The sequence below is a fragment of the Oncorhynchus tshawytscha genome, linkage group LG28 (genome assembly GCF_018296145.1).
Source record: "Oncorhynchus tshawytscha isolate Ot180627B linkage group LG28, Otsh_v2.0, whole genome shotgun sequence".
Classification (NCBI taxonomy): Eukaryota; Metazoa; Chordata; class Actinopteri; order Salmoniformes; family Salmonidae; genus Oncorhynchus; species Oncorhynchus tshawytscha.
Window position 1 is genome coordinate 33235787 of NC_056456.1, and position 136541 is coordinate 33372327.

General features: G+C 42.3%; 5 protein-coding genes across 6 annotated transcripts; 4 read left to right on the top strand and 1 right to left on the bottom strand.

Moving 5' to 3' along the window:
• Positions 1–10528: 10528 nt before the first annotated feature.
• Positions 10529–14901, top strand: LOC112227123 (nucleolin). Its single transcript, XM_024391969.2, has 14 exons — positions 10529–10686; positions 11051–11111; positions 11195–11296; positions 11488–11544; positions 11666–11749; positions 11847–11970; positions 12076–12212; positions 12312–12438; positions 12541–12683; positions 12897–13026; positions 13206–13342; positions 13464–13590; positions 13675–13907; positions 14559–14901. The coding sequence occupies exons 1-14, from the start codon at positions 10570–10572 to the stop codon at positions 14588–14590; spliced, it is 1611 nt and encodes a 536-aa protein (XP_024247737.1). The 5' UTR covers positions 10529–10569; the 3' UTR covers positions 14591–14901.
• Positions 14902–23483: 8582 nt separating this feature from the next.
• LOC112227124 (polyamine-transporting ATPase 13A3) lies at positions 23484–68484 on the top strand. 2 transcript variants are annotated; one of them, XM_042307832.1, is made up of 33 exons: positions 23484–23761; positions 40758–40834; positions 41253–41429; positions 42590–42769; positions 43026–43096; positions 43263–43346; positions 43816–43885; positions 44432–44566; positions 45006–45078; positions 45564–45695; positions 45953–46120; positions 46766–46923; positions 47325–47513; positions 47905–47966; positions 48709–48859; positions 51498–51620; positions 51727–51744; positions 51885–52038; positions 52211–52331; positions 52542–52666; positions 52999–53165; positions 53432–53572; positions 56035–56114; positions 56314–56356; positions 56945–57054; positions 57431–57527; positions 57683–57755; positions 57953–58130; positions 58581–58762; positions 59138–59226; positions 59360–59440; positions 59756–59857; positions 65422–68484. In XM_042307832.1, exons 2-33 carry the CDS (start codon positions 40784–40786, stop codon positions 65599–65601), a joined length of 3765 nt encoding a protein of 1254 aa, XP_042163766.1. In that variant the 5' UTR covers positions 23484–23761; positions 40758–40783; the 3' UTR covers positions 65602–68484. The 2 variants fall into 2 exon arrangements, with proteins under 2 accessions (XP_042163766.1, XP_042163767.1); XM_042307833.1 differs by lacking the exon at positions 59756–59857.
• A 14687-nt stretch (positions 68485–83171) lies between these two features.
• LOC112226496 (transcription factor HES-1-B-like) lies at positions 83172–85582 on the top strand. Its single transcript, XM_024390853.2, has 4 exons — positions 83172–83915; positions 84031–84126; positions 84269–84356; positions 84530–85582. The coding sequence occupies exons 1-4, from the start codon at positions 83808–83810 to the stop codon at positions 85036–85038; spliced, it is 801 nt and encodes a 266-aa protein (XP_024246621.1). The 5' UTR covers positions 83172–83807; the 3' UTR covers positions 85039–85582.
• An 11415-nt stretch (positions 85583–96997) lies between these two features.
• Positions 96998–99757, bottom strand: zgc:153913 (carboxypeptidase N subunit 2). The gene is made up of 2 exons (XM_024391972.2): positions 99671–99757; positions 96998–99348 (listed from the first exon to the last, which is right to left on the bottom strand). The coding sequence occupies exon 2, from the start codon at positions 99340–99342 to the stop codon at positions 97744–97746; it is 1599 nt and encodes a 532-aa protein (XP_024247740.1). The 5' UTR covers positions 99343–99348; positions 99671–99757; the 3' UTR covers positions 96998–97743.
• A 2674-nt stretch (positions 99758–102431) lies between these two features.
• Positions 102432–105825, top strand: cldn1 (claudin 1). The gene is made up of 4 exons (XM_024391973.2): positions 102432–103037; positions 104032–104196; positions 104558–104642; positions 104867–105825. The coding sequence occupies exons 1-4, from the start codon at positions 102815–102817 to the stop codon at positions 105027–105029; spliced, it is 636 nt and encodes a 211-aa protein (XP_024247741.1). The 5' UTR covers positions 102432–102814; the 3' UTR covers positions 105030–105825.
• Positions 105826–136541: the final 30716 nt, after the last annotated feature.

Sequence of the window (136541 nt, forward strand, 5' to 3'; positions counted from 1 at the left end):
CAGATGTTATGGCGCCGGTAGACATGGTCGCCCTGTTCATGGAGCTACCGACGCCATCTTACTACAGTAATAGTAGTAAGATGACCGTAAGGCACTACAGAGGGTAGTGTGAACGGCCCAGTACATCACTGGGGCAAAGCTTCCTGCCATCCAGGACCTATATAATAGGCGGTGTCAGAGGAAAGCCCATAAAATTGTCAGAGACTCCAGTCATGCAAGTCATAGACTGTTTTCTCTGCTACCACACACGGCAAGCGGTACCGGAGGGCCAAGTCTAGGATCAAAAGGCTCCTCAAAAGTTTTTACCCCCAAGACTGCTGAACAATTCATAATCGCGACCGGACAATTTACATTGCCCCCCTTCGCCCCCACCTACATGGACAGATTACATCTGAATATATATAACCTCCACACTGACTCGGTACCGGTGCCCCCTGTATATAACCTCCACACTGACTCTGTACCGGTGCCCCCTGTATATAACCTCCACATTGACTCTGTACCGGTGCCCCCTGTATATAACCTCCACACTGACTCGGTACCGGTGCCCCCTGTATATAACCTCCACACTGACTCGGTACCGGTGCCCCCTGTATATAACCTCCACACTGACTCTGTACCGGTGCCCCTGTATATAACCTCCACACTGACTCGGTACCGGTGCCCCCTGTATATAACCTCCACACTGACTCGGTACCGGTGCCCCCTGTATATAACCTCCACACTGACTCGGTACCGGTGCCCCCTGTATATAACCTCCACACTGACTCGGTACCGGTGCCCCCTGTATATAACCTCCACACTGACTCGGTACCGGTGCCCCCTGTATATAACCTCCACACTGACTCGGTACCGGTGCCCCCTGTATTTCGCCTCGTTATTCTTATTGTGTTATTTTTTTATTATTACTTTTTATTTTAGTCTACTTGGTAAATATTTTCTTCTTCTTCAACTGTACTGTTGGTTAAGGGATTGTAAGTAAGCATTTCACGGTAAAGTCTACACTTGTTGTATTCGGTGCATGTGGCAAATAAAGTTTGATTTGATTTAATAAAGTAGTAAATCACTGAGATAGTCATCTTACACAGTACTTGGAGATGGACCCCACACCTGCATCACACTGATGATGGTTAGTCGAGGAATTCCCTCTAGTTAATAGGACGTTGTGCATCACCTCACACACACATATAAGGCATTAGCTGAAAAATAACAATACATTTGTTTTCTCCAATAAGTTCTGTTCAAAAAAGCAGTTTGTATTCTCTCACCGAGCTACAGAAAACTATACCAAACTGACAATTGAACCCTGTGTTGTTCTGGAACAAGTATTGTTTCCCCATGATTGTAAAATTGTAATTGTTTATTTACAAAACAGAAATGATATTGAAAAAAAATGGGGTCCTGACAATTTCCTTGTGGGATTAGAAGAAGAACAGTTCTAAACAGTCAAAGTTTGTGTAACCAATTCAGATAAGGAAGTCATAAAGGCATATCAGTTTCTCGGATGGCTTATTGGAAACCGTGCCAATCCAAAGGGGAAATGAAGCACACAACTCCCCGTGCCTCTTCTCACTGCCATTGCCTTATTTGGTTTGCTGTAACGTGGGTTTATGTGAGTTAAGGGTAAGCTGTAATGTTTACAGGACAATAACAATGATATCAGCTGGGTAAAGAACCTTGTCCTTAACAAGATACAGAGTCAATTAGCCAGCGTCAGTCAGTCAGCCAGTCGCTACAGTCAGTCAGCCAGCCAGTCAGTTGCTACAGTCAGCCAGCCAGTTAGTCAGCCAGTGGCTGCAGTCAGTCAGCCAGTCGGTACAGCCAGCCAACCAGTCAGTCAGCCAGTCAGCCAGTCAGCCAGTCAGTCAGCCAGTCAGTCAGCCAGTCAGCCAGTCAGCCAGTCAGCCAGTCACAGTCAGCAAGCCAGTCAGTCAGCCAGTCGCTAGTCAGTCAGCCAGCCAGTCAGCCAGCTGCTAAAACCAGCCAGTCAGTCAGCCAGTCGCAACAGTCAGCCGGCAAGTTATTACAGTCAGTCAGCCAGCCAGTCCGTTGCTACAGTCAGCCAGCCAGTCAGTCGGTACAGCCAGCCAACCAACCAGTCAGTCAGCCAGTCACAGTCAGTCAGCCAGCCAGTCAGCCAGTTGCTACAGGCAGTCAGCCAGCCAGTCAGTCAGCCAGTCATTACAGTCAGTCAGCCAGCAGTCAGCCAGTCGCTACAGCCAGCCAGTCAGCTAGATAGTCAGTCAGCCAGTCGCTACAGTCAGTCAGCCAGCAGTCAGCCAGTCGCTACAGCCAGCCAGTCAGCTAGATAGTCAGTCAGACAGTCGCTACAGTCAGTCAGCCAGCTAGTCAGTCAGCCAGTCGCTACAGTCAGCCAGTCAGTCAGTCAGCCAGTCACTACAGTGAGCCAGCCAGTCAGTCAGCCAGCCAGCCAGCCAGCTAGTCAGCCAGCCAGTCAGTCAGCTAGTCAGTCAATCAGTCAGTCAGTCAGTAAGTCAGCCAGTTAGTCATTACAGTCTGAATAATCTTACCAGGCTCATCTCCAGAGAAGTTTCACCAATTTATCTGAGTCATCATCTTTGTATGGCAATTTTAGGGGAGCACAGTGGATATGGTCAATAAATGTGTGCACATGAGCAATGGGACATAGTCAAAACAAATCAGACTGATCATCAGTCGGTGTGAAGGACAGTGGAACTTGGAGCTCTTTCATGGGGTAATGCTTAGATGGGCAATTGATTTGAATAATTTTTAATTATTTTTCTAATGATGCACTATGCAGAAATCACCCCAGCATTTCCTGGATGCTAAACTAGTTTGAATAGTTTGCCTAATTTCTGATTATGTGACAAAATAAGCAAGTGCAGTGCAGAGAATCACTGCACCATCTAAACCGCTGTCAAATATATTTTCCAAAACCGAAAATATTGTATTTTCAGCTGTTTGAAGCTGGTGTACAAAACTGAAAGTAAAAGATGCAAAAATGAAACTTAAGAATGGGAAGAGTGCACAGAGAACAGATCTGCCACTTCTTAGATTTGCTTTCAATTATATTTAGTATTGTTTACATGCACACTAATAATTCGATATTAAACGGATTATGGCAGTAGGCAGATTATGCAATAGTCATGTAAACACCTTACTCTGCTTAACTTAATCGGTGTAAGGTCAAAATGGAAGTAAGCATACACTGATTAAAACACCTGGTTTTCTGAACAACCTTTCACATTATTAGTGCATGTAAACACCTTAATCGCCTCTAAAAGTCTAAGCCGTTGAGGAGGGGGTACTCAGCTAATATATTGAATTGTTTTAAGATGGTCATACCATGGATCATTTAGCTATTTGATTTAGAATTTTTGCCAAGATAATCCATCCACCTGACAGGTGTGGCATATCAAGGTGCTGATTTAACAGCATTATCATTACACATATTTAACCCTGTTTTTGGGTAGCCACAAAACTACTAGGGTAGTACGTACGGCCCAGTACATCACTGGGGCAAAGTTTCCTGCCATCCAGGACCTCTATACCAGGCGGTGTCAGAGGAAGGCCCTAAAAATTGTCAAAGACTCAGGCCACCCTAGTCATACACTGTTCTCTCTGCTACCACAGGGTAAGCAGTACCGGAGCGCCAAGTCTAGGTCCAAGAGGCTTCTAAACAGCTTCTACCCCCAAGCCATAAGACTCCTGAACACCTAATCAAATGGCTACCCAGACTATTTGCATTGCCTCCCCCCCCCTGTATATAGTCCCAATTACCCCAATTACCTCAACTAACCGGTGCCCCTGCACATTGACTCTGTACCGGTACCCCCCCCTGTATATAGTCTCGCTATTGTTATTTTACTGCTGCTCTTTAATTACTTGTTATTTTTATTTCTTATTCTTATTTTATTTATTTTTTAAACTCCATTGTTGGTTAGGGGCTTGTAAGTAAGCATTTCAGTGTAAGGTCTACACCTGTTGTGTTCGGCGCATGTGACTAATAACATTTGATTTGGATTTGATTTGACTTCCATACCTTTAAAAAAAACAGTACTGCTTACCTTCAGAGGTGAAGGTAACACTTGTGGAGGTCGTAGAGCAAAACGGAGGACACCATCATGTTCTTGAGTCTTTCCTTAAGTAACATAATAAAACTCCCCATCAAAATCTGTCAGTTTAAGATAGAGATATCAGTTTTTTTTGTTGCATGGGCTGCAGCTCTATCCACCGCATCCACCTATGTCGGCCCATCACATCTGCTGTGGAATGTGGCCGAGCTACAGCTGTGTTTTTGCAGACCATGAGACATTCCGAAAATCTTCTCACAAAAATGTCTGCAGCATTTGAATGGTTTGGCCTACAAAACTATTATGACCACTCTATTATAGAAAGGGGGGACTATTCATTTTGCTCTACGACCCCCCGGGTCACGGGACTTGTCTGAAGGTAACCAGTACAAACCAATGGAAGTATGGAGGTCGTTTTGTGCCAACATAAATAAGGGGTATCCTAAGATTTCTTATAAATCTTGCAAATATATGACAGACACTTCAAAACCTTTATTACTCAAAACCTAGCCTTTTTTGCCATTTATGAATATGTTATTCAATGTGTTTCTATAGGCTATAGTAAAGGCCAAATTAAATATATATATATATATATATATACAGTGGGGCAAAAAAGTATTTAGTCAGCCACCAATTGTGCAAGTTCTCCCACTTAAAAAGATGAGAGAGGCCTGTAACTTTCATCATAGGTACACTTCAACTATGACAGACAAAATGAGAAAAGAAATTCAGAAAATCACATTGTAGGATTTTTAATGAATAAAAAAATAAAAAAATAAAATGTGATTTAGAACTGGGACACCAGGTGGATGAAATTCCTTAGCAGGTAAAACAGAATAAGCAGGCTCCGGACCTTGTAGGGTAAGAGTTGAGTACCCATGCTCTAGTGGGAACATTAAGCAGCGTCTTGTTGGTACCCTGATGTAGAACAGCTCAGAGGTGAGCTCCTGGACTCTCTCGGAGGCAGTCACGTCATCGTTACAGCGGGACGCCTGCTTCTGCACCTCCACTACAGAAGAGGACCACAGCCTACACACCAATGTCACAAAGAGGCAGATAATGTATTGTAAAGACAAGACGCGCGGGCACACACACACGCGTCAACTTGAACTACTTTTTTTCTTACAGAGAGGGCAGCACAACACCATCAAAGTCAATCAATCTCTCAGAGAGAACACCGGGAGAAACAAAGCCTCATCTGAGATTCAGGGTGTTTTGGAATCTAAGGGAAGCTTTGTCTTTCAACACATTACTATTTCACCACAGACCCAATCCTCTTTGGTGTTTCAACACATTACTATTCCACCACAGACCCAATCTTCTCTGGTCTTTTAACACATTACTATTCCACCACAGACCCAATCTTCTCTGGTGTTTCAACACATTACTATTCCACCACAGACCCAATCTTCTCTGTGTGCTACAAAACAGCAGAGACACTGCCTCCTTGCCCTCGTTCTACAACAAAGCCATTGTTCTCTATGGGGTAAACACACACACGGTCCAGTGTCCTCTTCTCTCGTCACCCACCCAGAGAGTCTGCCAGCCTGTGGACGATGACATCAGTGTTGCAACAAGGTGAAGTGTCTGTAGAAGAGCACGTTGGCTAGCAACATGAATTCCTCCACCAACCTGGAAGAGGAATGAAAGAAAGAGGAAAATGTAAAAAGTTGACAAAAATTACTGCCAATACATTCTATACAACCAGCTCTCTAGTTGCCGTTAAGCTCACTTTGAATCCAGTTCGCTTGCTTTCTTGAGGTATACACACACACATACTGCATTGGCCATATACCACAAACCCCCTGAGGTGCCTTATTACTATTATAAACTAGTTACCAATGTAATTAGAGCAGTAAAAAATACATGTTTTGTCATACCCGTGGTATTACGGTCTGATATACCACGGCTGTCAGCCAATCAGCATTCAGGGCTGGAACCGCCCTGCTTATAAAAAAAATTAATACATGTGTACACACACACACAAACAGAGAGATGCATGTTTGTGTAGACACACACAGTCCAAACAAACATGTATCTCTCGGTTTGTGTACACACACACACAGGTGCTGCAATGAAAGCCTCATGATACTTTTTAGGGTTGATTCTCTTGATCCCTGCAAAGAAGATGGAAATGTTTCTATTAGTATGCTACAGCTTTGCTTAACTTGTTAGTAGTCACCTTGACCAATTTCTTAGACTGGAAGGATGGTTAGATGCCTAGTGCGTTAGATCATCTTTGAAAGATTCAGCTTTTGGTCAGCATTGTCTGAAAGCCAGTGTTCTTTGGTAAACAAGTAGCCAAATGATCACCGTGGTTACTTGGTTTGATATAAGTATTCATCATACTAATCTTTATTTTTGGGAATGTCTTCACCTGAATGTGCTCTCCTCTCTTTAGGCCGCCGGAAACGTCTTCCATGTTCATGGACGCCTCAAACACTGTCTTCTTTGGACCTCCTCAGCATCCCGGGTGGGCTCCCAAGTGGCACGGCGGTCTAAAGCACTGCATCTCAGTGCAAGAGACCCTGGTTCAAATCCAGGCTGTATCACATCCGGCTGTGATTGGGAGTCCCCATAGGGCGGCGCACAGTTGTCCGGGTTTGGCAGTCATTATAAATAAGAATTAGTTCTTATAAGACTGGCTCACCATTACGATATTATTTCGGAACCAATATTCTAAAAACAAAGAAGTATTTTTATACAATATATCCCGATCATTCCATATATAATATCTGTGTGGAGAAAAATTGTGTTTATAAATTAAGGACCATGACAAGAAAACCTGCCGATGAAAAGCAGAAAGTTTCACTGGAACTTTGTCAATATTATAATTGCAAAACAACATGAAGTTAAGGCCACCAAAAGTAGAGAAGACATGATGAGGAATAAAATTCCAGATAGAAGTGGGTCTTCTTAGGAATTGTTTTATCCAATTGATCTTAAAAGTATTATTTAAGGTAGTAAAGTCCAGAAAATTCATCCCACCATTCTCATAACAGTTTTCCTAATGTAATGAGTATGGTTTCTCCACAGAAAGTTGAAAAGCATCTGGTCTATCTCCTTGCTTATTTTACTGTCAAGATATAAAGATAGAGCGCCATGTGTTAGTCTAGAGATACCTTCAGCCTTGGTTATTAGGACTCTACCTTTTAAAGATAAGTCCTCTGTAGCCATTGATTTAGCTTCTTCTGGGGGTTTTTAATAAGAGGGTTAAAATTTAGTAAGCCTCTAGACTCCTGATCCTTTGAAATGGTTATGCCTAAATATGTAAGTTCTTCTTTTACTGGAATACCATAATATGAAGGTGTCACACAATCTTTGACAGCCATGAGTTCACATTTATTAATGTTAAGATATAGACCAGATGCTTTGGAAAAGGATTGTATCACCATTGATCGATATGGGAATTTGGTTAGCATCTTTCAGTAGTATTGTCAGCCAGCTGGCTTATAATAATTTCTTTACCAGCTATGGAAATACCTTGTACAGGACTATTATTTAAAGAATTTGCAAGAAGTTGGGTGATTAATAAAAACAGGTACGGAGAGATAGGAACACCTTGCCTAATACCTCTCTTTAACTCAAATGTAGGTGAGGTGCCATATTTCAATTTGATAGAGGTGTTACCATTTGCATAGAGAGTCTTAATAGCCTTACAGAAAAAAATCCCCAAAGCCAAGTCTCTTAAGGGAGTGGAAGAGGAACTGATGCTCTACTGTGTCAAATGCTTTATAAAAATCTACAAATAATATGAAGCTATCCTCGGTTATTAGGTCTGAGTAGTCTAGTATGTCTACTACTAGTCTGACATTGTTAGAAATATGTCTGTTCCTCATGAAGCCAGACTGTGTTTCATCAATGATTGCATCCAGGATGTATTTAATTATTTTTGCAAATAGTAAGGCTAATATCTTATAGTCATTATTAAGAAGACAAATTGGACGCCAGTTATCGATGAGCAGCACTTCTTTTTTAGGCTTAGGTATCAGTGTTATTAACCCCGGACTCATTGTAGGAGGGAGAACATTGTTTTTAATACTCTCTAAATAGGAAGGGAGCTACTTGTTCAGAAAATAATTTGTATTCTGATGTAATTCCATCAACACCTGGGGATTTATTGTTCTTTAGATGTTTGATAGACTCTATAATCTCCTCAACTTTGATGGGTTTATCACACTGTTTAGATTCTATATCACTGATAGAGTGAACATTATCTGAACATATCTGTGGATTCCTGACAGTACGTAGAGCTATACAATTTTCTGTAAAAATTGCAACAGTATTTAGCGATTAATTTTTGGTCATCTGCAATAACACCATCAATGTTTAACTTATGGATAGTGTTATTCTTAGAGTGAAATTTCTCTAAAGAAATAGGATTAATTCTGTTCTCCCACCTCAACCCATTTTTTCTGAGATCTAATAAAGGCTCCTTCTGCTTTTAATCTATATATATTATCCAGTTTATTTTGTAACTCAATTAGTTCCATCTTCTCCTCCCCTGAGAGGCTGGCTGGGGACCTCAGAAAGGGAAATTATCTTAATGATCATCTTTTCCTCCTCAGCTCTTCTGGTCTTAACAAGATGACTACCATATTTTCTAAGGTATTTAGACACCTCAAAATTAAAGAGCTCCCAGTTCTTCCCAGTTCAATAAGATTTTTCTTCACAAGCACTTTCCCAAATGTGTGAGAGCAGATATTTAACCTAAAATGTAACTATATCATTATTTAATAATAAGCTATTTAGCTTCCAGTGGGATGCTCTACCAAGGTTAGGATCAGGGGTAAATATTTTGATATCAATGTAAATTTGTAGTAACACACTCACTATCAATACATTTGGAAATAAGCCAAAAATCTATTCTGGATTGTCTGGGACCTGTTTTGTTACTCCAAGTGAATGATATGTAGGCCGGAAACCTCTCTTTCCATATATCAGTAAGATCAAACTTTTCCATAAAAAGTATTAAACCCAAATTCTGATTGGTTGGCCTACCTGGGGGCCATCTATCAGTTGAACGTTAAAGTCCCCTCCTATCAATAATAACGAATTGGGAAATTTAGATAACCAATGAAGTATATGTTTCTCTGTAGATTCAAAGCAACTCATCATTCTCATGTTTGGTGTTGTGCCCGTAGAAGTTTACAGTAATGAGCGTAATGTCATTATAACTGATCATTCTCATGTTTGGTGTTGTACCCGTAGAAGTTTACAGTAATGAGTGTAATGTCATTGTAATTGATCACAAGACAAATAAAGTGACCAAAGGGGTCACATTCCGAGTGTAGAATATTACCACCAAAGGTATTTTTCATTGTAGTGACACCAGCAGAGCGTTCAGATCCATGGGAAAGCCAAATATCGTTGCCCCACTGTGACCTCCAGAAGTTGGTATCACCCGAAATTGAGTGAGACTCTTGAAAAAAGCATAAATCTGTTTGAAATTGTTTAGCAAATAAAAAGTAGGCCTTGCACTCCACATTGTTTCGTAATCCCCTAGAAGTAAGATAAACTATAGACAAAGACAAAACAACAAATATTATATAAAAGTATAAACTGTAGTGGGATGAGTCAAAGACGTAGGAGCAGTGAACAAACGATAAGGAACCGAGATCTGCACCATTTAAGTCTATTTCAAGTGAAAATAGCTTATTCCAAAAACTTTGAGGTAGATGTTATCTGGCTTTTAAATTCAACTCGACTGAAAATTATGTTCAAGACCAAACCAAGGGTTCTTGTAGTAAGAGAGACTAAAAACCCTCTTTAGTGTAATCAGGAACTATTCTGAGAAATAAAATACGAAATAATAATTTAAATAAAACGGCACCTACTATTTTAAGTGCATATGAAAACTGATCATAAAAAATTTGAATAAAAAATGTTTTACATATACATGTTCCTAAGACCTTTTTCACTTGGAAATAAGTATTAATAACTAAATAGAACAATACCCGTGTAAAGTCAGAGCAGACCTGTATGCCCTTTAAAACCGTATCTTAGTTACTCTATACATTTAAAAAAAAAACAACACAGCTTTCAGTCTTCTTCGTAAGTTTGTAAACAAAACAAGTCTTCTGGTCATATAAGAACAAACTAATAAATTGAAGTACCTGAGTATTCCGAAAAATAGTCACCTGATATGCATAACCTTACATTAAGACCAAAAAGCTTATTTGAGTCAAGCTTTGTGGCTGTGCTATCTAGTGGAGACCTTAAATAACCACTGTGTGTGTAAATGACTGGTAATTGCAATCTGGAATCATTGGGACGTCCATGCCCTAAACCCTTTATTTTATTTAACTAAAAACCCTTAACCCCTACACTTACCCTAACCCAGTGTTTCCCAAACTCGGTCCTGGGGACCCCAAGGGGTGCATGTTTTGTTTTTTGCCCTAGCACTACACTTCTGATTCAAATGCACAACCCTTAATTGCCGTAAGGACGTTCCAAGGATCCCAAATATCCCCGTCAAAATTTCAAACCATATCCGGGCGTTAGGTCAACTTGCATGCCGGGAAAGAAAGTATTTAATCGCTGCTCCCCACATGTGAATAGTCGTGTTCGCTGCACAGCAACGTTAGCAGAAAGAAAAGAATACGCAGAAAACATGGCAAAGTCAGGCAAAGTAAGAATGACATCTAAAATACACTTATTATTAAAGGCGAACTGGCTCACTGCAGTTAGTCTCACACGGCCACACGTGAAATGACATTGTTGAACGCTAGCTAATTAGCTAAGTTAACGTTCGGTAGCTATTGCTGAACTCCAATGTTACTCTGCCTAACTGTGTGTTCATGGAATGTTTAACTAGCAACTTTGTATCACAGTTTACTTGAAACATGTGTTCAACGTAATGAGTTATAATGTATCTATTTCGAATGCTCAGTATCGGCCTGTTCTGTTTGATTGACGATGATTAATCAATCACCAAAGTCCACACCATGACGTGAAATGTACTGAAATGCTCATTCCCCCAAAATGCTTTATAGACAACCCAATTAAAGACCTCTAAAAAGAGAACTGGAAAGATCAGCGAAGACAATAACTCTGGTAAGTGTGCCAGTGTAACTTTGGCAATAAATACAATTATAATGACATTAAATCAGCCTTTGATATAACATGATACCTTGCAGAGGTTCAGACTGATTCTCCAGCATCAACAGAGGAAGCTGCCACTACTCCACAGGTCATCGTTTCCACAGAACCTGAAGAGAACAAGGTCAAAGATGCCCCAGGTAGCAAATGCTTTGAGGGGTGGTAAGACGCGTAGACTGTATATCTGCGTATGACATCAAGTCCCAACATGTAGCCTAATTGGAATGGTGATAATGTTCATATGAAATTTCTTAAATACAAAACACAAAAGAAACAATATGTTTTTAAATTCAGTAGGTATTTCCAATGTCAATTAATATTGTTTGTGTAGCTTCAGAAGCGGAACAGATGGACACAACTGCTGATGCGAAAAAGGTTCAAGTCCAGGGTGAGGTCAAAGAACAGAACGGAATTGTAACCAATATTTGCCAGATGTAACCCATTAGTTGTTTTTCATCAGGGTATCTATGGAATAGTGTTTTAATACATCTCTGCATTTCTCTCTCCAGCTGTTGCAGCAGCCCCAGTAAAGAGAAAAGCGGAAGCAGAGGATGAGACTTCTCCAGCGAAGAAAACAAAGTGCATTAATGATGGTACGATTGTGAACAGCAGTAAATATCACCCCCTCTGTTTGAGCGATTGATGGTTTCAGTGTGCTAACATGCATCTTGTGTTTATTTTATTTTGAAGGTTTTTGTCTTTTTGTTGGAAGCTTGAACACATCTAAGACAGTGGAGGAAATTAATGATGCCTTGGCAAACTTCTTCACATCGCATAGTCTGTTGTTTCAGGATATTCGAGTGGACATTACAAAGTGAGTACTTGGCATTGTTATGCACTGCTTACACTTAACCTCTACAAATGTTTGTAGATTTCTTCATGATACAGATTCTTCCCCATGTTTTTGTGCATTCTGTAGGAAATTTGCATATGTCGACTTTGACACAGAGGAAAACTTGACAAAAGCCCTTGAGCTGAATGGGGAGAAGATCCTGGACCGAAAGATGAGGCTAGGCAAGGCCAAGGTCAAAGACCCCACAGTAGATGACAAAAAAGGTACTAGTCTCATCTTGAGTGAGTTATCCTTGCTACTGTTATATGAGTCATTTCTAGAATTGATTGATTTCCATGTAGTGACAGTCTTTTTCCTCACAGCTAAAGATGCCAGGACCTTGTTTGTCAAGAATATTCCGTTTGCAGCAACAAAGGAGGACTTGAGGAAAGTCTTTGACACCGCTGTCGAAATCAGGTTTCCTGGAGGCATTGGCACCCCAAGCAAAGGGTGAGATGCAGTGTCCATTTGATATTTACGTGAAATGGCTAGTTATGTCTATCCCAGGATTCTGTTCTAAACACGTCTATTGCATCTATTTCGTTGTGACAGAATTGCCTACATGGAGTTCGAAACGGAGGCCACTGCTGAGAAAGTGCTGGAGGAGAAGCAGGGGATTGATGTCCAAGGCCGTGTAATCGTTATTGACTTTTTGGGAGAAAAGAGCCTACAACAGAAAATAATCAAAGCTCCAGGTAAAGATGCAAAGAAATGAGGTCAATGGGAATTAAATTACTGTAGAAGCACAAGGTATTTGATTAGCTAGCTATATGGGTAGTCATGTTGCTCATTAGCATCTTCAAGATTAAAGTATGTTGTAATTCAGTGATTAGTTGAGACATCTTGTTTATCATAGTTCTCTGAAAAGTGAATGAAGTTAATGTGTTCTCAAATGTTCTGTTCCATAGCTGAGGCCACACCAAATAACGAATTACTGGTGACCAACCTGGCTTACGCTGCAAAAGAGGATGCCCTGAAGGAAATCTTTCTCAAAGCAGTCAGTGTCAAGATACCACAGAGCAATGGTAAACCGAGAGGGTGAGTGAAGACGCATGTTGTTGCTGCATCTGCTTTGTTGACCTCTATTGAAAATGTTGAATGCCATCAAATTGCAAAAACATTTTTTTGAATTAAATGATTAAGTATTCATGCGATTAATTTCATGTTCTGACTGGAAATAATTAAATTGTGACAATTAGGCCTTTTTCTTTCAAAAGTCATGCCTTCATTCAGTTTGAAAGTGTGGAAGATGCCAAAGAAGCCCTGGAATCATCGTTAAACAAAGAGATTAGTGGAAGAGCCATCAGAGTAGAGTTCAGCCAGAAGAGGCCAGAAGGTGACAAAGGGAACACTGGTAAATATTACTTAGACTTGCCCAGTGAACGTCTCATAGCAGAGAATTGGTTGGCAACTCATTTGAAGTTGTTTGGCTGTGTGATCATGCATACTTCTGTAATGTGTGTGCTCTCTTGTAGTTCCTTCGAAGACGTTGATGGTCAGGAATCTTGCCAAGGAGACGAGTGAGGAGACTTTGAAAAGTGTCTTTGAAGGTGCCATTGAAGCTCGAGTCACCAAAGACAAGGAGACTGGCATATCTAGAGGGTATGTGGTGAAAAATGTCCCCCTTCAAATCACATTTTTACATTCAGATTTCCTTTGAATACTCACAGTTGGCCACTTCTTAAGGTTTGGCTTTGTGGACTTTGAGAGCCCAGAGGTCTGTAAGGCTGTCAAGGATGCCATGGCAGACCTACAGATTGATGGGAGCAAGGTGACCCTGGTCTATGCCAAACCCCCGGGTGAAAGAGGATCTCGTGGAGAAGGAGCGGGCTCGAACATGCGTTACGGAGAGAAACCCAGGGCTAGAGGTGGCTCTGGAGGCAGGGGCAGAGGTAGAGGCTCCAGAGGTGGACGAGGAGGTGAGATCATCTAGGTCAGGGATGGTTAACTGGCGGCCCACCTTTTGTAGGCCCGTAGATCAATTTCCACCAGGAGGAACTCAGCTGGGGTCTCAACTTACTGTTGAGAGTTAGAGTGATAGAATACACAAGGTCCAATTGGGTTGTGTGTCAGATGTTTTTCTATTATGTCAGCCATTCTTTTTTTAGAATGATAAATTTAGTCTAGCGGCCTGCTATCTAAATTTATGGGGGGGAGGGGGGGACTATTAACATTTCTCTCCGCACCATGGCAAAATGTCAGGAAATTAAAGATTCACTATGCGGAACTAGCAAGTATAGTGTAGAGAATCATTCTACCATCTTAAACCACTGAAATATATTTTCCATTAGCAGAATTTTACTTGGGGCCCACAAAAGGCTAGGGCCAACTCTTACTGCTTGTGTGGGTATGGATGTGGGTAAGCAGATACAAGCGCGCAACTGTGGCCCCTTGTGATAAGTTCAGATTTTTTTTTTGGGGGGGGTTGCTATAGGTTGAATTGAAGTTGCAAAACTGATGAGGACATGTCAATTGATACTTCATACTCAATGTATTCTCTTTACTCCACTTGTATCTACCAACAATTCTACCAGCGTTGTAAGATGCTTTCGTTTGTTATTGTTTTTCAGGCAGAGGTAGTGGCGGCGCAAAGAGGACTTAAAAAAGAAAAGAAGTAAAGGAAGGAGCTTTTTATTTTTTACAATGGAGAGCTGTTGCAGCTCTATTTCAACGTCTTCATTTCCTGACAAGTTTGTGATGGGCACCTAACGATAATCAGAAACAAACCAATTTGTTTAGAGATATATGTGAAAAGTTTCTACCACGTTGTTCATACATAATGGTGAAATGTCTGACACATTGTACTGTACGTGTAACGTTTTTGTCTGTTTTACTTTAGTTTACCTTTTTAATTGTTAATTTCATGTAAAGACTTTATTGAAGGCTGGGCAATTAAAAGGTCCCCAAATTTCAGATTTTCTGTTTTTTTTCTATTTTGTCTTTTTTAGGGGAGCTTTTGTTTTGTTTGAGACAAATTCTTTCTTAAAAAAAATAATGTATACATTGTACAAATAATTTAGGAACACCTGCTCTTTCCATGACAGATTTCACCTGGTCAGTCTATGATCACTTGTTAAATTCTTCAATCAGTGTAAATGAAGAGACCGTTTTAAAGAAGGATTTTTAAACATTGAGACATGGAGTGTGTTTGTGTGCCATTCAGAGGGTGAATGGGCAAGACAAGATTTAAAACGGGGTATGATAGTAGGTGCCAGGCGCACTGTTTTTTGTCGAGATTTGCAACACTGCTGGGTTTTTTCAAGCTCTGCAGTTTCCTGTGTGACTCAAGAATGGTCCACCGCCCAAAGGACATCCAGTCAACTTGACAACTGTGGGAAGCATTGGAGTCAACATTGTAGAGTCCATGCCCTGACAAATTGAGGTGTTTCTGAGGACAAAAAGGGGGTGCTCAATATTCGGGTGTTCTGGGTGTTTTGTACACTTACTGTGTATGAAAAGTTGACTTTACCAGAATGAATGCAGACCAGAATTTAATTTGTATTCAAAACTGACATATGCTAATTATAGACTGCCTATACTGAGTGACAGTCCACTTATCAACTATCAAAAGAACAGTACTGCCATTTATGAGAAACACATTTTAGCATATTTTCCAAGAAGCTTAGCTAGAACACATTTTCAAGATATCAGCAGTTGCTTCAGTGAAAGTCTGAAGACTAGCTCGGAGCAAGCACACAACATTTGGTGAATGCACGAGTGTCTGAAGCTAAGATATGATACAGAAATATCCATTACCGTTAAGGATATCATAATGCTGAAAAAGGATACTGACAATGAAAAGAGAGAAACCAATTGGGCTTTTAAGGACAATTATGAACATGGTTTCATTTGGAAATTACAACTTTTTTTTGTACTGGCTCGGGTTAACTTTGCCACGAAATCACCCATAGATACAGTACCAGTCAAATGTTTGGAGACACCTGCTCATTCAAGGTAAAAAAAAAAAAATACATCTACATTATAGAATAGTAGTGAGTTAACAACTAAATTAACACATATGGAATAAAGTGTTAAATTTAAAATATTTAAGATTATTCAAAGCCTTTGCCTTGACAGCTTTGCACACTCTTGGCATTCTCTCAACCAGCTTCATTAGGTAGTCACCTGGAATGCATTTCCATTAACAGGTGTGCCTTGTTTAAAGTTAATTTGTAGTTTTTCTTTCCTTAATGCGTTTGAGCCAGTCAGTTGTGTTGTGACTAGGTAGGGGTGGTATACAGAAGATGGCCCTATTTGGTAAAAGACCAAGTCCATATAATGGCAAGAACCGATCAAATAAGCAAAGAGAAATGACAGTCCATTATTACTTTAAGACATGAAGGTCAGTCAATCTGGAAAATTTCATGAACTTTAATAGTTTCTTCAAGTGCAGTTGCAAAAACCATCAAGCGCTATGATGAAACTGGCTCTCATGAGGACCGCCACAGGAAAGGAAGACCCAGAGTTACTTCTGCTGCAGAGGATAAGTTCATTAGTTATCAGCCTCAGAAATTGCAGCCCAAATAAATGCTTCACAGAATTCAAGTAACACACACTTCAACATCAACTGTTCAGAGGAGACTGCGTGAATCAGGCCTTCATGTTTGAATTGCTGCAAAGAAACCACTAAAGGACACCAATAATAAGAAGAGACTTGCTTGGGCCAAGAAACACAACCAATGAACATTAGACTGGTGGAAATCTGTCCCTTGGTCTGATGAGTCCAAATTTGAGATTTTTGGTTCCAACATGTCGTGTCTTTGTGAGACGCAGAGTAGGTTAACAGATGATTTCCGCATATGTGGTTCCCACCGTGAAGCATGGAGGAGGAGGTGTGATGGTGTGCATTCTTGGTGACACTGATTTATTTAGAATTCAAGGCACACTTAACCACCATGGTTCACAGCATTCTGCAGTGATACGCCATCCCATCTTGTTTGCGCTTAGTAACACTATAATTTATTTTTCAACAGGACAATGACCCAAAACACACCTCCAGGCTGTGTAAGGGCTATTTGACCAAGAAGGAAAGTGATGGTGCTGCATCCGATGACCTGGCCTCCACAATCACCCGACCTCAACCCAATTGAGATGGTTTGGGATGAGTTGGAACGCAGAGTGAAGGAAAAGCATCCAACAAGTGCTCAGCATATGTGGGAACTCCTTCAATAATGTTGGAAAACCATTCCTCATGAAGCTGGTTGAGATAATGCCAAAAGTGTGCAAAACTGTCATCAAGGCAAAGGGTGGCTACTTTGAAGAATCTCAAATATTAAATATATCGTGATTTATTTAACACTTTTTTGGTTACTACATGATTCCATATCTGTTATTTCATAGTTTTGATTTCTTCACTATTATTTTACAATGTAGAAAATAGATTTAAAAAATACAGAAAAACCATTAAATGAGTAGGTGTGTCCGAACTTTTGACTGGTACTGTACATTTATATACATACTGAACAAAAATATAAATGCAACATGTAAAGTGTCGATCCCATGTTTCATAAGCTGAAATAAAAGATCCCCGAAATTTCCAATAGCACAAAAAGCTTATTTATTTTTACTTCCCTGTTAGTGAGCATTTCTCCTTTTCCAAGTTAATCCAGCCACATGACAGGTGTGGCATATCAATAAACTGATTAAACAGCATGATCATTACACAAGTGCACCTTGTGCTGAGGACAATAAAAGGCAACTCTAATATGTGCCGTTTTGTCACACAACACAATGTGACAGATATCTCAAGTTTTGAGGGAGCATGCAATTGGTATGCTGACTGCAGCAATGTCCAATAGAGCTGTTGCCAGATAATTTAATGTTAATTTCTTGACCATAAGCCGCCTCCAATGTCGTTTTAGATAATTTGGCCGTACATGCAACCTGGCTCACAGTAGCAGACCACATGTAACCATGCCATCCCAGGACCTCCACATCCGGCTTCTTCACCTGTGGGAGCATCTGAGACCAGCCAACCGGACAACTGATGAAACTGAGGAGTATTTCTCAAATCAAAGTTTATTTGTCACGTGCGCTGAATAAAACAGGTGTAGTAGACCTTACAGTGAAATGCTTACTTACAAGCTCTAACCAACAGTGCAATTTTAAGTAAAAAAATGGTATTAGGTAAACAATAGATAAGTAAAGAAATAAAAAAATAAACAGTAAAATGACAGTGAAAATAACAGTATCGAGGCTATATGCAGGTGGTACCGGTACAGAGTCAATGTGCGGGGGCACCGGTTAGTCTGTAATAAAGTCCTTTTGTGGGGAAAAATGTATTCTTATTTGCTGGGCCTGGCTCCCCAGTGGATGGGTCTGGCTCCCCAGTGGATGAGCCTGGCTCCCCAGTGGATGAGCCTGGCTCCCCAGTGGATGGGCCTGGATCCTAAGTGGATGAACCTGGCTCCCCAGTGGATGGGCCTGGCTCCCCAGTGGATGGGCCTGGCTCCCCAGTGGATGGGTCTGGCTCCTAAGTGGATGAGCCTGGCTCCCCAGTGGATGGGCCTGGCTCCCCAGTGGGTGGGCCTGGCTCCCCAGTGGGTGGGCCTGGCTCCCCAGTGGATGAGCCTGGCTCCCCAGTGGATGAGCCTGGCTCCCCAGTGGATGGGCCTGGCTCCTAAGTGGATGGGCCTGGCTCCTAAGTGGATGAGCCTGGCTCCCCAGTGGATGAGCCTGGCTCCCCAGTGGGTGGGCCTGGCTCCCCAGTGGATGGGCCTGACTCCCCAGTGGATGGGCCTGGCTCCCCAGTGGATGGGCCTGGCTCCTAAGTGGATGAGCCTGGCTCCCCAGTGGATGGGCCTGGCTCCTAAGTGGATGAGCCTGGCTCCCCAGTGGATGGGCCTGGCTCCCCAGTGGATGAGCCTGGCTCCCCAGTGGATGGGCCTGGCTCCCCAGTGGATGGGCCTGGCTCCCAAGTAGATGAGCCTGGCTCCCCAGTGGATGGGCCTAGCTCCTAAGTGGGTGGGCCTGACTCCCCAGTGGATGGGCCTGGCTCCTAAGTGGATGAGCCTGGCTCCTAAGTGGATGAGCCTGGCTCCCCAGTGGATGGGCCTGGCTCCCCAGTGGATGGCCTGGCTCCCCAGTGGATGAGCCTGGCTCCCCAGTGGATGGGCCTGGCTCCCCAGTAGATGAGCCTGGCTCCCCAGTGGATGGGCCTAGCTCCTAAGTGGGTGGGCCTGGCTCCCCAGTGGATGGGCCTGGCTCCCCAGTGGGTGGGCCTGGCTCCCCAGTGGATGAGCCTGGCTCCCCAGTGGATGAGCCTGGCTCCCCAGTGGATGAGCCTGGCTCCCCAGTGGATGGGCCTGGCTCCTAAGTGGATGGGCCTGGCTCCTAAGTGGATGAGCCTGGCTCCCCAGTGGATGAGCCTGGCTCCCCAGTGGGTGGGCCTGGCTCCCCAGTGGATGGGCCTGACTCCCCAGTGGATGGGCCTGGCTCCCCAGTGGATGGGCCTGGCTCCTAAGTGGATGGGCCTGGCTCCTAAGTGGATGAGCCTGGCTCCCCAGTGGATGGGCCTGGCTCCCCAGTGGATGAGCCTGGCTCCCCAGTGGATGGGCCTGACTCCCCAGTGGATGGGCCTGGCTAAGTGGATGGGCCCCAGTGGATGGGCCTGGCTCCTAAGTGGATGAGCCTGGCTCCCCAGTGGATGGGCCTGGCTCCCCAGTAGATGAGCCTGGATGAGCCTGGCTCCTAAGTGGATGAGCCTGGCTCCCCAGTGGATGGGCCTGGCTCCCCAGTGGATGAGCCTGGCTCCCCAGTGGATGGGCCTGGCTCCCCAGTGGATGGGCCTGGCTCCCCTGTGGAGCCTGGCTCCCCAGATGAGCCTGGCTCCCCAGTGGATGGGCTCCCCAGTGGATGGGCCTGGCTCCTAAGTGGATGGGCCTGGCTCCCCAGTGGATGGGCCTGGCTCCCCAGTGGATGGGCCTGGCTCCCCTGGGCCTGGATGGGCCTGGCTCCCCAGTGGATGGGCCTGGCCCCAGTGGATGGGCCTGGCTCCCCAGTGGATGGGCCTGGCTCCCCAGTGGATGGGCCTGGCTCCCCTGTGGATGGGCCTGGCTCCCCAGTGGATGGGCCTGGCTCCCCAGTGGATGAGCCTGGCTCCCCAGTGGATGGGCCTGGCTCCCCAGTGGATGGGCCTGGATGGGAGCCTGGATGCCTGGCCCCAGTGGATGGGCCTGGCTCCTAAGTGGATGGGCCTGGCTCCCCAGTGGTTGGGCCTGGCTCCCCAGTGGATGGGCCTGGCTCCCCAGTGGATGGGCCCCAGTGGATGGGCCTGGCTCCTAAGTGGATGAGCCTGGCTCCCCAGTGGATGGGCCTGGCTAAGTGAATGAGCCCCAGTGGATGAGCCTGGCTCCCCAGTGGATGGGCCTGGGGCCTGGCTCCCCAGTGGATGGGCCTGGCTCCCCAGTAGATGAGCCTGGCTCCCAGTGGATGGGCCTAGCTCCTAAGTGGGTGGGCCTGGCTCCCCAGTGGATGGGCCTGGCTAAGTGGATGAGCCTGGCCAGTGGATGGGCCTGGCTCCCCAGTGGATGGGCCTGGCTCCCCAGTGGATGAGCCTGGCTCCCCAGTGGATGGGCCTGGCTCCCAGTGGATGGGCCTGGCTCCCCATGGGCCTGGCAGTGGATGGGCCTAGCTCCTAAGTGGATGGGCCTGGCTCCCCAGTGGATGGGCCTGGCTCCCTAGTGGATGGGCCTGGCTCCCCAGTGGGGCCTGGCTCCCCAGTGGATGGGCCTGACTCCCCTGTGGAGTGGATGGGCCTGGCTGGCCCCAGTGGATGGGCCTGGCCTGGCTCCCCAGTGGATGGGCCTGGCTCCCCAGTGGATGGGCCTGGCTCCTAAGTGGGTGGGCCTGGCTCCCAAGTGGGTGGGCCTGGCTCCCCAGTGGATGGCTGCACATGCCCAGTCATGTGAAATCCATAGTTTAGGGCCTAAAGAATTTATTAAAATGGACTGATTTCCTTATATGAACTGTAACTCAGTAACATTGTTGAAATTGTTGCGAGTAGCATGTATGTTTTATATATATATATATATACTGTAGGTTTCAGTAGGTGCCCATTTTGCTAATGTTTTCTTGGTAAAAATGTCCAACCTGGTGTAAAATGTACGTGATGTGACCGTAATGATTGGAATATTACACACATTGTTATTTGATATCAATCGATTTTAGATCATGGTTAAATGTTGTAGAACACTGCCATCTCTTGGATAAGCATGATAGGGTAGTGTAAACCGATGGAAGAAAGATTTCAGAATGAATTGAAATATTTTCTTATTTCCCCCCAAGAAGACACAAAAGTATTGCATGCAAGTAGATGTAACACATTGAGATGGATGATGCAAGCCCAGTCTTTGAGGTCTGTTTTAACCAAAGATGGTGGATAAATTAAGATGTCTTACTCAGGTTGTTTACCATTGAAAAAAAGTCTACATATATATATAATTCCTTTGCTGGAGTCAATGACCAAAAGCGCCCTCTTTGGCCTTATGGGTGGAATGGTAATAATATTTTTCATAATTTCATAATTAATAACGTTTTTTTTTTAAATTGATGCAAATCTGGTGTTTCTATGTCAAACAGTTTTGTTATATTTCAGTCTTCTGTGATGTATATAAAGTGTAATATTGGGATGCAAACTCAAAATGGAATACATTTAAACTCTAAAATCTGACATGGTTCACGTTTCTTCTTCTTTTTAAGCCCATAACCATGTGTGTGAGGTGTATACTTTTGTTTCAAAGTAGATTTGTTTAAGACCACCAAGAATCACTCTGTGACCCTGATTTAGCCCACTAAAGGTCATTAAGGGGTGACTCTCACATAGACACCAATGCATAGCAGCTGGGTCTGGTCTACCTACTTCATTGACCACGTTAACATGCACACAGTACTCCGGATAATAGCTCATATCCTGGTTAAAGCTGCAATATGTAACTTTTTGGCTGATCTGACCAAATTCACATATGAGAGTTATAGATCTGTCATTCTCATTGAAAGCAAGTCTAAAAAGCGGTAGATTCTTTCTATGTATGCAATTTCTCTGCTTCCCGTTCTTTAGGTTTTGTATACCAGTTTCAAACAGCAGAAAATACAATATTTTGGATTATGGAAATTATATTTCCACAGCAGTTTAGACGCTACAATGATTCTCCACACTATACTTGCTTGTTTGCCACATAAACTGAAATTAGAATTTTAGCAAACAGAAAATGGAGGAGTGATTTCTGCATAGTGCACCTTTAAGGTTGTTTTCAGGATAAGATCTTTACATGCCCCTTTGATATCCTGCTCACCAGTATTCCTGTGGTATCCATGAATAAACAGAATATTCATAATTTGGCAGAATTGGCAGAATGTTTTTTTTTACAGGAGGTGGGGGAAAAAAGGTTTTAAGCTTCAGTCATATAGTTATTTTTCTGCTTATAATTTCTGACATTAGGTAGGCTATTTGTTAGTCAACTTGTCTATAATTAGATGCATGCAGCATATATTCTGTCATAACCTGGTGCTCTAGAATATTAAATAAAGCCTTGCTCACCATAATTATGTCATAAATCCATAGAATGAATGCATAATCAACAATCTAGTTGACATGGGTAAAGTTTACTCTTTCATTTCTGCTTCTCTCGTGGAGTGGAGACGCTGACAGGTTTTAAGGAAATGAAAAGCCTTGAAAATTATAGTATTTCAGTTTGTCTTGGATATACATTTTAGTTTAAAGTTAAATACTCAGCTTTTATGTAGCTGGAAAATAAAATCAGGGTTAGGCTACATAACAAGGTCCCTAAGCACACGTTAACATTTTCAAGAAATAAATACAATTTCTCCACTCCTGTTCCCGAGACAAAGTTGACATTTTACTGCAAGAAACACTTAATTCTACAGGAGTTAATATTATTATAGGCTACGTGTAAGGCCTTAAAGTCAGTGTCCAGACTTCAGTTACTATTCCAATTGTTACCGTTTCCGTCTGAACTTTAAAGGTGATAGCCTGCTATGCGAAACAGCCCGTGCAGACCGCGATAAACAACAGTAAACGGGATAAGACGTTTACATGCCACAGTATCGTATCTAGATAAGCATATCCCAGTCATTTTATTCAGGTTTCTCAAAACCGGGGTATATGAGCTTATTCTGGTTATTGTAAATGGGATGTTCATATGCATCAACTCAAAAACAGAATACTGGTGTGCATGTAAACGTGGTCATATGGTGCTTTCAAGACAACTGGGAACTCGGAAAAAACGAGGTAAAATCATATGATGTCATTGATCTTCAGGTCGGAAAGTATGAGCTCTAGAAACGCTCGAGTTTCGACTTGGAATTCCGAGTTGGATGACCGTTCAAAACGATTTGTGTCAATCGGACCACGTTTTTTTCCCGAGTTCCCAGTTGTCTTGAAGGCGACAACTGACTGTATATGAACCAGAAAAAATGGTAAGTTCTCGCTTCCTCTTCCGTCTGGTTTTACCCAGGGGGGTTTGACGGCGATAGGAAATAATAAGATAATGAGAGAAAATAGGCGTACGCAAAATGTGTCCTCACATCCTGTTTTTCACTTCCTCCTCAATGGTCGTGAATGAACCAGTTTCGGACGGTCTGTATGCGCATGGAATATACCACAGCACATTGTCAATATTGCACACGCGCCCTTTCTGTGGACACTTTACAGGCCACATAAATTGTGGAAGACATTTGTGCGCGGTGAAATTCCGAATCCGTATTTTTCCCGCAATATGAGTGATTTCTGATAGCAAGAGGCCAGAGGGTTCTGGTGAGTATTTTAAATGTTTATAAATAAATAAAAAATATCGAACATATAACAAGACCCAGCGAGATAAAAACATGTTGTCTTACGTCATACAGCCGTGTTACAACGTTACAACTGTAGCATGTACTATGGGGGAATGTTTGAACAGATAACGTTACACTCAAACTGTCGTGCAAGGAATCCAGAAAGCTCTAACTTTTCTTGTGTGGGATATACCAGTAGTGAAGTAACCTAATGGTAAATATTTCTCTAAACGCAGTATTTACCATGTGTGGACTTTCAAATACTTTATTGGATGGGTTTTTAAAATAGATGACAAATTGTCTAGAAATTACGATGATAATGTTTATTATTTTACTTGAAACTATTTTAAATAATAGCCACAAAAATAAAAATGTTTGCCCCTAACAGTGACTGGTGTGTACAATAGCTAGTGAAAGTTACAGCTAGATTTAAAGTGGTTGGTATTATCTCCTACTGTAACGTAGTAGACCACCATCACTGCTGGGTCGTTCCACGAAAAGAGTGCCTTTTGCGTCTCTTTGATATTTTAAGTACAACTTGTGCACCAAGCCTGTTATATTAAATGAAGTGCTCTTTATTATAGACCTCATGGATAATTCAAGAAAAAATATATTTTTATATGAATAAAGGCTTGTTCCCCCAACCGTCTTTCACTTCTAGGAAGATTTGAATCCCCAACTGTCTCCATGTTCACCATCATTGTAAAGCCCATGCTATTTTATTGCTCTGACAAAGTAATTTCTGAAGATGTATTATTCATTTCATGTGATTAGTCATTCATTTACGTCTGTCCCTCATTTTAAGGTCAACCCTGTTAGGTGAACTGAACTGTCATTTTAATATGGTGAAGCTATTCCTTCCTCTTCCCCTGAACAAATCAAATCAAATTTGTCAATTACACATGGTTAGCAGATGTTAATGCGAGTGTAGCGAAATGCTTGTGCTTCTAGTTCCGACAATGCAGTAATAACCAACAAGTAATCTAACTAACAATTCCAAAAAACTACTGTCTTATACACAGTGTAAGGGGATAAAGAATATGTACATAAGGATATATGAATGAGTGATGGTACAGAGCAGCATAGGCAAGATACAGTAGATGATATCGAGTACAGTATATACATATGAGATGAGTATGTAAACCAAGTGGCATAGTGGTGTAGGTGTCCTGGAGGGCAGGTAGTTTGCCCCCGGTGATGCGTTGTGCAGACCTCACTACCCTCTGGAGAGCCTTACGGTTGAGGGCGGTGCAGTTGCCATACCAGGCGGTGATACAGCCCGCCAGGATGCTCTCGATTGTGCATCTGTAGAAGTTTGTGAGTGCTTTTGGTGACAAGCCGAATTTCTTCAGCCTCCTGAGGTTGAAGAGGCGCTGCTGCGCCTTCTTCACGATGCTGTCTGTGTGAGTGGACCAATTCAGTTTGTCTGTGATGTGTATGCCGAGGAACTTAAAACTTGCTACCCTCTCCACTACTGTTCCATCGATGTGGATGGGGGGTGTTCCCTCTGCTGTTTCCTGAAGTCCACAATCATCTCCTTAGTTTTGTTGACGTTGAGTGTGAGGTTATTTTCCTGACACCACACTCCGAGGGCCCTCACCTCCTCCCTGTAGGCCGTCTTGTCGTTGTTGGTAATCAAGCCTACCACTGTTGTGTCGTCCGCAAACTTGATGATTGAGTTGGAGGCGTGCGTGGCCACGCAGTCGTGGGTGAACAGGGAGTACAGGAGAGGGCTCAGAACGCACCCTTGTGGGCGCCCCAGTGTTGAGGATCAGCGGGGAGGAGATGTTGTTGCCTACCCTCACCACCTGGGGCGGCCCGTCAGGAAGTCCAGTACCCAGTTGCACAGGGTGGGGTCGAGACCCAGGGTCTCGAGCTTGATGACGAGCTTGGAGGGTACTATGGTGTTGAATGCCGAGCTGTAGTCGATGAACAGCATTCTCACATAGGTATTCCTCTTGTCCAGATGGGTTAGGGCAGTGTGCAGTGTGGTTGAGATTGCATCGTCTGTGGACCTATTTGGGCGGTAAGCAAATTGGAGTGGGTCTAGGGTGTCAGGTAGGGTGGAGGTGATATGGTCCTTGACTAGTCTCTCAAAGCACTTCATGATGACGGATGTGAGTGCTACAGGGCGGTAGTCGTTTAGCTCAGTTACCTTAGCTTTCTTGGGAACAGGAACAATGGTGGCCCTCTTGAAGCATGTGGGAACAGTAGACTGGTATAGGGATTGATTGAATATGTCCGTAAACACACCGGCCAGCTGGTCTGCGCATGCTCTGAGGGCGCGGCTGGGGATGCCGTCTGGGCCTGCAGCCTTGCGAGGGTTAATACGTTTAAATGTCTTACTCACCTCGGCTGCAGTGAAGGAGAGACCGCATGTTTTCGTTGCAGGCCGTGTCAGTGGCACTGTATTGTCCTCAAAGCGGGCAAAAAGTTATTTAGTCTGCCTGGGAGCAAGACATCCTGGTCCGTGACTGGGCTGGATTTCTTCCTGTAGTCCGTGATTGACTGTAGACCCTGCCACATGCCTCTTGTATCTGAGCCGTTGAATTGAGATTCTACTTTGTCTCTGTACTGACGCTTAGCTTGTTTGATAGCCTTGCGGAGGGAATAGCTGCACTGTTTGTATTCAGTCATGTTACCAGACACCTTGCCCTGATTAAAAGCAGTGGTTCGCGCTTTCAGTTTCACACGAATGCTGCCGTTAACCCAGGAACAGTGGGTTAACAAGGCAGTTAACCCACTCTTCCTAGGCCATCGTTGTAAATAAGAATTTGTTCTTAACCAAGTTAAATAAAGGTTAAATAAATAAAAATAAAAATATACATATTGTTTTCAAATGACTGGTGTTTTGTGGTGGAAAACTGAGTGGGTCGAGCATAAAATATCAACCCTGTAACCCATAGATTCACAGGCTAGAAATGTTTCAACAGTTTCATTTTTTTGTGACGCCTGCATTCAATTGCCACTCCCTGTTGCACACAACAAGTTTTCATTCCCCCTGTCACAAGGGGATTTCTGGCTTCTTTAACAAGAAATCATCATCCCTGTTACTTTATTTGGCACTTACTCTAGTCATTAAATTTTTTTTGACCTTATTATGTAAAGTTGAACATGGGTTCTTTATGACAGAATGTTAACAAATGTTTTTTTTGACCAAGTTACACCAAATTGGTGGAATTACCCATCTATTACTTTAACTGGTGAAATAAAGATGGAAGTCCATCTCTTATGAAATCAGGGTAGTAGACATGGTTTTTATCAGTTATCCATTGCATGTTCACGTAACTTATAATAGGCAAATGAACAAAACCTCACCGGCCAAAGGCCCCCTTCTTTTGTAGGCTATATACTTAGAACCCTCACCCGACCTTAAAGTTAAGGTTTGTGAAAAGTTTGCACCCTCTATAAGCCATTATGGTTATTATCTGTCCCTATTGGTCATCTATGAACGTTTGAACATCTTGAAAAGCAATCTGGCCTTAATGGCCACATGTACTCAGCGGTCTAAGGCACAGCATCTCAGTGCAAGAGGCATCACTACAGTCCCTGGTTCATATCCAGGATGTAACACATCCAGCCGTGATTGGGAGGCCCAGCGTTGTCCGGGTTTGGCCAGGGTAGGCCGTCATTGTAAATAGGATTTTGTTCTTAAGTGACTTGCCTAGTTAAATAAAGGTTAAATAAAATGTTTAACATTTCTTTAAATTAAATCTCTACCCGGAAAAGCCCTTAGAGGGCTGACCACCCCTCGGTGCCTGGTTCCTCTTTAGGTTTCTTCCTACTGTATGTTCCTGCCAACTAGGGAGTTCTTCCTGTCCATGTGCTTCTGTATTGCTTGTTCTATGGGGTTTTAGGCTGGGTATCTGTAAAGCACTTGGACTGACAATGGCGGGTGTAAAAGGGGCTTTATACAGTGTATTTGATAATGTTCTGACTGTGAATCGTAAATTACACAAAAATGTAGTCAGGATTCACACGGATCACCATTTAAGTGACGTTTGGAGTAATTTTCTCCTTAGCTCTGCCATACAGGCTATTACTGTATTGTGATGTGTTACTGTTTGAAATAGACCGACATTGAGCACATCCAGCCTTAAAATATAGTTAAAAATGCTTCTGATACAGAATGGTCCACTATTTAAGTAGAAATGCTTAATTTTGACTAAATTAAATGACCGAACAGAAGAGTTAGATCTTGAACAAGACAAGAGGATATCACTTTTAGGCGAAGGTCACCAGCTTTTAGTAAGGACGAAGGTGAAAATAACTTAAGTAGTGTGTTTACATTCTTTCAAGCTTCTTCCACTGCCAAAAGCCTGCCTTTATTGTTGGTAGTTGGCGTCTGTAAAGAAGAGCTGACTAATCATCAACTAAATGTAAAGAAGCTAGGAAAACACCCTTATCACTGTCAGAATGTTTACACCAAAAGTGCTCTCATTTTACATGTCCTCTTCACACCAACTATATGATTTTGTTGTTGCTATCGTGATTGGTTAAGACTGTGTTACCTCTCTCCAGCCTACTTGAACCATGTTCCCTCTGGTCTAAGGGAGTAGGGCGTCAACTTAAAACCTCTTCTTGATGGAATGCAAAATCTACAAGCTGCAACAACTTTATGAAAATCTAAGTTTATTGGTCGCGTACAGCGTTTTGCAGATGTTATCGCAGGTGCAGTGAAATGCTCATCTTTCTAGCTCCAACAATGCAGCAATATCTAGCAATACAATAACAATATACACATAATCCAAAACAACAAAAAAACTAAAGAAAGAACAAGAAATGAAGACATGTCACAACGAGCAATGTCAGAGTCCGGAATATAAATATATATGTACACTACTGTTCAAAAGTTTGGGTTAACTTAGACATTTCCTTGTTTTTGAAAGAAAAGCACATTTTTGTCCATTTTAAAATAACATCAAATTGATCAGAAATACACTGTAGACATTGTTAATGTTTGAAATTACTATTTTGGGCTGAAAACAGCTGATTTTTAATGTAATATCTTCATAGACGTACAGAGGCCCATTATCAGCAAACATCACTCCTATGTTCCAATGGCACGTTGTTAGCTAATCCAAGTTTATCATTTTAAGGATAATTGATCGTTAGAAAACCCTTTTGTAATTATGTTAGCACAACTGGAAACTTGTCCTGATTAAAGAAGCAATAAAAAACTGGCCTTTAGACTAGTTGAGTATCTGGAGCATCAGCATTTGTGGGTTCGATCACGGGCTCAAAATGGCCAGAAACAAAGATCTTTCTTCTGAAACTCGTCAGTCTATTCTTGTTCTAAGAAATTAAGGCTATTCCACGTGAGAAATTGCCAAGAAACTGAAGATCTGGTACAACACTGTGTACTCCTTCCTTCACAGAACAGCGCAAACTGTTTCTAACCAGAATAGAAGGAGTGGGAGGCCCCGGTGCACAACTGAGCAAGAGGACAAGTACATTAGTGTCTAGTTTGAGAAACAGACGCCTCACAAGTCTTCAACTGGCTGCTTCATTAAATAGTACCCGCAAAACACCAGTCTCAACGTCAACAGTGAAGAGGCGACTCTGGGATGCTGGCTTTCTAGGGTAGAGTTCCTCTGTCTGGTGTCTGTGTTCTTTTGCCCATCTTAATCTTTTCTTTTTATTGGCCAGTCTGAGACATGGCTTTTTCTTTGCAACTCTGCCTAGAAGGCCAGCATCCTGGAGTCGCCTCTTCACTGTTGACGTTGAGCTAGTTTTTTTGTGGGTATTATTTAATGAAGCTGCCAGTTGAGGACTTGTCGTGCCCTCTTCACAAGACAGTTGTGTCAAAAGATCGAGAATACACATAGTCCTCGTGAGCGGCGTGGCCCACGTTGGCGGCTCTGTTTTCCTCTAAACGGGCAAAGAAGGTGTTTAGCTTTCTGAGAGCGAGGCGGGGGTGTCCTGAACCCATTCGTCTTTATTGACACAGACAGGGTTGAAGAGCTGACAGCCTTTCTTAATGGAGGTCTGAGATTAGTTTGTCAGTCAATAATGTTAGTTATTCAAATCAAATTTTATTGGTCACATGCACATGGTTAGCAGATGCTATTGAGAGTGTGGAGAAATGCTTATGCTTCTAGATCCGACAGTATCTCACAGTTAATATCTAACAATTCCACAACAAAACCTAATACACACAATCTAGTGAAGGAATGGGATGAGAACATAGTAGTATAAAATATATGGATGAGCAGTGACCGAGCGGCTAAGATACAATAGACAGTGAAGGATACAGTACAGATGAGATGAGTAACCCGAGATATGTAAACATTCTTAAAGTGGCATTAAAGTGACTAGTGTTCCATTTATTAAAGAGGCCAATGATATCAAGTCTGTAGATAGGCAGCCGCCTCTCTGTGCTAGTGGTGGCTGTTTACCAATCAGATGGCCTTGTCAATCTCTCTGTCCCAGTTTTGATGCACCTGTACTGACCTCGCCTTCTGGATGGAAGCGGGGTGAACAGGTAGTGCCGTGGGTGTTTATTGTCCTTGATGATCTTTTTTCCTTCCTGTGACATCGGGTGTTGTAGGTGTCATGGAGGGCAGGTAGTTTGCCCCCGGTGATGCGTTGTGCAGGTCGCACCACCCTCTGGAGAGCCCTGCGGTTGTGGGCGGGGCAGTTGTCATACAGCCTGACAGGATGCTCTCAATTGTGCACCTGTAACAGTTAGTGAGGGTTTTTGGTGGCAAGCCCAATTTTTTTCAGCCTCATGAGGTTGAAGAGGCGCTCTTGCGCCTTCTTCACCACACTGTCTGTGTGCGTGGACCATTTCAGTTTGTCAGTGATACACCAAGGAACTTAAAACTTTCAACCTGCTCCATTGCTGTCGCGTCGATATGGATAGGGGGGTGCTCTCTTTGCTGTTTCCTGAAGTCCACGATCATCTCGTTTGTTTTGCCTACATTGAGTGAGAGGTTATTTTCCTGAAACCACACTCCGAGGGCCCTCACCTCCTCCCTGTAGGCTGTCTTGTCGTTGTTGGTAATCATGTCTACCAGTGTAGTGTCGTCTGCAAACTTGATGATTGAGTTGGAGGCGTGCATGGCCACGCATACATGGGTGAACAGGGAGTACAGGAGAGGGCTGAGAACGCACCCTTCTGAGGCCCCAGTGTTGAGGATCAGTGGAATGAAGATGTTGTTTCCTACCTTCACCGTTGCACGGGCGGTGTCGAGACCCAGGGTCTCGAGCTTAATGATGAGCTTGGAGGGTACTATGGTGTTGAATGCTGAGCTGTACCTATTCTTACATGGGTATTCCTGTTGTCAAGATGGGTTAGGGCAGTAGGCAGTGTGATGGCGATTGCAACGTCTGTGGACCAATTTGGGCGTTAAGCAAATTGGAGTGGGTCTAGGGTGACAGGTAGGGTGGAGGTGATATGATCCTTGACTCGTCTCTCAAAGCACTTCATGATGACGGATGTGAGTGCTACGGGCGGTAGTCGTTTAGCTCAGTTACCTTAGCTTTCTTGGGAACAGGAACAATGGTGGCCCTCTTGAAGCATGTGGGAACAGTAGACTGGTATAGGGATTGATTGAATATGTCCGTAAACACACCGGCCAGCTGGTCTGCGCATGCTCTGAGGGCGCGGCTGGGGATGCCGTCTGGGCCTGCAGCCTTGCGAGGGTTAACACGTTTAAATGTCTTACTCACCTCGGCTGCAGTGAAGGAGAGACCGCATGTTTTCGTTGCAGGCCGTGTCAGTGGCACTGTATTGTCCTCAAAGCGGGCAAAAAAGTTATTTAGTCTGCCTGGGAGCAAGACATCCTGGTCCGTGACTGGGCTGGATTTCTTCCTGTAGTCCGTGATTGACTGTAGACCCTGCCACATGCCTCTTGTGTCTGAGCCGTTTAAGTGAGATTCTACTTTGTCTCTGTACTGACGCTTAGCTTGTTTGATAGCCTTGCGGAGGGAATAGCTGCACTGTTTGTATTCAGTCATGTTACCAGACACCTTGCCCTGATTAAAAGCAGTGGTTCGCGCTTTCAGTTTCACACGAATGCTGCCGTTAACCCAGGAACAGTGGGTTAACAAGGCAGTTAACCCACTCTTCCTAGGCCATCGTTGTAAATAAGAATTTGTTCTTAACCAAGTTAAATAAAGGTTAAATAAATAAAAATAAAAATATACATATTGTTTTCAAATGACTGGTGTTTTGTGGTGGAAAACTGAGTGGGTCGAGCATAAAATATCAACCCTGTAACCCATAGATTCACAGGCTAGAAATGTTTCAACAGTTTCATTTTTTGTGACGCCTGCATTCAATTGCCACTCCCTGTTGCACACAACAAGTTTTCATTCCCCCTGTCACAAGGGGATTTCTGGCTTCTTTAACAAGAAATCATCATCCCTGTTACTTTATTTGGCACTTACTCTAGTCATTTAATTTTTTTGACCTTATTATGTAAAGTTGAACATGGGTTCTTTATGACAGAATGTTAACAAATGTTTTTTTGACCAAGTTACACCAAATTGGTGGAATTACCCATCTATTACTTTAACTGGTGAAATAAAGATGGAAGTCCATCTCTTATGAAATCAGGGTAGTAGACATGGTTTTTATCAGTTATCCATTGCATGTTCACGTAACTTATAATAGGCAAATGAACAAAACCTCACCGGCCAAAGGCCCCCTTCTTTTGTAGGCTATATACTTAGAACCTCACCCGACCTTAAAGTTAAGGTTTGTGAAAAGTTTGCACCCTCTATAAGCCATTATGGTTATTATCTGTCCCTGTTGGTCATCTATGAACGTTTGAACATCTTGAAAAGCAATCTGGCCTTAATGGCCACATGTACTCAGCGGTCTAAGGCACAGCATCTCAGTGCAAGAGGCATCACTACAGTCCCTGGTTCATATCCAGGATGTAACACATCCAGCCGTGATTGGGAGGCCCAGCGTTGTCCGGGTTTGGCCAGGGTAGGCCGTCATTGTAAATAGGATTTTGTTCTTAAGTGACTTGCCTAGTTAAATAAAGGTTAAATAAAATGTTTAACATTTCTTTAAATTAAATCTCTACCCGGAAAAGCCCTTAGAGGGCTGACCACCCCTCGGTGCCTGGTTCCTCTTTAGGTTTCTTCCTACTGTATGTTCCTGCCAACTAGGGAGTTCTTCCTGTCCATGTGCTTCTGTATTGCTTGTTCTATGGGGTTTTAGGCTGGGTATCTGTAAAGCACTTGGACTGACAATGGCGGGTGTAAAAGGGGCTTTATACAGTGTATTTGATAATGTTCTGACTGTGAATCGTAAATTACACAAAAATGTAGTCAGGATTCACACGGATCACCATTTAAGTGACGTTTGGAGTAATTTTCTCCTTAGCTCTGCCATACAGGCTATTACTGTATTGTGATGTGTTACTGTTTGAAATAGACCGACATTGAGCACATCCAGCCTTAAAATATAGTTAAAAATGCTTCTGATACAGAATGGTCCACTATTTAAGTAGAAATGCTTAATTTTGACTAAATTAAATGACCGAACAGAAGAGTTAGATCTTGAACAAGACAAGAGGATATCACTTTTAGGCGAAGGTCACCAGCTTTTAGTAAGGACGAAGGTGAAAATAACTTAAGTAGTGTGTTTACATTCTTTCAAGCTTCTTCCACTGCCAAAAGCCTGCCTTTATTGTTGGTAGTTGGCGTCTGTAAAGAAGAGCTGACTAATCATCAACTAAATGTAAAGAAGCTAGGGAAAACACCCTTATCACTGTCAGAATGTTTACACCAAAAGTGCTCTCATTTTACATGTCCTCTTCACACCAACTATATGATTTTGTTGTTGCTATCGTGATTGGTTAAGACTGTGTTACCTCTCTCCAGCCTACTTGAACCATGTTCCCTCTGGTCTAAGGGAGTAGGGCGTCAACTTAAAACCTCTTCTTGATGGAATGCAAAATCTACAAGCTGCAACAACTTTATGAAAATCTAAGTTTATTGGTCGCGTACAGCGTTTGCAGATGTTATCGCAGGTGCAGTGAAATGCTCATCTTTCTAGCTCCAACAATGCAGCAATATCTAGCAATACAATAACAATATACACATAATCCAAAACAACAAAAAAACTAAAGAAAGAACAAGAAATGAAGACATGTCACAACGAGCAATGTCAGAGTCCGGAATATAAATATATATGTACACTACTGTTCAAAAGTTTGGGTTAACTTAGACATTTCCTTGTTTTTGAAAGAAAAGCACATTTTTTGTCCATTTTAAAATAACATCAAATTGATCAGAAATACACTGTAGACATTGTTAATGTTTGAAATTACTATTTTGGGCTGAAAACAGCTGATTTTTAATGTAATATCTTCATAGACGTACAGAGGCCCATTATCAGCAAACATCACTCCTATGTTCCAATGGCACGTTGTTAGCTAATCCAAGTTTATCATTTTAAGGATAATTGATCGTTAGAAAACCCTTTTGTAATTATGTTAGCACAACTGGAAACTTGTCCTGATTAAAGAAGCAATAAAAAACTGGCCTTTAGACTAGTTGAGTATCTGGAGCATCAGCATTTGTGGGTTCGATCACGGGCTCAAAATGGCCAGAAACAAAGATCTTTCTTCTGAAACTCGTCAGTCTATTCTTGTTCTAAGAAATTAAGGCTATTCCACGTGAGAAATTGCCAAGAAACTGAAGATCTGGTACAACACTGTGTACTCCTTCCTTCACAGAACAGCGCAAACTGTTTCTAACCAGAATAGAAGGAGTGGGAGGCCCCGGTGCACAACTGAGCAAGAGGACAAGTACATTAGTGTCTAGTTTGAGAAACAGACGCCTCACAAGTCTTCAACTGGCTGCTTCATTAAATAGTACCCGCAAAACACCAGTCTCAACGTCAACAGTGAAGAGGCGACTCTGGGATGCTGGCTTTCTAGGGTAGAGTTCCTCTGTCTGGTGTCTGTGTTCTTTTGCCCATCTTAATCTTTTCTTTTTATTGGCCAGTCTGAGACATGGCTTTTTCTTTGCAACTCTGCCTAGAAGGCCAGCATCCTGGAGTCGCCTCTTCACTGTTGACGTTGAGCTAGTTTTTTTGTGGGTATTATTTAATGAAGCTGCCAGTTGAGGACTTGTCGTGCCCTCTTCACAAGACAGTTGTGTCAAAAGATCGAGAATACACATAGTCCTCGTGAGCGGCGTGGCCCACGTTGGCGGCTCTGTTTTCCTCTAAACGGGCAAAGAAGGTGTTTAGCTTTCTGAGAGCGAGGCGGGGGTGTCCTGAACCCATTCGTCTTTATTGACACAGACAGGGTTGAAGAGCTGACAGCCTTTCTTAATGGAGGTCTGAGATTAGTTTGTCAGTCAATAATGTTAGTTATTCAAATCAAATTTTATTGGTCACATGCACATGGTTAGCAGATGCTATTGAGAGTGTGGAGAAATGCTTATGCTTCTAGATCCGACAGTATCTCACAGTTAATATCTAACAATTCCACAACAAAACCTAATACACACAATCTAGTGAAGGAATGGGATGAGAACATAGTAGTATAAAATATATGGATGAGCAGTGACCGAGCGGCTAAGATACAATAGACAGTGAAGGATACAGTACAGATGAGATGAGTAACCCGAGATATGTAAACATTCTTAAAGTGGCATTAAAGTGACTAGTGTTCCATTTATTAAAGAGGCCAATGATATCAAGTCTGTAGATAGGCAGCCGCCTCTCTGTGCTAGTGGTGGCTGTTTACCAATCAGATGGCCTTGTCAATCTCTCTGTCCCAGTTTTGATGCACCTGTACTGACCTCGCCTTCTGGATGGAAGCGGGGTGAACAGGTAGTGCCGTGGGTGTTTATTGTCCTTGATGATCTTTTTTTTTCCTTCCTGTGACATCGGGTGTTGTAGGTGTCATGGAGGGCAGGTAGTTTGCCCCCGGTGATGCGTTGTGCAGATCGCACCACCCTCTGGAGAGCCCTGCGGTTGTGGGCGGGGCAGTTGTCATACAGCCTGACAGGATGCTCTCAATTGTGCACCTGTAACAGTTAGTGAGGGTTTTTGGTGGCAAGCCCAATTTTTTCAGCCTCATGAGGTTGAAGAGGCGCTCTTGCGCCTTCTTCACCACACTGTCTGTGTGCGTGGACCATTTCAGTTTGTCAGTGATACACCAAGGAACTTAAAACTTTCAACCTGCTCCATTGCTGTCGCGTCGATATGGATAGGGGGGTGCTCTCTTTGCTGTTTCCTGAAGTCCACGATCATCTCGTTTGTTTTGCCTACATTGAGTGAGAGGTTATTTTCCTGAAACCACACTCCGAGGGCCCTCACCTCCTCCCTGTAGGCTGTCTTGTCGTTGTTGGTAATCATGTCTACCAGTGTAGTGTCGTCTGCAAACTTGATGATTGAGTTGGAGGCGTGCATGGCCACGCATACATGGGTGAACAGGGAGTACAGGAGAGGGCTGAGAACGCACCCTTCTGAGGCCCCAGTGTTGAGGATCAGCGGAATGAAGATGTTGTTTCCTACCTTCACCACCTGCGGGGCAGCCCGTCAGGAAGTCCAGGACCCAGTTGCACGGGCGGTGTCGAGACCCAGGGTCTCGAGCTTAATGATGAGCTTGGAGGGTACTATGGTGTTGAATGCTGAGCTGTACCTATTCTTACATGGGTATTCCTGTTGTCAAGATGGGTTAGGGCAGTAGGCAGTGTGATGGCGATTGCAACGTCTGTGGACCAATTTGGGCGTTAAGCAAATTGGAGTGGGTCTAGGGTGACAGGTAGGGTGGAGGTGATATGATCCTTGACTCGTCTCTCAAAGCACTTCATGATGACAGAAGTGATTGCTACGGGGCGATAGTCATTTATAGGATTGCAGATTTGGGGTATCTTCAGAGGTGGAAACTTTCTGTGGGAATTAACGGGAATGTATGGGAATATATGGGAATTAATATTAATACCATTTACATGTAGATGTTTTTTGCATTGGATATATTTTCCATATAAATATGGGAACAGAAACATAAACCTTTTACTTTTTATCATAAGTAGACAATTGCAAATGATTCAATGGAAATAAAAGGAAAAAATTGTTACGAATTGAAGTTCAATTAAATGAGTTGACTCTTCACATGGGATGATTTCACTGACCACTGAAAGGGAATATTGAATGATCCATCGCATCTCCCAAAAACGTTTTCATCATGCATCTGTAAAATGATAGTCTAGAAACTAAAGTTTTGGTTGTCTTTCTCTCAGGCTTCCATGTCTTCTCCCTGGACCTCCTCAATGTCCACCTCTTAAACATCAGACTCTGAGGCCTCATCTTCCCTGTCACTTTCCAACCTCGTTGAGGATGGCTCGTTGTCAGGCTCAAAAAGCCTCAAATTTGCCCAGATGGCGACCACTTTTTCAAGTCAGCCTGTTGGTATTGGTCAGCCTGTTGCATGCTCATGGTGTGTGTGTTCCCAAACAAGGACTCTGACGCACTCTGACGTTGGTGGGATTTGGAGGATGATAGAGGCAACAAGGGAAAGAGCCTCAGATCCACAAAGTCCCTTCCACCAGGTGGCTGATGAGATATGTTGGCCGACTGCCATATTACATCTCCATCACAAAGCCCTTGCTTGGAAGCGTACTTCACCAGACTGCCAAGAACCTTGCCCTCATCCAGGCCAAGGTGGCGAGACACGGTAGTGATGACACCACAGGACTTGTTGATCTCGGATGCTCTTGCCAGCATACTTTTAAAAAAATTTTTTTTTTTTACCTTTATTTTACTAGGCAAGTCAGTTAAGAACAAATTCTTATTTTCAATGACGGCCTAGGAACAGTGGGTTAACTGCCTGTTCAGGGGCAGAACGACAGATTTGTACCTTGTCAGCTCGGGGATTTGACCTTGCAACCTTTCGGTTACTAGTCCAACGCTCTAACCACTAGGCTACGCTGCCGCCCCGGCATACTTGGGGTCCAATATGTACGCTGCGGCATGTATGAGCTTCAGGCAGTAGTAGTCTTCACACTTTTTGATGTATTTCAGAACTGCAGTTTCCTCTGCATGGAGCAACAGTGGAATGGGCAGGGCAGTACGGATTTATTCTCTTACATCTGCAAGCAGAATCTGAACATCAGACAGGATGGCATTGTCTCCCTCAATCCATGCAATGGCTACTGCTATAGGTTTCAGGCTGCTTACCACTCTCTCCCAAAATACATTATCCAGGAGGATCCTCTTGATGGGGCTGTCCATATCGGCAGACTGTGATATGGCCAGTTCTTGAAGAGACTCCTTCCCCTCCAGGAGACTGTCAAATATGATGACAACACCAACCCAATGGGTGTTGCTGGGCAGCTTCAATGTGGTGCTCTTATTCTTCTCACTTTGCTTGGTGAGGTAGATTGCTGCTATAACTTGATGACCCTTCACATACCTAACCATTTCCTTGGCTCTCTTGTAGAGTGTATACATTGTTTTCAGTGCCATGATGTCCTTGAGGTGCAGATTCAATTCATGAGCAGCGCAGACAATGGGTGTGATGTGAGCACTTTATGCACTTGACTGGATGATTCTGCATCTTTGTTGCATTATTCACATATGATTTGGAACAGTATTTGCAAATGTACACAGCTTTTCCTTCTACATTAGCTGCAGTGAAACGTCTCCACACATCAGATAGTGCCCGTGGCATTTTCCTGTGAAGATTAGAAGATTTTTTTTTTTTTTAAACAAATACAATTCCATGTACAGATGAATAGTTAAGCAGTTAGATTAAAACAACTCCTTTGTAAGATAAATGTTTTAAAATGAAACACATATGGAAACATGTGAATTAACACTCCTCAGTTAGCAGGCTCAAGCAAGCTAAAACCCACAAGTTAGAAATGATTTAAACACACTTTGCTGTAGGCTACTATTTACTCGTTAACAAAAAAAGAATGTATGTCATAAAATATATTCACTCCACCCAGTATTGTAATCAAAACTTACCAGAAAGCTTGTAGTCCTTGGCTCAGACAGTGTAGTAGTGTGGGCTTAATAGCATCTCATTAGTGTGCAAGATCTTTAGAATCAGCTGTACATGTGATGGAAAAGTACACTACACATGTGATGGAATAATGCACTGTGCATGCAGAGGGTTGTGATCCCATTGCATTGGGAATAGTTTAACCAAGATATGCCACAAGACCTAGAATTGCCTTGTGTATCCCACTAAAAAGGTTCACTGTTATAAGCAAACTTATTTGATTCATTTAAGCAAATTTCCACAAATTCCAGGGCTTAACTTCCCATAGAAGATTTCCAGAAAAATTGGGGTGGGGTTGGTTTTATTTTTGTAATCCGTGATTGTCTGTAGGCCCTGCCACATACGTCTCATATTTGAGCTGTTGAATTGCGACTCTACATTGGCTCTATACTGATGCTTTGCTTGTTTGATTGCCTTAAGGAGGGAATAACTACACTGTATGTATTCGTTCATGTTTCCAGTCGCCTTGCCATGATTAAATGTGGTGATACGTGATTTCAGTTTTGTGCGAATGTTGCCGTCAATCCACGGTTTCTGGTTAGGGAAGGTTTTAACAGTCACAGTGGGTACAACATCTCCTATACAATTCCTTATAAACTCACTCACCGAGTCAGTGTATACGTCAATGTTATTGTCTGAGGCTACCCGGAACAGATTCCAGTCCACGTGATCGAAGCAATCTTGAAGGAGTGGGATCCTATTGGTCAGACCAGCGTTGGATAGACCTAAGCACGGGTGCTTCCTGTTTTAGTTTCTGCCTAGGGGAGGGGATTTGCCAAAAGTAGGGCGGGGGAGGGCCTTGTATGCATCGCAGAAGTTAGAGTAGCAGTGGTCGAGTGTGTTACTCACTCGTGTACTGCAATTGATATGCTGATAGAATTTAGGTAGCCTTTTTCTCAGATTAGCTTTGTTAAAATCCCCAGCTACAATAAATGCAGCCTCAGAATATATGGTTTCCAGTTTGTATAAAGTCCAGTGAAGTTCCTTGATGGCTGTCTTGGTATCCGCTTGCGAGGGGATATACACGGCTGTGACGATAACCGAGGAGAGTTCTCTTGGGAGATAATACGGTCGGCATTTGATTGTGAGGAATTCTAGGTCAGGTGAACAAAAGGACTTGAGTTCTTGTATGTTGTTACAATTACACCATGAGTCGTTAATTATAAAACATACACCCCCGCCCTTCTTCTTACCAGAGAGATGTTTGTTCCTGTCGGCGCAATGCATGGAAAATCCTGTTGGCTATACGGACTCCGACAGTGTGTCCCCAGCTAGCCATGTCACCCGTGAAACAGAGTATGTTACAATCCCAGATATCTCTTTGGAAAGCAACTCTTGCCATAATTTCATCTACCTTGTTAACCAGGGACTGGACATTAGCTAGTAAAATACTCGGAAGCGGTGGGTGGTGTGCGCGCATCCAAGGCCTCACTAGAAGACCGCTCCGGCACGCTCTCCTCTGACGGCGTGGTTTTGGGTCGGCCTCTGGAATCAGTTCAAATACTGTGTGATCCGCTTTGGGAAAGTCGTATTCCTGGTCGTAGTGCTGGTTATGCTGGTAAGTTGACGTCTCTGATATCCAATAGTTCTTCCCGGCTGTATGTAATAACACTTAAGGTTTTCAGGGCCAACAAAATAATAATACATTGAAATAATGTATTGTGAAATAATACATTGAAAAAATAGTGCACAGTTTCCTAAGGACTTGAAGGGAAGCTGTCATCTCTCTCGGCGCCATCTTGCAGTGTATAGCACATTAAATCCACGCATTTGTCAAAAAGGGCTTGACAGCATTCCGGGCCTAAACTGCCACAGGCAAAGGTGATAGGGCCATGGTAGAACAGGCTTTTGGATCCTTTCGTTTCAAGTCAAATACCGCAGCTTAAATTCAAACATAACGAGACAAAATCCAACATGCTACCCAAACAGGAATATTTACAATGGCAAACAGTTCCAAGACGCTGAGTAAGATGTTCCCTGTTGTTTCAGTGGGACCTTTAAACACTTCTGACGGGATGGAGAAGAAAGACGTGAAGATCATCAACCAGGGCCTGGAGGACGAGATGGTGAGTGACTGAACAAACACCATATCATGCATGCCTGTCCAAAAACCATAACTACATCAAGACCCAAGATCCTACCCCTGGCCCAGCTAGGGTCTTTATGTAGATCAGAGATGACTGGATACTACGTGTAAGCATATATAGTGAAAGGCCATCTAGGCATAGCCTTATATATACCATACTGATTACCGCTGCGCTAGCATAGCATAGCAGGTGGCGTGATATAGCTAGCTAATATTGATCTAATACTTCCTTAGATTTGGGTACGTCATTTTAGGTGAACATTGGGGAAAAAGGGGCGGATCCTTTAAGAAGTGCCTGGGATAGGGGCTAGAGTAGCTGAGCTTCCATCCAAGAGGTGTTACAGCCAAATTTTGCTCTCTGACCCAACATGTGCCACAATCTCATTGTGTGTCTATAGGAGGTGTGGGGTTACCGGCCGTGCCCCTGGAAGATGGTTCTGGTGGCCGTTGGGGCGGTGTGCACCGGGGGGCTGCTGTTTCTGGTGCTCTACTGGCTGCCTGAGTGGGGAGTGAGAGGGACCTGCACACGGACCCCCTTCATCAGGGAGTCCCAGACACTGCTGCTAAGATCCACGGTACACTAATCTTACTCACCAAAGATAACCTTTCATTGGGTGATTTGAAAAGTCCTAGTCAATCGATCCATAATATAATAAAACTTTTAGCAAAATTTCTTATCTTTAATTTACAATCTGTAGAAACTATGAGAATAGAAAGGTTCATAACTTTTGTGAAACATCACAGCTGAAAAATATATAGCAAATAGAAATCCAATGTGGATGGTGTTAAGAGATAGATGGGAGGGGTTGAATGGAGCTGAAGAGTGGGACTAATAACAACAAGATAACCAATGTAAAATATACTGTGTCTGTAAAAATGTGAAATATAGCACAGTTAAAAAGATATAGCAAATACAACTGGATGAACATCAGAAATAGAGGAAGGCCAGAACTAAAAACAAACAACATATAACTATTGTCAAATAGATTGCGTCTGTAAAAACTATATAGTACGTATAAAGCTGGAAGCAGAAGCTTAAGTGTTATTGTTCACTAGTTTACTCCAATTAGGGGAGGGGTGGTAGGGTTTGTGGGAAATTATAAAAGAAAATATATTTTAAAAATATATGTCTGTATATGTATGTATGTACACTACCGTTCAAAAGTTTGGGGTCACTTAGAAATATCCTTGTTTTTGAAAGAAAAGCACATTTTTTTTGCCCATTAAAATAACATCAAATTGATCAGAAATACAGTGTAGACATTGTAAATGACTATTGTAGCTGGAAACAGCTGATGTTTTATGGAATATCTACATAGGCGTACAGTGGCCCATGATCAGCAACCATCACTCCTGTGTTCCAATGGCACGTTGTGTTAGCTAATCCAAGTTTATAATTTTAAAAGGCTAATTCATCATTAGAAAACCCTTTTGCAATTATTATAGCACAGCTGAAAACTGTTGTTGTCCCCCCTCCCCCCCCCAAAAAATAAAACCTACTACGCCCTAAGTAACAGTAAAGATAACATTGGCTTGTGACTACATTACAAATTGTAATTTACAATAACCAATTCTCTACTGAAGAGTCAGTCTGCTTAATCACTAATATCACTGTCTTACAGCATCAAATGGATGGTATTCACATCCTCCCCAAGCTCGAGGTCCATGTGCTGTGCGCAATTTATCCTGGGGACAATGTTAACTGGATGACTTGACATTGGTTAAATTCTAACAGGACGAGTTTAGGAGATGGTTCCGGGCCAAGGTACATGTGATGCTAGCCCCTGGAAAGAGACCCTTTGACGGTGTCGATCTCCTAAGCCCTCTGCACATACCTAATGGGGACAGTATACACTCCTTCAGTGCCCTCCAAGATGAACTTCAGGGAAAATACATCCATATCCAGCCAGTTCAGGTAAGGCAATGGCCTCTGATATTCATTAACAAACAGTGTCCCAGTTGTCTTGAATGGCTCTCTCCCTTCATGTCCTTTCCTTCAAGACAAGTGATGGGTGAAATGTACAGATCTGTGGTCCTGGAGGAAAGGACACGAGGGAAGGAAGGTATCCAAGATTATTGAGACGCATGAAGTGATGGATACAGATCCAAAGCCCTCTCAGTTGATTTCTGAACATTGCTTGGTGTTCTGACTACATCTCTCTTTCTATCAGGTTTGCTACTTCACCCACCACAGCACAAAATACTACTGGAATGATCTGCTTCAGAATTTTGAAGTGTTTAAGTAAGAGCCCTATTGCAAAATCACATTACATAAGACTTCAGTAACCCCCATACATGTGTAATTGTCCAGCTACTTTTAAAACATGGACATTCTCTATCATCCTTATATGAAAGGTGGTAAGTATACAGTATTACCATGGAGGTGACTGTGTGTGCTGCTCTTCTAGAGGTTTGGAGGATGTCAGGGTGACTTGTTCCAGCATCCACACTGACCACAGCTCTGGTCTCAGCAAACTACTTCAGGACTACAGGTAGCCTACATTACCCACAACCCTCTACTCCCATACACAGTACATAAGAAGAGGCCAGTGGGAGGAGCTATAGGAGGACATGCTCATTGTAATGGCCAAAATGGCATGAAAGGAACGGAGTCAAACGTGGTTTCCATATGTTTGATACCTTTCCATTTATTCCATTCCAGCCATTACAATGAGCCCGTCCTCGAATAGCTCCTCCTACCAGCCTCCTCTTCTGCACCTCTACCTTACACATAGGCATAATCATCCCTGTTCCTACAGGCACTATTGCACACACCACCGGTTCTTGAATCTCATTTGGCCCAACGGCTCTTTTGAATGTTGGAATTTATCTCTGAATGTACAGCTAAGACTGGCTAGTCCGCACAAGCATACAGTGCATACCGGTGTTTGAACACTTTGGCCCTTTGGCGTGTGAGAAAGCTGGCAAAAATGCTAATGGTTTTCAATCCGGTTTCAACAGGAGACTGTTCTTTGAAGTGAATGAGATAGCAGTTAAGGTGCCATCTGTGTTCAAGCTCCTCATAAAAGAGGTAGGTTACTGGATACATCTTCTCTCACACAACAACAAGTATGACCTGGAGTTTGTCTTGATCAGCTGACCTGGAAAAACCCTGGAGCCTGTTTATAGTCTTCAACTAGTCCCCAGAGTTTTTACGGGTCAGGTCACATGGCTAGGAATAACTACTGTACCTTAGAGCAGTGGTTCCCAACTCAAGTCCTTGAGTACACCCAACAGCACACATAGTTGTGTTGTAGCCCCCAGACAAACGTACCTGAGTCAACTCATTGAGGGCCTGATGATTAGTTGACAAGTTGAATCAGGTGTGCTTGTCCGGGGCTACAATAAAAATATGTACTGTTGTTGATACCCAAGGACCGGAGTTGGGAACCACTGCCTTAGAGCAAACGCTGCTAATTTTCCAATGACTCATCTGATAATAACAATCCATTATCTAAAATGATAATGGGATAAATTGACAATAAAACAATCATAAATTTGACAATAAAGCTGCATAGGATGAAACTAGCTCAATAATTTCCCACTTTTTTTCCCATATTAATTCTTTCATCCTCAGGTCCTGAATCCGTTCTACATATTCCAGCTCTTCAGCGTGATTCTGTGGAGCATTGAACAGTATTACTACTACGCCGCTGCCATAGTCTTCATGTCTGTCATATCCATAGCTACCTCGCTGTACACCGTCAAGAAGGTGGGTGGTCGTCCTAGACTAAGAACTTCCTCATGTAGCGGAAGTGGCAGCCATGTTGCCTCTCAATCTGAGTTATCGAAGTTAAATGTTACTCGTTCCTTGGCAATGACAGAATAGTTATTATTGTGTGGGGGGGCGCTAGCGTTAACTTCAAATCTCCCTACCATCATATAGGAGAAGGGTTGAATCCTAAGCAACCTGCCTACACATAGTTTGAAGTATAATAGCAACATAGCTACTGTAGTAGGTCAAAGCTGTGTGCTGGAAAACCTTGGTAGAGAATGGGTCGAAAAGGCATTGTGGTGCTCGTGAATTTCCTTTTTTCGGGTACAAACCAATTCTCACTTAAAACATATTTTTGTTGTTGTTTTTAATAGATTACTTCTGTGTTGTTTAGCTTATGTTTCTTTTAATGGATTCCCTTTTTCTCTGCTTACAGCAATACATCATGCTGCATGACATGGTGGCGACACACAGTATTGTACGTGTCTCAGTGTGCAGAGGGACTCTAGGTTTGTAGCAGCCCTGCTAAGACTGGCTCTATAGAGATTAATGTAGTGTATTCATTGTTATTCATCTATTATTGCATTTTATTAGTGACTTCCTCCTTTCCATTGTTTCGGTTACACTTTTAAAGTATTACATTGACAATGTGTACTTGATGATGATTTGATAATGGATATAATTTCATCCTACATCTTTTATTACATCTTTTTATTTTTTTATTTACATTTTTTGTTGATTGTGAAGGAAAAACAAGTCCTCCTTATGGACTATGCTGCTTGTTATGGGTTCGCCATCTGACCAGAGGGGTATACTACAAACCGGAACAAGGAGTTAGCCAACTAACTTGCCTAAATATTATTATATAACTTTTTTATTTATTTAGTTTAGCTTTCTTAATGAAACAGAAAATCCATAGTTATTTCTGGTTGTTAATCACAGTTAGCTGGCTCCTGCTTTGTAGTATACCCCTGTGGTGTTGTGTTGAACACAGATGTCGAGGAGGCCATGTCCACAGAGCTGGTCCCCGGTGATGTCATCGTCATCCCGTCCAATGGAATGATCATGCCCTGTGACGCCGTGCTGGTTCATGGAAACTGCATCGTCAACGAGAGCATGCTGACAGGTGACTATAAAATGTTCATCCTTTAATTTGAACACTGTGGGCCAGTTTCCCAGACTCAGATTAAGCCTTGTCCTGGACTAAAAAAAACATGCTCAATGGGAAAACTAATTTGAAAGTGCTTTTCGGTTCAGGACTAGCTTTAATCTGGGTCCGGAAAACAGGCCCCAGACCCCATGCCATAATAAAAGCTGCTATGGTTCCATTGTAGTGTAACAGGTTATGTGTACCTATAATATCTTTCTATTGGTACTCTGCAGGTGAGAGTGTGCCTGTCACCAAGACCAGCCTACCCAGCTCAGGAGAAGATGGGGCTGGCGTCTATAGCATAGAGGAACACAAGAGACACACACTGTTCTGTGGCACTCACATCATTCAGACCCGCTTCTACACCGGGGAACTGGTCAAGGCCGTGGTGGTCAGGACTGGTGAGACCACTTATTGTTTCCAGTCTTCTGTTATAGAGCTGTTTTTCATTGACCTTAATACACCTAATACGCATTTATTACCTATTATAAACTGAGTGGTTCGAGCCCTGAATACTGATTGGCTGACAGCCGTGGTATATCAGACCGTATACCACAGGTATGACAACAACAAAAAATTACTGCTCCAATTACGTTGGTAACCAGTTTATAATAGCAATAAGGCACCTCTGGGGTTTGTGGTATATGGCCAATACACCATGGCTAAGGGCTGTATCCAGGCACTCCACGTTGCGTCATGCTTAAGAACACCCCTTAGTTGTGGTATATTGGCCATATACCACACCCCCCATACCGTATTGCTTAAATATAGCATATGTGTATTAGTGCATGGGCCTCAGACTCTAGGTTAACTGACCTATACAGGGCTGTAAAGTTGTTATAGGTCTAGCTCAAAGTGTTTGTGTGCATTCAGTTTTAAACCAACCTTCCCTGAATACAACAGTGGAGAGAGACATGGTGAGGATGGGCTCCCAGCTTCCACTGGGATGTGAGATAAATGTACTCAATTAAAGGGTTAATATGGCACTCTGCAGCTCATCAATTCAAATGCTATTTAGGTTATTTCCAATATTTGTTGTCTGTCAGGTTTCAGCACAGAGAAGGGCCAGCTGGTGCGCTCCATCCTGTACCCCAAGCCCACTGACTTCAAGCTGTACAGAGATGCCTATCTCTTCCTGCTCTGTCTGGTGGGAGTGGCCGGCATTGGCTTCATCTATACCATCGTCCTCAGCATCATAAACCAGGTACTGCACTTTGCAGTTTGTCTGTTCAGGCATTGAAAACAGATTGCATTTCTGTTGTGCTTTTTTCGCTAGTGCTCAAAGAGCATTACACCTACCCACTCCACAATCAATGTGTAGTATCCATCCTGTGTTTTTGGCTTTGCATTAAATGAGTGAAAATAGTCCTCTGACAATGTAGGAATTGACCATTATTTAAACATGCATGGCCCATTCCCAACCAATTCTCTTTTTTGGAAGAATATGACCGTCTCATAGTAAAATAGAAAAATATCAGTATGGAGACCGTTAAGTCCAGGAATAGTGTTGTTTCCCTGTCTGCAGTTTGTCCATTTCATTGAGTATTTTCCATGTCCAGGTTCCAGCCAAACTTATTAGAAGGTTCCTCTCTTCTCTTTGAACAGGTTCCAGCCAAAACCATAGTGGTTGAATCTCTGGACATTATCACCATCACGGTGCCCCCGGCGCTGCCTGCAGCCATGACAGCTGGCATCGTCTATGCCCAGCGCCGGCTGAAACGTGTGGGTATCTTCTGCATCAGTCCCCAGAGGATCAACATCTGTGGCCAACTCAACCTCGTCTGCTTCGACAAGGTACCCACTATGCCTTGTCTGCTTCGACAAGGTACCCACTATGCCTTGTCTGCTTCGACAAGGTACCCACTATGCCTTGTCTGCTTCGACAAGGTACCCACTATGCCTTGTCTGCTTCGACAAGGTACCCACTATGCCTTGTCTGCTTCGACAAGGTACCCACCATGCCACCGAAACACAAACTATCAAACTTCATGCCAAGTATCAGGCTGTTATAATCACTAGTGAAACATATTGCTCTATCTAGTAGTATGTTTTTGTAAAACTATGATTCTGTGATTTTAAAATAAAGTATTCAGAAATCTTTAGCTAGCACACAGGTAGGAAATGCAGACAGTTGTAGAATGAAGCTACAGTATATTTCTGTGTAACTGTCCTGCTCCTCACACAGACTGGTACTCTCACTGAAGATGGTTTGGACCTTTGGGGGATCCAGAGAGTTGAAAATGGCAGGTGAGAATGAGAGGGATATGAGGTGTCCATGTTTCTCACCATGGCCACCATGGCTACCATGGCTAAGGAGCGATGTTCTCTTCTACCATGTATCAGTTATCTACTGTCTCTGACCCCTCCATTGTTATGGGGAAGTCAGTGGATGAATACCACAGCTCCTTTGTTTCCCCCAGTCCTTTCTCTGTGACCCCACTAGTCCCCTCGTGAAACCCCCACTACGTTAAAGGGGAAATCAGCAGTTGAAACAATAACAAAGCCTACCACTGTTTTGGTAAAAAGCTGACGGATGGGGCTGGAGAAATGTAACCAATTTCAAATTCATAGACAGAGATATGGATGCAAGGGATGACCATCCATGATATCAAAAATGATAGTTCTAACCATGTTTTGAGGCTATACAGTTTTATTTACATTTACTTTGTTTTATAAACATTGGAGTTAAACAAGCTTATATTTTGGGTTTTGATGGGGTACAGCAGTTGAACTAAGCTCATGAGGTATTTTTAATTTAAATTCCTCAACAATCAATGGGTACATATTAATTTGTAGGGTCAAAAATTGATGTAGCAAACTGCAGATTGTCCTTTTAAAGGGATAGGCAACATTTACATAATGTTGTAGATACCTTTTTAAAGCTATTCAATCAGAAACCCACAATTTACACGCGTTTACTGCAATCCCCTATGGGTGGAAAACACAAAATTGGTCTTAGATCAGCTTTCAATCTACTTCTTTCTCTCAGTTTCTCTCCCCCAGAGGATGACCCAGCCAATGAGACACTAGTCAGGTCCTCGTTTGTGTCTTGCATGGCCACCTGCCACTCTCTGACCAAGCTAGAGGGAGAACTCTCCGGAGATCCAATGGACCTCAAGATGTTCAACGCTACAGGCTGGGTCAGTCGGTCGCAATGTTTTTTTTCCAACGCTGTCTCTGTTCCTGTGTGGATATTGTAACCTACAGTAGTTTCTGTTATATACTGAAGAAAATTATAAACACAACATGTAAAGTGTTGGTCCCATGTTTCATGAGCTGAAATAAAAGATCCCAGAAATGTTCCATACGCACAAAAAAGCTTATTTCAGTCAAAGGTTGTGCACAAATTAGTTTACATCCCTGTTCGTGAGCATTTCTCCTTTGCCAAGATAATCCATCCACCTGACAGATGTGGTGTAATGCAGACACTGGGAGTCAGGAAGCAAGTACAGGGGGTGAATTTAATAATACAAAAAACATGGAACAATATAAAACAAGAGTAGCGTCTGAACATGAGAAACAAAACTAATACTGCCTGGGGAATGAACCAAAGGGAGTGACGGATATAGGGGAGGTTATCATAGAAGTGATGGAGTCCAGGTGAGTCCAGAGGCACAGGGGTGCGTAACTATGGTTGCAGGTGTACGTGATAATAAGTCAACTGGTGACAACGAGCACCAGAGAGGGGGAGCGGAAGTATACGTACAATTTCAAGAAGCTCATTAAACAGCATGATCATTACACAGGTGCACCTCGTGTTGGAGGCAATAAAAGGCCATTCTAAAATGTGCAGTTTTGTCCCACACAACGCCACTAATGTCTCAAGTTTTTAGGGAGCGTGCAATTGGCATGCTGACTGCAGGAATATCCACCAGACCTCTTGCCAGATAATTGAATGTTAATTTCTCTACCATAAGCCGCCTCCAATGTCGTTTTAGAGAATTTGGCAGTATGTCCAACCGCCCTCTCAACCCCAGACCACGTTTAACCACGCCAGCCCAGGACCTCCACACCAGGCTTCTTTACCTGTAACATAGTCTGAGACCAGCCACCCGGACAGGTGATGAAACTGTGGGTTTGGACAATCGAAGGATTTCTGCACAAACTGTCAGAAACTGTCTCAGGGAAGCTTATCTGTGTGCTCGTCGTCCTCAACAGGGTCTTGATCTGACTGCATCGTAACCAACTTCAGTGGGCAAATGCTCACCTTCTCGATGGCCACTGACACTCTGGAGAAGTGTGCATTTCATGGATGAATCCTGGTTTTAACTGTACTGGGTAGATGGCAGACAGCGTGTATGGCATCGTGTGGGCGAGCAGTTTTCTGATGTCAACGTTGTGAACAGAGCGCCCCATGGTGGCGGTGGGGTTATGGTATTTTATTGATGGCAATTTGAATGCACAGAGATACTGTGACGAGATCCCGAGGCCCATTGTCACGCCATTCATCCGCCACCATCACCTCATGTTTCAGCATGATAATGCACAGCCCCATGTCGCAAGGATCTGTACACAATTCCTGGAAGTGAAAATATCCCAGTTCTCCCATGGTGTGCATACTCACCAGACATGTCACCCATTGAGCGTGTTTGGGATGCTCTGGATCGACGTGTACGACAGCGTGTTCCAGTTCCCACCAATATCCAGCAACTTTGCACAGCCATTGAAGAGGAGTGGGACAACATTCCACAGGCCACAATCAACAGCCTGATCAGCTCTATGTGAAGGAGATGTGTCACGCTGCATTAGGCAAATGGTGGTCACACCAGATACTGACTGGTTTTCTGATCCACGCCCCTACCTTTTTTTTTAAAAGTATCTGTGACCCACAGATGCATATCTGAATTCCCAGTCATGTGAAATCCATAGATTAAGCCCTAATGAATTTATTTCAATTAACCGATTTCTTTATATGAACTGTAACTCAGTAAAATTGTTGAAATTGTTGCATGTTGTGTTTTATATTGTTATTCAGTGTAGTTTGCAGATAGCCAAGTCAATGGGGATTCCAATGAAGAGTTGTGGAGAAAGAGGCTCCAAGACAACATTGGAATGATAATCTCTCGTACACTTGTTCAGTGTAGTTATGCTAACAATGCTACACGCTAACTGCATTTCTGTAATAATACTGTAGTAATGTGTTACACATACTGGTATTACACAGGAAATGTTCCAACTTGTATATGTACTGTTGCTGACTGAAACATGCTCTGACACATTCTTCATATCTTTGTATGTCATGACAACAACACAAAACATTTTGACAGATAGTGGCAGCAGTGGGATTCTTTCTGTTAGAGCTATGGTAACAGAGCTATGGTAACAGAGCTATGGTAACAGAGCTATGGTAACAGAATAGCTGGAAGATGCTACATTTTAAAAAAAACATATATATTTGACCTTTATTTAAGTCAGTTAAGAACAAATTCTTACTTTCATTGACAGCCTAGGAACAGTGGGTTAACTGCCTTGTTCAGGGGCAGAACGACAGATTTTGACCTTGTCAGCTCAGGGATTCGATCTTGCAACCTTCCGGTTACTAATCCAACGGTCTAACCACTCAGCTATCTGCCACCCCGACATGCTAACATAAGCACAAAATCCCTACCACTGGTGCCAGACTGTTTCTACATTCAGCAATATTACATCGTTGCCTTGGCAAGATGGCAGACTGGACCCCGGGTTACCTGTCTAAATCATGTTTAGCCTGTCAGAAGGGGCTGCCAGGTTTCAAATGGGTCACTAATGTTGTTTAACACCAATGTTTGTCATGTTCAGATTCTAGAGGAGCCAACAGAGGAAGAAACAGCCCTCCACAATCCCATAATGCCCACCGTGGTGCGGCCACCCAAACAGGTGCTCCCAGAGGTCAACCAGGAAGTCAATCTAGCACAGAACATGGTACAGTATCCATAGTATGCTCTCTCCTACCTTGCTACATCTCAATATCTGGTAGATATACCTTAACTATGTTCTTTAAACCTTCTTTTCTCCTTTGTGTTTTTAGGAGCTGTCTGAGCTGACGGTAAGCACTGAGGGCTTTTTCAAATGCATCTTTCTTTTCTTTCCTGAATATTGATTTGTATGTGAATGGATTTGTTTATGAATGGGAAAAGTTGAATGGTTGAAGGGATTTTGTTTGATCTTGTGCTGTCGGTCTCTCAGTTGTCCTATGAGATTGGGATCGTCCGCCAGTTTCCTTTCTCTTCGGCTCTACAGAGGATGAGTGTGGTGGTCCGGAAGCTGGGGGAGAAGCGCATGGACGCCTACCTCAAGGGGGCGCCAGAGGTTGTGGCCAGCCTCTGCGCAGAGGACACAAGTTAGTTAGACCTTTATTCAGTCTTTCCAGGCAGCAGTTTGCCAGAACATGTACTTCTATTCCAGTACCCCGCCTGTATGTACACTGTCAAGACAGGCTTACGCATTTACATGAACATGCTTGCAGGTTAATAGACTATAACCCAATTAATTATTATTTTCTCTTACTCTAGTACCAGAGAGCTTCACAGAGACCTTGGAGTTTTACACCAGGCAGGGGTTCAGAGTCATAGCTTTGGCCCATCGCCAGCTGGAGGCCAAACTCTCCTGGCACAAGGTCCAGAACCTCAACAGGTAGTACAATGTGCTTAATGCAATGTGTTGAATAGAATCACAGGAGTGAGAACTGACTTATTTCTTGTTAGAAGATTCAAGACATTTGAATGTGTGAATTTGTGAACTTCCCCCTTTCACAAATAGTGTAACTTTTTTTAAATATTTGCTGGATTATGTGGGATAAATTCTTATTCTTTAATTGATTGATCTGTTTTCTATACCTGTCAGAGATCTCATAGAGACCAATATGGAGTTCCTTGGGCTCATAGTCATGCAAAACAAGCTAAAGGAAGAGACTTCTGGGGTTTTAAAAGACCTGCGACGTGCAAACATCCGCACTGTGATGGTTACAGGTGAATAAGCCAATCATATACAGTCTTCATCTACAATACAAAATGTTGTCAGTATTCTGGGAGATTGTTTAGGTTTGCTTGTGCTGTTTTGTACTGTAGCATGTACCAATCTTACCAATATTCAATACCATAGTCCCACCAGCACTTTACACTGAAGCAACCATCAGTACTGCAAAGCCATATAAACTGCTGTTATGTCATTTGGAATGACTAAGCTAACTACGACTAGCTGCCACCCCTACACTGATAACAATGAAAATGTTGAGCGTCTTACATGTTAGTCATTTAACTTGTTTTGCATCTTGTTGTCATCTCTCTCTGTCTGACTGTAGGCGATAATATGCTAACCGCTATATCAGTAGCCAGAGACTGTGGGATGATAACCCCTCATGAGAGGGTCATCGTAGCAGACGCCACACCTCCCAAAGACATCCAGCCTGCTACGATCAATTGGCACTACACAGAGAACCACGCCACCAGCAAAGACAACCGTGTTGAGGTGAGGGGAAAAATGTAATTAAAAGACGTGGATTGATATTAAACTATTCTATAAAGACAGGATATGAGTCTATTAAACAAGTCTCACTTGGAAACAAAGTGAGACTTGCTTAAAAAGTACTCCCTGGATGAATAATGTAGTATGTGTATATTCAGTATATTACATGTCCTGTAGCCTAAGGACACAGTTTCTTTCCTCATTGATGTTGTTGCAACTGATGATCCATCATGGCCGTTCATGTCGCCCTTTTCTCTATTGTTCCCCAGTCAGTGGAAATCAGCCTTGAGGATTTGGGCCATGTGGCTTATGGTGAGCAGCACAAGCAGCAGGAGCAGGGATACCACTTTGCCATGAGTGGCAGGTCCTTTGCTGTCATCACCGAACACTTCCCTGACCTAGTCCAAAAGGTCAGTGCCAAACTCCATCACTCTGTTTGGACAATAGAAATGAAATGACTGTACGATGACAGACGTACTAAATTGCTACATTCTAGTGTTCAGTGCCTCCCTTAACTGAGCTGGGTTTGTAATACCTAGATGGTAAACCCTTATTAAAACCCAAATGCATGCTATTCAATCGTTCCCTGCCCGCACCTGCTCGCCCGTCCATCACTACTCTGGACGGCTCTGACTTAGAATACGTGGACAACTACAAATACCTGGGTGTCTGGTTAGACTGTAAACTCTCCTTCCAGACTCACATTAAGCATCTCCAATCCAAAATTAAATCTAGAATCGGCTTCCTATATCGCAACAAAGCATCCTTCACTCATGCTGCCAAACATACCCTCGTAAAACTGACCATCCTACCGATCCTCGACTTCAGTGATGTCATTTACAAAATAGTCTCCAACACTCTACTCCACAAACTTTGTCACCAAAGCCCCATACACTACCCACCATTGCGACCTGTACGCTCTCGTTGATTGGCCCTCGTTTCATACTCGTCGCCTAACCCACTGGCTACAGGTTATCTACAAGTCTCTGCTGGGTAAAGCCCCGCCTTATCTCAGCTCACTGGTCACCATAGCAGCACCCACTCGTAGCAAGCGCTCCATCAGGTATATCTAACTGGTCACCCACAAAGCCAATTCCTCCTTTGGCCGCCTTTCCTTCCAGTTCTCTGCTGCCAATGACTGGACCAAACTGCAAAAATGGAGACTCACATTTCCCTCACTAGCTTTAAGCACCAGCTGTCAGAGCAGCTCACAGATTACTGCACCTGTACATAACCCATCTGTAAACAGCCTATCGATCTACCTACCTCATCCCCATACTGTATTTATTTATTTATTTATCTTGCTCCTTTTGCACCCCAGTATCTCTACTTGCACATTCATCTTCTGCACATCTACCATTCCAGTGTTTAATTGCTATATTGTAATTACTTTGCCACCATTGCCTATTTATTGCCTTAAAACCTCTTGGAACTACCCATCCGGGTCCGGGAGAATTGTCAGCAACTACACTAATTAGCATAGCACAACGGTCAAATAATCTTACTAGAAAATATTCATATTCATGAAATCACAAGTGAAATATAGCCAAACACAGCTTAGACTTTTGTTAATCACCCTGTCGTCTCAGATTTTGAAATGATGCTTTACAGCGATAGCAAGACAAGCGTTTGTAGGTTTATCAATAGCCTAGCATAGCATTATGTCCAGCTAGCAGCAGGAAGCTTGGTCACAAAAATCTGAAAAGCAATCAAATTAACCGTTTACCTTTGATGATCTTCAGATGTTTTCACTGACGAGACTCCCAGTTAGACAGCAAATGTTCCTTTTGTTCCATAAAGATTATTTTTATACCCAAAATACCGCCGTTTGTTTGTCACGTTATGTTCAGAAATCCACCGGAAATAGTGGTCACGACAACGGCGGAAAAAAATCCAAATTATAACCTTAATATCGACAGAAACATGGCAAACATTTTTTATAATCAATCCTCAAGGTGTTTTTCAAATATCTATTCGATAATATATCAGCCGGGACAGTTGGCTTTTCAGTAGGACCGGGAGGAAAAATGGCTACCTCTCTCTTTTACGTAAGAATCACTCAGAGCCATCAGCTGGCCATTTACGCAATGTGTTCGTTTACGCTCATTCTTCAACATAAAGGCGTGAAACTACGTCTAAAGGCTGTAGACACCTTAGGGAAGACGTAGAAAAAGGAATCTGGTTGATATCCCTTTCAATGTGCAATAGGGATGCATAGAAAGACAGGGGTTTCAAAATAAGGGTCACTTCCTGATTGGATTTTTCTCAGGATTTCGCCTGCAATATCAGTTCTGTTATATTCACAGACAATATTTTTACCGTTTTGGAAACTTTAGAGTGTTCTATCCTAAGCTGTCAATTATATGCATATTCTATCATCTGGTCCTGAGAAATAGGCAGTTTACTTTGGGAACGTTATTTTTCCAAAAATAAAAATAGTGCCCCCTAGTTTCAACAGGTTTTAACTTACCTCATTTGCACTCACTGTAAATAGACTTTTTGTTTTGTTTGTTCTACTGTATTATTGACTGTATGTTTTGTTTATTCCATCTGTAACTCTGTGTTGTTGTATGTGTCGAATTGCTATGCTTTATCTTGGCCAGGTCGCAGTTGCAAATGAGAACTTGTTCTCAACTAGCCTACCTGGTTAAATAAAAAAAATGATGGACATCATGGCTCTGTTTACACAGGCAGCCGAATTCAGATATTTTTCCACTCATTGGTCTTTTGACCAATCATATCAACTCTTTTGTCATTAATTGGGCAAAAGATCAGAATTGGGCTGCATGTGTAAACGCAGCTTTAGTCACACTAATACCATGTTATTTGATGCTAGTGTTATGCTCTGTCTGTCCACTGGGTGGTGCTGTAGCTGGCACTGCATGCCACAATATTCGCCCGCATGGCTCCTGACCAGAAGACTCAGCTGGTAGAGGTCCTACAGAGTGTGGAGTGAGTCTCCTCTTCAGCACTCACTATCCCCTACAAGCACAAGGCGTTCAAAATAGTTATTTTTGGATGAAAATACGTCCTTTTGGAATCACGTCTTGTGCTTACTGGGAAACTACATTATGCTACATTTCTGTCATCCAGCGAAATAATATGTTGACCACTTGGCTTTAATTGCCTCTTATTTTTTTGCCCTTTGCAGCTATACTGTAGGGATGTGTGGTGATGGTGCCAATGACTGTGGCGTAAGTATGGGGTTGTCATTTTTATGTGTACTACAGTTCTGAAGAGATGTACTCAGTGTTTTTCATCTCATAATTTAAAAGCATGTTTTACTACAATCAATGTGGTCCTTTGTAGCTCAGTTGATAGAGCATGGCGCTTGCAACACCAGGATAGTGGGTTTGATTCCCGGGACCATCCTTATGTAAAATGCATGCACACATGATTGTAAGTTGTTTTGCATAGGAGCAGCTGCTAAATGGCATATATTGATTTGATTTGCTGTATAAAAAAAAAATGCTTGAATGGGGCAGATTAGTGTTGCTATGATCAGGGCCACTGTTCAGACCATAGGATCAGCTGTTTTCAAACTGTACACAGTTCAAGCAGTAGATTCCATAAGTGGGCAGTATTCTCCTGACGCCACTATTAGGAACAGACGTCTCTTTCCTGTAATGCCGCCCTCTTTTAACTCTGCTATAAAATGTATTTTAGCAGACAGGCTATTACCTTTCACCTGGCCTCCATGGGAATTAAACCCACAACCAATGTTCCAAGCAATTATTTAGAGCACATCGAGTGACCTCCCCTCCTCCCTCTGCTATCTCCAGGCCCTAAAGAGAGCTCACAGTGGGATCTCTCTGTCAGAGCTGGAGGCCTCGGTCGCCTCCCCCTTCACCTCCTCCACCGCCAACATCTCCTGTGTGCCCAACCTCATTAGGTACTGTAGCATCAATCAGATGTTTTTTATAAAGCCCTTTTTACATCATCAGTTGTCACATTGCTTTACAGTAACCCAAGCCTAAAACCCCAAAGAGCAAGCAACGCAAAGGCAGAAGCACAGTGGCCAGAGACAACTTCCTGGAAGGCAGGAATCTTGGAATAAACCTATAGAGGAAATAGCATCCCTTTTCATCAACGATGTCAAATGTCTCTTTATTTGACAGTCCTTATACAGTTGTTATAAATTACTTGGCACAAGTACCTGTCAAATATCTGTCTGTGGAATAAAATGTATCTGTTGAAGTATTTGAAGTGCTATATCAAAGTAGTCTCAGAGTTGCCAGTCTGAATGATGGCCTGTTGTTTCTCCACAGAGAGGGGAGAGCTGCTCTCATCACCTCCTTCTGTGTGTTCAAGTTCATGGCCCTGTACAGCATCATCCAGTACCTCAGTGTCACGCTCCTCTACTCTGTGAGTACTGGTCCCAGATCAGTTTAGCTACTAAGCTCAACTGACAAACATGATAACGGCTAGTTTGATATAAGTGTAGCTGCTATGATCAACTGATGAATACGGTAATGACTGGTTTGAGATCAGTTTTAAGGGGTTGTGTCTCCATGTTCTAGATCCTCAGCAACCTGGGAGACTTCCAGTTCCTCTTCATTGACGTTGCTATCATTCTGATCATTGCCTTCACAAGTGAGTAATAGAAACGTGTCTCCAGAATGTTTTAACCAGCATTACTTGAGTTGAGTATCCAAGCAGACATTGATAGTTTCTTTATGGGGACTCAAATATTCACATCCTAATTGCTGTATCACTGAAATTAATGACTAAAATTGATTAAAAATGTACTGCCATTTATTGATTTCCTATTGTTCATTATTTATTGTAAGTGAGTCTGAACCCGGCGTGGAAGGTTCTGGTGGCGCAGCGCCCCCCGTCCAGTCTAATCTCAGGCCCTCTGCTGTTCTCCGTGCTGACCCAGATCCTCACCTGTCTGGCCTTCCAGATCCTGGCCTTCCTCTGGGTCCGGGGCCAGAACTGGTACGAGAAATGGACGCCCCTCTCAGAGTGAGTACTGCACTACCTGTGCTGTGGGGGAAGGAATCTGGGACACCTATTTGGCTATTTATGACCCCAAAAGTTATCTGATGGTCCAAAAGGTCATCTGGACCATATATATGATCCAAAATATTATCTGATGGTCCAACAAAATGATCTGAGACACTTACTTTATATGGAAGGTCCAAAAAAGAATTGTAAGACACAACCTCAGATGGGGACTTCTGGATTGGGTTGTTGGACCAAGAAAGTTATGTGGGGGTCTAAGGGATTGATAAGGGGTACTCCACCAGTCCATCTAGGAAGTCCATCTAAAGGTCAATAGACCCTTAGACTTTTGCTCTGGATGACAGTTGCGGTCTTAGCATATCCTGGAAACAATCTGAGGTACAATAGCTGGCCCATGTAATTATGTCCAAGAAAGTTATCTTCATGCTAACCCAAGTTTCTCTTCAACAGTGCTTGTAATGTTTCCAGTGCCAATCTCACCCATGGTCCCAACATAACGTCACATGTCGACCACAAGAACATCAGGAACTATGAGAACACTACACTCTTCTACGTCTCCTCCTTCCAGTACCTGGCAGTGGCCATCATCTTCTCCAAGGGAAAACCTTTCAGACAGCCAAGCTATAAAAACTGTAAGCTCCACTTGTGTATTGTGAACTGTGTTTGAATCCACAGTAACAGCAGATTTCAGATGCTAATGTTATTGTTTGACATAGAGCTAACATTTACTATAAAGCTATGGTTTAGTGTATTGATTTGTCAATCTGGGCTTTAATTTCAGTCAATTCAGAAAGTTAACCAAATTCAATTTTAATTTCCAAATGTTCCTCATTGAAAAGCATTGAAGAGAATTGGAATTTCAGTGTACTTCCAGAATTGACTGGAATTTAAATGTAATTGACCCCGACACTAATTATATTAGTCCATATGAGCAGCAATATGTCCATATGAGCAGCAAAATGGCCTAGTTACTGGTGACCTCATTTTGTTTGAACCAATGTCAATAGGGCCGTTCATGCTATCCTGTATGGCTCTGTACATATTCCTCTTCATGATCATGCTGTATCCTGTTCCTGCCATCGACAATTTCCTGGAGGTGAGTGAGACAAAATGGCCGACCCAAAATGGCTGCCGTTGCCTGGCATGATGTGGTGTAGTGTATGCTTTGCCTTGTGACGCTTTTGTCTTGAGACTAGCTAACCCCATCCCATTGCGCTCTTTCCCCGTAGATTGTGTGTGTTCCCCATGAATGGCGCATAACAGTGGTCATCATTGTCCTAGTGAACGCTGCTGTGTCTTTCCTATTGGAGGTACAGTATGCTATAGGGAACTTCATGTGTATTCACCCTACAATCTGTCTCTACAGGATTCAGCTTGTTGAGAATCTTGCATGTAGACATTTGTGATTATTAAATTACACCAATCCAATCAATTGATACAATCCCTCAATAATCAAATATAACAACCACATTGAATCAATATTTCTTAATTAATGTGTGCTTTTATTTTTGACTGTTGTTCTGAGTGACATCCTTGTCTTTGCTCATAACCTGATCATCACCCCCTAATTATGGACGATCAGCAGCCATTTTGTTTTCACTCCTGCCCAATGAAATCTTCCTTAGACTTTGGTCCTTGACATCATCTTATGGAAGCTGGTGTTCAGTCGAGACAAGCAGGGGGGCAGCGATGGCATGGCCGTCACCTCCACTACTCTCACACCTCAGGTTGGGAATGTTTAGGCTTTGCCCCTTTATCTTGTTCTCTTTCACTTTGTAGATCGAGTAGTTGTCCGTCCCCCCACTATGACCCATAGTAGTTGTCCCCCCACTATGACCCATAGTAGTTGTCCCTCCCTTTTCCACATTTTGTTACGTTACAGCATTATTCTAAAATGGATTAAATAAAACATTTTCCTCATCAATTTACACATAATAGCCCCATAAAATGACAAAGTGAAAACAGGCTTGCGAAAACAGGCTTTTAAAAATGTTTGCTACTTTATAAAAAAAAAACTAAACAGAAATACCTTATTTACATAATTATTCAGACCCTTTGCTGTGAGACTTGAAATTGAGCTCCGGTGCATCCTGTTTCCATTGATCACCCTTGATGTTTACCTGTGGTAAATTCATTTGATTGGACATGATTTGGAAAGGCACACACCTGTCTATATAAGGTCCAACAGTTGACAGTGCCTGTCAGAGCAAAAACCAAGCAGTGAGGTTGAAGGAATTGTCTGTATAGCTCCGAGACAGGATTGTGTCGAGGCACAGATCTGGAGATGGGTAGCAAAACATTTCTGCAGCATTTAAGGTCTCCAAGAACACATTGGCCTCCAGCATTCTTCAATGGAAGAAGTTTGGAACCACCAAGACTCTTCCTAGAGCTGGCTGCTTGGCCAAACTGAGCAATCGGGGGAAAAGGGCCTTGGTCAGGGAGATAACCAAGAACCCGATGGTCACTCTGACTGAGCTCTATAGTTTCTCCGTGGAGATGGGAGAACCTTCCAGAAAGTCAACCATCTCTGCCGCACTCCACCAATTAGGCCTTTATGGTAGAGTGGCCAGATGGAAGCCACTCCTCAGTAAAAGTCACATGACAGCCCACTTAGGAGTTTGCCAAAAGGCACCTAAAAACTCTCAGACCATGAGAAACAAGATTCTCTGGTCTGATGAAACCAAGATTGAACTCTTTGGTCTGGAGACTGGGTCAACAGGACAATAATCCTAAACACACAGCCAAGGCAATGCAGGAGTGGCTTCGGGACAAGTCTCTGAATGTCCTTGAGTGGCCCAACTAGAGCCTGGACTTGAACCCGATTGAACATCTCTGAAGAGACCTGAAAATAGCTGTGCAGCAACACTCCCCATCCAACCTGACAGAGCTTTTGATTTATTTAACTAGGCAAGTCAGTTAAGAACAAAATCTTATTTCTTATTCTTATTTACAATGAAGGCCTATGAACAGTGGGTTGACTTCCTTGTTCAGGGGCAGCTTGGGAATTCGATCTAGCAACCTTTCAGTTACTGGCCCAACGCTCTAACCACTAGGCTACCTACCGCCCCAGCTTGAGAGGATCTGCAGAGAATGGGAGAAACTCCCCAAATACAAGTGTGACAAGCTTATAGCGTCATACACAAGAACACTCAAGGCTGTAATTGCTGCCAAAGGTGCTTCAACAAAGTACTGAGTAAAGGGTCTGAATACTTATGTAAATGTGATATTTCAGTTAAAAAATTTTTTTTTAATAAATCTTCTAAAAATCTGTTTTTGCTTTGTCATTATGGGGTATTGTGTTTAGATTGATGAGGGGAAAAAACTATTTAATCCATTTTAAAATAAGGCTGTATCGTAACAAAATGTGGAAAAAGTCAGGGTCTGAACTTACCGAATGCTCTGTATCATGCATTATTACTAGGAATAAAAATACTTTCTGTAGCATTTGAAAAGCAACCACTGGCATACCACACACCACTGCCAGGTTGCCCCCCCAGAACCCTGGAGGTCTCCAATCCCCCCCGCAGAACCCTGGAGGTCTCCAATCCCCCCCCGCAGAACCCTGGAGGTCTCCAATCCCCCCCCGCAGGACCCTGGAGATCTCCAATCCCCACCCCAGAACCCTGGAGGTCTCCAATCCCCACCCCAGAACTCTGGAGGTCTCCAATCCACCCCCCCTCCCCAGAACCCTGGAGGTCTCCAATTCCCCTCCCCAGAAAGCATATGAACAGGTCATAAGCCATAGCAAAAATGTTGAGAATTACAGGACATTTGCTTTAAAAAAAATCTAAATTCTCTCAGCCTCATTGCAAAATGTGTAGAATAGCATGCTATTAACTATAAAACGGCACATTTTTGTCTCTGCCCCATGTCAATATGTGTAGAATTGCTGGAAATTAGCTTTGAAGCAACAAAATGTTCTCTTAGCCTCATTGCAAAATGTGTCAAATAACATGAGATTAGCAACATGTGTAGAATTGTACTCCACTAAAGGCAACTGTGGTCTATGCTGATACTGGGTGATTGCTCACAAAACTAGGGGGGAAAAGACCATGATTTGGTGGATTTTTACTAAATATAATCCATAGAAGGTTCCTTTCGGAGGAAGGATTGTTGACATATATTTGACCTTTTGTATCTGAAAGCGTAATTGAGTAATAATGTGGTGCTACAAAGCCAAAAAGTGTTGTATGAAGCTTTACCTCTGGATTTGTGATATGAGTAGTATTTTCATTTCCATAACAATTTTACATTGGTCAGCCTATAAAAAAAATATAAACATCAATATTGAAAATATTTGACTAATTGTTCAATATATTGTTGAACATAATATACTCTTAAGTCAGTGTTAATCAATATGTTTTGTAAGTGGGCCACTTTGGGTTGAGACAATCATTCAGAGGGCCGCACAGATCTTTAAATGGTTGTACTTTTTCTTCCAATAATATCAATTGAGAGCAAATTCTGAGCAATAGAGCACATGCAATTGATTTGATGTACAGCACATCACAAATATATACGTACCCATGGGGTGGCAGGTAGCCTGGATGAGCGAAAATATCTGATGCCAGATTTGAGCAGTATACTGATGCCAGATTTGAGCAGATACCGCTAGTATCCAAGCCATCTCATGTTGCCTCTGTCGTTTTCGCTGCAACATATCTGTCCATCATTTGTTGTTGTCCTTTGAGCTGTGCTATTTTGTTGTTTCTTAGGTTGCTTTGTGGCTGATATGTTTTGTCAAAGTGGGCATGATGTGACTGGAAATGTAGCTCTAAATTTGCTCGTTTAAAACAATTGACTGCCGTCTGACAAATAAGACAAAGTGAGCTAGTCCCATTATACAGTACAAAAAAAGGTCAATTTCTCTTGGAACTTTCTGTTTTCTTCTTGAATCAACCGTATCCTTCTCTCTGCCCCCGGACCCACGTTACTAGCCATGTTAGCTAGCTGCATTTCCCTGCCGCCATCTTCCTGATTTTCCTGGCTCTCCGGTGGTTGTTCATGCATAGCTGTCACGTTGTTCTCCAGCTCTTTCATCTCATGTTCATTGTCAATAGATTTACGTTTCTTCTTTATATTTTTTTTATTTTTTACAATAAATCGATCCATGTCTACTAGAGTGCAAAATTAGCTAGTAGCAAACTGATGTGTTGGTCGCTGTAGCTGAGCAGTTACGATCTATTTCGGCCTTTCTGTTCAACAGCTGCGGCATACTGCCATCTATCTGCTGTCCAGGGAACAATATATATTCAATAAAGTGATTCAGGCTTGCATTAATCACATTGAATTGAAATTGTATCATTGTTACGTAATTATGACTGGAAAATAGGAAAATCACCGCTAGCCACAAAATAAGGAATACCACTCCTCTAAATTATGGCCCATTTTATACAGAGAAATTGGCATAGTAGGCAATCTAACCAATTACAGCCCTCCTTTTACTTGCATCATTGCACATCCTGCAAATCACCAGCAGAGGGCGACCATTTAGAATCCATTTTCACATTCACTCTGTAGGTAACGCTAACACGGAACCCGAACCGGCTGCGCGCATCGTGCGCACATTTATTTTGCCCCCCCACACCAAACGCGATCACGACAAGCAGGTTAAAATTTCAAAACAAACTCTGAACCAATGACATTAATTTGGGGACAGGTCGAAAATCATTAAACATGTATGGCAATTTAGCTAGTTAGCTTGCACATGCTAGCTAACGTTAATTCGTCCTATTTAGCTAGCTTGCTGTTAGCTAGTTTGTCCTGGGATATAAACATTGAGTTGTTATTTTACCTGAAATGCACAAGGACCTCTACTCCGACAAAAAAAACGGCCAACCGAATCGTTTCTAGTCATCTTTCCTCCTTCCAGGCTTTTTCATCGTTTAACTTATATGGTGATCGCATCTAAACTTTCATAGTATTACCACAACTACCGGCAAAACAGTTCGTCTTTCAGTCACCGACGTGGGTATAACCAATGAGGAGATGGCATGTGGGTACCTGCTTCTATAAACCAATGAGGAGATGGGAAAGGCAGGACTTTCAGCGCGATCTGCGTCAGAAATAGGAATGAGTTCTATTTTAGCCCTTGGTGTCGCAGACGCTCGTTGGCGCGCGCGAGCAGTGTGGGTGCAATAATTTAATAACATGGATTTCTAAATTTAATTTGCGACACACGCGACGTGTCCGGTCTGGTCAGCATGTAACAAATTGGATCATAACTCTAAATGTAGCTCGAACCACCCAGTTTATATTAATTAAATATTAAAGTTGATATTTTTTAATATTCATGAATGTATGTCATTAATTGTTATTAAAAACAAAATACTACTCATATTACATAGCAAGTGGTAAAGCTTCAAATGACACCCATTTTTTGCTTTGTAGCTCATACAGATGAAACATTATGGAGTCTTAAAGGAGGCCTGGGTAATGCCATAATTATTACAACTTCAATTAATTATTTCGGAATCATGCTTTAAGATACAAATGTCAAATAGACAGTGGGGTTTGAAAATATTGACACCCTTGATAAAGATGAACAATAATGACTATAAAATAATTAATTCAAATCTCTCACAATTACCAATAACTGGAGGTTAGCATGTCTTGCGGGTATGATCTTTGACCCTCGAGCTTTCTCACTGATCATTATTCACAATTCACAACTTTGATTCAGATGTAATCATGGTAGCATCCACATTAATGTAGAAGTGTTTAGAAACAATATTCTTGTATTGTCATTTTGACTCCAAAATGACACAATACATTATTTTCTATTCATTTCTATTGGGCACAAAATAATCTGCAACACAATCAAAACGAACTGCAAATGCATCCTACACAAGTGTAGAGTCACAAGCTTGATGTTGTCATTGCATGCTAGGAATATGGGACCAAATACTAAACTTTTGACTACTTTATTTATTAGAATCTTTAGGGGTGTTAATCATTTTGACCTTTTGAAAATATTACTTCTTAAAAAAAATATATTTCTCTGAGATATTGTATAATTTCCCCATTTTTTTGGAACATACAATATAGCTCAGTATTTGAATGATTTATTTCATACAGTCATTATTGCTCATCTTTATCAAGGGTGTCAGTAATTTCACACCCCACTGTGTCAAATCCTTCCTCCAAAAGACCTTTCTATGTCGCCAAATTTCGTGAAAATCCCCCAAACCAAGTCTTTTTGTTTTGTTTTTGTTTTGTCCTAGTTTGGTGAGGAATCACCCTACTGTGGTCTGCTGTTTTCTTGTTTGATTTGTGTATGTACTATTTCTAGTCTGCTAATGAGCTTTGGTGCACGGCGTTCCTCTCCTGGCTGTTCTGTTGGAAGGGGAAGACCCCCAGAGTGCGCTACATGCAAGTCGCCCAGGAGCTGCAGGAGGACCCCGACTGGCCCCCCAAACCTGCTACCGTCACCTACACCACCAGCACCCCCCATCACACTGTCAGCATGTGACACATGGCCACACCCACATATAGCTGCAAAAAAATATATTTAACCAGGCATGTCAGTTAATAACAAATTCTTATTTACAATGACGGCCTACCCCGGCCAAACCCTCCCCTAACCCAGACGACGCTGGGCCAATTGTGCGCCGCCCTATGGTACTCATGATCATGGCCAGTTGTGATACAGTCTGGGATCGAACCAGGGTCTCTAGTGATGCCACTAGCACTGAGACGCAGTGTCTTAGACCACTGTGCAACTGGGGAGGCATACAGTACCTAGTCTAGAACCTTCCATTCCCCGGACCAGGTTTATAACCAGTATCAAGTATAGTACCTTCCTTTGCCTGGACAAGTAGGGCTGTGATGATACCAGTATAGCAATATTTTTTCCATGGCAAAAATGAAAACATGAAGCAGACCAAACTCTTAGGTATTTTAAAAACCTGCTGTAAGTAAAATATTGTTTGCAATAGGCAGGTTGGTTGTTGAGTAACAAAACGGACGCGTGCGTAACTATGAGGAAAAACAGATGGGTTGGCTTAGATTGTTGACAACATGTCAACTATATTTATTCTCCAATGTTTATTGAAAACCAAAATCCATTTGCACAATGAGCACTTGTCTCTCAAATACATTGTAACAGTTGTTAGCTAGCTAGCGAATTTGAGCCATATTAGCATTGACATGAAATCAGTCAAAACACCTCAAAACAAGACATGGTATCAAGAAGATGAAACTAGCTGAAATGAGTCACTTGCGATTCCCCACATGGCAGTTTCTTGTAATTGTTGGTATCTATCTAGCCATCCAGAATCACAACAACGCAGACTTCTGCCCCATTTGATGTGTGTGCATCGTTTTCGTGACATTTTCAGCTAACCCATCTATAGCTAGGAAAATAAATAAATGTGACTCCAACATAAGGGCTGTTTTCCAAAAGAAGTTAAATCTGCTTCGTTTTTCCTATCCAAGATAATAACAAGTATTGCAATACTGATATCATCCCATCCCTAGTTTATAACCAATATCGAGTCTAGAAACGTCCATTGCATAGACAACTGACCTGGTTTATAACCAATATCGAGTCTAGAGCCTTCCATTGCCTGGACAACTGACCTGGTTTATAACCAATATCGAGTCTAGAACCTTCCATTGCCTGGACAACTGACCTGGTTTATAACCAATATCGAGTCTAGAACCTTCCATTGCCTGGACAACTAGCCCCATATCCAGGACTAAACAAAAAGAATCATGTGAAATCACATCATGAGCTTGCAATCAGACTGTGATCCTGTCAACTTCTTGACCATAACTAGACCTTAACTGCTCCGTCCTTACCCATAACCCCCAAACCACACATAAAACCCCAGCAATGTGACTACTGACAGGTTGCCCCATACTGGGCACTTATCACCCTCTTTTTGCTATTAGTTTAGCCTTGGTGTTGAGGCCCAGAGATTATGTCTTTCCAATACAGGGCTTGCCTTGCACTCACCACTGGTTGATTTTTCAGCTTCACAAAGACTAAGAACTATGGAATCGTCCACTAACACTTTCTCACCTGCCTTGATTGCTGCTCCAACGAAATGTCAAGAGTTAAAGAGAACATGTGTGAACAGGACCGTACTGAGGGAAATGGAGGGATTTTTTAATTTTTTTTAATCAACACACCCAGTTCATGCATTTTGAAAGCACTGTGTGTGTGCTGTAAGCGTGAGTGGTACTACTGTATTTGCCAAGATTGAATAACATTCCAATGCACCAATAATATATTGCTGTGTTTCTCTGAGAATTTGCTACGCTTTATGAATGTAATTCTTCCTGTGGAAGTATGTGAGTGTCCGTGACTCTTGTGAAAACCTGAACACTTGAGTTGATCTGATGCCTGTGTGTGTGTGCAGGGTTTTTTCTGCATAGAAAAGTCTTGGGCAAGACTTAATAAAAATTATTGGGATGGGGAAACATTTTCAGTGTAAACTTAAATGACTTAAACCATATATATATATATATATATATATATATAAATATGATGATCTTTGAGAACTAACAATCACCCCAAATAAAATCTAGCCCGTTAGGGAGAATCAAAAATACGAAAAATTATGCATTCAGTATTTTTGTCATGGCATGGGGCCCCCATTGATTTTGTTATGTTTGAGTCACTCCGATAGCATAACAACGCATAAGCCATGGCAAAAATGTGTAGATTTGCTGAAAATTTATATTGAAAATTATTCTTCTCTCACATCATGACAAATGTGTAGAATTGCAGGACATGTTTTTCTGCGGCCAAGAGGGCCTCTAAAATGTTCAGTCGGCAACCGCACTATTCACCACGCCCCCGTCACAGCCACGATCCTAACCCTAATTTTGATCCAGAAAAAAACCTGGTGGGTGTGTGCATGTACACTCCTGTACGTATTTATTTGGACGCTGAAGCTAAAACGTTTTAATTCAGCTCTATACTTTAGCATTTTGGATTTAAGATCAAATGTTTCATATGAGGCGACAGTACAGCATGGCACCTTTTATTGTCAGGTATTTTCAAATATATCTTTTACCATTTAGAAATGAAAGCACTTTATGTATCTAGTCCTCCCATTTTAAAGGTGTCAAATACTTGAAACGTTCAAATAGGTGAACTAAATACATGAAGGGCTTTCATCTCTAAACGATAAAACGGATATGTATGAGAATACCCTCAAACAAAAGGTGACATTCTGTACCTTCTCTTCATATGAAACAATTGATCTCTGTAGAATAGCGGACCTAGAGTATCCAAGTGAGGTGACGGGTGGGAATGAGGTGATGTAACATTTTGTAACATTTATAAACCATTGCACCTGACCTAAATGCTGCTTTTATTAAAGGGAATTATTTTGAAAAGATATCACATTTTGATTGTATTTTATATTCTCTGAGATTAACAGCTAATTTTAATATCTGTTTTTTCAATTTGTACAGTACATGGTTTACAACTGATGTATCGCCTGGATTGTCTAGTATAAACTACCGTTTAAAGGTTTGGGGTCACTTAGAAATGTCCTTGTTTTTGAAAGAAAACCACACAAAAAAAGTCCATTAAAATAACATCAAATTGATCAGAATTACAGTGTAGACATTGTAAATGTTGTAAATTACTATTGTAGCTGGAAAAAGCTTTTATTTTTTATAGAATATCTACATAAGCTTACAGAAGCCCATTATCAGCAACCATCACTCCTGTGTTCCAATGGCACGTTCTGTTAGCTAATCCAAGTTTATAATTTTAAAGGCTAATTGATCATTAGAAAATAATTTTGCAATTATGTTAACACAGCTGAAAACAGCTGTGCAGGTTAAAGAAGCAATAAAACTGGCCTTCTTTAGACTAGTTGAGTATCTGGAGCATCAGCATTTGTGGGTTCAATTACAGGCTCAAAATGTCCAGAAACAAAGAACTTTCTTCTGAAACTCGTTAGTCTTCTTGTTCTGATAACTGAAGGCTATTCCATGCGAGAAATTGCCAATAAACTGAAGATTTTGTACAACGCTGTGTACTACTCCCTTCACAGAACAGCGCGAACTGTCTCTAACCAGAATAGAAAGAGGAGTGGGAGGCCCCGGTGCACAACTGCAAAAGAGGACAAGTACATTAGATAGACTAGTTTGAGAAACAGACGCCTCACAAGTCCTCAACTGTCAGCTTCATTAAATACCCGCAAAACACCAGTCTCAACGTCAACAGTGAAGAGGCGACTCTGGGATGCTGGCCTTCAAGGCAGAGTTCCTCTGTCCGGTGTCTGTGTTGTTTTGCCCATCTTAATCTTTTATTTTTATTGGCCAGTCTGGGATATGTATTTTTCTTTGCAATTCTGCCTAGAAGGCCAGCATCCCGGGGTCGCCTCTTCACTGTTGATGTTGAAACTGGTGTTTTGCTGGTACTATTTAATGAAGCTGCCAGCATTTTAACAATGTCTACACTGTATTTCATATCAATTTCATGTTATTTTTATGGACAAAAATGTGATTTTATTTAAAAAACAAGGACATTTCTAAGTGACCCTAAACTTCTGAACGGTAGTGAACATCCAAGCTTGTTGATATTGACCTAAACATTTGTCAACAATTACTTTGAATATATCTCTGTAAAGGTCTCACCAGAAGTATTAAAGGGATAGTTCAGTGAAATTAAATAGTTCGATATTTGTTTCCTTACCTTTTTAAATGTCATGCTCAAATCATCTGTTAAATAGAATTTATTGTTCAATGACTTGGTTTGAAATTATTTTAAGATGATTTGGGCATCAATAAACGGGGGAGATTGACGTTCATTGATTTTTAGTCTGAATATGCTAATATTAGCCTTTGTTTGCAGTGGCTAGTTTAAGAAAACCACAATGTGAATTGCAGTCTCTCCTTGTCCATATACAACTTTCAAGGTAAGAAAACAAATCTAAGTATGTAATTTCACTAAACTATCCTTTAAATGCCTTACTGATAGTCAGAACCACAAAAAAAAGAAAATGAATTGTAACGATTGTTTACTTTTAATTCCTTCCTTTCCTTTGTGATACAACTCACAAAGAACGTGTGATTTGCTGAAAATGTCTACAATAATATTGATATTTTCTCTTGTGTTTGCTCTGTAGAGAGGATTGCATAAATGCCTTCTTCCATTCTGACAACTTAACTCAACCATTCCATTTGCCAATAAATCTGTATATTAAAACACTCCTGTGGGCTTCATGGGGGGCTGACCACGGTCACAAGTTACTGATCACACTTACTGATCAATTATGAGCTTTCCCAGCCGCCTCGCTGCCTGGCTCTTTAAAGCCCAGAGAGTGTAAGAGGGTATCATTTCATGTGGAGATCAGGGCCCATAACAGTGAATGGGTGGATTTAGAGTTTAGAGGGGGACCCTGAAAGAGAAGAGAGGGGTGCCTGGCTGCTCAGTGCCAGTGAAAGGAATGGAATCTCCCAGAGATCAGGGCAAGAAGAGGCCATTGAGGGATATTCATGGTGATGGGGATGAGGAGGTGGAGGAGTCATGAATTGATGTGTCCACTTGTAGATCATCTTTTTGGTCAACAGTGTCGTTTTGGAATGAGGATCTCTTGCTTTAGAGCAGTGTGGTTTCTGGCTGGTGTTGCCTCACATGTGGAATTAGATGTTTGGTGTAAGTCTTTTCTGTATTATTTTGTTTCCAGACAGTAACAGATGAAGATGGATAGATAGACCTAAATAACACACACAAACACAGGCTTTATTTCTCACTGTTCTCACAAAGTTGGGGGCTTGGGACGCCTTGTGGAATGTCCTGCCTATAGTTACATGACTGACCGATGCCAGAATTCATGGTTCCTTCTATTTAGAAATGTCGTCCAGATCCTGAGGCAGCAAAGCATCCCAAACCGTCACACTACCACCACCATGCTTGACCGTTGGTGTGAATTTCTTACTGTGGAATGCAGTGTTTGGTTTTCACCCGGCGTAATAGGACACATGTTGTTCAAAAAGTTATACTTTTGAATCATCTGTCCATAGAACATTCTTCCAAGAGTCTTGATGATCATCCAGGTTCTTCAAGGTGCTTTTGGGCAAACTTGAGACAACGTATTGGACGACATTGGTCCCATTATTCCAAAGATAGAGTATCAAAAGTCACAGTAAGATACCCTCACTTGGAACTATGGGCCCGCTCATAAGGCCATCACAGTGATTGATAGTCGGGCCACAAGGCTAGCCCGCTGCTCACTTATGGTTAGCCCCATTGTACCAATGACACAAAGACGCCCATGTCTGGTAGCGGGCCTGCAACGATCTGTAGGCCAGCAGACGGACACAAAGCCTCTTCTCCTCCCTCTTGTCCCCTTAGCAAGGCTCCTGCCACCATCCTTTATGGCCATCTCTGTCCCCTTCTGTTATCAGTGGGATATGGGCCTGAATGGGTTCTGCGGTTGGTTAATGAATTCAGTGATTCAGGGGGTGGACAGTTGCAGCCGTGTTAGCGTTTGTTCACCGCCTTGTTGGAGGGACGGGCCCCGCCCCGGGCCCTTTTGTCTCCTCAGGTCCCTCGACAGGTTAGAAGTCAATGGAGGGCCTTGTGTTCAGGCGGCAGGGCAGGGATGGGGCCGCCTCTCACATGGCATTCACATAGGGGGAGGACAGGCTGGTATCACTGACACTTGTTAGTGTGGGGCCAAACAGAGCTGTAGGTTACCCTGCTCAAGGGCTGATGGTTTTTAGTCCACCCCCTCCTAATAGTTAAGGCTAGCCGTTGGGTAAACTGATCTGCACTTAGGGGCCACAATGAATGATTGCAGTATGTTTTATGCTCTCATTTTACACCTCCGACTCAAAATTTTAAAAAATGGACCGATTTTCATTTGACGACCAGTTGCATTAAAGTAAACCAGTAGTTGATGTTGTACTGTGGCCAACATTGTCCTCATGCTAAAAAAAAGTTCAGTGTGGGCAAAAAAAAAACGGTTACATTTTAAATGGATGGGATGGCACATTTTTATTTGATTTATTTAACTAGGCAAGACAGTTAAAAACAAATTCTTATTTACAATGACGGCCTACCCCAGCCAAACCTGGACAACGCTGAGCCAATTGTGCGCCGCACTATGGGACTCCCAATCACGGCATGGATTACCAAATGCACGTTCCAAATGCTACAACTAGCATTGCATCACGACATATACACACACGGCATGGACTCATCTCAACATTAGACCTATTTTGAGGGATGTAAACCACTGACAAACTGACATTTTGGAGTGAACTATCACTTATAACTTCACTAACGCTGACCATTCTCGCAGGCTTTGAGCATAGCATGCGAACAGGAGAACACTGCGGGGGTGAATAGTTAAATAAAGAGTCAGAGATACAAATGGACATAGATGGGGGGGTTGGGGGGTTGACAGAAAGAGACAGAAAGCTGACCGAAAACAACGCTCAGGGACCAGAGAGAATTTAGACCTATGACTGAGGCCCAAGTGTCATGAGAAGATGAGAGTTGCCATGGCCACCATGGAGCCACCCAGCAAGCATGTGAGAACGGGAGGCCGGGAGCCAGAGCCCAGGCCTAGTGGCTCACATGCACTAACCAGGGATTATGTGCATAGCTAAGTGATGAGACACTAAGCCGGCAGGTGAAGAAGGGAGGGAGGCCCGGGGACAAGGGCATCCTTCAGGACAGCTCCCCCAAAAGAGCAGAGACTTTTCCCCAGTGAGGCTGATCTACCTTGTGAAGGGGGGGCTCAGCTAGAGGTCCTTGAGTGCTGAAAGGGCAGTCCCAGAAGTCTCTTTCATAGCGTAAGTGGCCAAAATAGGGGTCTTGTGAGTCATCTTCACTGGTAAGAATGGCCTTCTTCACAATCATAAATCCCTCAGCAGACACACTCATGGATATGGACTTGGAGAAGCTGGGTACTGACTAGGTACTGACTGGGTACTGGCTAGGTACTTCCTGGGTACTGACTGGGTACTGGCTAGGTACTTCCTGGGTACTGACTGGGTACTGGCTGGGTACTGACTGGGTACTGGCTGGGTACTGGCTGGGTACTGGCTGGGTACTGGCTGGGTACTGACTGGGTACTGACTGGGTACTGACTGGGTACTGGCTAGGTACTGGCTGAGTACTGACTGGGTACTGGCTAGGTACTGACTGGGTACTGACTGGGTACTGGCTGGGTACTGACTGGGTACTGGCTGGGTACTGACTGGGTACTGGCTGGGTACTGACTGGGTACTGACAACCAACATAAGCTGCCATTCTGTGTATTTGTATTTATTATGGATTCCCATTAGTTCCTGCCAAGGCAGCGGCTACTCTTCCTGGGGTCCGGAAAAATTAAGTCAGTTAAACAATTTTTAAAACATAATATATTCATTACAGAATTCACAACACAAAGTGTGTGCCCTCAGGCCCATACTCCACTACCACATATCTACAACCCAAAATCCATGTGTACGTGCGTGTATAGTGCGTATGTTATCATGTGTGTCTGTGTATGCATGTGTCTGTGCCTATGTTTGTGTTGCTTCACAGTCCACCCTGTTCCATATGGTGTATTTTTATCTGTTTTTTAAATCTGATTTTACTGCTGGCATCAGTTACCTGATGTGGAATAGAGTTCCATATAGTCATAGCTCTATGTAGTACTGTGTGCCTCCCATCGTCTGTTCTGGACTTGGTGACTGTGAAGAGACCTCTAGTGGCATGTCTGGTGGGGTATGCATGGGTGTCTGAGCTGTGTGCTAGTCGTTTAAACAGACAACTCTGTGTTTTCAACAGGTCAATACCTCTCATAAATTGAATTGATTTTAATTTATTTTGGGTAACAGGCATACAGTTGAAGTCGGAGATTTACGTACACCTTAGCCAAATACATTTAAACTCAGTTTTCACAATTCCTGACATTTAATCATAGTAAAAAATCCCTGTCTTAGGTCCGTTAGGATCACCACTTTATTTGAAGAATGTGAAAGGTCAGAATAATAGTAGAGAGAATTATTTATTTCAGCTTTTATTTCTTTCATCACATTCCCAGTGGGTCAGAAGTTTACATACACTCAATTAGTATTTGGTAGCATTGCCTTTAAATTGTTTAACTTGGGTCAAACGTTTCAGGTAACCTTCCACAAGCTTCCCACAATAAGTTGGGTGAATTTTGGCCCATTCCTCCTGACAGAGCTGGTGTAACCAAGTCAGGTTTGTAGGCCTCCTTTCTCGCACACTCTTTTTCAGTTCTGCCCACAAATTCTCTATGGGATTGAGGTCAGGGCTTTGTGATGGCCACTCCAATACCTTAACATTGTTGTCCTTAAGCCATTTTGCCACAACTTTGGAAGTATGCTTGGGGTCATTGTCCATTTGGAAGACCCATTTGCAACCAAGCTTTAACTTCCTGACTGATGTCTTGAGACGTTGCTTCAATATATCCACATAATTATCCTCCCTCATGATGCCATCTCTTTTGTGAAGTGCACCAGTCTCTCCTGCAGCAAAGCACCCCCACAACATGATGCTGCCACCCCCATGCTTCACGGTTGGGATGGTGTTCTTCGGCTTGCAAGCTTCCCCCTTTTTCCTCTAAACATAACGATGGTCATTATGGCCAAACAGATCTATTTTTGTTTCATCAGACCAGAGGACATTTCTCCAAAAAGTAACATTTTTGTCCCCATCTGCAGTTGCAAACCGTAGTCTGGCTTTTTATGGCGGTTTTCGAGCAGTGGCTTCTTCCTTGCTGAGCGGCCTTTCAGGTTATGTCAATATAGGACTCGTTTTACTGTGGATATAGAAACTTTTGTACGTGTTTCCTCCAGCGTCTTCACAAGGTCCTTTGCTGTTGTTCTGGGATAGATTTTCACTTTTCGCACCAAATACTTTCATCTCATTGAGACAGAACACATCTCCTTCCTGAACGGTATGATGGCTGCGTGGTCCCATGGTGTTTAAACTTGCATACCATTGTTTGTTCAGATGAACGTGGTACCTTCAGGCGTTTGGAAATTGCTCCCAAGGATGAACCAGACTTATGGAAGTGTACAATTGTTTTTCTTGGGTCTTGGCTGATTTCTTTTGATTTTCCCATGATGTCAAGCAAAGAGGCACTGAGTTTGAAGGTAGGCCTTTAAATACATCCACAGATACACCTCCAATTGACTCAGGCTAATTGACATCATTTATCAGAAGCTTATAAAGCCATGATATAATTTTCTGGAATTTTCCAAACTATTTAAAGGCACAGTCAACTTAGTGTATGTAAACTTCTGACCCACTGCAATTGTGATACATTGAATTGTAAGTTAAAGAATCTGTCTGTAAACAATTGTTGGAAAAATTACTTGTGTCATGCACAAAGTAGATGTCCTAACTGACTTGCCAAAACTATAGATTGTTAACAAGAAATTTGTGGAGAGGTTGAAAAAATAGTTTTAATGACTCCAACCTAAGTCTATGTAAACTTCCGACTTCAACTGTTTTCAACAAAATGTACAATGTGGACCCAGAGGATATCACCTGAAAGTATTAATTAAAATGCTTGTTTCCAAAGTAGCCCTCCATGATAAAAACAGTAACACACAATGATGATGATGGTGATGCTGTCAATCTCTCCTCTACTTTGATCCAAGAGAGATTTACATGCATATTATTAATGTTTGTTCCCCGTGTACATTCAAGGGCCAACCGTGGTGCCCTGTTCTGAGCCGATTCCAATTTTCCTGAGTCCCTCTTTGTGGCACCTGACCACACGACTGTAGGACCTGCCTTGTTGATAGTGCTATTAAGAAGTTAGAGCAGCGCTTTATTATGGGCAGACTTCTCCCCATCTTAGCTACTGTTGTATCATATGTTTTGACCATTGACAGTTTACAATCCAGGGTTACTCCAAGCAGTTTAGTCTCCTCGACTTGCTCAACTTGCTCTTTGTTAACTCAACTTGCTCGACGAGCTCAACTTGCTAGACTTGCTCTTTGTTAACTGTTACAGTCAATTCAGTCACTGTAGTAGCTGACGTGTACAGTGTTGAGCCATCCTCATACAAAGTAAGGGGCCTAGATAGCTGCCCTGGGGATTTCCTGATTTTACCTGGATTGTGTTGGAGAGGCTTCCATTAAAGAGCACCCTCTGTCTTCTGTTAGACAGGTAACTCTTTATCCACAGTATAGCGGAGGGTGTAAAGCTATAACACATATGTTTTTCCAGCAGCAGACTATGATCGATAATGTCAAAAGCCACAATGAAGTCTAACAAAACAGCTCCCACAATCTTTTATCAGCAATTTCTCTGACAATCATCAGTCATTTGTGTAAGTGCTGTGCTTGTTGAATGTCCTTCCCTATTAGTGTGCTGAACGTCTGTCAATTTGTTTACTGTAAAATAGCTTTGTATCTGGTCAAACACCTTTTTTTCCAAAACTTTACTAAGGGTTGGTAACAGGCTGATTGGTCAGCTATTTGAGCCAGTAAAGGGGTTTTTACTATTCTTAGGACAGCCATATAGTCGAAAACCAAATAACCTGTTTTAAACAGTCAAAAGTTAGTGGAACGGTTTACATGATAACTATGGCGTTGCAGGAATGTGTTTGAACGACGATGGCACAAATAAATAAAATTCCTATGTTCCATAGAGAGAAAGACATCATAGTTAACCAGAACCTACCCCTACCTTTTCAATTTGATGAGGAAGAAGGAGGACCTCAATTCCTTTTGAAAGGAAGGACCTAGAGTTCAATAAGACGTCAGTCTCATTTCCTTTGCTCCAAGTTGAAGCTCTCTAAATGCTGGCTTTTTAAGACTTAAAGCTTAAGGAAGATGACAGATGGCGGCTTGTTGTGGTCTGACCAATTGCAAAATGCTTGTTGCTATGGTCCCCTTTTTCTTCTTCAACTCATTTTCCAGAGCTAAGCATCCTTCCTGTTTATTGACCTGGGATGAGCAGACTTGAAAATGCTCCGGTTGTTGACGAACAGGAGATTGGATCTCCGGTCTTTTTATTTGGTTGTTGTGACCCACTGGGTTTGAACTCAGTTCTTCTGCATCATGCCACAGGATGGTTAGCCCTTTGAGCTAAAGCCTATGCATAGCTCTAAGATCTAACACAAGTCTTCAGGTCTCAGGCAAGGTTACTCAACATTTGAGCGTGTCTGGCTAAATAAAACCACCCCTGTGCATTAGGGTTGCTTTCTTTGTATCTGATTATCATAGAGGGCGGGAAAGAGAGCTTTAATCTTTAATCTTATGGCCTCTCCTTTTCATCTCCAATAAATTCTACCATATTTTTGGGACGGATGGTGACCATGGAGATCAGTGATTTCCCATCACAGAGCCTCTCCCTCCTACTTTCCCACTATCGAAACCTCCCCCTTGTTTTGTCCAAGTAAAACAAAGCGTGGTGTTGAATAGTCTCTGAGGTAGGTAAATGTATTCAGTGACATCAGCCAAGATGATTCTATTCTGCCGGATTCCTGTACCATTTGTTTCCAGCCTTGTCTGAGGGCCGAACACTCTGTTGGGCTCATTGTCCCGTGTGTATTCCACACAGACTCACAATTAATGGGGGCCTTGTCTAAGGCTTCTGGAGCAGAAACTTCTGTTGGGGAGGGGGACAAAGGCAGGCGGGCCACTGCCAGGAGTTGCTATGAGAGGCCCTCCTCTTTAAGAAGGTCTCAAAGGGAGGAGGTGGGGAGAACAAGTGGAGGCCTAGCTGAGATGTTTAAGTGATCCCTCTATACCCATCTGGCTGTCCCTGCTCTTGGTGTCACACAGCCCAGTACATTTTTTTTTAATGTAACCTTTATTTAACTCAGTTAAGAACAAAATTTTATTTACAATGGCGGTCAAACCTGGACGACACTGGGCCAATGGGACTCCCAATCACCAGGGACTGTAGTGACGCCTCTTGCACTGAGATGCTGTGCCTTTTACCGCTGCGCCACTCAGTTAAAACGGTCAATTCCTGGGATTTGGTGATTGAGATGGCCATTCCACTGCCCATTACGTCTTGGAAATATGTGCAGCGGTCCATCTCAAAGCAGGTAAATCTGAAGATAGGTTAGTGTAAAAAAAAAATTGGCCAAGAGCAAACAGCCCCAGGGTGCTGTCTTTGTTTAAATGTAATGTTGTGGACACAACATGTCAATCATCATCAACAGTCATTGACGTGAACAAAGTGCGATAATGTTTAGAACATGCGTAAGTTAAAGTAGCAATATATTTTCTTTAAATATATCCAGAAGGTTATTCTAATCTAATCAGTCTAACTCAACCGCCCTTCTGTTGTGGGTTGTTATCAGACACTGTTGGCCCTCGATAGCTTTCTAACCCCCTCCCATGGCGGCCTGGGCCTCTGTGCCTCTCTCTCCTCTGTGTTTCCCACACTGATACTGATCTGGAGTGTGCCATAAAGCACCGGTATAGATCACAGTGCACAATAAAGGCACGTCTCCAGCCAGACAAGCAGGCTTACTGAGCATGGAGCTGATAAGGGGAAACACGTTGCCGCCTCCCCTCCCTCTCTCTGTTGTCTTGTCCCAGAACCCATAGCCCTTGTTTGTGAAAGAAAAAAGAATTGTGTACATTGAAAGAATAGCATCACCTCTGGACACCTAAATATTCTCTGCACACCATGTAGTCTTTAGAAGATACTCACAGAGAAAGGCACCTGTGAGAATCCTCATATCAGCTGTGAATCATGTTTGGTTTTTGGGGGGGGGACTGGTAATTTTACACATTGGGTGTAAAACAGTGTCCACAAACAGAAAAAACATGATTACATGGTGGATGCCCCTGGCTTTTGGCTCCTTATGTGTCCAAAAATGAAGATAATGAAGTGTTTTTGAGGTCAGTATTGGGGCTTTATTTATATTCACATTATTAACAAAGTATTTGAAGTTACAGATGACTAGTTTCTTTGAAAAATAGAGAAGGCGCTCAGACCTGTATTGTTGTTTCCCTCTTCTGTGATGTGGGCCCTGACCTTTTGGGGTCATTTGACCTGAGAGCTTTTAGGAGCTTTAAAATGAGACGTTAGGGCACCTGAAGTCTGTCAAGAAGGTGATAATAAGAGCAACCTGATAACCTTGTACTCTGGGGTGATAGTTAATTTCTTCTGCATGTTAAAACTGAGACGTGAAGGTCATTGAGTGCAACTTGGTATCTATTAGTCACATAAATGTGATGGTAGTTTGCAGAGAGATTGTCTATGAAGGCACGATGACCTGAAAAAGGCTTTCTTTCTTAAAAACACTGAGGATGTTAATCAAGAACATTGACTAGTTTTTTTTTATTAGTTTTTTTATTTCACCTTTATTTAACCAGGTAGGCTAGTTGAGAACAAGTTCTCATTTGCAACTGCGACCTGGCCAAGATAAAGCATAGCAGTGTGAACAGACAACACAGAGTTACACATGGAGTAAACAATTAACAAGTCAATAACACAGTAGAAAAAGAAAAGAAAAAAAGAGTCTATATACATTGTGTGCAAAAGGCATGAGGAGGTAGGCGAATGATTACAATTTTGCAGATTAACACTGGAGTGATAAATGATCAGATGGTCATGTACAGGTAGAGATATTGGTGTGCAAAAGAGCAGAAAAGTAAATAAAGAAAAACAGTATGGGGATGAAGTGGGTAAAAATGGGTGGGCTATTTAAGACTATGTACAGCTGCAGCGATCGGTTAGCTGCTCAGATAGCAGATGTTTGAAGTTGGTGAGGGAGATAAAAGTCTCCAACTTCAGCGATTTTTGCAATTCGTTCCAGTCACAGGCAGCAGAGAACTGGAACGAAAGGCGGCCAAATGAGGTGTTGGCTTTAGGGATGATCAGTGAGATACACCTGCTGGATCGCGTGCTACGGATGGGTGTTGCCATCGTGACCAGTGAAATGAGATAAGGCAGAGCTTTACCTAGCATGGACTTGTAGATGACCTGGAGCCAGTGGGTCTGGCGACGAATATGTAGCGAGGGCCAGCCGACTAGAGCATACAAGTCGCAGTGGTGGGTGGTATAAGATGCTTTAGTGACAAAACGGATGGCACTGTGATAAACTGCATCCAGTTTGCTGAGTAGAGTGTTGGAAGCAATTTTGTAGATGACATCGCCGAAGTCGAGGATCGGTAGGATAGTCAGTTTTACTAGGGTAAGTTTGGCGGCGTGAGTGAAGGAGGCTTTGTTGCGGAATAGAAAGCCGACTCTTGATTTGATTTTCGATTGGAGATGTTTGATATGAGTCTGGAAGGAGAGTTTACAGTCTAGCCAGACACCTAGGTACTTATAGATGTCCACATATTCAAGGTCGGAACCATCCAGGGTGGTGATGCTGGTCAGGCGTGCGGGTGCAGGCAGCGAACGGTTGAAAAGCATGCATTTGGTTTTAATAGCGTTTAAGGGCAGTTGGATGCCACGGAAGGAGTGTTGTATGGCATTGAAGCTCGTTTGGAGGTTAGATAGCACAGTGTCCAAGGACGGGCCGGAAGTATATAGAATGGTGTCGTCTGCGTAGAGGTGGATCAGGGAATCGCCCGCAGCAAGAACAACATCATTGATATATACAGAGAAAAGAGTCGGCCCGAGGATTGAACCCTGTGGCACCCCCATAGAGACTGCCAGAGGACCGGACAGCATGCCCTCCGATTTGACACACTGAACTCTGTCTGCAAAGTAATTGGTGAACCAGGCAAGGCAGTCATCCGAAAAACCGAGTTACTCTTCATTTAGAGAAAATGTAAATGCATTTCTGTGAATTTATTTTATTTCGAACCAAGGGTAAAAAAAAAATCAGGGTTGAATTCAACCCAGTTTTCAATTCAGTCGAGAAATGAATTGAAATGTAATAGAATTGAAAAATCAATCCCTGACCTCAGTAAGTGATATAGTAAATACAGTGGCAAGAAAAAGTATGTGAACCTTTTGGAATTACCTGGATTTCTCCATCTTATCTTCATCTAAGTCACAGCAATAGACAAACACGGTGTGCTTGAACTAATAACACACACAAATTATTGTATATTTCTTTTTTCTTCTATATTGCATACAGCATTTAAACATTCACAGTGTAGGTTGGAAAAGTCTGTGAACCCCTAGGCTAATCACTAATCAGCTAACCTGGAGTCCAATCAATGAGACGAGATTGGAGATGTTGGTTAGAGCTGCCCTGCCCTATTAAAAACGAACACAATGAGTTTTCATTTCACAAGAAGCATTGCCTGATGTGAATCCTGCCTTGAACAAAAGAGATCTCAGAAGACCTAAGATTAAGAATTGTTGAATTGCATAAAGCTGGAAAGGGTTACAAAAATATCTCTTAAAGCCTTGATGTTCATCAGTCCACGGTAAGACAAATTGTCTATAAATGGAGAAAGTTCAGCACTGTTGCTACTCTCCCTAGGAGTGGCCATCCTGCAAAGACGACTGCAAGAGCACAGCGCAGAATGCTCAATAAAGTTAAGAAGAATCCTAGTATCAGCTAAAGACACAGAAATCTCTGGAACTTACTAACATCTCTGTTGACGGGTCTATGATGTGTAAAACACTAAACAAGAATGGTGTTCATGGGAGGACACCACGGAAGAAGCCACTGCTGTCCAAAAAAACAAACATTGTGTAACGGCTGTTTGAAGAGGACCAAGGTGCAGCGTGGTACGTGTTCATGATTTAATAATAGAACTGAACACTGATTAACAAAACAACAAAGAGAACGAACGAAACCGAAACAGTTCTGTCTGGTGCAGACACAAAAACAGAAAACAACTACCCACAAAACCCATGTAGGAAAAAGCTACCTAAGTATGGTTCTCAATCAGTGACAACGATAGACAGCTGTCTCTGATTGAGAACCACACCCAGCCAAACAAAGAAATACAAAACATGGAAAATGAACATAGAATGCCCACCCTAGTCACACCCTGGCCTAACCAAAATAGAGAATAAAAGCCTCTCTATGGCCAGGGCGTGACCGTACCCCCCCCCAAAAAAAGTGCAGACTCCGGCCGCAAAACCGGACTCTAAAGGGGAGGGTCCGGGTGGGCCTTCTTACGGCGGCGGTTCTGGTGCGGAACGTGGACCCCGCTCCACCTCTGGTCCGGCCCACTTAGGTAACGCCCCTAGAGCGGAGACCCTCACCGCCGACCCCGGACTGAAGGCCCTCGTAGAGAGCCCCGGACTGGAGGGCACCACTGGAACGAAGGGCGGCACTGCCGGCTCAGGACTGGAGGGCGAGTCTGGAATGGAGGGCGACTCTGGCAGCTCCGGACTGGCGGGAGACTCTGGCAGCTCCGGACTGGCGGGAGACTCTGGCAGCTCCGGACAGGCGGGAGACTCTGGCAGCTCCGGACAGGCGGGAGACTCTGGCAGCTCCGGACAGGCGGGAGACTCTGGCAGCTCCGGACAGTACACAGGCACAGGACTCACCAGGCTGGGGAGACCTACTGGAGGCCTGGTCCGTGGAGGAGGCACAGGATAGACTGGGCTGTGAGGAAAATATGCCTTCTGGAGTGGCCCAGTCAGAGTCCTGACCTCAATCCGATTGAGAGGCTGTGGCATGACCTCGAGAGCAGTTCACACCAGACATCCCAAGAATATTGCTGAACTGAAACAGTTTGTAAAGAGGAATGGTCCAAAATTCCTCTTAACTGTTTGCAGGTCTGATCCGCAACTACAAAAAAACGTTTGGTTGAGGTTATTGCTGTCAAAGGAGGGTCAACCAGTTATTAAATTCAAGGGTTCACATACTTTTCCCAAGCTGCACTGTGAATGTTTACACGGTGTGTTCAATAAAGACATGAAAACGCATAATTGTTTGTGTTATTAGCTTAAGCAGACTGTGTCTACTTAGATGAAGATCAGATCCAATTTTATGATCAATTGATGCATAAATACAGGTAATTCCAAAGGGTTCATACTTTTTCTTGTCACTGTATGTAGGGGAGTGTGTTTGTGTGTGCGGGAGAAAGGCTGTGTTTACACAGGCAGCCCAATTCTGATCTAATTGGGAAAAAGATCTGATCTGTTTGGTCAAAAGACCAATTAGTGGCATAAATATCAGAATTGGGCTGTCTGTGTAAACACATCCAAAGAGTGTGTGTGTGTGTCAACCCTCTGAGGGGAGGGTTGCCAATAGTGTACAACAAAAATGTATTGTTATTTAGAGTTTTTGTTCTAGGATCAATTAAACTGGGGAAAGGGCCAATACATTTATTTTATTCACCTTAATTGACTATTACTAATAGATAGGGCAACTGAGACCTTCATATTTAATCAATTTGTTTCATCAAACACCTATCTGTATTGTGTGCTGTGGACCACCTTCTCACACACAAGACACCAGATAGCCAATGGAAGGCCTCCTTGCACGAGCCAACCGACTCCCTGGCAACGTGTCCCGCGCGCTCATTGGTAGAAGGTTGGAGAATTCAACTTTGGGACGATTCACACGAGCCATTCGCGTGCAGCTTCCTCTATAAATATGACCGTAGGTGAAAGTGACAGCGTTGACTTGTTATCAACACCGTACTGGAAGGTCGTTAACTGCAGGATGTAGCCTCAGCAATAGCTACGTTGTAATAAACACCTGTAACGAACAGCGTTGGTCAGAAAAAAAGTACATGGCCGGTGTTAGAATATTTCTCAATAGGCTGGACTTTATTGAACAATTGTGGGACAAATGATTTGCTGAAGTTGACTGGACGATTGTGGGATATTAAAAATTGAAGATGCCGGCTGAAATTTTGGAGAAAACTTCCCCCTCTTCTGTTGCAGCCACCCTGTCGAGCGTAAATGGAAATCCGGATAAACCAAGGACTGCCTCGGGGGACAGAAAGGTAGGCCTACAGAAAAGCACGGAAATAAAAACGATTCCTTTTTTATTTGTCAATTGTTGTTAATAAGTTACGTTACATGTGTAATAATCATGGCGTTTGTTTGTTTTATTTAAAGTCTTCTAAACCAATTATGGAGAAGAGAAGACGCGCGCGAATCAACGAAAGCCTTGGACAGCTCAAGACCCTCATACTGGACGCTCTAAAGAAAGATGTACGTTTAAAAAAAAGCTTTTATAATCATAGAAATTTATGTCTACGACATATGCTTCTATAATTATGTTAATTTGATGGATTGGAACGAAGCTCAAATAGATTATTAATCATGTGTAATATTCTTCTTGATGTCTATTTAGAACTCCAGGCATTCGAAGCTGGAGAAGGCAGACATCCTTGAGATGACTGTGAAGCACCTAAGGAATATGCAGCGTCTTCAAATGACTGGTAGGTTTCATTCTAGACGTGCATGTTTAAATTGCATCTGTGACTGTTCCCAAGGTACTATATGCATAAGTCCATCAAACCTATTGATAGACCTACTGAGTATTATATAATTACATTTAAAGGATTTTCTGAACAATATATCCTCAAATACATCATATTATTTCACTTTACAGGTGCTATGAGCACGGATTCATCAGTCCTTGGCAAGTACAGAGCGGGATTCAGCGAGTGCATGAGTGAAGTCACCCGTTTTCTGTCCACACGTGAAGGGATGAACATGGAGGTCATGTCCCAACTTCTCAGCCACCTAGCCGGTTGTGTGTCACAGATCAACACTGTAAACTACTCAACTCATCGCCAGAGCCTCACCTACCCTGCGCATCCAGCGCATCCAACGCTTGGCCAAGCCATTGTGCAAATCCCAAGTGCGTCGCCTCAGTTGAATGTAATCATGCCTTGCAAAAGTGGCTCGCCAATCAACTTCACGTCCGAAGTGGCTAAATTCTACAGCGGACTTCAGATTGTTTCAGCGACAGATGGACAATTCGCCTTTCTGATTCCAAGCGTGGCCCTTGCGCAAATGAGCGTGCCAAACGCCCTACATGGCAATCCAACAGTTGCGCTGGCGGTGTCACCTGTTGCACCTCCCATCACTGCAGACTCCGTGTGGAGACCATGGTAGGGTCATTAGACTGAAGGACTTTTATGCACCATAACACATTTGTTTCTGATATATGAGTTTTTGTATATTTTTGTATAGGCTGTTCAAAGCAATAGTCAAGAGTGATGCTTACTCACATGTTGTTGTTCTTTGATGGAGAATACACTTTTCCATGAGATATATTTTCAGTGATGTCATGATCATGTTTTATTGTTGTGATACAACAATTATTCAAATGCCCTCAAATGCCTTCCTTCAGGAAATCAATAAATTCTTTAAATGAAATTGCAATGTTTAACACCTGAAAATTGTGACTTCTTAACTACATTTAAAATAATTGTCTATCCTTGACCTAATGATACCCACATGAAAATCTACTACAATTTACTATAGAATACTACAGTACTTAGAATTATGTTGTAAACTGTAGTATATTGTAGAGTACTATAATACACAGTAATATATCATGATCATGTGTTGTACTTACTATAGAATATATATACACTAGCGTTCAAAGAAAAATCCATGTCTCAGACTGGCCAATAAAAATAAAAGATTAAGATGGGCAAAAGAACACAGACACTGGACAGAGGAACTCTGCCTAGAAGGCCAGCATCCTGGAGTCGCCTCTTCACTGTTGATGTTGAGACTGGTGTTTTGCGGGTACTATTTAATGAAGCTGCCAGTTGAGGACTTGTGAGGCGTCTGTTTCTCAAACTAGACACATTAATGTACTTGTCCTCTTGCTCAGTTGTGCACCGGGGCCTCCCACTCCTCCTTCTATTCTGGTTAGACCAGTTTGCGGCGTTCTGTGAAGGGAGTAGTACACAGTGTTGTACGGGATCTTTATTTTCTTGGCAATTTCTAGCATGGAATAGCAAAAGGGTTTTCTAATGATAAATTAGCCTTTTAAAATGATACATTTGGATTAGCTAACACAACGTACCATTGGAACACAGGAGTGATGGTTGCTGATCATGGGCCTCTGTACGCCTATGTAGATATTCCATTAAAAAATCTCCAGTTTCCAGCTACAATAGTCATTTACAATATTAACAATGCCTACACTGTATTTCTGCTCAATTTGACATTATTTTTACAGACAAAAATGTATTTTTCTTTCAAAAACAAGACATTTCTAAGTGACCTCAAACTTTTGAACGGTAGTGTATATATAGTATACAGTATACTGTAGAATACTAAAGTAAATACAACAATATACTCCAGACCGCAACAACACTACAGTAAATACTACAGTAATATCTGCAAAAAAACACTACAGTCCATTAAAAACACTACAGTAATTTCTATAATATATACTACAGTAATTAATTTGCATATACCCTGCCCATTCCCCTCCCCTATATCCCAATTTGTTCAGCTCATAAGTGAGAAACCTACATGACAGGTATAGATCACATATTGTGTTCCATATAGGTTATAAAAAAAGAGCAGAAGCTCTGAACTATCCATTCAGACCTCCTACCTACCTAGCTGCCTGCCTGCCTGCCTGCCTGCCTACCTACTTACTTACAGGTTATGGAAAATGTGCTATTTGAGTATTTTGTTGAGGACAAAGCCCCCACTACTATGTCAACGATAATTGTAAAAAATTGACTATAGTAAATACAACACTAATGTCTGCAAAAAAACAACAGTAAATACTACAGTATACGATAGTGATGTCTGCAACACTACAGTAAATACTACAGTATACTATGGTGATGTCCGCAACACTACAGTAAATACTACAGTATACTATAGTCACGTCTGCAACACTACAGTAAATACTACAGTATACTATAGTCATGTCAGCAACACTACAGTAAATACTACAGTATACTATAGTCATGTCAGCAACACTACAGTAAATACTACAGTATACTATAGTCATGTCTGCAAAGTATTCACTGTAGTGTTTTGGGAGGATTTTAGTCTGCAAAAACACTATAGTGAATACCACAGTAAAGTCCACAAAAAACAACACAATCAATACAATAGTATTTAACCATAGTATACTAGTATTTTGTCATGTGGGTGTACTGTGATTGAATATCCTATTAAGGCTGATCTAACCACAGAAATAAATGAAACACAGAATTATCGGATCTTGGGCTATGGCACCGAACACAGAACGGCTCTTTCTGCCGAGCGAACTCAAATACTTCCATGTGTTGACATCTTCCTTCTCATCCAACCTCACCTCTGAGCTAACATTGATCGGTGAAGGGGCATGCAGGAGTTCTATGAATTAAGATTCAAGCTGGTACTGTAGACGTACACCAACCCATGGTCATGTTCTAGTGCTCTGACTCTAGTGTTATCTTCCCATCTCATCCCTGTTAGCCTCATCTGTCTTCTACTTCTTTTTTTCTCTCCCCCGGCTGGAAATAAATAACTCCTAGATGAGGTGAGGAACCTGAGAGGTCGTGAGAATGACTCTCAGCCCAGCAGGCAACAGCCAGGTTAGGGGTGGGGGAGGTGGAGAGTCTGTCGAACATGAGCAGGGCTGCCTGCCACAGAGGAAGTCTTGACATACAGGACAGGAGCTGAACATGGGGAGGGAAGGTTCCAGAGGAAGGGAGGGTGGAGAGAGAAGAGAGAACAGAGAGAGGTTCTGGAGGGAGGGGAGAGAGGGTTCTGGAGGGAAGGTAGGGAGAGAGTTGGGAGGGCCAGACAAAATGTTCCTAGCTTATTACCAATAGCCAATGACTATATACATGTGACCACGCAATGACTTTATGGTGATCCCCTCCATGCACGCTGTTGCTCCGGGTAGAGGTTACCAGAGGGGACAGATCTAGGGTGTGAGTGATGGGCTAAACGACAACAAAAGTAACGTCAAGCTACATTTTAAACTGGTTGGTTCGAGCACTGAATGCGGATTGGCTAAAAGCTGTGGTATATCAGACCGTATACCACGGGTATGACAAAATATTTATTTTAACTGCTCTAATTACATTGGTAACCAGTTTATAATAGCAATAAGGCACCACAGGGATTTGTGGTATATGGCCAATATACCACGGCTATGGTACTCTGCGTTGCTTTGTGCATAAGAACAGCCCCTCCTCAGGCCTCATTGCTTAAGTATTCTACATTAAATTTATGAGGTTCGGGAGTGTTATTATGTGCTTTTCAAACTAGATATGCTTTTACATAGGTATAGGTAAGAAATGATACAGAAACAAGGTAACTTGCATTTTGCTCCCCAAGGTGTGACAATGCTCCGCCCAAATTATGACTGACACTCGTGACTGTGAGTCAAGCTTGTCATTAAGATTAAAGGGATACACCCAAAAATCACAATGCATTTTGAATGTAACTGGATGGAGGCAATTCAGACTAATAGCAAAATTATTCAAAGTGACCTGAATCCCTATTTGATTTACACACAGGAAGTGCATGTTTGCACATGGGATCTTGGCGGCTTATCTTAGCGACAGGCGGGTAATAGCGCTGCTGTCTATTTAACGGTCTGGCACCCAGCTAATGGAGTGACAAGCACAGTGTGTGTCCAGTGTGTGTCCAGGGTTGAATGCTCCCACAGAGGGCCATAAGGAGAGCTTGACCAGGGGTCACAGGTGCCTGTCACTCTGCCTCACAGGACTGGACTAGTCTAGAACCAGATCTGTTTGTGTTGCCTAGAACCAGATCTGTTAGTGTTGCCTTGCAACTCTGTTTGGCATGACAATGACCATATGAGTTGGCAAGAAAAGCACAAACAGATCTGGGACCAGGCTTGGACTGGACAGCTCCAATACAACATGCAGTCTGAAATATTCTAGTCCCTCTGTCACTATAGGACACCATTTTGACAACATGAAGAAGGTAGAGATGGTGGAAAATGAGAGAGCAATAATCTGAGTGTTTGTGATTGAATTGATCTATAAAAAAAACTAAAAAATCTGCAATTTACCTCCATGGTCTTATTGTAAGAGTGCAGACATTAGTCTGCAATATAAACTTGTCTGAAAATATTTTCCAATGTGTAGTATTTGAAGTGATACAGGGCAATTGGGCATTTTTGTCACACTTTTAAGATATCACCCCTAAAAAATGGCTGAACACCTTTGGGTTAAATAGATTTGCTTTTTTCAACTTTGGTGGCTCAGTAACATAATTATGTTCCATCATAAAAGGTATTTTCATTATCAAACAACTTTCTAAATCAACATATTTTCAACTTGAAAGCACAGCAAAATCCCTCTCCCCAAATAATGTCAGTCAAACCCGCTCCTGCTCATAATGCAGTTAATGAAGTTTACAGTACATCTCTGTTTGACCAAAACATACCATCCTGGCAATGTGTAAGAGCCCTAAAAGCCAAATAGAGCCTCCCTGATCAGAACTGGCCTTTGAGAAAGGGCCCCACAACACAAAAACAAAGGCAGGCCCATCAATGGCTCAATGACTCCTCTCTGTGTGGCCCTCTCACTCTTCATAAAGGACCCTGCTCTTGTTCATCCAGGAAGAGGCTTAATGGTCCACAGGGGGGAGGACCATGCTGTCACTTTCACCAAGCTGGGACTAGAGGCTCATTGTTGAGTAGGTCCCAAGACTCCTCTAAGGCCAGGCTACTCTCTTCAGAGACAAGAGGGCTACTACTGAGTCTCTGCTCAGGTTTGAGTTTCTTCTAGCCAATCGTCAGCTCCTCTCTCAACTCCTTCCTGTGGACCACCTGAAGCATAATGGATGCATTTGGACTGGTGTTGGGTGGAGGCCGGCCCGAGATTTAACAACAGCTGAGGGTCACTCTACTCAGAGAAATATCAACACTGTTTACCAGTGCTAGCTAAGACATGGGCCCAGCCAGTCTCATTCTTCTCCTTTCCCCTCCTTCCTGCCTCTTTTCTTCTATTCCAGGCCTTCCATCTCGCCCCCTGGGTTTGATGCTCGTTTTTCCCATACCTTCTAAAAGGGAGTATGACAAGCTTTAAGTTAGCTTGGCCTGGCCCCTCAGTGTAATCTGTGATGGATGAGTTGTTGGTCACAAAGACAGTGACATGGTGACAGGAACCCTGCTATGGGAAACTGATCTTCCTGACATGTATCGGAAACCTCCGCTGTGACTGCCTCTATGGTGAATTGGCCTGTATTTTTCTTGGGGGCTGTAACAATGTTTCCAAGGGTGAACTCTACGGGCAAATAGTTCACATGCAATGGTGACGCTAAACAAATGCATAGATTATGCACTTGACATCAGTGGTGAATGAATTCAGATACTTGTGAACTAGAGAATGGCCCCTCGTCAACACATCCTATTCTCTTGTCTTTGAGTTATGAGCTTGTTATTGAAAACAAGATCATTATTCTCAAGGACTTACATACTTGGACATGAAGGTTGTGCAGATACATGAATGTGTACCATCACAGGCCAGCAAACCCTTTCATGCTTGGGTATGAATGCCTAGATTTCTCTAGCTGTACATGCATAATGCGTCGGTGACTATTAGTGTCCATATAATGTTGTTCATTATTATCCAAAAGGCAAACACAGATCCTAGATCAGCACTCCTACTCTGAGACACTTTTTGAAGGTCCTATGCTGTGTTTACTTAGCTTTTAAACAATGTTGTCAAGTGGCAACATGACAATCTGACATCTCAATGGTTGAGTTTTTCGCTGTAGAGACAACCATTGCTGTGGAATGATGTCACATGTCTCAAATCAAGAATATGACTACTGCACTTCATCACTAGCTACCAGATCTTCAAAGATGTTGGCTTTGGTGTCTGCTGGTCTCGTTTGAGGGCTCCTTTCTACTCCTGTTCTTATTACATTTGGCTCTCTGCCCATTTGGGGTTACGGCCAGTGCCATAAAGATACACTTTCACGGCAGGTGTCCCTTCAAAGTAAGACAGCCCCATAACTCAGGATGGTTCAGTTACAACCGTGGCCTTTTAGGCTGTCGGTCTTTCTGACGGGGCAGGCAGACAGGAGACTGAAGGACCACGTGCGAGGCATCTGAGGGTGACCATTGAGAAGGCTTGCAAAAAGTTGTATGAGGATTTTAGCAGTGTGTATGTATTCCTGACCCAAGGTGTGGTTTAGAGGGGGTTTTAGGGGTGTTTATGTGGACTTCTGAATGCCTGGCCCAAAATATTGCAGGCCTGTTGCATCCTGGCTTATTGTGGTCCAAAAGGCATCCTGACTAGAAACAGGACTTTCTGATCATGTTATCATTCTCTGAAAATATAATCTTATGATTTTGTATCTGTTTGTTGGATCCTCACCTGAAGCATGGTAATTATAGCCTATGTCCCAGATCCGTTTGTGTTGTTTGTGTCCAACTCATATGGTGTTAGCACGACAATGACCACCAGGTGTTGGCAAAACAGCACAAACAGGTCTGGGACCAGGCTGTGGATATTCCTATTCAGAAGCCACCAACATTTCAATCACTCCTCCACAGACTTCGTAGTCTTGTAATGCTGGAATCCTTACAGCTCCACAGTCTCTGTTTCAGTAAAAAGATGAGGGATGGTTCTGGAGAAATGTAACCACTTTCAAGTTCATAGACAGCGTTATGGATGCAAGGACTGACCATCCATGATATCAAATGTGTAGTTTAATGTTTTTAGGCTTTATAGCTTTCACATTGTTTACAAACATTGGAGTAAAACAAGTTTATATTTTGGGTTCTGATGGGGTACGACTCTTGAACTAAGCTCATGAGACATTATTTATAAGTTATATTCTTCAATAATCAATGGGTGTATATCATTTATAAGTCCAAAATTGGATGTAGCAACTAAGGATTCTAAATTTAAGGAGTACCACCATGATTTTGTCTAATAATTATTTGCAGCATGATAGATACGTTGTTGCTTTAAAAAGGAGATATTATCATTCTAATGTGGTCTTGGAGCCTCTTTCTCCACAACTCTTCATTGGAATCCCCATTGACTTGGCTATCTGCAAACTACACTGAATAACAATATAAAACACAACATGCAACAATTTCAACAATTTTACTGAGTTACAGTTCATATAAAGAAATCGGTCAATTGAAATAAATTCATTAGGGCCTAATCTATGGATTTCACATGACTGGGAATTCAGATATGCATCTGTGGGTCACAGAAACCTTAATAAACAAAATGTAGGGGCGTGGATCAGAACACCAGTCAGTATCTGGTGTGACCCCAAATTTGCCTCATGCAGGGCGAGACATCTCCTTCGCATAGAAGTTATAAGACTGTGGAATGTTGTCCCACTCCTTTTCAATGGCTGGGAAAAGTTACTAGTTACTGGTGGATACTGGAACACGCTGTCATATGCGCCAATCCAGAGCATCCCAAACACGCTCAATGGGTGGTGACATGTCTGGTGAGTAGGCAGGCCATGGAAGAACTGAGGCATTTTCAGCTTCCAGGAATTGTGTACAGATCCTTGCAACATGGACTGTGCACTATCATACTGAAACATGTGATGATGTCGGCGGATGAATGGCCCGACAATGGGCCTCAGGATCTCGTCACGGTATGTCTGTGCATTCAAATTGCCATCAATAAAATGCAATTGCGTCCATTGTCCGTAGCTTATGCCTGTCCATACCATAACCCCATCCCCCACCATGGGGCATTCTGTTCAAACTGTTGACATCAGCAAACCGGTTGCTCATGTAACAGTATAACTTTAGTCCGTCCCCTCGCCGGGCTCGAACCAGGGACCCTTTGCACACATCAACAACTAACACCCACGAAGCATCGTTACCCATCGCTCCACAGAGCAAGGGGAACCACCACTTCAAGGTCTCAGAGCAAGTGACGTCACCGATTGAAACGCTATTAGCGCGCACCACTGCTAACTAGCTAGCCATTTCACATCAGTTACACTCACACGACGCCATACACGCTGTCACGCTGTCTGTGTTGCACAGTTGAAACCTGTGAAGAACACACCTCTCCAGTGTGCCGGTGGCCAATGAAGGTGAGGCTTTGCCCACTTAAGTCGGTTAAGATGCCGAACTGCAGTCAGGTCAAGACCCTGGTGAGGACAACGTGCAGATGAGCTTCCTTGAGACTGTTTCTGACAGTTTGTGCAGAAATTCTTCGGTTGTGCAAACCCACAGTTTCATCAGCTGTCTGGGTGGCTGGTCTCAGACGATCCCGCAGGTGAAGAAGCTGGATGTGGAGGTCCTGGGCTGGCGTGGTTACACGTGGTCTGCAGTTGTGAGGCCGGTTGGATGTTCTGCCAAATTCTCTAAAATGACATTGGAAGCGGCTTTTGGTAGAGAAAAGAACATTAAATTCTCTGGTAACAGCTCTGGTGAACATTCCTGCAGTCAGCATGCCAATTGCACACTTCCTCAAAACTTGATACATCTTTGTCATTGTGTTGTGTGACAAAACTGCACATTTTAGAGTGGCCTTTTATTGTCCCCAGCACAAGGTGCAGCTGTGTAATGATCATACTGTTTAATCAGCTTCTTGATATGCCACACCTGTAAGGTGGATGGATTATTTTGGCAAAGGGAAATATCCTCGCTAACAGGGATGTAAACACATTGTGCACACAATTTGAGAGACCTTTTCTGGGATATTTTATTTCAGCTCATGAAACATGGGACCCACTTTACATGTTGTGTTTATACTTTTGCTCAGTGTATAATTGAAAACAACAATAAAAATATTGAAATGGGGAATCTCCATTGACATACAACAAAGCATGGGTTGCATGCATAATAACAAACACTCTGTCCCAAGTGTCACAAACAAAACCAGGATCTCTGTTGTAAGAGCAGGTCCCTCAGGTCCCTCTGTCCAGGGATGCAGATTCATTCTTCCTCAATAATTGTAATTTGATGATAAGAAGCTTAAATTCTCTTGTTATCCTCCCACAGAGGAGACTGGGTGAAGAGCAGCTAGAAGAGATTACCATTTGGGCCTGCTCTCCTCGTCCACTTAACATCAGCATCAGGTCAGCTGTTCCTAATTTGGTCAGCGACACTCATTGTCTCATGCCTTGGGCGTTTGGATACATAAAGAGGGAGTAATATTAACCTCCATGAATGAAGGGTAAACAGGCCTGTTTGTGTTTAGGGGGATGGGGCTCATCATTGTATCATGGTGCATGAGTATGAGGGAGAGACCTGTGGTAGAATGCGGCAGGTAGCCTAGTGGTTAAGAGCATTGGGCCAGTAATCGAAAGGTTTCTGGTTTGAATTCCTGAGCTGACTAAGTGAAAAATAGGTATATGTGCCCTTGAGCAAGGCACTTAAGAAGAGCATCTGCTAAATAACCTAAATGTTTAAAATGGCACTGAATCCACAGTGCTGGCTCTCAATCCGCCATGGACAGAATCGGTCGACAACTGACTTTGTAAGTGAGATGATGAGGGTAAACATTGTAGATATAAAACATGACTGCCTTGCAAAATTGTTTTAGCCTGTAATGTAGACCTATTGTCTTTTATACGAGTGAATTGATATATGACCTTGTTGATAAAATTGGGTCTTATCTCTATGATGTCCTGACTTGAACCTGTTAAAATTACAGTCTCACAACAAAGGCTATAACTGCCACAGAGGCTATAACTGCCCCAGTCTACAACTGCCCCAGAGTCTACAACTGCCCCAGAGGCTACAACTGCACCGGAGTCTACAACTGCCCCAGAGGCTATAACTGCCCCGGAGTCTATAACTGCCCTGGAGTCTATAACTGCCCTGGAGTCTATAACTGCCCCGGAGTCTACAACTGCCCCGGAGGCTATAACTGCTCCGGAGTCTATAACTGCCCCGGAGTCTTCAACTGCCCCGGAGTCTAAAACTGCCCCGGAGGCTACAACTGCCCCAGAGGCAACAACTTCCCCAGAGGTTACAACTGCCCCAGAGGCTATAACTGCCCCAGTTGTGTATCGTCTCAAAGCCTCTGACCACAAATGACTGCCATAACCAAAACTCTCTCCTCAGGTTGTAGATCTCAGACGACCTCTCCCCTTTGTCCCCTGAACTCTGGTCTTCCCTCTCAGCCACTCTCCTCTCCTTGGCTGTCCTAAACTCTGTGAGAAACCTTTCAGCACATTTGTGTCATCTGGACATTGTGTGTCCTGGGAGATAATGCCCCCACTTTGAGATCCCGCTTCCCTTCCATACAATCCCCATCCTCCCAGCTGAAGAGTTGCTGTGTGAAGTATGGTGCCCAGCACTAACTAGCCTATAAGTGAAGGACTGGGGGTTAAAAGGTGGTTTTCAACCAGCCTCGCAGGACAGCAGCACAGCATCTCAACTCCTTCCCCACTGCTGTAAATTCCATCACTTCTATTCCCCTGCTAATCTGGTAACTGTCAGTGATGGTCTAATGGATCTTAATAACTGATTTGATGGTGATGATAAGGAGATAAGAGAGGGGTCCCGGTCTGGCTACTTGACCTCTCCTCAGGACATCAGTCATTACAGCTGGTGATTGGGTTGTTAGCCGTATGGTTGTAGTCAAGCTAATTTACAGTCTGATTGATTTATGTTGATGGTAGTATTTTACCTGTAATAACTGTCCCTAAGTGCAAATAAAGATGGTAAACTTTATACCGGTGTAAATAAGGGAACAGACTTCATACCAGTACAACGCTGCTCTGCATTCCATACCGAGTAGCTGACTGATTGAAAAGACAAGTTTTAAATGAATTCTAGATTTGAGTTCAATCAACAAAATGCTAAACCTCAAATTCAATATGTATTTTGGGGTTAGTGTCCAGCTTCGTCTTAATGGCTGAATAGACTTGTTGTGCACCAAAGCTATAGGCAGCTGGCCCCAGGCATAAGCGACAAAAGCGGTTGCTTAGGGCCCCAGTTTTAGGAACTTTTATTGAGAGTAAGAATAGTAGTACACCAAGCACAATTTCTAAATTCGGCTGTGCTTCAGCAGTAGTTGGTAGTTAGTCTAGTCAGCTATCTAAACTTGCAGTTATCATTGCCAATACAAACCGGTATGCAGGACACATACCCTTACCTCTAGGGGGCCCTCAATGATTTTGTTAGTCATTCTCACTCAGATATCATACTGTATTAACATGGCATAAGTCATTGCAGAATGTGTAACTACGCCCCATGAGAAAATGTGTAGAATTGCAGGAAAGTAACTTTCAAACTTACATTTTTCTCTCCGCTATCAAGAGGGGGACCGATAAAATGTTTTACTGCTAGTTGGGGGGGCTCCCCTACCAAATCTCGCTTAGGGCCCTTAAAAGGCTAGGGCCGGCCCTGGTTATAGGATCAGTGATATTTGAGTGAACACCCCAGTACTTATATTGTGCTCATTTGGTGATCATTAGATATGTGTATCGGGACAAATATTTCCCCACAATTCATGTTTACCTCTTAGTTTTGGTCAAGAGAGGATTACTCTGTTTCATGACATCCCTGGCAACTTTGGACGCTGCTACTTTGTCATTTGAATTGTGATGTCAGCTCAGACCAAGGACACAATTGACCCGATGACCCCTGACCCTTATAAGCCCTGGGGTTAGAGTGCTTTATTCAAGGTGTTGCCATCTGTGGGCCCCACTCATCCCTTTCCCCCTAACTCCCTCCTTCCTCATCTCTCTCTTTTCTCTCCCTGGTACTATCATCTTCTCCTGTGTCCAGGGGCAGAGGGGTGTGAAGACAGGTCTCTGTGGACGACTTGTTTGTCTCGATCAACTTTTAAACCCCAGAATAAAAGAGTGAGAGAAGCTCTTAAATGGATCTAAATGGGGGAGATTTGTATGCACCTGCACCCATGCTTGTGTTTGTTGGAATTGTGTTCCAGAATTTTGTCTTCTCTGATTTCGCTATAACATGTTTGACCTTTTGCAGGGTCTTTCTTATTTAAATTATTTCTAATAAATCATAATACAAGAGTTATTCAAATATATTTCCAAATGGATTACTGCTTAGATTTTTTTTTTAAAATCATATCCATATGTTAACTGCATTGATTACTTTAAAATGGAGAGAAACAAGGTTACCACATGAATTATATTGTCTTCCACAGGAGGATTGATAGTTTTATAGATGTTCAATTAGCCATACACAGATTGTCAGTTTAATTAATTAAGACTAATCAACTACACAAAACAACAAAGTTCATTGCTGGGGTGGTTGAAAGCTGTATGTGAATTTGTTGTTGCATGTCAACAGAGTTACCATCTACTACATCTAAACATGTGTGTTGATGTTTGAGAATCTACAAGTGACAGAGGTGCCGAAAGCACGAGTCAACTTAAGGAACATGGCCAGTGAAGTCAATGGAGGAATAGAGTCATCTGCTGGCAAGAGCATACATTGCAGTAGATATATCTGTTAGTATATGATTGAGTGGATGGTACTATGTTCATTACATTATCTCTAGAACATTAGGGATGAACTTTGAACCTCGCAAGGGATAGTTCATCCACCTCTCTTATCTCTCAGCTATGAGTGGGAAACACCGTCAGCCTGGTTATCAGTTTTGAGTTGAGTTAAGTCTGTACAATATTGACATTGGCAGTAGGAGAGATTTGTTTAAGCCCATACCAATACTGCTTGTGTCTGCAAGACATCATATTATAAATTATTCAAAGCCAATACCTTCAAAATTAAATTAAATTCAGGTGGAATTCACTCTCATCTCATATACAGTATGTTGGTATATAAAATATTGTGTGTTTGATAAAACTCTATGGTGTACGTAGATGGATAAAGAAAATCCAATCTGCATAGAGAAGTTATTGCAAAGCTTCAGCCCATGTGCTGATGAACACCATTCACACAGTGAGAGTTATAGTCCCATTGCTACACTGTGAAGATTCTGCCCAGTCCTTTTTAATAATGTACTCAGATGTGGTGCCGTCCCCTTCTTTGAAATGCACCATAAGTCTCAATGGGGAACATTTAGTCACTTTGCACTTGATAGTCATGTTGTCGTTGATGAACTGGACAGTACACTTGCTAGGGTTTGGTTTCTCTTCCAAGCCTTGGAAGGGGGTGGCTTTGGCTATAGAAGAGAAATTACCTGGACACACCAGCTGGTCCCTCTCTAAGGAGACCAGACCCTGTCCTCTCAAAGGCTCAGGGCCTTTACAGTACACATTACTCAGGTCCTCCATCAAGTGACCGTGCTCCAACACATAGTCATACAGATACAGCATGTGGCAGTCGCAGCTCCAGGGGTTCCTGTGCAGTCTCATCACGTTCTCGTGTAAGAACGCGTCAAAGAAGCCCTGAGGAAGGGTCTGGAGGTTGTTCTCTGAGAGGTACAGCTGCTCTAAGAAGGCCTGGTCCTCAAACAGCATGGCCTCCAGAGAGCTCAGGTTGTTATTCTGCAGGTGGACGATTTCAATCTTTGTGAGATCTTGGAAGATAGTTCCCGGCAGCGATGTGAGCTGGTTCTCCGAGAGGTCCAGGTTTTGCAGGCCCGTCAGGTTCCGAAAGACATCCTCTGGAAGGTTAGTGAGCTGGTTCATTGACAGAAACAGGTGTGTGAGACTGGTTAGATGGCCGAATGAGTCAGGCGAAAGCTGAACCAGCCTGTTGCCTTTGAGATCCAGCTCTTTCAAGCCAACAGGAAAGGTTCCAGAGCTCACATTTGTGATCAAGTTGCTGCGAAGGTTCAGCTCCTCTAGTTTCTGTAAATGTGAAAAGACACCATGAGGGAGGTAAGATATCTGGTTTCCCTGCAGGCAAAGCTCTTTCACGTGGGAGATGTTGTGGAAAGTGTCGGGCAAGAGGACATTGATCATATTGTAGCCCAGTTTGAGGGACTCTAGCTGGGACAAGCCGCTGAGGAGCTCATTGTCCACCCCTGTGAGCATGTTCAGGGACAGGTCAAGAGCGTGAATACTCAGGTTCTGGAAGAGCTGCCTGGGCAGGTGAGAGATGATGTTGCCCTTCAGCTGAAGAGTCCTCAGCTTCTGAAGCGAACTGAAGAGGCCGTCATTCAGTGACTTAAACCTGTTGAAGTTGAGCAAAAGTTTGGTGAGGTTTCTCTGTTTGCTGAAAGTACCTGGGTTCAAACAATCCAGCCAAGAGTTGCCGCTGATCTCCAGCTCCTCGAGCCCGGTCAAGCGATCAAAGGCCATGGTGGAGACATCCTGCAGCAAATTGTTGAAGAAGACCAGCTTGGTGAGATGGCGGCTGTACTGCATCGTGATTGAGCCCAGGTGTGTCATTCCCGTCGTCATTATGACCAACTCCTTCACCTGTGTGGAGATGTTCATGGGCATGCTTTTCATGCTCTCCTCAGAACACATCACCTTAGTCGGCGTGAAACACTGGCATCTGGGAGGACAATTTATGTCGGAAGTGTTCCCTTGGTAAGAGAGGTGGAGCATCAGCCATAACATGGAACCAATGTCTTTCCACATAATTCACTGTAGAAATAGAATGCAGAGATTTGAATGTATATTGTAGATTATAGTATTACAAATAACTCTGTTCTTTGAGTGAGCACATTGAGTACAGTGGGCAAAATGGAACACTTTTCCCAAATGTATTGGGTGACGGGAATTACAATTCAGCTAGAAGCTGACTGTGATGTTGACATTAACCCTCAAGCAAAGCCTCCCTGATATTTAGCATTTCACAGAAAGTAATGCTATTAGCTAACAATTTTTAAGACATAGCAGGGCCATTGCTGACTGTTTGATAGTCTGTTTCTTAATCTCATAATCAAGAAAACCAGTCATAACATACCTGTGTTTTGTATCTTTGTTTAGAATTCCCAGAAAGCAGAGGAAATAAGTTCCCTTGTGGATTTGAGGGCTGAGTCCAACTGAGTCCAACACTGTGCAAATCCACCCACAACATACCTACATTAGGCAAGACAAACCCTTTGGCTGTTGGACAGATTCTGTCAATCAATCATTAGCTCACAGGGGACGGGGACGGGACAGTTTCCGAAATCAAATTGGGTTGCTGAGAATCAAAGTGGTTGGTATGATATACAGTAGACATAGGGGTCCCATTTTGGAGACACTCTACACTGGCCATTGGGTGCTGCACTGTGACTGCCCTCTGAATCAGCCTAAAGTGTGTGTGTGTGTGTGTGTGTGTGTGTGTGTGTGTGTGTGTGTGTGTGTGTGTGTGTGTGTGTGTGTGTGTGTGTGTGTGTGTGTGTGTGTGTGTGTGTGTGTGTGTGTGTGTGTGTGTGTGTGTCGGACATGTTGGGTTCAGGAAGCAGAAGAGAAATGTCCATCTCAAAGTATTATTTTATACCAGGCCATGTGCAAACACTTTTACCAGAGACCTTCCTAAAGCAATCAAGTGACTCGTAGTACATTGCTCATCACATTCTATTACAAACAGTAGCAGAGAAGAAGCAGAAAAAACAAGACATTTTTCTGGCTTGGATGATAATTTAAGTGTGAGTCTTCACTAAACCGTTACTGGACAACTGCCGTCATGGGCCCCAGCTGAATGTCTTTTGAGAGCAATTTGCCTTGTTACAGTATAAGAATAATGTGACTTCTTACTTAAAACCGGAATTTCTATTGTACCTGAAATTGTATTTCTTGTTGTGTCATTAGATTACAGCAGGAAAATAATCCTGCAGCGACTGGAAATTTGGAATTATTATGTGGATTATAATTAATGGACATTTTTTGTAAGGGTTGCTACATTTCTTGTTAGGGAACATTAAGTCAAGTCTGACGTTTTAAAGTGGAAATGACAAAGCCGTTTTAATCATTGAAAATTCTCAGCAACATTGTGATCAAATTAAGATCCTTGTCTTTAATTTCTCTCACTTAAACTTTATGAAGTCATATTTTAAAGCTAAATCTGTCGAATTTGGAATCATAAAAAAATGATCTGTGTCAAAGTCGCTGTCTTCGTTGTAGTTGTAGAGTTCTGAAGGTCTATTCAAATGATTCCATTCATTAGAATAACATCACAGTGTTCTATTAATTGTATGAATACGATTCTGTGGTGATGCCCTCTCTGTCATCATGTATGAAATTATATGGTTCTGATGGAATTTGTTAGATTAGGTCTTTATGAAAGCAGGTTTGTGTGTCTTTTGTTTTTATGTTGTGTTGTTTTCTCAAGTGCGAAAAAGGGCTAGAAAAGGTTTCATTCATTACGTTCATTCATGATCAAAATACCTGATAGACTTAGCATACCATTGAAACGTGCTTTTTCTATCAAGTCATTGGTAGCCTACGACTACATTTTCTTGATCAACTCAATGAAACCCTTTGATCATTAAATTAAATAAATAAAAACCTGTAAAAGAAACTGGTGTCACACTTCACTGCGCCCTTTTAAAAATAAGGACAAAAAACTTCCACTAGGCGGCAATTACAACCCTTATCCAAACTGAATGGAATTCCAGGACATTCCTTCAGGTGGCCTCAAAGGATGCGCTGTGTGTAGACTAAATCGAGGAGGTACTGCAGGGGGTCTGACAATATATATATACATATCATATCAATATATATATATATGTATGTGTTTTTATGAATATCGCGAGCAACAACCGAATAAACACATTTTGAATAACATAGACTACCTACAGTAGAAAAAGAGGAGATCTTCATTCTAATAATGTCAACTTTCTTTTTTCAATCCTAATATTGAGCAAATTACACTCCTTGAAGCCAATTACACTCATTGGAGTATCTGGCATAGGCTTTGAAAAAGCATGTTTTGCCATGGCTAAACTTCGTTTAACCATCAAAACTGCAGCTCTTACCGAAAATGTGTTTGGAATGACCTTTCCAGCTATTAGGCTATATTAGAGTTTACACTTCCTCCAATGATTATGCGGGTAGGTCAAAATAATGAAAAAACGATCTCCCAAATCTATTCATTTTAAAATGTTGATTTGCCTACTTCTCCTTGCTATTACAATTCAGCTGGTGATAAGACATGATATGTGATAAAAACGTGAGGTGGGGTCTCCCTGGGTCGCCGGTTTGCCTGGGAGGTGGTCCCTAAATTACTAAATGTAAACTACACCATTACCATAGCGCCAAATAAGCGCAGGTTGACGTTAATTAGGACGAGTCCTGTCCTGGAGACAGAACGGAGTGATTTCTGATAGATGGGCCAGCTGAAAAGTCAAAATTGGCTATATTGTACAAAGTCTTGAAAACAAAAAGATTTGTTCGGTCATGATTTAAGGGCTAGGCATTAGGGTTAGCTGTTTGGTTAAGGTTAGGGTTAAAGTTAGGGTAAGGTTTAAAATCAGATGTCATGATCTATTGACCACTCTGCGGTGCTGCCTCCAGAATAAGATAAGATTCATGATAAAAAACGCTAAACTGCCTACCAAGCGCAGACTGATATATCGAAGATGTTCTATTATATTGATAAGAAAGTAAAGTGACCGCTCCAACAATGGAAAATGCATGTCCTAAAGATGGAGGAAGGCGGGAGGAGGCAAGATCACGTGGGACCATTCCAATGAGAGGGTAGATACGCGTGTGACTAGACAGAACTCCGAAATAGAATAACTGTTTTCAAAGTTGCCGAAATGCCACGTGCGTCCATTTATATCAGTGCATTCGTAATAACCTAACCATTACGAAACTTATATTCGATCAAATAAGGCTATTGTAGCAAATTAACAATTCCATTTTTTATTGACCAAATCCGACACTCTCATTGGCCATAAAATAATAACCTCACTTCGTGGTCTTATTTTCGTGGACAGATTTTGGGCGGAGTAAACCCTCTCGCTTCATCTCTTCCTCTCTGGCTATACCTGAAGTTTTGAGGACTCTTCTGGAATTTGGGATTTTCTGTGGATTTTCTGTGAATACTGAGTGGACCCAATTGATCTCTTCTATATTATTGAGGATTAATCTTTAATTTATTAACCATTTATTTAGTGAAATGGCAAACGCGGGGATACAGCTCCTTGGATTCGTCTTGTCTTTTCTTGGCTTCATCGGGTTGATAGCGTCCACGATCATGGCCGAGTGGAAACTGTCATCCTATGCTGGGGACAACATCATAACGGCGCAAGCCATGTACGAGGGGCTTTGGAAGTCTTGTGTGTCACAGAGCACTGGTCAAATCCAGTGTAAAGTGTACGATTCACTGCTCCAATTAACGGGTAATTTATTACTTGCATTTATTTGTCATGCTTTACAGTACTATAAAAACAATTATAAACGACTTATCGATACTTTTTTCATGGTTCAAAACGTAGTACCAGAAGGCCTATAAATTAATCTGATCCATTTACCTTTGAAAAAAATACATTAACCTGCAATAGACTAAGTGAGGTTTAACAACCTATCCCCCAATGCTACAGAAGATCTCATGCATGTACAGACAAGCCTTGAGAATGCCATGGATAACCATCATGCCTGCTCCCGGTGGTAACAGATGAAAACACCTGAACTCCATCTACACTAGGTTTAAAACCCAACCCCATTGTGCACCATTGTCTGATACAATTGAAATCTGAAGTCCATATTAATTCAAAATCCAATGTCTTAACAAATGTTTGAAGAATGTTTTAATAAAGCAATAATGCAGTGTAGTATATTGCCAATATACCACGGCTAAGGGCTGTTTTTATGCACAACGCAACACGGAACGCCTGGATACATTCCTTAGCCGTGGTATATTGGCAATATACCACAAACACCAGAGGTGCCTTATTGCTATTATAAACTGGTTACCAACTTCATTAAAGCAGTAAAAATACATGTTTTGTCATACCCGTGGTTTACAGTCTGATATACCATGGCTTTCAGCCTATCAGCATTCACGGCTGGAACCACCCAGTTTATAATATACATTCAGCATTTTCCTCGTCAATTGAACTTGCATTTTTGTTTACATTCAAGGTGATGAAAGCTATAATACATTTACATTCCTACCCAATTATCCCTTTTCTATTATAATTTTATTAACTCTGAATACATTGAGAATATAATATTCTCTAGGCAATCTGACGTTATTCAGGAGCTAGGCTATATGTAGGCCCTGTGACGTATGTAATAACATGTAAAGGCATAGTAATGACATAATCATTAAAGCTCAAATAGGAAATTCTATTATTGATTGATTGTGTATTCTGGCCTTTCTCTTGCTCCCAGGGATGGTGCAGGGCACACGAGGTCTCATGGTGGGTGCCATCCTGTTGGCTGGCATTGCGATTCTGGTGGCCATGGTGGGCATGAAGTGTACCACCTGTCTGGCTGAGGACCAGGAGAAGAAGGACAAAGTTGCCCTGACTGGAGGAATCGTCATCATTATCGCAGGTGGGGGTTTATAGTCCACACAGTGCCATGCAATAGATCTTTAGTCATCTATTTGCATGAATATTGTTCTTCTTTTGTTTGTTGCTGAAACAGTTCCGACTTGACACACCAAAGAAAGTGTTATACAAAGGTGTTGACTAAGGAAAAAACACACTGGAAGTCATGCTAACTAGTAGTTAGTACCTCACCCACATGTTTAAACACAGTAGGGGTACTTACTTTTAAACTTGATGTCATGCTTCCTCTGCCTACCCTGTAATTTCATACTGCATTGCAAGCCCACATTTTTTTTCAACCAGATTCTTTCTACATAAATATCTATTGATGATTTGTCCTATGATGTTGTCCTCCTGTCACATAGGTCTGTGTGCTCTGGTGGGGACTTCCTGGTACGGGAACAGAATAGCAAAGGAATTCTACGACCCCTTCACTCCTACAAATTCCAGGTGTGCTGTCATCATCATTTTGACCGGGGACTAGGAAGGCTTTGTTTGTCTTTGGGGAGAATCATAACCAAGCTGGGTTTTGCGTAAATTATGCAATATATTACGATTGTGTGAATATTATAGATACGCAATATTTCATGTTTGCAGTTGTGCCTCTATACATAACTTACCATAATCAATGTTTAGTTCTTGATTGATATTGTTATTGAAATGTCTATCTGCAGGTATGAGTTTGGCAAGGCCCTGTTCGTAGGTTGGGGCTCTGCTTGCTTCACCATCATAGGTGGAGCCTTCCTCTGTTGCAACTGCTCCAGTGAAGGCTCAGGAAAGTCCTCCCGCTACCCCCCGAACCGCTCCGCTGCCCCACCAGGCAGAGACTACGTCTAGAGCCTGGGGATATCCAGGAGACCAGGGTCGTGTTCATTAGGGTAGACGTTTCAAAATGTTGTGCAATGGAAATTGAAAGCAAGCCTTTACTTACTGGTCAGGTAGTGCCTTCCCGTTTCACTCCATTTAAGTCCGTTTTCCTCTGTTTTGTGCTAAACATGACCCACCTCCATCCAGCCACTCTCTATTCTGGGTACAGCACTGCCTAGGGTCAAAGCTGGGGTTATTTTTGTTGATTTGATGGTTGGTTTGGTTTGATTCATGATTTCTGTTATTTTCATTTCTGGTTGTTTTACTGTGAGACACTCCACTAGCAAGCAATATATCCATGATGCATACATCCAGTACTCTATTACTATTTTCACACTATCGATTCAACCCAAACTGCACTGTGCTGGCTCTGATGTTTTCTTTTCACACCGTTCATGATTCCAGCAACTATGGTGGATGCGGCAGGGTAGCCTAGTGGTTAGAGCGTTGGACTAGTAACCGGAAGGTTGCAAGTTCAAATCCCCGAGCTGACGAGGTACAAATCTGTTGTTCTGCCCCTGAACAGGCAGTAAATCCACTGTTCCTAGGTCGTCATTGAAAATAAGAATTTGTTCTTAACTGACTTGCCTAGTTAAATAAAGGTAAAAAAAATGCGTAACGAGGAGAGCACTGTTCAGCTCGGCTCAGTAGTGTGAAAATAGTATTTGTGTGTAGTTTGAGATGTACAGTGCATTCGGTAAGTATTCAGACCCCTGGACTTTTTCCACGTTTTGTGACATTACAGCCTTATTCTAAAATGGATTAAATTGCCCCCCCCCCCCATCTATACACAAAGCAAAAACAGTTGATTTTTTATTTGAGCAAATGTATAAAAAAAATGGAAATATTACATTTACATAAGTATTCAGACCCTGAACTCAGTACTCTGTTGAAGCACCTTTGGCAGCGATTACAGCCTTGAGTCTTCTTGGGTATGACGCTCCAAGCTTGACACACCTGTATTTGGGGAGTTTGTCCCATTCTTCTCTGCAGATCCTCTCAAGCTCTTTGTGTTAAATGCTCTACAACAAAGCTTTCTTAGTGTCCAACAAGCTTTCTCTGCCCTTAACCCTGTTCTGAACACCTCAAAAACAAAGGTCATGTGGTTTGGTAAGAAGAACGACCCTCTCCCCACCGGTGTGATTACTACCTCGGAGAGTTTAGAGCTTGAGGTAGTCACCTCATACAAGTAATAGGGAGTATGGCTAGAAGGTACAGTGTCATTCTCTCAGCACATATCAAAGCTGCAGGCTAAAGTTAAATCTAGACTTGGTTTCCTCTATCGTAATTGCTCCTCTTTCACCACAGCTGCCAAACTAACCCTGATTCAGATGACCATCCTACCCGTGCTAGATTACGGAGACATAATTTATAGATCAGCAGGTAAGGGTGCTCTCGAGAAGCTAGATGTTTTTTACCATTCGGCCATCAGATTTGCCACCAATGCTCCTTATAGGACACATCACTGCACTCTATACTCCTCTGTAAACTGGTCATCTCTGTATACCTGTCGCAAGACCCACTCGTTGATGCTTATTTACGAAATCCTCTTAGGCCTCACTCCCCCCAATCTGAGATATCTACTGCAGCCCTCATCTTCCACATTCAACACCCATTCTGATAGTCACATTCTGTTAAAGGTCCCCAAAGCACACACATCCCTGGGTTGCTCGTCTTTTCAGTTTGCTTCAGCTAGTGACTGGAACGAGCTGCAACAAACACTCAAACTGGACAGTTTTATTTCCATCTCTTCATTCAAGGACTCAATCATGGACACTCTTATTGACAGTTGTGGCTGATTTGCGTGATGTATTGTTGTCTCACCTTCCTGCCCTTTGTGCTGTTGTCTGGGCCCAATAATGTACGTACCATGTTGTGCTGCTGCCATGTTGTGTTGCTACCATGTTGTTGACATGTTGTGTTGCTACCATGCTGTGTTTTCATGTGTTGCTGCCATGCTATGTTGTTGTCGTAGGTCTCACTTTATGTAGTGTTGTGGTGTCTCTCCTGTCGTGATGTGTGTTTTGACCTATATTTTAATATATATATATATATATATATAATATATAATTCCAAATACTTTTAGACTTTTACTCAACTAGTATTTTACTGGGTGGCCTACTTGAGTCATTTTCTATGAAGGTATCTTTACTTTCACTCAAGTATGACAACTGGATACTTTTTCTACCACTGCTGAAATATAAATGTGATTTATTTTACTGTGCATTTGTGGGTTAGAATATTACAAACAAATAAATAGGATTGGGTGGTTACTATACTCTTATGCTATTTTTTTTAACAAACAAATAAATAGGATTGGGTGGTTACTATACTCTTATGCTATTTTTTTTAATGTAAGAGTTTACCTAAATAGTTTTTTTTACATTGTATTTTGTGAGCTGCATCATATTATGTCCCATTTTTTTTAACCAGATTTTGTTAAGTTCTGTGTGATAATAGACAAATAAACCTTGCTGTTGTTTTTAAAGGTAAGGGTTTTTCTTTTATTTAGAGGTCAGGTATTATGAAACGCATATTTAGAGATTGTGTAACACAGTAACTAAATTAGATCTATAGTTCTCCCCTGTCCCGTTAGCTCCTGCGTTTTATTTTGAAAAGGGAGTTGTCTCGACTTGATTTGTGCGGATATACCTTGTGCCTGCAGTAACACGCCTCTGAGGGTCTTTAGAACATTTGAGAGGCATTTCTAGAAAATAATTTATATTTAAAAATCACCATTGCATTTTCAATAGATATGAACATGAATATCCCACTCTCAATTATGTTGACAATATTCATGTTTATTTAACTGTATCCAAATGTAGACTAAAACTAGTGAAATAAAGAATAAACATTCTCATCCTTGATGTTCCAACATGCGTACTGTAGGCAAAACCTTTACTCCTCTCCAAGGAAATCATAGGTAACTTTCTTCCAGATACTATCTTTAGAATGGGTTTCAGTACAGTCGTTGGTTTCAGTAAACAATCCTCAGCGGTAAAACGTGTAACCCCAGGGTTAGGATTTCACGGCACGCCCAGTCATCCTAACAGAGCCAAGATGCTGGGGAGTGACTGAATCAAAAGGTATTCTTCATATCTCCAACAACCTGCCTTTACATGTTCCTGGAACCTTCTCTCTGCTGGGAGAGGGAGTTGTCCTTTGAATTCAGCCGCAGCCATCCAACGTCACCTCTATTCACCATATTCACCCATGTTAGAATTCAATCCACTGACACAACTTTACTTATGAATGTTAGAGCAAGTAATTATAGTTAAATAACTAAAGTGATATAAAAAAAAGAGATGGTTGTGATTTTTCTATTGAAATAATGCCATGTATGTTCTTAGCACTATCGCTAGGCTGGTGTTTAAAACCCGAGTTGAGTTTTCCAGTTGCAGCTGTGCCTCTTTAACTGTCCAGTACAACAGTATAGGACCATAAAGCAAGCGCACATGACCTCCTGGATCTGAAGGGGATCACAAGAACAGATCAGGTTGGCTATCGACTGATCCAGAAACAATGCCTAGCTCCAGGGCCCTAGCTCCTTTGTACTTCTCAGAGGTCTGAAAAAGTTGGATAGGTATGAGCCATTTGTTATCTTTAACCTGATAGGTGGAATGCTAGCCATATTTCTCAAACCCATCTACAGCTTTCAAATCAACTAAGGTGCTTGGGGGCTGCTGCTAGAGGCAAAGGTTTTCTCTTTTGCACTGATTCCTTAGCAGACAGCACCACCCTCTGGTGCCACCTATAATTTATGTTTAGTATTGTACTAGATGTTCATTGTTCATCAGGAAAAATGGGACAGATATCATTGGGAGATCAAAGAAGTTATACTGTAAAGGCCAGTAAAGACTGAGGGCATCATTCCAGGGTTTATATCATGAAAACCATGTAGCAACCCAATCAATCTCTCTCTCTCACGAATAAGCATTCATAAACAACTTATACGATTTTATTACATTCATAAAAATGTATGAAGCATTCATAAACATTAATAAATATGTATTAGCATACATTTCATAAATACTTATTCATGTAAAGGATTATAAAGTGTCAAGAATTGATACGTTAGAAAACTCCCATACCGTGATAACGGCAAAGCAATCTCCAAAGAAAACGCCATACCTACCTGACCATGCCTGCCACCACAGAGATGCTGTATGTACAACCAGGAATTGCCTTGCAGGTAAAAGACCACTAGAGGACAGCAGAGATCCAAGTTAGATGATTGGATCACACGCCCCTCCTGTGGCGATAAGAGCTACTAGAGATAATTGTGTTGAGTATTTATCGTCTTGGGCATTTAAACAAGTGATCCCAGAAGGCTAAACAGTAACGTCTAGCTGGGGAGATAAGCAGGATGAACAAAGTGTGCTAATTGACGACTCTCTCTGAGCTGAATTATCTGAGTTCACACAGAGTTTAGTAACAGTAATTCATTCACATTAGTAGGTTATTTTCTTACACTTGGGGTCAATTTAATTTCAAGACATGACTGTAATCGTTCCATGACTTTTATTGATAGTAGCGAATAAGGCATTTAGACTGACGAAATGCATTCACACAGCAGCACGTAACACAATGCATGGTAGCCTACCCACATTAGCATAAATGTATCAGACCTGGATTGCAATCACTCTACAGGTCGAGCGCTGTGCTGCTGTGCTGTTCGTAAATGCAGACATTTCAACTGCATGGCACAGTGTGTCTGGTATGTGTCAAACCTAAATGACAAATGGAAATCCATTGCATCATCAACAGCCCTGTTGCCATGCCATTTTATAGACGCACTCGAAATAGTTGATTTGCCCTAACGATAACGCATCAACCACTTCAGAAAATGATGTGTGAGGCACTCATTAGATTTATATCTAAATTCGACAAAGTTTCAGACAAAGATTTTGTCCTTTCTCCTTGCTTTTGAATGAAGCTATACTTGTTCACTGTATCATATAAACTTTGAACAAGTATAGCTTCATTCAAAAGCAAGGAGAAAGGACTAACTCTTTGTCAGAAAACTTTGTTGAATTTAGATTTAAATCTAATGGGTGCCTCACACATCAAGCGTTTTTCTTATCAAAGACACACACAGCTCTGATTCATTCATGTGTGACGGAGCTTTGGAACATTTAAATAATTTCATCCTATTACCCTCAAGCGTGAATTAGCACAGACAACCATAGACATATAATGTTTACCACTCATATTGCCAGGGTTAGAGGTTTCAAGCCTGTTCTGTTCATTCTATTTCTATGTGGACAACTGTGTCACGCGGGGCCATGAGATGAGAAATAGATTCCTCTGAATTACATCCAGACCATAGAACCCCGCTGCCCAACCCTTCTCTTTGCCAAAAGATAATCTATGCTTCGCAGTCTGTGTGAGATACCATAATTTAGCTCAAAGAGGTCGTTCAAGTCTCAGGGAACAGTTTGTTCAATGTGAGTAGCCTAAAGAGGCCATTGGTGCATTCGCAGGCAGCAGTTTATTGACTGTTTGAACGACTTCTTTGGAAAGAGACAAAAGAAGGAATTCTGCATTTCTTGAAGTAAATTATTTTTTACGTTTCCAATAAGGTTCTTGTGAATTCAAGAGACTTAGACAAATAATGAGATGAGAATGGCAAAGGCTTGTACTGTACCATCATGACTTCAGTAAGACATTCATTCTAGTTTAAAAAAAGACTAAGATACTATTTTTGACTGTAGGGCTAGAGGCCATGTATACTCCAAATCCATTGCACAAGCCATTATGTAAATGAACCCATATTACGTCTGATCCTCGCCTGTTGCCATACACCTGCCACTGAGCTTACCTGAAACTGAGCCGCCAACGAGTTCAGCATTTCCTAAGCTCTCCACAGCAGCAGACTCCCTGAAGAAGAATCTGTGGTGACGCTGCTTCTGGATTAACACTTTAAAGTCTGATGATCCAAGCTTCACGGACTGTTCGTATTCCTCAACGCTCACCTAACGTGACCTCTAATGAACACTTCACACGGGACTGGAAAACCGGAGAGTGTTGGCATTTAGGCTAAAGAGTATGTGGGACCACTAAGGGTTAACCGGTTCACCGGTAAACCAGAGAGATTTGGCATTAAGTCCAGAGTCAATGGGTTAAACCAGGCAGAAACACCTGTTAGGAATCTCTCTTTGACAAGAAGTAAGATTAGTTCACATTAGTGTACTAGTTGATTAGTGTCTCGTGCCTCCAATCGTCATCACGGATGATCGTCATCATCATTGTAAATCAAGTGACTGACCCATAACAATAACACTGGGATGGCACAGAAGCTAAGAGGAGAGAGCTGGCCACTGGTAGGCCTGATCAGAACGGTAATAATTACCAGTATCTCTGCTTCGTTGAGCCCACATGGTTTTGACTAATTTACTAATTAACTAACTGACTAATTGACCTTCGGGTGATGATACAGTATGTCACCAGCACATACACAGCTAACAGCAGCGTTTTCATTATCGAAAAGTTACATACAGAAACTGTATTTTCATGTATGTGACATCAACAAGTTATGGTCCATTGCAGTTTGTAATAGTAATAGTAATAGTAATGGTAACTCACTGCAAAGCCAGTGATCTGACTTTGCAGAAGATAGTGGGGTTTAGGACCCATAGGATCCAACGAAATGAGAACTAGGCTTAAAGAATCAGTGATGTAGGAAACAGATAACCTATGAGCAAACTTTGCAGAAGATAGTGGGGTTAGGACCCATAGGATCCAACGAAATGAGAACTAGGCTTAAAGAATCAGTGATGTAGGAAACAGATAACCTATGCATGGGCAAAGATGTGTGCTTTCAGAGGTCAACTCACATAGGCCAAAACATGTGTATAAGATCATGGCAACTTTGGCAAGACACACTTTAACCTCTCTGGCTTCAGATCATCTTCAACTGTTGGTATTTTTTTATTTGAAGCTGAATATGAGTCAACATGGAGAGTTATTTGCAGTCGAGATCATCTTCGTTAAGATAAACTAATGAGATCATGCTCGGTTGATGTTGATTGCAATTGACTCGGCGTCGCTCAGCGAGTTGGAGTAGTGGGGGTGGGTGGGGAAGGGGGGCAGACAATCTGAACAGAAGCATCTCCAGCAAACAGCATGTCCACAAAGTTCTCATCTCATTCTCAACAGCGTCATGAACTCCCCTGACCTGAACAAGCTGTGGGATCACGATGTACACTGGGAGAGGATGGAGGTTACCACGGCAACGTGTGTCATGCATTATGCCGTGAACTGTGATTATTCACCTCAGCTGGGAAGTTACTGTCTTCCTCCGCTCAGCAACGTGTGTGTGTGTCTGTCTGTGTGTGTGTGTGCGTCCGTGTATGCATCCATGCATTTGTGTGTGCGCGGAATACTGTGTGTGTGTGTATGTGTGTCTCTCTCCCTCTTTCATCTGCTTCACACCATTTTGTCACAGTATACTAAAATATAATACTGTGATCGTTTTAACAAGGTGATCCTTGTTTACATGGACCACTGATGTCACCTAAAAACATCTTCCTGCTCTGCTGTGCTCTAATTGATCACATCATCCCACCAGCATGTGGCTCATATCATGGGACACAGAAAACCAAAGACACGGATGATCTTTTATCAATAGATTCTTTTCATATCTATCTAGTTCTTTCGGTTGAGTCAGAAAACTTTCAAAAGGACACAGGCTATCAACCTGAGAATGAAGTAGTGCAGTGTCTCTGTACTTCTCTACTTAAATGTCCTCTTCAGCAAGAAACTTTTACATCTCATAGGCCTATGTGAATGTACCTGGTGCTGAAAATATCCACATACTATATCCATCAATGTCGATTTGTCCATACCAGAAAGGCTAAAGGAAAATCTTTAGTGATAGTGAAAACCGTGAAAAAAGATATGCTTCAACAAAACACAGCAGGTGCATTCTTTGTGTAATCAGGCACTGACTATGGAAATGTCACTTATGTTGTGTGACATAAGAGGTAAGTAGCATAGATTAATATATCTTCCTGTGATATTTATATCTTGAGAATGGGTCAAACCAGGCTGCCATGGCATTCTGTTTTGAGAGTACAGTTTAAGCACCGGGTTTATGTGAGCACTGCTGCTGCTACTCTACCGTGCTAAAGATTACAACACAACATGTAAAGAAAGATTAGCCAAACATGTTACAGCCATTTTGACCTTAGCTCAAGCTAATCATTCACCAAGGTCCCATTTTTTCCTAACAGAAATCATGTGTAGATCGTATAGATTCCGTACTGTAAACATTCAGCTTTTCTCAGGTCAAGTACGGGTTAGCCGGCGATAGAAGAAACCTCAACGAGTTAATAGGAGCTGCTGTGGCAGGAAGCCCCGGGAGTCAGCTAAGTTCACGCTGCGCGGAATGTGTACACAGTGTTCCCAACTGATTCAATTTACAGGCAACGTGGGCAGATCAAGCAATGCTCTGAGGATCGTTGAGAGGGGGAACAGAGAGGGGGAGAGGGGGACAAGCCCCTTGCGAATGACAATGGTCATTGTGAAGGGTGGTGTAACAGTACCACGTGTGTCGCTGCCTGTGACTTTCTTTCTCTTCATCTTTCTCCGTAGGTGTGCTCTCTCAGAAACCCCAAAAGAGAGAGTGCGCAGGTAAAAAGCAGTTTACTGTTGAGCCTGAGCCCCTTCAGCATCGACTGGAAACTCCAGAGAGCTTCTGTTGCCAAGGCCCATCTCAGGCAATAAACCCACGGGTCACTAAGTGTGCGGCTCAAAGTGATTCATCTCAAATGGAAAAATCGAAGGGGGCTGGCTACACTGTCCTGCTGGCAACGCAATATTGCTGCGCTTGCAGGGTTTTTAGAACCAGAAGAGGCATCCCGATACAAATTATTTGTATGGCTCACTTTCAGGTGATGGGCCGCGCATGCAGTGTGAACAGCTCAGGAGTGTTGAACACAATGCTCTCTGTATCTACCAAGCTCAATGTGCCTCTGATTCAGAGGGGTTGGATTAAATGCAGAAGACACATTTCAGTTGAATGCATTCAGTTGTGCAACTGACTAGATTTCCCTTTCATGTTGAAGATAGTTACAATCAGAGGAGGCTGGTAGGAGGAGCTATAGGAGGAAGGGGCTCATTGTAATGGCTGGAATGGAATAAATGGAAAGGTATCAAACATAAGGAAACCACATACGACTCCATTCCTTTAATTCTATTCCAGCCATCACAATGAGCCCATCCTCCTATAGCTCCTCCCACCAGCCTCATCTGGGTAAAATACTGTCATATCTCTGTGCTAGTTGGGCAGTTAAACCACATGTGAGATAGGACTCTCCTGATATAGAGGTACCTATTGTTGTTGCTGTGTGTTAAAGATAAAAGCCTGGGATAGATATCGAGTTTGCAACCCGCACTAAACATAGATTAAGTTGCTATTGAATTGATTTGACACTGGCAGTAAGGTGGTATTTTGTTTTGCGAGAATTATCGCTGATTGCTATTGACCCATTGTAGCTGTTTCAGACAGAGAGAGTCATGGAACTGATGAGCCCGGAGCTGGGTCTTTTCTAGTCTGAGTTTAAAGTGTGTACTTAATGGGGATGGATGTTATAGGACATTAGGCCTCTCGCTACTGAGCTACTTGATGATAATTATGCATAAAAGGCTAGTTATAGTTGCTGAGGAGGAAAACAAAATTGTGAAGTTGTGGCTAGACATTAAAGGGAAAATCAGTCATTCTGATGAGAAATTATAGGGGAGACCAACGGGTGTGGGGTCACATGTTACTGAGACAAACCGAGAGGGCATGCGTCTCATGGTGACTATAAGCGATGAATAGTAAATGGGGATTGTAACGGTGAACGGGGAGGGGCCCATGTTATATAACTTGTGCCCAATCACAGTGTGAGCAGAGAAATTCCATGAGAACAGTGCCCAACTACAGAGAGGGCTGATGTACTGTGTACACAACTGACCCCTTTACATTATTTCCTGCCTTTTAATGAACTTTGTAATACAAATCTACTGGAAGTTATACTGACATGTGTATGTATGTCAGTCTATAATGTAGTTTGTGGTACAGACAACTTCAAATGTTTTCCTTGATGCCACAGGCCTGCCTAAATAACTTTTCTCCTCCAAGCCAAAGCGCTGAGCTGACCCTCAACATCTCAAAACAAATTTATTGGTCACATACACATGGTTAGCAGATGTTGTTGCGAGTGTAGCGAAATGAAATGCTTATGCTTCTAGTTCCGACAGTGCAGCAACATCTAACAAGTAACATGTAACAATTCTACAACAAATACCTAATACACACAAATATAAGTAAGGAATAGGAATATATAAATATATGGATGAGCAATAACAGAGCGGCATAGGCTAAGATGCAATAGATAGTATAGAATACAGCATATACATATGAGATGAGTAATGCAAGATATGTAAACACTATTAAAGTGATATTATTAATGTGACTAGTGTTCCATTTATTAAAGTGGCCAATGATTTCAAGTGTGTATGTAGGCAGCAGCCTCTCTGTGGTAGTGATGGCTGTTTAACAGTCTGATGGCCTTGAGATAGAAACTGTCTCTCGGTCCCAGCTTTGATGCACCTGTACTGACCTCACCTTCTGGATGATAACAGGGTGAACAGGCAATGGCTCGGGTGGTTGTTGTCCTTGATGAGCTTTTTGGCCTTCCTGTGACATCAGGTGCTGTAGGTGTCCTGGAGGGCAGGTAGTTTGCCCCCGGTGATGCGTTGTGCAGACCGTACCACCCTCTGGAGAGCCCTGCGGTTGTGGGCGGTGCAGCTGCCGTAGCAGGCGGTGATGCAGCCCGAGAGGATGCTCTCAATTGTGCATCTGTAAAAGTTTGAGATGGTTTTAGCTGACAAGCCAAAGGCTGTTGAAGATTATCCTCCTGAAGCTGTTGCACCTTCTCCACCTCACTGTCTGTGTGGGTGGACCATTTCAGTTTGTCCGGAACTTGAAACTTTCCACCTTCTCCACTGCTGTCCCGTTGATGTGGATAGGGGGGTGCTCCCTCTGCTGTTTCCTGAATTCCACGATCATCTCCTTTGTTTTGTTGACATTGAGTGAGAGGTTATTTTCCTGACACCACACTCCGAGAGCCCTCACCTCCTCCCTGTAGGCTGTCTCGTCTTTGTTGGTAATCAAGCCTACCACTGTTGTATCGTCTAAAACTTTATGATTGAGTTGGAGACGTGCATGGCCACGCAGTCATGGGTGAACCAGGAGGGGGCTGAGCACGCACCCTTGTGGGGCCTCAGTATTTGTATTTATTAAGGATCCTCATTAGTACTTTTCCTGGGGTCCAGTAAAATTAAGGCAGTTTATACCATTTTAAAAACATTACAATACATTCACAGATTTCACAACACACTGGGTGCCCTCAGGCCCCTACTCCACCACTAACACATATCTACAACACACTGTGTGCCCTCAGGCCCCTACTGCACCACTACCACATATCTACAACACACTGTGTGACCTCAGGCCCCTACTCCACCACTACCACATATCTACAGTAACAAATCCATGTGTATGTATAGTGTGTATGTTATCGTGTGTGTGCGCGCGTGTGTGTGTGTGTGTGTGTGTGCACGTGTCTGTGCCAATGTTTGTGTTGCTTGAGGATCAGTGAGGTGCAGATTTAGTTTCCTACCTTCACCACCTGGGGGTGGCCAGTCAGGAAGTCCAGGACCCAATTGCACAGGGTGGGGTTCAGACCCAGGGCCTCAAGCTTAATGATGAGCTTGGAGGGTACTATGGTGTTGAATGCTGAGCTATAGTCAATGAACAGCATTCTTATATAGGTATTCCTCTTGTCCAGATAAGATAGGGCAGTGTGCAGTGTGATGGCGATTGCATCGTCGCTGGACCTATTGGGGCGGTAAGCTAATTTATGTAGGTCTAGGGTGACAGGTAAGGTGGAGGTGATATTATTCTTGACTAGTGCTATGGGGCGATAGTCATTTAGTTCCGTTACCTTTGCATTCTTTGGTACAGGAACAATGGTGGCCATCTTGAAGCATGTGGGAACAGCAGACTGGGATAGGGAGAGATTGAATAGGGGGAGTGGGGGTGGGGAAGGAGGCAGTGGAACTGGCTTCGAGGTCCAGTTGTGTTAGAGGGCGCTAAAGTATACCAGACCTGAAATGTCTTACTCACATCGGCCACGGAGGAGAGCCCACAGTCCTTGGTAGCGGGTCGCGTCGGTGGTACTGTATTATCCTCGAATTTGGCAAAGGTGTTTAGTTTGTCTGGAAGCAAGAAGTCGGTGTCCATGACGTGGCTGGTTTTCCTTTTGTAGTCTGTGATTGTCTGTAGTGCCTGCCATATACAGTGGACAAGAAAAAGTATGTGAACCCTTTGGAAATACCTAGATTTCAGCATAAATTGGTCCTAAAATTTGATCTGATCTTCATCAAGGTCACAACAACAGACAAACAGTCTGCGTAAACGAATGACACACAAACAAATACACATTTTCATGTCTTTATTGAACACACTGTGTAAACATTCACAGTGCACGGTGGGAAAAGTATGTGAACCCTTGGATTTAATAACTGGTTGACCCTCCTTTGGCAACAATAACCTCAACCAAATGTTTTCTGTAGTTACGGATCAGTCTTGCACAATTGTCAGAAGGCATTTTGGACCATTCCTCTTTACAAACTGTTTCAGTTCAAATCAAATCAAATCAAATTTATTTATATAGCCTTTCGTACATCAGCTGATATCTCAAAGTGCTGTACAGAAACCCAGCCTAAAACCCCAAACAGCAAGCAATGCAGGTGTAGAAGCACGGTGGCTAGGAAAAACTCCCTAGAAAGGCCAAAACCTAGGAAGAAACCTAGAGAGGAACCAGGCTATGTGGGGTGGCCAGTCCTCTTCTGGCTGTGCCGGGTGGAGATTATAACAGAACATGGCCAAGATGTTCAAATGTTCATAAATGACCAGCATGGTCGAATAATAATAAGGCAGAACAGTTGAAACAGGAGCAGCAGCACAGTCAGGTGGACTGGGGACAGCAAGGAGTCATCATGTCAGGTAGTCCTGGGGCATGGTCCTAGGGCTCAGGTCCTCCGAGAGAGAGAAAGAAAGAGAGAAGGAGAGAATTAGAGAACGCACACTTAGATTCACACAGGACACCGAATAGGACAGGAGAAGTACTCCAGATATAACAAACTGACCCTAGCCCCCCGACACATAAACTACTGCAGCATAAATACTGGAGGCTGAGACAGGAGGGGTCAGGAGACACTGTGGCCCCATCCGAGGACACCCCCGGACAGGGTCAAACAGGAAGGATATAACCCCACCCACTTTGCCAAAGCACAGCCCCCACACCACTAGAGGGACATCTTCAACCACCAACTTACCATCCTGAGACAAGGCTGAGTATAGCCCACAAAGATCTCCGCCATGGCACAACCCAAGGGGGGGTGCCAACCCAGACAGGATGACCACGTCAGTGAATCAACATTCAGTTCAGCAATATTCTTGGGATGTCTGGTGTGAACGGTTCTCTTGAGGTCATGCCACAGCATCTCAAATCGGGTTGAGGTCAGGACTCTGACTGGGCCACTCCAGAAGGCGTATTTTCAACAGTCATTCTGTTGTTGATTTACTTCTGTGTTTTTGGTCGTTGTCCTGTTGCATCATTCAACTTCTGTTAAGCTTCAATTGGCGGACTGATAGCCTTACATTCTCTCAAAAAATGTATTGATAAACTTGGGAATTAATTTTTCCGTCGATGACAGCAAGCTGTCCAGGACCTGAGACAGCAAAACCATGATGCTCCCTCCACCATACTTTACAGTTGGGATGAGGTTTTGATGTTGGTGTGCTGTGCTGTTTTTTCTCCACACATAGTGTTGTGTGTTCCTTCCAAACAACTCAACTGTAGTTTCATCTGTCCACAAAATATTTTGCCAGTAGCACTGTGAAAGATCCAGGTGCACTTTTGCAAACTTCAGACATTCTGCAATGTTAATGTTGGACAGCAGTGACTTCTTCTGTGGTGTCCTCCCATGAACACCATTCTTTAGTGTTTTACATATCGTAGACTCATCAACAGAGATGTTAGCATGTTCCAGAGATTTCTGTAAGTCTTTAGCTGACACTAAGATTCTTCTTAACCTCATTGAGCATTCTGCGCTGTGCTCTTGCAGTCATCTTTGCAGGACGGCCACTCCTTGGGAGAGTAGCAACATTGCTGAACTTTCTCCATTTATAGACCATTTGTCTTACCGTGGACTAATGAACATCAAGGCTTTTAGAGATGCTTTCGTAAAAATGACAATTTTTGTTACGCAACCATGTCAGATATGATCAATAATTTAACTTTGAAAGATAACATACCAGTTGTAGTAGTAGTATTAATAATAATAATAATGTAAATACTGTATATTGTGGTTCCATCTGTATATGTACAACTACACATAGACTATAATAATAATAATATGAGAACAATGACAATATGTGTTGTTGTGCAAAGCTGTCATCAAGGCAAAGGGTGGCTATTTTGAAGAATCTAAAATATTAAATATACACACTTTTTTGGTTCCTACATGATTCCATATGTGCTATTTCATAGTTTTGATGTCTTCACTATTATTCTACAATGTAGAAAATAGTACAAATAAAGAAAAAACCTTGAATGAGTAGGTGTGTCCACATTTTTGACTAGTACTGTATATACACTGAACAAAAATATAAAAGCAACATGCAACAATTTAAAAGATTTTACTGCGTTACAGGTCATATAAGCCAATCAGTCAATTTAAATACATTCATTAGGCCCTTATCTATGGATTTCACATGATTGGGTATACAGATATACATCTGTTGGTCACAGACACCTTAAAAAAAAGGTTGGGGCGTGGATCAGAAAACCAGTCAGTATGTGGTGTGACCACCATTTGCCTCATGCAGTGTGACACATCTCAAACCAAATGTTATTGGTCACATACACATATTTAGCAGATGTTATTGCGGGTGTAGCAAAATGCTTGTGTTCCTAGCTGCAACAGTGCAGTAGTATTTCCTTCGCATAGAGTTGATCAGGCTGTTGGTTGTGGACTCCTCTTCAACGGCTGTGTGAAATTGCTTGATATTGACGGGATCTGGAAAACGCTGTCATACAGGTCAATCCAGAGCATCCCAAACACGCTCAATGGGTGGTGACATGTCTGGTGAGTATGCAGGCCATGGAAGCACCGGGACATTTTCAACTTCTAGGAATTGTGTACAGATCCTTGCGAAATGAGGCTGTTCATTATCAAGCTGAAATATGAGGTGATTAGCGGCGGATGAATGGCACGACAATGGGCCTCAGGATCTCGTCACAGTATCTTTGTGCATTCCAATTGCAATTGGTAAAATGCAATTGTGTTCGTTGTCTGTAGCTTATGCCTGCCCATACCATAACCCCACCACCATCATGGGGAACTCGGTTCACAATGTTTACATCAGTAAACCGCTCACCAACATGACTCCAACCGCTCTGCCCGGTACAGTTGAAACTGGGATTAATCCGTGAAGAGCACACTTCTCCAGCATGCCATTGACTATCTAAGGTGAGCATTTGCCCGCTGAAGTCGGTTACGAAGCCGAACTGCAGTTAGGTCAAGACCCTGGTGAGGACGACGAGCATGCAGAAGAGCTTCCCAGAGACGGCTTCTGACAGTTTGTGCAGAAATTCTTCGGTTGTGCAAACCCACAATTTCATCAGCTGTCCGGGTGGCTGGTCTCAAATAATTCTGCAGGTGAAGAAGTGGAGGCCGGGTGGACGTACAACAGCTCTGTTAGACATTCCTGCAGTGTTGACATCTATGGCATTGTGTTGTGTGACAAAACTGCACATTTAGAGTGGCCTTTTATTGTCCCCAGCTTAAGGTGCACCTGTGTAATGATCATGCTGTTTAATCAACTTCTTGATATGCCACACCTTTTAGGTGGATGGATTATTTTGGTGAAGGAGAAATGCTCACTAACAGGGAAGTAAACCAATTTGTGCAACAAAATGTTAGAGAAATATACTTTTTGTGCATATGGAAAAAAATGTGGATCTTTTATTTCAGCTCATGAAACATGGGACCAACATTTTACTGAACAAAATATAAACGCAACATGTATAGTTGACAATGTTTTCTCTGTAATCTTTCATGGAGCAAAGACATTTAGGGACTGGGGAGAAAAAGAAAGCTGTGAAAATGACCTAATGTGTTTCCGATAAGATTTCAGTTCGACTTGTGGTTGAAAAATGATCACCTTTGGTTTTATGATGGAAGCTCTACAGATGGTATCTAACTGAGCATTGTATTCTATTGAGATGCAGGAAGAAAAATGCCTATTTCTTCACTCCTGTTCCCAAGTCCAAATTTAACCTACTTTTAGTTCTTCATTTTACTGTAAGAAATGCTTAATTCTACAGGGGTTATCATTAAGGCTAATGTGAGAGGTTATAGATCTACAGTCAGTGTCCAGATTTCAGTTTCCATGTAACCCTTCTAAACAGCAAGACTCCCGTAGGCCTATTTGAAGTCTCGTTTTGTGACTGTTAAATTTGTATAGCGCCTCACAATCATCACACATAACACTGCTATCGTCCTCTTTTATCACTTCCCCAAATCTTTTCCAAATGTTACTTTTCTGGTCCTCCCTTCTCTTTATTTTGAACTCTGCATTCACAGCTTTTGTTTTATTCAATTAAACTTCAAAAATGTCATTTTTGCCTCTGTGGATTTACCCCTTCCCAAAGTAACTATTTGGCGATTGGCTGTGTACTGTAGGCTATCTGGCACATTTAGTTAAGCCCTGAAGCTTTGTTTTATGCACTAACACCAGATAACATTAAAAAAAACTCAATGTAGCCTATATAAAGTGCACAAGAATTATACAATTTTGGATTTTTTAAGGTATTGTTTATCTTTATTCAACGCGCCCGCCACCTGTCCTTCAGCGTCATAGCGCCCGCCACCTGTCCTTCAGCGTCATAGCGCCCGCCACCTGTCCTTCAGCGTCATAGCGCCCGCCACCTGTCCTTCAGAGTCATAGCGCCCGCCACCTGTCCTTCAGCGTCATAGCGCCCGCCACCTGTCCTTCAGCGTCATAGCGCCCGCCACCTGTCCTTCAGCGTCATAGCGCCCGCCACCTGTCCTTCAGCGTCATAGCGCCCGCCACCTGTCCTTCAGCGTCATAGCGCCCACCACCTGTCCTTCAGCGTCATTATATTTAATGACCCTAAACCCATCCGCCATGCGAATATAACCGAGTCAAGCCGTGCATCACTAGTTTGAACCATTCACTTTGAAAGGTTTGCCATTGATTTATACAAAGAACAGTTTCCAAAAGTTGAGCCAACATAGTGTAGTTAAAACACTTTCCTGCAGGACCAATGTTAGCTATATTTGCATATGCAACAGTAGTGTCAATGTGTGCTTTGTGAAACGTGATACAACTGTAGTGTTTACATAACCCATCACACTACCCAAATACATTGAAGGCCATGACTACCAGAGAGCTAAAATAGCTTTTCAGAAACCCACCGACATGCCATTAGGTTAAAAACAGCTCCAAAGGCATTCATTGACTGACATTTACCTAGCTGTAGGGTGATCTGAGTGATAGTTTACATAAGCCAAACAAAAATCACTCTTACAGTCTAGTCTCGAAAACCCGACCCTAGGGAAGCACAGTGACTAGGATCTGCTTTCAATGAAGGACTTCTTTGGACTCCAACCATGTCACTGTCTATGTCGATAAGGGCAAAAAAATCTGGGGAATCTCCCAACAAATCATAAGGCAGATCTGTCAGAAAGTTGCGATTCAAAACCTAAGTTTGCATGCAAAACCTGTGCAGTGGTTTTAGTTAACGTACTTGATGCAAATGATCCACTTGTGAAATGCACTCATTAAAAATAACCTCTGTGATCTCAGTCTTGCTAGCTACTATTTTGTATTTTATTCAAGCGGATAAAGTAGTGATGTAGGCAGTGACGTGGTTCCTCCATGTCATAAGGAGTCCATCATTGAAACCAGACCCTAGTCAGTGACTGTTTTGCCTAGGGCTACTTACAGACTGGGCATGTACAGATGTGGGATCTTAATTCGATCACTCTTTTGTTGTGGAGAATTTTACTGCACAACAGGAAATGCAAACTTGTGGTGTATTTGAGTTTTAAAATGGCTTCTAAAGTTTGTAATTTCCACTTTGAAATTGCAGACTTGATTTGCCCTATGAAAAATGTAACAACTCCTACACAAATGTCCATTAATTATAATCCACCTTTCCTAATGCTGCACGATTATTTTCCTGCTGTAGAAAACTGGCTCAAATGAAGATTCTACATCTGTATGGCTTAGAATAAGCAAGAGTAACTGAACGTAGAGACAGTTGAATAAACAGCAAGCTACAGTGAGCCAGTGGGAAAGGTCATAGGAAAAATGAGAGAGATTGTGAACGTTCATGCTTAATTACAGTACAATGCAGTCCTTTATGAGTCATGACGCCGCTAACGGCTAACCGCTCATGTTGGCAACCAGGCCTCCGAGCAACGCACCTTGTGAAAAAAAAAAAAGAAATACAAATTGTGAAACAAGAATCTGACATTACAGAAAGTGCAAGCACAAGCATTTCGCTGCACCCGCAATAACATCTGCTAAACATGTGTATGGGATAAATAAAATGTGATTTGAAGAGATCACTAGGTAATGACCTGAGATACGACCTCACCAATGATGTTCATACCTAATTTACTCACTCACTCTCCAAATCACAAACCATTTCCATCCAACCTTTTAATGCGAATAAAGTACATGTCATATAAAAAAATGTAACGACAATGTAATGTATGGTTACCCCAGTACCAATAGACGGGAAAACACTTATGATTATGACAAACTTCACTGGGTGGTAATAGTGTAAGGGTGATGCGCCTTTCCTATAATTATCAATCAAGGGTTTTATTATGGTGACATGATAATCCATGTTTATCTGCAGTTTGACAAATAAAAATAATCTCGATCTTTTGTCCATAATAATAATCTCATCATCTAGGTTGTGTGCTCTAGCCAACTGCGCGCAATTAGTGATGTTGGCTAGAGAGCACGTGCCAATAGCGCGCACATTCGCTATATAACGCAACATGTTTTGTGAGAACACCATCACATACTTTTATCGGCTACAGGTACATTTGGTGGGAAACACATTACTGGTGGGAAAATGCGCATATTTTTTATTGGGATTTTAGAATATTCGCATTAAAATCTGTTGCCAATTGGATGGAAAAGAAAATTAAAGCTGCACACTCTAGGAGCTCAGATGCAATAATAGAATAACCTAATAACCAACGTTTCAACAGACAAGCTGTCCTCATCAGGGTATAATGACAAAGGCTGCGGGGTGACTAGTTTATATAGTGACAAAGGACACACAGGTGTCTGTAAACATGGCCGGGTGTGGCTTGATATCGTTGGTTAATTTTCAGATATAAATAGAACATACAAAAAACATGAATGGATAGCATGCGACCACAGATACAAATTGGCTACATAAGTCTACAAACATTTACAATGAATAGCAAAATCACAATAATCACAAGAATGGCTTCAGATCAAAGTCTACGTTGAGACCGAGGGGAGCAATGGTCTTTAAATTAAAGATCCAGGCAGCCTCTCGTTTTAACAATAAATTGTCAAGGTCATCCCCTCTCCTAGGGAGGGTGAGGGTGTTCGATGCCGATATGATGTAGGTACGAATTCGAGTCGTTCGCTTCCAAAAAGTGGGCCGCAACTGGGTACGTCAAGTTTTTGTACCTAATGGAGCTACGATGCTCTGAGATTCCAATTGGATGGAAACCTAGTTAATGTCAAATAACATATTTGGATCATTCAGTGATTGAATCCACCCATCAATGTCATATATTGTCTAAACTGTTCAATGATGCCTTCATGAGAGACCGTCTCACTATTCATTGCTTGATTAGACAAATTAGATCTAAATGCATTACTATTTACGTTAATTAGGACGGAAAGGCCATAATTAATTTAGACACACAATGCTCAAAAGCAAATGATTATGTAAACTGTGCAGTAACAAGGATGAACCCAGATAAAATGCATGAAAGGCCACAAATATTAGATGGTCACATTTTGATCAGTTCAAACCACTTACAGTGATTCAATCTTCTGTACTTACCGAAGTTAAACTCAATAGTAGTTTATGGGCTATGTTGTCATATGATTTCTCTGATAGGATATCAACATTTTACTCAACTTATGTCACTCTGTAACAATTGAAGCACCTAATGAGTGTCCTAGGGACAGGCATGATGAAGGGTCATGACAGCTCAGCTTCTAGAACATTAGACTTATACAAAGTGTCAAACCAAACAGACCAGCATGAACCCCAAGTGGAGAAAGCATAGACATCCAATGGGCAAACAGAGAGAGGAGGGGGACAAAAGTATGTTATTCTTTCTAGGTGACAGTAATGCCTTGAATACACTAGTTTGGCTGTAACTAATGCTAGCAATAGCATAGCTGGCTAATCCTGGCAGAACAATCAGTTGTTTAATTTATGAACATTTAGTGAAATGACAGACTGATTGATGTAACTATTTGCAACAGCTGTTATTTTGACATTATGACCACGCTATAAATGTATTTCTGACAGGTAAATGAACCTTAGTTTAAGGTCTAATCTGTGGGAGCCGGCTGTGATGTCATGAAGAGTGTACCATCCTTGTGTAACCTGAAAATCCCTCTTATGAAAACTTAAGAGTGAATGTAATTAAAAGTAACAGTGTATCAGGTGAAGGAGCCAGATGTGGAGGTCATGGGCATGTATCAACCAACATGTTTTTCTAATTTGATATGTTGTCACTTTTCAGTGAAAGAAACTGAGTATGAATACCAATGCATATGCTCTTCTGAATGTCATCTGCATTGCCCATAGCTAGACTGAGATCAGTTCTATTCGTCTGAGCCCTGCATCGCTCCCCCAGGCCACTTCTATAGTATACATCTATGTAGGCTAGCATGTACCCTAGCAGGCTATAGTACCTTCAGTGGATCCTGCTGAGGGGAGAACGGCTCATAATAACGTCCGGAACGGAGCAAATGGAATGGCATTAAGCACATGGAAACTCATTCCACTGATTCCGCTCCAGTCATTACCACAAGCCCGTTCTCCCCAATTAAGGCGCCACCAACCTCCTGTTGTGTATACTGCAAAGCCAGCTCATCTCCAAACATGCTGAGCATGGATACTGTATTTCACTGGCTCACTGAAATGGGATCAATTATCAGCTGGGCCTTTTTATAGGTCAGTGGGTAGTCTAATCCTGAGATCACAGATGGCTTTACACTTAGCCTATCTGTGTCATCAGTCATGTGACAGATACACTTTCCACTTCCTGGTAAAATGCGGACTGGACTTACCTGCTTTCTTGTGCAAGCACGTCTGATCTCATCTCATCAAACAACTTAGTGGTGTTGCTTGAGGACGGACTTCATTCACAGTAACCTTCCCAGTGAGCACCATCCGACGCTCACTGGTTTGTCATCGAATTACATCAATAAAATATTCAGGACAATGTACTAAACGGATTAAGTGGACAATGGCAGTGCTTTAAACTCTCAGTGGCCCGAGTTTGTGTCTGTTTGTTCTCGTTCACTTTAATTGCTAACCTCTCCAGTCTCCTTGCTTATTTGGCTCTCTTTGAGAATATGATGATTCTAGTGCTAGACAAGACAAGTGAAATGTAATGTTCTCGATCAAATGTAAAAACAAAAACCACTAAATATGCAACTACAGTTATTAGCAGACCTGGGTTCGAATACTATTTTAAATCTTGCAAATAATTTGAGTGTTTGCTCTAGCCTGCCTGGAGTGCCAGATGGGTCAGTGTTTGCAGTTTTGGGGAAAATCTGCTGCCAATTGGTTGGAAACCTAGCTACTGTGTTGATTTTAATACATGGTTGATAGTCCAGCATATAGGCCTAGACTAAATAGCTGGTATTTGACCCTCCCCCTCCCCCCTCCTTTCCCACAATTGATTTTTACATTTTATTTCACTACCCACCTGTACAGTAGGTGGCGCTAATCCACCAATAGGTATAGTCTGCCATTAAACCTTGACAAAGAAGAAAAGGCGCCAGTGAATTCATGCTGTCCTTTCCCATCCATTTAAATGGTTAAATGCGCGCATAGGCTGATCGTTACTGCTTTGCCTAGCTTGAAGTAGCTTCATCCGTTGCATTTTTCACATGCGTATTGGCTAAACATATTGTGTGTGTAAACCTGGGGTAAGCTCTGCACATTTGGCCGTTTCTACATAATTTGGCGCTCACATCCTTTGAACTGAATGAACATGTTGTGTGTGTAAACCTGGGGTAAGCACACACAACCTGACAAATGGACAATATGCTGCACCTCAAACAACTTTACAAGTTGGAAGAGACATTTGCATTGTTCAAAGAGTGGAAGGTCAACTATAATGAAACATGAGACAGAGACATACAGGAGCTGTACAAGACATGACTTTATTCATGACAGGAAACAACTATCCCCTTTTATATCTTGGCTACATTGCTATTTACATTTGGTGGAAATTGTTTGTCAATTTCAGTTAATAGCCTACTGCATGTTACTCTGGTTGTTGGAGCTATCTGTTGTGTGGAGAACCTGGGCTTTATCAAGGTTTATTTGTGGGTAAATCTGGCTTAGATATTAGCCAGTGTCTACCCAGACACCAACCTTACCGCAGGTCACGGGTCAGTAGGTAGGTTTTTGTGTAGTGGCCTTTTAAGTGACCCTAGAAATGGAGTGGAGGACATCCTGTAAACAAGTTGTGTTGCATTTGAACTAGACATGTTGGCAACCCCACAAAACATGCCAAAAGAGGTCTCTTCACAGTCCCCAAGTCCAGAACAGACTATGGGAGGCACATAGTACTACATAGAGCCATGACTACATGGAACTCTGTTCCACATCAAGAAACTGACGCAAGCAGTAAAATTAGATTTAAAAAACAGATTAAAAAACACCTTGTGGAACAGCGGGGACTGTGAAGCAACACAAACATTGGCACACACACACGCATACACATACGACAACATACGCACTATACATACACATGGATTTGTTACTGTAGATATGTGGTAGTGGTGGAGTAGGGGCCTGAGGTCACACAGTGTGTTGTGAAATCTGTGAATGTATTGTAATGTTTTAAAATGGTATAAACTGCCTTCATTTTACTGGACCCCAGGAAGAGTAGCTACTGCTTTGGCAGCATTACAAATACAAACTCGCATTCATTGTCAGCACAAAGACAGGTGTTTCAGTTAGCTCCAGTTTGATATGTATGTGAACATTGGGTTGCTGTTGTTGTTTTACATTGATATAGTCCTTCATTCTATAATTACATTTCAGGTCAAATCAAATATGGCCAATTTCAAATACTGTTGAAATCAATTGCTTAGAACTCCATTTATGTTCAGGTCAATGGATTGGGTAACTTGATATCTTGGTGAGGGTCATGTGAGGCAACTGTGAGTGTGTCAGGTTAATTTGGTGTCATTGAGCGGAATCCAACTGCTGACCCAGGGACCAGCATAAGGCTAGATATCCTTTCACAGCCAACTTGTGCACTGCTTATGGGAAGGATCTTCCAGTTATCTAATTAGTAGCTAACAAGCTCACTGAAATAATAAATAACTGAATAGACACTGTGGTTGACTGGATAGAAGTTGGTAGATAGCTCAGTAGTTTGCTTTGTATCCACCTGGCTTTCAAGTTGGTTAGCTAATGGTTTTGCAAAGTAATAGCTTATTTGAACATTTGAAGGAATAATGTTATGGGGAAGTGATTCTGAGCAGGCAAGCACATTGAGCAGTCACTCAATCACTTTTATTTAGAAACGTTTCTATTATTAGATTTATTAGGTAAGAGGATAAGTGGGTTAAACAAGGGTCATTCTAAACTATGCTAACAAGCTCTTGATTGGGATCACTTTAAAGCTTCCTTGCAAAACATGCAAATCCAACTCTATAGGCTTACTGGTGGCAAACGTCAGCTAACATTAGCCACAGATATCTATGAGAGTGATGGGGCACATGTCACCTTTAAGTTATGTCAAATCAAATAATTGAGTTGATTTCAGTAGATTTGGCCATAACGTTTTTCACATAATTATGCCCCATCACTCCTATTGATTTTTAGGCAGCATTAGTCAAAGTTGTCTGAAATTGGTAGTGGCTCTTCAAAGGAAACTGAACATTGGATTGTAGTTTATCCTGGCCCATAGAATACTTTCAGGGTGAGGAACCATTTATCATGTAAAATGCTGAACTTCCCCATACAAGTAACTTTCAAGGGCCTCCCGAGTGTCACATGCGCCAAATACAACAGGTAGACCTTACAGTGAAATGCTTACATACAAGCCCTTAACCAACAATGCAGTTCAAGAAATAGAGTTAAGAAAATATTTACGAAATAAACTTGTAAAAAAATGTAATCAAAAAGTAACAAGAAAATTACATAACAATAACGAGGCTATACTGTATACAGGGTGTACAGGTACCGAGTCAATGTGCGGGGGTACAGGTTAGTCAAAATAAGTAGGGGTCAATGTAAGTAGTTTTGGTCCTGATTAATTGTTCAGCAGTCTTATGGCTTGGGGATAGAAGCTGTTAAGGAGCCTTTTGGTCCCAGACTTGATGCTCCGGTACTGCTTGCTAAGCGGTAGCAGAGAGAACAGTCTATGACGGGTGACCTGGAGTCTTTGACAACTTTTGGGGCCTTCCTTTGACACCGCCTAGTACAGTATAGAGGTCCTGGATGTCAGGAAGCTTGGCCCCAGTGATGTACTGGGCCGTATGCACTACCCTCTATAGCACCTTACGGTCAGATGCCGAGCAGTTGCTATACCATGTGGTGATGCAACCGGTCAGGATGCTCTCGATGGTGCAGCTGTAGGTAGAACTTTGAGGATCTGGGGACCCATGCCAAATCTTTTCAATCTCCTGAGGGAGAAAATGTGTTATGTTCCTCTTCAAAACAGTCTTGGTGTGTTTGGACCATGATTGTTTGTTGGTGATGTGGACACCAAGGAACTTGAAACTCTCGACCTGTTCCACTTCAGCCCCGTCGATGTTAATGGGGGCCTGTTCAGCCCTCCTTTTCCTATAGTCCACGATCAGCTCCTGTGTCTTGCATCACAGTGTTTTTTGGCATAACTGCAGCCTGGGGTTCGATCCCGTGACGGGGAGTCCCATAGGGTGGCGCACAATTGGCCCAGCATCGTCCGGGTTAGGAGAGGGTTTGGGCTCATCGGGCTCCAGCGGGTTACGCAAGCGAGTGTTAAGGAGCAGGGCTTGAAGGGTCATGTTTCGGAGGACGCATGACTCGACCTTCGCCTCTCCTCAGCCTGTTGGGGAGTTGCAGCATTGAGACAAGATCGTAATAATGAAAAAGGGGTAAAAATAAAAATCTATATATTTTAAAAATAAGTAACTTTCAGCCAGTTTTGTAGTATTCGAGAACGGTCTTGAGTCCAGTCTCGAGACCACATATTGAGTGTCTCGGTCTTGTCTCGGTGTCGGACAGTGAGGTCCCTAATTTCTTTCCGGAAACAAGATGAATAAAAAAACTCATTATCAGCTTCCATTCAGTCAGCGCATAAAACCGCTTCAACAGGCCACATACATACACTCCTTTCTTGAAACATTTATCTTAACAGTCTTTACATCTATTATAGATATGTTTGCGCAGTGGTGAACCTATAGGCCTTCAGTGGTAAACCTATAGGCCTTCAGTGGTAAACCTATAGGCCTTCAGTGGTAAACCTATAGGCCTTCAGTGGTGAACCTATAGGCCTTCAGTGGTGAACCTATAGGCCTTCAGTGGTAAACCTATAGGCCTTCAGTGGTAAACCTATTGGCCTTCAGTGGTAAACCTATGGGCCTTCAGTGGCGAACCTATAGGCCTTCAGTGTGTGACAGGTTAGTACAGTGGTGAACCTATAGGCCTTCAGTGGTGAACCTATAGGATTTCAGTGGTAAACCTATAGGCCTTCAGTGGTAAACCTATAGGCCTTCAGTGGTGAACCTATAGGCCTTCAGTGGTGAACCTATAGGCCTTCAGTGGTAAACCTATAGGCCTTCAGTGGTAAACCTATAGGCCTTCAGTGGTAAACCTATAGGCCTTCAGTGGTAAACCTATAGGCAGACCTTCAGTGGTGAACCTATAGGCCTTCAGTGGTAAACCTATAGGTCTTCAGTGTGTGACAGGTTAGTACAGTGGTGAACCTATAGGCCTTCAGTGGCAATCCTATAGGCCTTCAGTGGTAAACCTATAGGCCTTCAGTGGTGAACCTATAGGCCTTCAGTGTGTGACAGGTTAGTACAGTGGTGAACCTATGAGTCTTCAGTGTGTGACAGGTTTGTGGTTCTGGAAGGACAGCAACCGTAATACCAGTGAACTCATGTAGGAGAGCACTTTTTGTAAAATACAAAGGGCCAGTGGTGTAGTGGAGGGTATATGCAGGTATAAGCCATATACCCACTTTTTTTTCAGTGGGCATTGTGTATACTCACTTCTTAATCCCAATTGATGCGTATTTAAGTAGTGTAGTGGACGTATACAACGTGTCAATTATGTAGGACAATAGAGAAATCATGCACCAAGTAACCTACACAACAATCGCAAAGCTCGTGAAATATATTCACATCTGCGCTGCACATATAGCCTAGTTTCAGCGGGAATATCATCTACAGGCAGCATGAGTGTGCAGCTCTCAACTGGTTTTGGCATGGAGCAGCTCACAGAAGAATAACAACGGTAGCTGATAGGGTAAGAAGATGTTTCAATTTATGATATATACCAGTAAATGCTAACTAAGGCAAAAATGGGTATGCAAACCAGTTATTGGAAAAGTTTAGTCCGAAGTGTTGGTTAGTTGGCTGTTTGTGATAGTAGGCTATTTGTCATCATGCACTGTTTGCATCAGAGGCATAGACATGGATGGGTCTGGGTGGACACAGGCCCACCTACTGGTTAGCCAGGCCCTGACAGGCCCATCCAATCAGATTGATGTGGTTTAAACACTTCTTCAGGATCGGTGGGTCCCCCACGGGACGGTTGAGCTAACGTAGGCTAATGCGATTAGCATGAGGTTGTATGTAACAAGAACATTTCCCAGGACATAGACATATCTGATATTGGCAGAAAGCATACATTCTTGTTAATCTAACTGCACTGCCCATTTTACAGTAGTTATTACAGTGAAATAATACAATGCTTTGTTTGAGGAGAGTGTACAGTTATGAACTTGAAAGTTAATAATAAACCAATATAGGCACATTTGGGCAGTCTTGATACAACATTTTGAACAGAAATGCAATGGTTCATTGGATCAGTCTAAACCTTTGTACATACACTGCTGCCATCTAGTGGCCAAAATCTGAAATTTCACCTGGGCTGGAATAATACATTATGGCCTTTCTCTTGCATTTCAAAGATGATGGTACAAAACAATAAAAAATTGTTTTTTTCTTTTGTTTTATTTTACCAGATCTACTGTGTGTTATAGATCTGCCCTACATTCATTTCACATTTCCACAAACTTCAAAGTGTTTCCTTTCAAATGGTATTATGAATATGCATATCCTTTCTTCAATGCCTGAGCTACAGGCAGTTAGATTTGGGTATGTCATTTTAGGCGAAAATTGAAAAAATGGGTTCGAGGTTTTAAGAATTATTGTGGATTTAGATTTCTGTATTTTTTTCTATTTAAAAAAAAGTGACTTTGAGAGTGAAAACCTGAAAAATCTACAGGAAAACTCATTAAAAAACCAGAATTTTTCACACAGGGTGCCTTTCCTTCGTTGGGCGGGCTTTTTGGGAACTTATCTAAGTGGTTGCTTGTCAGAAAATGTTTTAAAAATTGTCATATTTTTCCTGGCGGTATATATGAACATATTTTAATAAGATTTCATGTTACTAAATGCTGTCAGTTCCACTTAGACAAGTTCAAATGCAACAATGTTTCACACACACACACAAGTTATTTTCATAGATATGGCTAACAACAGCAAGCGTGCTGTAATAAAAAACACAGTTCCACTCACCAGATTACGATCATTTGAAAGTTAACTTCTTGTTGAAAGTTATTTTTGAAAAGGGAGAAGCTAACAAATTAGCAAGAACACCCTCTTTGATAACACCTGCTGCAGCCGCTGCAAACTAGCCAACAACAAAAGCTAGCTAGCTAGACCGTGGGAAAACTACTGCTCGCTATTGCGCAGTGACCTCTTAGCCTTCAAGAAGGCAGAGGTTTCCATAAGTTTTTGTGAAAACGGTCCCACCCATATACAGTTGAATGGCAGATTGTTTAGCAACCCTTAGTGGCAGTTTAAGTGCAGCAGTGTAGAATTGACCTGTTTGTCATGTGACAGGAAGCAGTTTCAAGAAGTGAAGCAATGTGTAAGATGTGCAAGTGTGACAGAGTAGTTGCAATCCTTCAATATACTTCTTTATAAGCTTTGTAAGACGCAATGTCTGTAAGAACATTTGTTTATTAACACAAGATAAACGTTTACCACGTAATTTATGTTTCTATAAAGGATGTAGAATTGAGTTAGCTGTTAGCTACTTTGCATTAGATTCAGTGCTATTTCTCCCTAGTGTAGGGTGACCAGACGTCAACCATTTACCGGGGACAGTCCCCATTTTTGGTGGCCTGTCCCCGGCTGGAGCTCTCCCAGGAAATGTCCACATTTTTAACTGTGCATTTAAAAACAGACCAAGTGAAATAATATTTTACATGGCAAGAAAGACCAGGCAGCAGAGTCTACCGGTTGACGTCTCAATTGTGTTGTGCTTGTGTTGGCCAACAGTGGGGGCTGCTCATTATACCAGCTTCATTCACTCTTCTTCTTCTAGTAACTTCTTGCTTGCGCTAGTTATAGAGAGAACTGCTGTGGAAAACTTGGCCAGAAGCTAGCAAGTGTCAAGTGAATCCACAACATCACCACACATTTATATTCAATCCAGGTAAATTACAATCGATTGAGATACTAGCTAGTGATGTTATAATATGAAAAATTAATATATAGATACAGTAGATGATCTGCTCTACAAGGTATGCTAGCTAACGTTAGTCTACATAGCTAAGTTAGCTAGCTAGGTTAGCTAGCTACTGTCATGGTAGCTAGGATAAACGTTCCCATGTAAACATGCAGTGGAGGGGCTATTTTGAAAATATGATTATTAAATATGATTATTAAATGAAAGCACAATTAATTATGAGAATATTTATTTGTAGATTACAATTTTAATGGTTTGACATTCTAATAAGTAGTGTTAAAATATATTTTGAAATTTTCGTGGCTAACATTAGCATAATGTTTTATGTTAGAGTGGAGAGGAGGAAGACTGGATAGGAATTAGAGTGAAAGAGATAGAGGAGGAAAGGTAAAGATATGATTACAGAGCCTGCCAATTTATTATTCCAAACAATGTTTTTGAGATAAAATACAAAAATGAGGCAAGCAATGGGTATCTGTTAACCAAAGTATTTTATGTAATAGTGTACTATTTATTATTAAAGATTGGAGAGGGAGGAGAAGAGAGTGAGAAGGAAAAATTAAGGGAGTAAAAAGAGTGATGTGAGGAGTGTAGAAGAGTGAGGTGGAAAGGTAAAGAGAAGGAAAGGAAGAAAGCAAAGGAAGGTGAGTGAAGAAAAGAGGAGAAAGATTGGAGGAGAAGAAAAAGTTAATAGAGTAAGAAGAGTGACACAAGGAGAGTGAAGAAGAGCAGGCAGAGGAAGTACAATGGCTCTTTCCAAGAAACAGAAATGCCATTTTAATGACAACATGATGAGAGAATTTCCATTTATACGCTAAGGTCAAGATGATAGAATGGTTCACTGCACCCTTTGTAATTCCTCTTTTTCAATTGGCAGCGGGGGAAGAACGGCAGTGGTAGAACATCAACAGACGAAAAAGCATAAAGCCTCTCCGATTGCCCGTGTTGGTTTGCCCTCTATCACCACATTCTTCAAGAAGGTAGAGCCTTTAGCTGTGTAGGGTGGTGTCTTTACATACCACACAATGCGACACAATCATATTTATGAGCCAGAGTTTACATGTGCTAGGACAAAATGTGATGCCATTGTGAGTAACGTGTTAGCACCATGGGCAACTACTTTGGTAACACAGGACCTAGACCAGGTTGAATTTGTGTCCCTGTCCATTGATGCGTCCAATCATGGACATGTAAAGCTGCTGCCAATAGTAGTCAGATATTGATGGCAGCACATCTGTGGAAACAAAACTGTTTGATTTTGTTGAATTGAACGGAGAAACAGCAGAGGAAAAATTGCAGCTGAGGTCCTGGTGGTCATCCAAAAATGTAACCTGGAAAACAAAGTTGTGGCATTCTCTGCCGACAACACAAATATCAACTTTGGAGGACTGAATGGGCTGGGGAGGGTCAATGTCCATACCAAAGTTAAAAATGCTCTGCAACGGGAGGTGATTGGCTTAGGTTGTCCTGCACACATCATTCATAACACGGCCAGAACAGCTTTGGATATGATTCCCCTTGATGTTGAGTACCTGCTCACAAAGATATTTTCATATTTTCATATTTTCACCATCAGAGTAGAGACTGAAGAGCTTTTGTGAGTTTGTTGGCCAGGAGCACCATAACATTTTAGGACACAGCATGTTTTAGGACACAGCTGAAAATGTTTTGCCATTGAAATCCATTTTTCTTTCTGAAGACAAATGCTGTCCATGCTCCCCTGAACTTTGTCTAGAAAGAGTGCTGAAAATGTGACAAGTTACAAATCTGTCATTCTGCCCCTGAACAAGGCATTTAACCCACTGTTCCTAGGCTGTCATTAAAAATAAGGATTTGTTCTTAACTTACCTGCTTAAATAAAGATAAAATGGAAACCTGACTGTATTCAGTGAAAAGATCAAGATGCTTGAAGGACAGGACCGCTGTGCTGTGGCGTTAGCTGCAATTCTGAGAAACGTTGAGTCAAAATTGACTGCAAGACGTGATGATAACTTCATTCCAGTTTTGGTCAGAGGACTAAAACTGGAATGAACAGAGTTCCTAAAGGGGGGGATGACTTGAAGAATGGAAAACATCTGAGACACCGCTTAGTCAGAGATGGAGCACGGTGGTTACCCACTTCAAAGAGAATGACATCCCACACACTAACCTGGTTAGATCAGTGTCTGTTGTCATGTGCTTACCTGGAATTAATGCACCAGTCAAGAGAGTGTTCTCCCAAATGAATGATCTACGGACAGCAGCAAGAAATAGGTTCACTGTTCCTACCATCAATGCCATGCTTATTGTGAAGACAAACGTCAACCTCCCCTGCCAGGAGTTCATGGAGAAGCTGGCCTAAGACAAAGCAGTCCTGGAGAAAATACATTCTTCTGAGAAA

What these genes read in the sequence shown, in the direction of transcription:
- LOC112227123 (XM_024391969.2), top strand. Translation starts at nt 10,570, where the DNA reads ATGCCGGGAAAGAAAGTATTTAATCGCTGCTCCCCACATGTGAATAGT. An exon ending in ACATGGCAAAGTCAGGCAAA is followed by an intron (nt 10,687 to 11,050) that starts GTAAGAATGACA and finishes AATGCTTTATAG; the next exon opens with ACAACCCAATTAAAGACCTC. An exon ending in CAGCGAAGACAATAACTCTG is followed by an intron (nt 11,112 to 11,194) that starts GTAAGTGTGCCA and finishes GATACCTTGCAG; the next exon opens with AGGTTCAGACTGATTCTCCA.
- LOC112227124 (XM_042307832.1), top strand. Translation starts at nt 40,784, where the DNA reads ATGGAGAAGAAAGACGTGAAGATCATCAACCAGGGCCTGGAGGACGAG. An exon ending in CAGAATTTTGAAGTGTTTAA is followed by an intron (nt 43,097 to 43,262) that starts GTAAGAGCCCTA and finishes CTGCTCTTCTAG; the next exon opens with AGGTTTGGAGGATGTCAGGG. An exon ending in ACAGCCAAGCTATAAAAACT is followed by an intron (nt 58,763 to 59,137) that starts GTAAGCTCCACT and finishes CAATGTCAATAG; the next exon opens with GGCCGTTCATGCTATCCTGT.
- LOC112226496 (XM_024390853.2), top strand. Translation starts at nt 83,808, where the DNA reads ATGCCGGCTGAAATTTTGGAGAAAACTTCCCCCTCTTCTGTTGCAGCC. An exon ending in CTGCCTCGGGGGACAGAAAG is followed by an intron (nt 83,916 to 84,030) that starts GTAGGCCTACAG and finishes TTTTATTTAAAG; the next exon opens with TCTTCTAAACCAATTATGGA. An exon ending in GCAGCGTCTTCAAATGACTG is followed by an intron (nt 84,357 to 84,529) that starts GTAGGTTTCATT and finishes TTCACTTTACAG; the next exon opens with GTGCTATGAGCACGGATTCA.
- zgc:153913 (XM_024391972.2), bottom strand. Translation starts at nt 99,342, where the DNA reads ATGTGGAAAGACATTGGTTCCATGTTATGGCTGATGCTCCACCTCTCT.
- cldn1 (XM_024391973.2), top strand. Translation starts at nt 102,815, where the DNA reads ATGGCAAACGCGGGGATACAGCTCCTTGGATTCGTCTTGTCTTTTCTT. An exon ending in TTCACTGCTCCAATTAACGG is followed by an intron (nt 103,038 to 104,031) that starts GTAATTTATTAC and finishes TCTTGCTCCCAG; the next exon opens with GGATGGTGCAGGGCACACGA. An exon ending in TTCACTCCTACAAATTCCAG is followed by an intron (nt 104,643 to 104,866) that starts GTGTGCTGTCAT and finishes GTCTATCTGCAG; the next exon opens with GTATGAGTTTGGCAAGGCCC.